The sequence below is a fragment of the Nelumbo lutea genome, chromosome 2 (assembly GCF_056320005.1).
Source record: "Nelumbo lutea isolate HS-2025 chromosome 2, American lotus-T2T, whole genome shotgun sequence".
In the NCBI taxonomy this organism is placed as follows: Eukaryota; Viridiplantae; Streptophyta; class Magnoliopsida; order Proteales; family Nelumbonaceae; genus Nelumbo; species Nelumbo lutea.
In genome coordinates, this window is record NC_142685.1 from 8,912,086 (window position 1) to 9,027,092 (window position 115,007).

General features: G+C 39.3%; 6 protein-coding genes and 1 long non-coding RNA gene across 14 annotated transcripts; 3 read left to right on the forward strand and 4 right to left on the reverse strand.

Moving 5' to 3' along the window:
* Positions 1–4,274: 4,274 nt before the first annotated feature.
* On the reverse strand, positions 4,275–14,814 carry LOC148868432 (Ribophorin I). Its single transcript, XM_088972692.1, has 8 exons — positions 14,524–14,814; positions 13,453–13,497; positions 12,540–13,171; positions 11,642–11,789; positions 6,138–6,317; positions 5,918–5,986; positions 5,583–5,672; positions 4,275–4,588 (listed from the first exon to the last, which is right to left on the reverse strand). The coding sequence occupies exons 1-8, from the start codon at positions 14,638–14,640 to the stop codon at positions 4,463–4,465; spliced, it is 1,407 nt and encodes a 468-aa protein (XP_088828818.1). The 5' UTR covers positions 14,641–14,814; the 3' UTR covers positions 4,275–4,462.
* Positions 14,815–23,011: 8,197 nt separating this feature from the next.
* Positions 23,012–24,396, reverse strand: LOC148868433 (uncharacterized). Its single transcript, XR_016108042.1, has 2 exons — positions 24,096–24,396; positions 23,012–23,561 (listed from the first exon to the last, which is right to left on the reverse strand). It is a non-coding gene; the product is annotated as an uncharacterized LOC148868433 (long non-coding RNA).
* A 3,206-nt stretch (positions 24,397–27,602) lies between these two features.
* Positions 27,603–32,454, reverse strand: LOC148868434 (BTB/POZ domain-containing protein At5g03250-like). The gene is made up of 4 exons (XM_088968628.1): positions 32,101–32,454; positions 30,266–30,335; positions 28,793–30,016; positions 27,603–28,167 (listed from the first exon to the last, which is right to left on the reverse strand). The coding sequence occupies exons 1-4, from the start codon at positions 32,157–32,159 to the stop codon at positions 27,646–27,648; spliced, it is 1,875 nt and encodes a 624-aa protein (XP_088824754.1). The 5' UTR covers positions 32,160–32,454; the 3' UTR covers positions 27,603–27,645.
* A 10,669-nt stretch (positions 32,455–43,123) lies between these two features.
* Positions 43,124–49,677, forward strand: LOC148868435 (glycosyltransferase family protein 2). 4 transcript variants are annotated; one of them, XM_088968592.1, is made up of 4 exons: positions 43,124–43,572; positions 44,828–45,960; positions 46,749–47,419; positions 48,360–49,677. In XM_088968592.1, exons 2-4 carry the CDS (start codon positions 44,858–44,860, stop codon positions 49,379–49,381), a joined length of 2,796 nt encoding a protein of 931 aa, XP_088824718.1. In that variant the 5' UTR covers positions 43,124–43,572; positions 44,828–44,857; the 3' UTR covers positions 49,382–49,677. The 4 variants fall into 4 exon arrangements, with proteins under 4 accessions (XP_088824718.1, XP_088824717.1, XP_088824719.1 ...); XM_088968591.1 differs by lacking the exon at positions 43,124–43,572 and adding an exon at positions 44,199–44,408; XM_088968593.1 differs by lacking the exon at positions 43,124–43,572 and adding an exon at positions 44,446–44,494.
* An 18,784-nt stretch (positions 49,678–68,461) lies between these two features.
* On the forward strand, positions 68,462–91,711 carry LOC148868436 (uncharacterized). 4 transcript variants are annotated; one of them, XM_088969455.1, is made up of 16 exons: positions 68,462–69,108; positions 69,718–69,827; positions 70,061–70,251; positions 70,423–70,534; positions 70,619–70,732; positions 84,360–84,464; positions 84,815–84,898; positions 85,000–85,115; positions 85,351–85,452; positions 85,567–85,680; positions 85,803–85,859; positions 86,565–86,631; positions 86,704–86,757; positions 87,445–87,519; positions 90,298–90,333; positions 91,370–91,711. In XM_088969455.1, the coding sequence occupies exons 3-16, from the start codon at positions 70,232–70,234 to the stop codon at positions 91,460–91,462; spliced, it is 1,149 nt and encodes a 382-aa protein (XP_088825581.1). In that variant the 5' UTR covers positions 68,462–69,108; positions 69,718–69,827; positions 70,061–70,231; the 3' UTR covers positions 91,463–91,711. The 4 variants fall into 4 exon arrangements, with proteins under 4 accessions (XP_088825581.1, XP_088825580.1, XP_088825582.1 ...); XM_088969456.1 differs by having other exon boundaries at positions 68,737–69,108; positions 69,604–69,827; XM_088969454.1 differs by lacking the exon at positions 69,718–69,827.
* Positions 91,712–98,369: 6,658 nt separating this feature from the next.
* On the forward strand, positions 98,370–103,721 carry LOC148868437 (Nucleotide/sugar transporter family protein). Of its 2 annotated transcripts, none has more exons than XM_088971507.1 (9): positions 98,370–98,429; positions 98,534–98,883; positions 101,376–101,501; positions 101,922–102,106; positions 102,213–102,280; positions 102,363–102,495; positions 102,792–102,953; positions 103,089–103,364; positions 103,521–103,721. In XM_088971507.1, exons 3-9 carry the CDS (start codon positions 101,381–101,383, stop codon positions 103,623–103,625), a joined length of 1,050 nt encoding a protein of 349 aa, XP_088827633.1. In that variant the 5' UTR covers positions 98,370–98,429; positions 98,534–98,883; positions 101,376–101,380; the 3' UTR covers positions 103,626–103,721. The 2 variants fall into 2 exon arrangements, with proteins under 2 accessions (XP_088827633.1, XP_088827634.1); XM_088971508.1 differs by having other exon boundaries at positions 98,370–98,421; positions 101,357–101,501.
* A 3,298-nt stretch (positions 103,722–107,019) lies between these two features.
* Positions 107,020–113,516, reverse strand: LOG1 (Putative lysine decarboxylase family protein). The gene is made up of 7 exons (XM_088971509.1): positions 113,132–113,516; positions 112,069–112,166; positions 111,913–111,943; positions 110,935–111,034; positions 108,975–109,045; positions 107,922–108,065; positions 107,020–107,361 (listed from the first exon to the last, which is right to left on the reverse strand). The coding sequence occupies exons 1-7, from the start codon at positions 113,249–113,251 to the stop codon at positions 107,269–107,271; spliced, it is 657 nt and encodes a 218-aa protein (XP_088827635.1). The 5' UTR covers positions 113,252–113,516; the 3' UTR covers positions 107,020–107,268.
* Between the last annotated feature and the right edge of the window lie 1,491 nt (positions 113,517–115,007).

Here is a 115,007-nt window from a genome sequence, read left to right on the forward strand (position 1 = left end):
CCTAAGTGGCGAGCTCTTCGTAAGACGCCAGACTGCCTGTAAGTGCCGAGCTGCTCCTAAGTGGCGAGCTCTTCGTAAGACGCCAGGCTGCCTGTAAGTGCCGAGCTGCTCCTAAGTGGCGAGCTCTTCGTAAGACGCCAGACTGCTTGTAAGTGCCGAACTGCCCCTAAGTGGCAAGCTACCTAGTTGTCAAGAGGCTGCACTTAGTTGGCATGAGGTGTTAGGTGTCATATTTTCATTGGAGGGTCAAATCCGCCCTCATCATTTGCCCCCGCTTCCGAGCTGAGAGTAACTCAACGAAGGGAGTAGATTTCTTCTTTTGGCCCGTAAGTCGACGACCTAGTAAGTGTTGATCCAATTTCTTAGGCTTTGGGAGCTGCCTGCAAGTGGCGAGTTGCTTATAAGGTGAGGAGGTCTCTGTCAATTCAGTAGTGTAGCCCTTAGGCTCTAGGGGCAATAAATTTTGGAGGGGGTGAAGAAAGTTGATCAACTTTCTCGTGTTCGCTTTTTTGTAAGTGGGGGTTCTAAGATAAACCAATTCTCCTTTTGAGTAAGTTTTTTGGAAACTTATTTAGGGAAGTTGGCCAAACCATGTGGGACTAAATTGCTTCTGCAAGCACATAAAAATTAGGGGTCTTTAAAAAAATATCTCTTTTACTCAATTAGAATTTCAACATGGGTAAATAAATGTATTATTTGGATAATACTTTCCCAAATAAATGCATTTACCCAAATAACTTACTCCCAAATGAACAAGGTCTTAAAGTTAGGAAATAACTACAAAAAAGGAAGTAGAAAAGTCAGGCAAACCCAAACTCGACCTGAACCCAACCTGAAGTAGGGTTGGGGGTTCAACAACTTAGGTTGGGTTAAGGTGGCCTCAATCCAACCTAATGGGTGAGCATTTGGTTTATTCGGTTAAAAACCAATTGAATAATCTAAAATTTAAAAAAACTGAACTAAAAAATAAAAACAAAGTGAAATTGAAATATAGAAAAACCGAAATAACCGAAACTGAGATTTTTTGTTTGGTTTTTGACAAGGTTCAAAGTATCGACATGTATTGGCCCGTATCAATCGATACATATCGTATAGGGAGCACCCCAATACGCCCCTACAGAGGGTGTATCGGGGTTTTGATCGGTTCAAGGGGTGGAGGAGCCTTAAACCGACCCCCCCTGAACCAGTTTTGAAAAAAAATATAAAAAAAAAATTAAAAATGGACCAATATTGCCCGATATACCCCTATCGACGTATTGAGCATATCGATATTTAGAAACTTGGTTTTCGATTATTTCGGTTAAAACTGAATTTTAATAATATATACTTTATTATATATATTATAACATATATTATATATTATAAAATCAAATTTTATTATATTATATATTAATATATAAATATATAATACATTATATGCTATATGTTAGATATTATACACTACATATTATATATTACAACACGTGTGTGTTGTGTAATATATTATGCCTCTGGCCGAACTAGAAATGATGACCCCTATAGTTGGAGTTGTGGACATATGCAGACTTTCGGTGTAAGTTGGTGGTTAGTAAGGAAAGAGCAAGGTGGCAATCGGCTGGTTGGTAAGGTCTCTTATTAATTGTAATGGAGAGTTGGGATCAATCTTATGTTGGAGAGGAGGTTATGAATTTGGGGGATGGGCTACCCCGTTAGGGGCCAAATTCGTATATGATACAAGTGTTCAGATACTTGAAGTGTTCTTTTTCTTTAAGCCAAGATTAGCGAATTCATTAAGGAGAACTCTGAAGCTCTCCACATTGATCGTCGGCCATGTCCTAGGCCAAGGCTTCATTTGATATCCTGATATCCATCTCGTACTGGTATCAAATGCAATGTTGATGGAGCATGTTCGGGTAACCCAGGGCCCTCCAGAGGTGGAGGTATTATAAGAAATGAGCAAGGAAGTTTATGTTTACCTTCTCCCATTGGTATGACCAGGGAACCAATATTACGGCTGAATTTAGAACCATCGTATCTGCAACCACTTTTTGCAAAGCGTTGGGGGCTACATCGAGTCACTGTTGAGAGTGATTTGCTCTTCATGATTGATATTCTTAATCAAAGAGTTCATCCCCTTTGGACGATCCTAAGCTGGCTTGATTCTCTTTATGAGCTGATGAAAGATATCTCTTTTGAGTTTATTCACACTCTTCGGCAAGGAACTCACGTAGCTGATGCCTTATCAAAGCATGCGATCCAAAGTGGAACCTCTACCGTTTTTGACCATTTGTCTAATCTGCCATGCAACTGCTTCAACCTTTACTTCAATGATTTATTGTACATCATCATATCAGGATTAATTAGTTTTTTCTTTGTGATTTTTTGGGTGGAGAGGATAGGCGTGTGCTACATTGTATGGGTTTTTGGGGCAAGGCGGGATAAGTCCTCTCCTTTTTTTTTTTCCTTTTTATCATGGTATTGTTAATAGATTTTAGGTGACCGCCCCTCCACCTGGAGTAAACTTTAGGGTTAAAAAAAATTAAGGAGAATTCAGAGAAACATCAGAAGCAATACAGTCTAAGAAAATCAGGACACACAGAGACCATGAGCGGACCCCTTTGTGCTCTTAAACCAAATTTGGCAAGGAGATGCCCAACATTATTGGCATTCCTTGGGATGTAATTCACCGAGACCCGGGCGAAAAGTGAAGCATAACTCTGCAGTCTGCAATCATATGCTGATCATATGTTGAATTTGCCACGGAGGAGATATGGAATTCTTCAACAGAGCCTAGATAATGATCCTAGTGTCACCCTCAATAATAACTGATGAGATCCCCAGTTCTAAGCAGAATTTTAAGCCTTCCAGAAGACTTCTGGCTTCTGATTCCACAGCTGACATCGGAGGGAAACCAATAGCTCGAGCATAGTAGAATCAGTTCCGAATTATTAGACCAGCACCAGAATTCTGGAAATTTGCAGCGCCATCAAAATTGAGCTTTAGGCTCAGTTTGGAAGGAGTATAAAATAATATAAAATACAAGGTTTTGCATTCTACATATTTGTATTTGTACTCCTTCCAAATGGAGCCTTAGGAAACCTTCAAGGGGCCTAGTCCAGTGCAAAGGTAGGATGTTACTGTGATTAATCGGAGCTTGCTCCCATTAAAGGCAGCAAAACTCTGCAATTTGAGCTTCTGCATTAGATACCGCGCTGGAAATCTCCAAGTGACAGTTCCCAAGAGAGACCTTGCACCTATCTTTCCACATATGCCAGAGAAACACTGCTCCCTTAGCAAAAGTAGAAGCAGAGGATGGAGAGAAGACATCATCCTGCTTAGCCCAGTCTCCAAGCCAATGCGCAAGGGAGAAACTTGAAGTGTTCTTGGGTTCGATCCTCTCAGCCATTCTATATAGTGCCAAATAGAAATGGTTCAGAGAACCACTCTTACGACTCTGAGAATAACATTAGCTATTCTATAGTGCCAATGAAACAAGCATTATAACAAATAGAACATAGATAGTAGCATTAGCAATTTAGCATATCTCTGTATCACCAACTTGTAGATCAGAAAATCCTTAGAAACAGTATGCCCCCTTTAACTTGTCGCAAGCTTAAAAGAATACAAAATTTTGAGTTTGCTATATGTTGACAATTGCAATTGCAACACTGACAAAGAAAAGGCATTTATTTAAAATCATGATTTAAAGGCTCAACATGAGAAGGTTAATGAAAATCACAAAAATTAGAATATCATTAGTGAAGGTTAGGTATCTCTGCAACTGCAGTGCATATCTGCCACCACTAACGACTAACCCCCGCCCATGGGTTGGAACTTGGAACCATGCGTGGTGCATCCAGCCACAATGGGGGTTAAAGCCGCATCACATGTACGGAAAAAAGACACATACCATGTTTTAAGCGTATTACCCTGATTTCGATAAAGGGGGTTGGGAATTTAGGATACTAATCTTTAACATTCCTCAGTAAAGATAGCCGTCAATCTCCACCAATCCGCGGAGAAACCAGAATCAATTTTATCAACTCCTGGCTGCAACTATATCATTGAACAAAATCCCAAAAATATGGAAATATCCAGAAATGCCCTGATGTTAGCTTACGGAAGTATTCTGTATTCTAGCTCTGTGAGTCTTATCCTCATAGAAAAACAGATAAATATGGCGAATCTTTCCAGAAGCTTCATATGAAGAGGAGAAAGGGAAAAAGGGAAGTCACAGTCTACCATTAGGATTATCGCATACATTTGCATTAGGATTATTCACAACAAAGCGGGCGTTTGGAGGTGAGGAGAACACCTCAAATGCTTTCATTAGCATCTCTATAATTAGTCAACTATTCATGTAATGATGTAATCATCTCTAAGAAAAGTTGAAACCATTTCAGAACACATCTTGTCCAAATGCTCCATAAATATTTCCAACAGGTCAAAAAAGCACCCTCAATCTTCTAAATGATGTTTGATGTTATCCCTTGCGGATGGAGAAATCAATATGTAGGTAAGCTACACAAGCCATGAAAAATAGAAAAAATGCTAATGCCAACATCAGTGGCTCTGCAAGCATGCTAATTGGGTTGAACTTGTAATAAACCTGCAAAATGAAAACACAAAATAGGAAGAATCATAACTGTAACTAATCCAAAAAAGGCGATAACAGCCACAATTGTAGCATTGTAGGACAAGGTAGAGATGTGGGTGGAAGCACTGAAGAGAATTGAGAGCCTATGATCTAACAGAACATATGGTCCCACATGGCAAGGAATAGCAGAGCAAGATTCATGTAGCCAACCGTGAAAATTTGGGAATATTGGGTTGAGCCTAACCAACCCTGTGTTAATTTGTGACCTAGGATAACATTTAGATGACAAACTGCACCTAGCCGGACCAAATGACCAATATGTTCATAAGGTAATATATGCTTTATATAGGCCCTAAATACATTCAATATAGCTAGGAGTCTAGGACCAATGGACCACAGAACAGAGGAACCAATATACAAAGAATTGAGTGTGTGATACAATAAACCAATTAATAAGAAATTGAATTTTGGTAGTTTATAGATTGAATACCATTTAAACCTGCAAACATGGCATTGAAAATGTAGGAATATAACACTTTTAAAACTGACTCTTGCACGCCAATAGCTTAAATATCAGTACCAATTACAGGATCAAAGACAATAGCCTATCTCTATCTTTCTTACAAAAATTTGCATGGAAGGAGAAAAGCATTAACATCACACAATTAAGAGAAGTTGCTAGATTGCTTGGTTCATTGTGATGGCATGTGAATAGATAGATCTGGCTTATAATCTTCTCCAGACGCAAGAACTCATTTTTATTCTCATATTAATTGCTAACTGAAGAGAACCAACTTGGATTTTTGTTGCCAAGTTTGGTTTCCGAATATCAAAAACCAAATTTCAAGGACTTGGGATCGAATCCCACCTGCACCTGGGTTGGGGGATGGGCTACCCCCCCCCCCCCCCCCGGTTATGTACTCCTTCAAAAGAAAAAAAAAAAAAAAAAACCAATTTCCAAGTCCAAGTTCTTAAAGACAGCCCAATTTAATAGGTTAAAAATCACCTGGAAATAAGAAGTATGCTCAGGAACTACATTTTCCTTTTCAAGAACCACCACTGTCCTCCCAACAACATCAAGATATGAGTACTTTCTCTGCAACAACTCCACATGCAATCAAGTTAAGTGTCATGGCAACAGAAATTTTGGATTCTGTTAAACATAAATAATTAAACTACTTTATTTAATGAATTTAATCCATTTTATGAAATCAAGTGATGGTTGATTTGCAAAAAACAATTCCAATGAAAAAGAACATTAAATGCCTTGCAACAGTGGTATATTAACACTAATAAACAATGAGAGAGAGAGAGAGAGAGAGAGAGATCAGAAGGAAGTACCTCTATATATTGGTCCACTGGGAAAGGGACCATGGCAGATGGATCTTTGGATCCTTCTGGTAGCACAACCTGAAATATAACACAACCCATGCTCAAGTCAAATGAGTAACATGAAACAATTTGTATGCATGCATGCATACATTTAGGAAACTGAAAGATTAAACAAGCAACGAATTTGGGTTAATAAAATTAAAGTCAAAACTCAATATAGAGGACTTACTTTTAAAATCAACTTGTTGACCACTGTACCAGCAACAGGACATCCAAAACTGAAGTTAAGGTAGCGTCTGCCATCAGATGACTCAAAGAGGAAGTCTTGCAATGGTAGCCCATATCCAATGACAAAAGTGGCTTTCCAACCCCCAAACAAAGGATAGCGAGGTTCTATTTCAAGTTCTGACTGTGGAGAGAAGAAGCTTCAATTCAGACTAAAAGATAAAGGAAAAATTTTTTGCAACATAATTATTAGATCTGCATTATGAAATATATATTGGTAAGCATTTTTTCCATTTTTTACGCTAACACTACCAATGTTTTTTATCAGTACTATTCTCAATGCGGTCATAATAACAAAATATACTTCTACGGTTGGAGGCTTTGCAACTGAATCAAAGGGATCTGGTTCTAGTTACCAAAGCAAACCTCTCATCCACATGGTTTCTGAGATCAACCAATTTAATTGCTGGCAACCTAGATATAGAAGGGTGATGATTGATGAATAGGTGTGAGCAAATGGGTACTTTTTACCCAGAACCGAATGGAAGTATGGAACCGACCTTGAACCAGCCTTGAACTGACCCTACCCAATTTGTTATAAGGTAAGGTCTGGTTCCAAATTCCGCAACCTACCCATTCACAGGGTAGGTTCCATCTCCCTCTCATTCTGCAACCAGCATCACCACCTCTAACAACAGCTGTAGCTGATCTAACCCCATTAGAATTAACAGCTATATCCTGGCTTATTGAAGAGACTCTCCTAACCCAAGAAAAGACATCTGTAATAAGAGAAAAACAAGAGAGGGAAGAAAAGAGAGGAGAAAATGTTCAATCTGCTCAACAAGAGAGAAAAGATAGCTATATATATATATATATTTGATGAACAAATGGTATTTTATTAAATATAGAAATAGTACAAGCATTAAGCACCTTAAGAGGAGGCACGAGGTGCTACCTCCCCTTAAAGGTGGTTCCAAACCCAACTCTTTTCAGATTGCAGTTACAAATTAGTCAAAAACAGAGAATCCTTTGAAGCCCCTTGTTTAGCTAAAGAATTTGCCAAAGCATCTGCCGATCTACTAACCCACTGAAAGCTAACTGACATGGTTCTCGTAAGCCATTTGACTTTTTTGATGATGTCCCTATATCCCCAAACAACAGTTTCTAGGTCCGACATCCATCCCACTATCACCTTAGAGTCTCCTTCAACTATCAAATTAGTCACTCCAAGTTGGTTGGAAATTCGTAGCCCTTGTACCATAGCTAATATCTCAGCCCTTGTAGAGTCTCCATAACCCGCTGGACTTGAGAATAAGGACAGAATGTTACCATCCTTATTCCTCAAGATCCCTCCTATACCCAAAGGTCCCGGTTTGCCTTGATTGCTCCCATCAAAGTTCAACTTTACAACTCCTTCCGGAGGGGGTAACCAACTTGCTTGTGTTCTATTTTTCTTGGATGATGTGGAGGCCACTACTGCCCAACTCCTTTGAAAGTCATCACTAGAGTAATCCGCAAAGAGATCAGTAGTTTTTAGCCAAAGGATTTCCCTTGTCAATATACAATCCTTTATTTCAGCAATGCTTCTCTCCTTCTCCTAGAAAATTCTGGTATTTCTTTCCTCCCAAATGGTCCATAAGAGGGCTGCCCTAATACATTTCCACATTACTTTCCCTCTCTTTGTTGGCCAACCAAAAAACGACGGATCAAAAAGCAGATTTACTTCAGGAGGCAGGTTCCACCTATACCCAAAGAGCATAAAAACCCAATTCCAAATATTTACTGTAAAAGAGCAAGAAATGAGTAGTCGATAACAATCCTCATTCTGCACTTCACATAAAATGCACCAATTGGGGGACAAACATGCATAAGGTCTCTTTTTTTGTACATTGTCCACAGTATTAAGTTTATCATACTACACTTCCCAACAAAAACCAACAATTTTAGGTGGAATTGGCCTTGACTAGACTTCTTTAACTGGGAACAACAAAGGGGAAGGAGTAGAGCATAGAGACCTAAAGAAGGAAGAACAAGAGAAGGAGTCGCTCGAGGTCAAAGACCAAATTCTTCTATCTGGTTTAGGAGGGTCCAAACAAACAGAATCAAGTAAAAGTAAGAGCTCAGAGGCAGAAACTGATTCCTCATCCCTCAACCCTCTACGGAACCCATAATCCCAATTAAGAGACAATGGGAGAATGGGGGGAGAAAGAAACCTCGAAACAGGCTCCTTTTTATAGAGGGAAACAGAAAAAAGGGAGGGATATAGGCCTTTTAATGGTTGGTTGCACCCAAACATCTTCCCAAAAAAAGCATAGAATTACCATTGCAGACATCATACCTTACGGACTTGAGAAATTTTGGGAGGACGCCAAAAATCGCCTTCCAATGTGTAGGGAGTGTGGCCAGTTGAGATGCCCCAGCATCCCAACCAGATTTAGAACAACCATGGACACTAGCCACCACCTCATGCCACAATCTCTCTCTTTCTAGAGGCCACCTCCATAACCACTTGCCCAAAAGAGCTTCATTCTTATTTACTAGGTTCCCTAACCCTAAGCCCCCTTGTTCCTTGCTTCGACTCACCACCTCCCATCTAATCAAATGATCATTTTTCTCTGCACCTGGCTCCCACAAAAAATCCCTCATCAGCTTTTCTATCTTCTTGGCTTCCCTAACAAGTATCTTAAAAATAGACAAAAAGTAGATGGGTAAGTTTGCGAGTGTGGCCCTAATCAAAGTTAATCTATCCCCTAGAGAGAATATAGTTCTTTTTCCAGGTCACTGGCCTTTTTTCAAACTTCTCTACCACTGGGATTCAAAACCTACTTTCCTTTGGATTTGCACCTAGGGGAAGTCCTAAATAGGTCAAGGGCCAAGCAAAAATAGGGCATTCTAAGCAGGCAACAATGGACTCCAACTCCCTTCCCTCCACATTTAGCCCCACCATACAGCTTTTCTCAAGATTTATTTTCAGGTTTGAGACATTCTCAAAGAGGGTTATTAGATTTCTCAGATTCCTTGCCCTCAACAAATCACATCCCTCGCAAAAGGTTATGATATCATCTGCAAACTGAAGATGAGTAACCGAAACTTGATTTCTTCCTATCTCCATCCTCTTATTAATCCAACCATGTCTACTTTTGACAAAAGTATACTAAAAACATCAACAGCCAATGTGAAAAGGAAAGAGAACAACGGATCACCTTGTCTCAAGCCCCTACATGCTGGGAAAAAGTCTTTTACTATTCCATTTACTAAAACTGAGTAATGGCAAGACGTTAGACAACCACCTATCCACTTGCACCATCTATCCCCAAAACCACACTTTCTGAGCACCTCTAGCAGAAAACTCAAGTCCACTAAATCATAGGCCTTTTCAAGATCCAATTTGCAAACAAAACCTTGCCTACCCAATCTTCTCATCTCTTCCACACTTTCATTTGCTATTAAGATTTGGTCAACTGTTTGCCTACCATGAACAAAAGCACCTTGAGCTTGACTTATTATGGGGGGAAGAGCCTTTTTGATCCTCAAAGATAAGACCTTTTCCAGTATCTTATAGATGCTTGTTACCAAGCTGATTGGCCTAAAGTCTTTGGGATGTTTGGCCTCTTTCTTCTTAGGGACCAGGGCTAAGAAAGTGGCATTTAGTCCATGGCTAATGATAGATTGTTCCTCAAATTCTTTGAAAACTTCTAACAAGTCTCCTTTAACTATGTTTCAATAGTCTTGAAAGAAAGCCATAGTAAAGCCATCTGGCCCTGGTGCCTTAGATCTATCCATTGAAAAAATTGCTTGTTGGATTTCCTCCTCAAAACTCCTTTTCAACCACAATTTCACCTCTTCAGACAATGTAGACCAATCCAACCCAGCCAACTCCACTCGACTAGCTAGAGGTTTCCTTAATATAGATTTGAAGTGCGTTACAAAACAATTGGTTATTTCCTCTTGAGAGTCCAACTCCACACCATCCACTTCAAGTTTAGTCACCAAGTTTTTCCTTCTTCCATTGGTCATCTCATGAAAAAATTTGGTATTCCTGTCACCTTCCTTTATCCATTTATGCCTAGATTTCTGCCTCCAAGATATCTCTTCTCGCAAAAGAACCTCCTCTAATCCCTTTTTCAACCTCCACCTTAATTCTCTTTCCTGAGTATTCATGGTTCGTTGAGATTCCTTCTCATCCAGGTCCTCTAAAAATAACTGACTAGAATGCCCTTATAATAAAAGACAAAAAGTCTAAACTACCCTACTGCCCCAAGTGACTATCTAAACCTCTATTATAAACTCTAACAGCTCCCAAACAGCCTAGGTTGTTTTTCTGAGACAACCAAAGTTGTCCCCCAAAGGTGGGGTGTCCATGCAACATTGTTTAGGCTTTTTTTTTTTGAATTTAATTTAATTTATTGGGATGCTATGATCTACATAAGCATCTATCTAAGCCTTTTGTTAACAATTTTCTAAGGAAATTAAGAATTAATTACTTTTGTCCAAGACCCCATGTTTGTCACATGGTTTAAAATGTCCCTAATTTCCTTAATACTTCCACAACATATTTCCATTTCCATGGGTAGCGACACGAAATTTTACTGGAATTGACATATTCCCCAATGAACACTACCAACACTATGTGGAGTACACGAGATAGCTTCGACAACATATTTCCATCTCTATTTCCATGGGTAGCAACATGAAATTTTACTAGAATTGATAGATACCCCAATGAACACTACCAGCAGTATGCAACGTAGAAGAGATAGTATTATAACATAAGTTGGGGACAATATTATATATATGTGGAGTAATAATGTTAATGTCCGCCTAACTTACATGATTGCCACTTTGAGCTAGCTCAATATTCATTTTAAACATGAAACATTAAGTTAAATATTAGTTTTTGTTTGTGTGGTAGAGAACCATTTACATTTTCTATGAGTTCAAAGTTTGCTTTAACTCATAGAATACATTCTTTTATCTATAACCTTAGGTTTATTAGCTTTGTTTAATGATTTGGAACAAGATGATAATTTATAAAGATGTGCCTATGCTTCTTTTATCATTTTATAAAATATCATTCTATATTTTTTCCACCATGCCTATAATTTTTACCCTAGTTCCATATGACATTTCTGACATGTTTCCTATGTTTGGATAACCGACATTTCCACGAACACCAGCATTTTAAATCTTTTTTTGTCAAGGTTTAGGATACTGTCTTCAACCCTAAGAAAAGAGTGGATGATTAAGTTTTGATATTCATAGTTATTTTATCAAAATAGAATGATATTTTCTTGGAGACAATAATGGTGGCAATATGGCATCATCCTTGTAATTTAAGTTGTTAAGTTCTTAGTTATTTATTTGCAGGAAAGATCAGAAACGCATAAAGCAAAAACCAAGATGAAGGTCCTTGATTCCTTATCAATATTCTGTTGTATCAACCCTTGAACCACAATGGTTTGTTTGAATTTCTTTGGAGGAAGACAATGAATGAGATGTTACATGTACCTTCTGAGAATCAGTACGTAGGTGTGAAGATGAGATATTCCCAATCTCATCTCGATAGTAAACAGAGTGCACCCGAGGGGGGAGTCTTACAAGGAGATCCTTAAATGAAGATACACCACTAATGGATGCTCTTGATTGATATTCGAGCCTGCCAGAATGAAGCTTCAGAAATTAGGATGCATATGGACCTAAATAACAAAATGAGAAAGCATACCACAATGTATGAATGAATGAGAATATCTCTAGAAAAGAAAAGAAAGACCTTTCATGGTTAAACCAAAGGTATAATTTCGACATCTTCCAAAGTTGTATTCTATGGTTGCAGTTGTGGGTTATGCAGTCACTCACTACATAGACTTTTGGGGGAAGATCCGTTATGCTTGAGACTCCCCTTGTACCATTTTAATGAATACTTTGCCTTTGTTAGAAAAACAATTTGAATATATGAACTATTTATTGTGGTTAACATAATAGTGGAAGACACTTAAGGTGGTTTTGGTGTTGCAAGCTTTTATATTTTTGCCATTTAGGTTCCTCTCTCCCCATGAGCTTATAACCCAATTAATCAAAACATATTGCATGGCAACATGCTTCTACTACTCAACTCGATAAAGTCTCATCCCAACTATATGGATTGAGCTACAAACATCAAAATAACCATGTTTCCAATACAAAACACCAAAATAATCATTATTACAGATATTTCATACCAGGAAGGAGATAATCTTTCATAGGATGAAAATAGTATCCCACTAGCTAACAGAATTTCTCATTAATATAGAAAATGTTGTCTATTCTTAAACAACTAGTGACACTAATCTTGGTAAAGAATCCAAACTTTTGCCAAATTTCTAAAATTCATAATATTGGACAGATACAAACAAAAAGGTAAACTGACCTTGAAAATATGCCCTTGTGCCGAGCACCAGCATTAACCAGCTCATAGTGTTCTGTAATCTGAAGGTTGCCCCAATGAGATACTTCCACTTCGCATACAAATTTCTCAATGACAGCAAAAGGATGGTTGTTCTCAAAATGAACTATAATTGGAGAAAAGGAATATGGCAGACGATCAGCATAAGGTCCATATTTTATTTCTTTACCGGAAAGTTTGGTGGGTTCTACCCTTGTATGAGACTCAATCCTGGTACTTGGTGTTTTAATATATGTTGTTTGTTCTTTAATTTGATAAGGTGACAATATTATTGCACTGTCATGGTAATACACATACTGAGATTCTGATTGGCTGATCTCTGCTGGGAAAGGTTCTAAAGAATGTGTTAATACAAGTAAAGCTTCTACTGTTACAGTTTCACCTTGCTTTAATGGATTGATCAAAGAGACAGAGAAGAACCGGGTTCCATTTGGTGCATCATCTAGCTCAACAGGGTTTACAGAAAGGGGTACATAAGTTTTCTTTTTCCGTTTCCCTACAGCTTCTACTGCTTTGACCAGTGCTAAATGGTTAACTTGAGTAGGTGGAAAGGCAAGAAGAAATTCTGAAGCAGGTGATGTTCCAGTATTTTCAACCTGAAAGAGATTCACCAAACATATAACTGAGGGGAGAGTAAAAACAGAAAATGCACAATTACATGTCTTATTAAAAGAATTCATCATCATCAAATGCTTTCCCAATTTATAAAGCAGCATAATTTTTTTTTCTTTTTCTCCAGGACCCCAAACAACTGAAAAGTAATTTTTTTCCCTTTCTAATCACCATTGCAAAACCATTCAGGTCCATGACAATTCAAAGGTAGATCTAATCAAATGAATTTACTTATTGTTCAATGAAAAAAGGTTGGGGGAAATACCTTCAAAGTCAAGTAAACCCTTATTATGTGAGAGGTCAAGTCAATCTGCATTTATTGCCAAAGAATTAGTGATGACTAATGAGATTTAAACCATTGGACAATGTTCAAGAGTAGCAAGGCCTTCATAACACAATCTAAGAAGTCAGAAATAAATGATTTTTTTTTCAAAATATATTAGACAGCTAAAGACCTGCATCAATAAATAAATGACATTCCATTGGTCTATAACTGGATATTACTGTACCACATTCAATCACCAAGGCATAGTCCACAAAGGCAGAGGTGATGGCTCTGCTTATGCAGTCAAGGATACCTTTAACATTATATCCATCTGCACTGACAATTTAAGGAGATACAGTGAATGATATCAAACGGAGCAGAAAGATTGCTAGAGGGTTCCACAGCTTGCATACTATAATGAAATTGGCTAGATTGGTTGTGGAACTCTTCTGTCCTTCTTTCTTTCTTTCTTGAACCGCAATTAACAGTTTAATTATTACTAGTCGGCAATGTTGGTTGAACCTTTTATTCCTCAGTGGTAATAATATTAGTGATTAAAAAGATTATTGTCAAAAAATTGTTAATTTTCTTTTGCATACAAATCATTGACTCCAGAAAACAAATTAAAATAAAACAAGGTGATTAAGCACGCATAGATTAAAATTCTCTTTCAACAATTAATAATCACATAAAGATAAGAAAGCACCCAAAATAACAAAATGTTAAAGGAAAAGAAAAAGAAAATCATTATTAATGCTACTGAATACACGCATCACTTTCGAAATTATCCGACGAAATCAGAAACTAACTACTGCCTTCATCAAATTTCCAGCACATAGTCTACACGTCACGAAGGAAAGATTCCAAAATCCAAACAACAACGAACTATAAACTTATGCAATCTGATTACTCGAGTGGACAATTGCATTCGAGTTTAATCAATAAGCATATTACCATCAAAGACCACAAATCAAAATCTCAATTACCGGCTTCTTTATATCATTACTCTGAACTTGCTAAGAAAAATAAGCGCTCATAAAGGAGATAAATTGAATCCACAAGGGAACTTACTCTTCGCTCGGCATTGGCGATCAGAAGCTCCTGCGAGTAAACAGGACTAGGGAATAATGTTACAAATGATACAAAGAAGAAAACTAGGGCAACTCGAACTGCGAGCAGAGCTCCCATGGCTGTTTCTTCTGTTACTGGTTTGACCTTGAAGACTTGCTTATAAACGAGAATAAATATGGGCCGGATTTTTTGTCGACTGGCGCCTGCCCGGTTGGTTCTATCGTACTATATCCCAGGGTTTGTTTTGGGCTTAGAACAACAGCCCACGGGCTGAAATTGGGCCTAGGGTATGTTTTGGGTATCCAACTTGGGCGAATCGAGGGCCTGATCGGAGGTTTTATTCTTTTGGGAAATGGTCTCTCGCACAAAGGAGTTCACATCAGTCCCAACAAGGGGCGCCCCACAAACGGCCACAACGTCCCACAGCACATGCTAGCCGTATATTATGAACATTTTCCAATGATGTTTTATCATTTTTTTATTATCGGAAAATGTTTCCAAAATACGGTTGGGATGTACTGTGAGACGTGGTGGGGGGCTGATCTGAACTCCTTGCAAAGAAACTAATCTTTTGCAAGTTGAAAGTTGATAGGTCTAAGTGGAGATCACAGCTCCGCCCCACAACGCACCACAGCACATCCCTGTTATGCATTAGGAACATCTCCTGATGATGACATCACCAATTTCGATACTATTATCAGGAAATATTCCCAATATATGGCGGGGATGTATTGTGAGGCGGAAGTATGAACTGGTTTAAGTGGTAGTTTAGGCTGCATTTGTTTGCGGTGAAATACAGGATCCAAGTGGAAATTTAAATTTCGGTCCGGTTTTGTAGCCGTTTGATCGAAACATAAATGATCATCGAAAATGGTTGTAAAACTCCTTGCAGGTCGAGTTTTACATTAATCATTGGGGGAAATTTATCTCTCATGAAAACGATGTTTACATGGATAATCACCACTTTTTAATTTTTAAAATCATTGAGTGCAGAACTCCTTCGGTCCAGTATTTACTCCATTTTTTTTAAACCATTTTATCCCTCATGAGTGTTTATGACTTTAAAAAACACTTTCAAATGGGTCCACGTTCTGTGCACCCATGGGTGACTGAACTCGTGAACCCATCAATAAAAATGTTACACGTTAGCATTTCGAAACTCTGATAACTTAACGGGTGTTTAGCCGTTAGCTGAAGAAACCCAGTTGAACCACTCACATAAAGACAAAAAATTCATAAAATGATTTCTTTTCAAGGGATTTCATTTAAACTCCCTTCCGTTTCTTCTTCTCCTCCAAGTCCTAACACAGAGAAACATCCCACCGGCCACTCACCCCCTATCAGTGTCCATTAATGTGATAGAAGACAGAATACAAAAGGATGTGATTTATGCCCTACATGAGGGGAAATATACAAAGCAAGAAAAATGGTCCATTTTATTACACATTTAAATAGAGTTATAAAATCAACCACAAAAAAACAGGAATTAGGAAAATTGGATGTTTCTCTGAGTTCCAACTACCTGTAGCGCCTCCAAAAGATCGAAACCACTACCAAAGGTTGAAGCACCTGCCTCTGCAGAGGCAACAACAACGGATGTCGTCAAGGTTGAAATAGCGATTGAGAAGCTAGTTGAGACTGACCCATTTGCCAGCGGATCCTCCACTCGAGGCTGTAAAGCCCGATGAAACAGCGATTCCATCACCAATGAACTATTCCCAGCTGTAGAACCTGTAGGACCACGGTTGGAAAATACCCTAGAGGCAATAAAACCACCAAAATCTGACCCACCACAAGCTGAAGCAAGTAAAAATTCAGTTGATCCATCATCACAACCAACGTAAGTTCACTCTGAAACTTATTGCTGAAATTGGGATGTGGAAACTTATTATGGAGGTCGAAAGAAGAAGATTGGAAGAAGAGGAAGTTCATAAGTGAGAGTGAGGACCTTTTTTTAGCTTACCGCCGAATTCCTTGCCGACTGGTGGATTTCACATTATTAGGTCTCGAAGGAGAGGAGAAAATGAAAGGGAGTTGGAACAAAATCCCTTGAAAGAAGTTATTTCTTTTGTGTTCAGTTCGACTAGGTTCGAGCCACTAACAGATGAAATCCCGTCAACTTTAGGATCAATTTGAAATGCTAACATGTAACATTTTTATTGACGGGTTCACATGTCCAATGCACCCATGGGTGCACAGAAGGTGGACTCCTTTCAAATGGGTTAGTATAGGTATTTTTGAAAATTATGTGACAGGTCAAGACGGGTCAGAAAAGTAATAAGCACTTCTGAAAAAACACTTGAAGCAGAGCCGTTTTTTGGGGGTTATTCAAAACAGGCTTATTTCTTGAAAAAACACTTATTCAGGTTTATTTTCCATATCCATATAAGCGCTTATTAGTGTAGTAAAAACCTGACGTAAAATATATGCTTTTTTTAAATAAGTTTTCAAATATGGACAACAAAAATTTTGTGGCTGATAAAAATAAGACATGAACTGAAGCAGTGAGGAATAATTTGATTCCTATGATTTAACAATGGATATGAGACTCAACAGAATCGATGGCATGCGGAATAGAATTCATGTGGGTGGCCCTACTTATTGCATGACTGCAACCCAAGGCCGACCATTAAGAATTTATAACTCCAACGCCAAAGATTATTAAGGCAAGAATTGTAGCTAGGGGTGTTCACAGTTTGATTAACTAAATTCTATCCTATTCAGTTGATATTTGCCCCTATCCTATTTGATCGAGTAGGGTTTTAGGATTCTACAACTCGTATGAGTATGGATAGGGTACTATGTTAGAAAGCATATAAAATTTATATATCAAGAAATAATAGGAAATTAGATGTGGGTTCTAAAGCCAATCCACCCCTATCCGAAAATGTGGAGAGGGTAGCCATGACATGTTTTAAAAAATCCACTATATATGTTTGGTTCTAAAATGCAAAATATTATAAATTTTGAAAACACTTTTATTTCTCATGTTTCAAAACACACCTTACCTAAGTCTTTCATTCAATGCTTTTTTAAATGCGGAACACACAATAGCATACTTACGGTTTTTAAGTGGTGGGTTTTGTAACACCATGCGATAACATGGAGAATGCCACCAGAGGCGTTTACAACCTTATTTACCCAAAAAAAAATTAAATAAAACTTTTATATATAATCAGGTGTTATGGTTGTGCCTTCAGTTTTTTTGTTGCGACTTGCTTCATGAACCTACTCCTAATTAAGTTAAGAAAATTTCAAAGGCAAAATTTTGTATGGGTCCAAATCAGATACAAAGAGTTATGTATTTGGAAGGTTTTTTTTTTTTTTCTCTTGTAGATTTAACCTTTTATTTTGTGAAAAGTGTGAGATTTTAGATGTATTCGGGGTTTAAAGTTTTTTTGTGAATGAGGTTGTGAGTGCAATTCTGTGTTCCTTCCCATTATAAATTACATAATGAATTTCTATTTTTCCTTCACATGTGGACATAAATTATAAGTCAAACCACATAAATTTGTACGTATCCTCTTTGTTTGTTGCTTTTCTCTATTTTCTTTCATTTTTGGGTGCCATTCAAATCTATATTTCTGGATTTTGCACAACACAAAGAATGTCAAACACATCACAGCAGGGCCCGGTATTCTGAAAAACACCACACCATATAATGCAAAATGCCACAAAGGTCGTGGTGAGTTCAGAACCACAATTATTAAAATACACCAAGTGGGGCTCAACATTTTGGAGCACACCACACTTTTTTAAACCGTTGTATGTATGCAGTCAAGGACGGAGTGAGAAAGACCCAGTGCCAGAAATCCTACAATTACTATATTTTTTCATATAAATTTCCTCCCTCCCCTTAGTTTTCACGCAATGATTGCCCCTTTAAGGCCCATCCTCAAGTTTTGACCCCCTTTCATAAAAAAGTTTTTTTCGGCTCCGCCCCTGTGTGTTGTGTGTGGTGAGGTGCATCCGAAAGTGAACCTCCAAAACACTGTAATGAATTGTTGCATCTAAATTTGCAGTATAATTTTTAAATAACAGATTCAAAACTCTTTGGGGAGCGGCTTTGCCAAAATGTACGTCTTTTTATTTTATTTATTTTATTTTTAAAGGCAGAATATATAAATGTTGCTACATTGCTTCAAGGAAAAGAATTATTGACTTGAATAATACGGATGCGTTTGGTTGCATTTGAAATCTTGACCAAGCACAAAATTTATACTTGGTTCAGTTTTGTCTTCATTTGTTTGTAATTAATTATAATTCACATTCCTATCTAATATAAAAAATTTGTATCTTTTGTATTTACTCGCAGTGCAAATTTTATATCCCAAATCTGATATAAAATTTGCATCACATTCCTTCTCATACATCAATTCTTTCTCATATAAAGTGGGGATTACATCAAACATCATATCTTATTCTATCTTATTTCTAGAGCGATCTCCTAAATCCATTCTCTTTCATTTAAAATGGAGAAATTCAAGGTTACTTATCTTAATTCTCAGAAACTAATAAGACAAAATCAAATACGAAGCAAGATTAAACCAAGAATTTACATTCAGCTCTTTTGCACTCTCATGCATTTCACAGGTTTTAATTCTACAAAATCAAATTCGAAGCAGGATTAAACCAAGAATTTACATTCAGCTCTTTTACATCAAAGGTTTTTTTTTTTAAGGCATGCAGCCAAAGGTTTTAATTCATATAAACTTTTAACGCTTTAATTATTGCCTTGAAAATCTAAACCCCATCCGTGAAGCTGCTTGTTTAAATTGTTTTTGTGTTTCTTGTCTTACTCTAGGACCTTATTGCATTTTTTGAATAATACATGCTATAAGCATGTAAAAATCCATGTACTTGCCTTATGGATAACAATTATAGCACACAATTCTAGATAAATAAATACACTTACAAAAGCACTGATATGATCGAACACTAATTTCTTAGATACACACATATATACAGCCTTTTTGAACCGTAGTTGATTTGGACGGTCAGACCATTTAGCCTGGAGACCGTTTAAGTAATTGGTTTTGTATCACCCTTAATCTGTTCCTGGGTCAGAAATTGTTGTTTTGGTCATATAACTGCTGATTTGGGTGATTAAATTGTCAAGTGTCGACCCATTCCACCTAGACAGTGATTCACGTTTTTTATAAGATGAAAGGAGAAAGAGAGAAGCAATATTACAGATCTAAGACTCAGATCTGAGATATGAGATCTCAATTCTTAGATTTCAGATTTGAGATCTCAGAGAGATCCGAAATTACCGCTGTGTTTTCTATAACCACGCCACTGCCGTTGCTATTGCCGGTGAACGTTGAATGCTTTCCTTCTTCCCTCTTTCCTTTTTTTTTTCTTTCCTTTCTTTCTTTCTCAGCCCACAACCACGTTTCTTTTTGAGTTTTTTCTTATAAAAGACTAAGGATAGTAAAGCCCTAATTTTCCAATCTAATAAGACTGGTTGAAACAATATTGAAAATGCTTAACTAAACCATAAAAAATAAGAGAAATAGAGAACAAAATGCCTATACGACACTCAAACAACATCATAATTGTTTCTTGGTGTATGAATGGCAGTCACAAATTAAGGGGTTTCTTATTTCATGATTACAGTAGTATTTCCCCTGCCGTGAAAAAAAATGCATCTCAGTTGAGCTGGGAGATGGTACAGCTTGGCTACTCTTTCAACTGCAATATTTCTCGTAAGGACTAAGGAGCCATGTGTCATGTGTGTAGCATTTGGGATTCTATTGGTCCTATGCATTTGTTCCGGAATGAATGCAAATATAATTATGTACAATACAAATGTTAGTTTTAGAAGTATTATATAACATATTGGTATTTGTACCCTTTCGAATTTGGGAATTATGTACAGTCCAAAATTTTATTTTCTACTTTTAATTAAACCTTGCATTTTACTGTTTGTATGTGTATTCTTCCTAAACTAAGTCTTATTTAACAACTGCGAATACTGAAGTTGTAAGGATTCTATTCATGTTGTTTATTTACTATTTTGGATTGCCAACTTTATATTTATTTATAGTTGTATTTGTATGAACCACACCGATTACTAGTTTCTGTTGAATTTTAATCTAATTAGAGGTTAAATCGAATGGGGTTTGATTGATCAATTATATAAAAAATGCACCTATACACATCTTGAAAAATATTTTTTTCTCTTACTAAAGCCAGTTTTTAACTTGTACCACATTGGAAAATTATAAGATTTATTTTGAGTTTTTAATAATAACTTATTTACACTCCTTAAAAATAGCACGTATGTGACACACTTTGCTTGCACCCGCGTGGCTCGCGAATGGCGGCTTTGACTTCTGGTGCGAGGTTGACCTTTGATGTTTCAATGGCCACAATTCAATCATGTTTGATCAAGAGGTACTATTCAAAGTTAACATTCATTAACTGTTAACTACCTTTTAACAAAATTGTGTGTTTGTTCAATGAGCCTTTTTCTGAACCAACACTTTCTTCTGTTCCGTGATTCTTCAAAAATTATTTAAGGAGCATGAATCAAGCAAATGCATACAAAAGTTTTCGAAATCACTCATGTATCTCTCAATCTGATATGCTACTATCTCACATAAAGTTTCTTCGGAGACTCTTCAACTTTGTTGGATGCAGACTCTCACCCAATGCTCTGTTGTATCCTATGAATTAGTTTACTTGTAACCCAACATCAAACTCAATAGAACAAAGTGAAGAAAAATAATATTATAAAGGCAATGTGTTCAAACATGCCTAAAAAATTCTACTCCAAGTTTCAGTGACTCCAATTTTATTTATATAACTGGAAAGAAATTTAATTTATTTAAAACAGGAATATTAACCGTACGTTTTGCTCCATGATCGATGATCTAATCTAGGTAGAAGAGTTGAATATTAGAAAAAGATGGAAAGAGATTAAGATCAACTGCATAGTGTAGGTGGGATTATCCGACATACAAAGATAGTGGCCACTTGGCCAGAAAACGAATTGATTGTTATTCCGTGTCTCTTAGTAGACTAGCCTCCGGGCTGTGTCTAGTCATCGTTGGTGTGGCTAGCCCTCACAAACACGAAGGGGAAGTCTCTATGTTGTTGTTGTGACACTGAGACTGAAAAAGTGAGGGCCATCTCACTTCTTCCCATTCTCCTTAGTGATCCCCACATTCCCACACACAACATGGCATGACTCGCAAACACTAGGATAGTAGGTGATCCGATACTCAGGGCTAGCTTATTGACCTGCTGATCCTCTGAACCAGTTCCTCACTGTGGAGGAGCCTGGTTTACCTGTTTGTCCTCTCAACGTCACCTACCTTGTTTCCTGCTGGCTGCTTGGGCCTTGGTGACGATTACGAAGATGACCTGTCTGCCTCTTCCACGCGCCACACCCTCTTTGTGCCCGAGAACCCAATGTTCGTCAAGTCGGTCTGTTCCTCGATGCTTCTTGCTTCTGATGGTGTCTCTGCTCTCACTCTGACTCTCAGGTACCGGCGAGCTCCTCCGGCAAACTCTTCCGACGAATTCAATATTGCTGGGGAGAAAGTCACAGGACTACCAAAGTTGATGTCGTGCGTGAGAGTGTTGTTTCACAGTGGCCACTGGGTGTTCGACAGCTTGAACTTCCTCGCCTGTCAATGGTTACCCCACCTCCACCACCTCCTCGATCCGATTGCAGAAACCATATAATACTCTAATCCTGCCTGGAGCTGATTTCCATCTGTGTCAAGCACTGCTTGATGATGAGAACTGGACACTGCAATTTTGGCCTCAGTCTGGAACACTGAGGCCAAAACCAACCTCCCTGCAGAGATTACTAATCTATCCCACATGATTATTTTTTATTCGTGTTCTGTAGCTGTTCGTTGGAGCTCACCGTGTCTGTGTGTTTATCGCATGAGGCTTTGAGCTTCAATGCAATAGATGAAGGCGGGTGTGTAATTAATGTAGTGCCATTTATGTAGACTTGGAAATCTGAACTAGTCATAACTGAAAACGGTTTTTTTTCTGCTAAATTGATGGATCTCTGGTGTGGGGCTCCTCGTGACTTGTGTTGGAGGCAGATTAAACGTCTAGTAATCAGTTTTGAGTTATTTTGATACTTGAAACTCTCCAAAGCAGTAGTACTCTCTGAGTCTTGCAAACAATCAAACCACCATTTGGGGGTCAGACTGGTATGATCAAGTAACACACAACGTGTGGCACATTCAGTGCGACTATAGAGTCGATCGATATCTTATTTTATTGCCAATTGCAGCTACTATGAGGATATTTCCTGAATCTGGCTTCAGTCCAGGCACCGTTCGTGCCACGCGTCCACTAATTCGTATAAACGATTAAAACATGCGGGATGCTTCACGCCGTTAGTTAATCCATTTTTTTTGAATCCCCTTCCCTCCTCATGTAGGTAGGTTTTTTTGGGAAACATTTATTATAAAGTGTATTTATTTATATTTTTTTATTTCTTATATGATAATGATCATTTTAATCATAAAAATTCAAGACATTTTTATCTCATTCAATTGTTAAAAACTTTCCTCCACATGGAAAAGTTATTTATTTATCTAAAAGACGCAGGAAAATAAACTTCACTTATCCTCATATAAATCTGAAAAAAAAAACATGGGATTAACGCCCCCTAAGTGTCACAAAGACTCGTTCTCTTCTCCCTCTCTCTCCCCCATCCACCTGGCGGCAACTTAATAAGGAGAAAGGGTGGCAGCAGCACCAAAATGAGTAACCACGCAACAAGTGTTGCTCACGTTCATCAGCTCCTTCAAGTATTCTCGATGTCTTCTCAACCAGGAATCTGACCTTCTCCACTGACATGGCATACCCTCTGCGAGGCATGAGGTTGCCGTTATTTCTCCTATCAGCATCCTCGAGAAAGCAACGTAGCAGTTGCAGGCGGCCGTTAGCCCTCTGAAATTCATCGGCGTATGATAGAGTCAACAGCGTTAGCGTTTCATCTGCGACTTGTTCCCCGATCCTTACAAAGATGCTTTCAACCACACACCCAAAGACATCTGAATCTGGAAGTAAGAAATTCAAACAACCAGCCTTGACCGGATAAAATAAGTACCTAGACTGTTACCAATAGTGATGACTGATGACCATTTTCATTTCCATACCCAGAAACAAATTAATTAAAATGTGAGAGAGAGAAAACAATAAAAACATGGCAGGACTATATATGCATGTGTTATCAATTAGGTTTCTTTCTCTATTCAACTTAATTGTCGCCAGTCACCGGTATCCGGTGTCACAGTCTCTAATGGCTCCATCCAAATCGTAGACGGGTTTTAGTTTTTTCATGCAAAGGAGAAAGGGGAAGAAAAACAAAAACTTGAAAACAACCATTATCAGCTACCGGTTGCCTGTATCCGATTAGGGTTAGTTTTAATAACTGATGATGATAGTTGTTGGTAATGGTTGTGTTTAATAATCGGTGATGATGGCTGCCAGTAACGGTTGTGTTTAATAACCGGTGATGATGGCTGTCGGTTGCCGGTATCCAATTAGGGTTAGTTTTCATGAAAGAAGAAGAGATGCAAAGAAGACAATACCTGAGGTTGATCCCGCTGCTGATGATGGCTGATTGTTGCTGGCGGTAATGCTTGTTAAGTCGTCGCCAAGTGGATGGGGGGAGAGAGAGGGAGAAGAGAACGAGTCCCTACGACACTCAAGGGAGAGGAGAGGAGAGGAGGGGAGGGGATTCGGAAAAATGGGTTAGCTAACAGCGTCTGATGCATTCCCACATGCTTCAACCATTTACATGAATTGGAGGACGTATGGAACACCCTCCAATTGCGCGAAAGGTGCCCTAACTGAAGGTGCCAGGACTGAAGTCGGACTCATATTTCCTACCCTATAGTCAGCTTTTGCACATAACTTATGCATATTTATTATATTTAAGTTAGCTTTTGCACATAATACCCAATGCACATTTGTTTGTTGTGTTTAAATTTGTATACATGGGCACTTCAAGGGTAAAAAACCACAAAAAATTGCTTCTAGCTAAAGTTACATAACCCTATCACATTTGTTTTAACATTAAGTGTATATTGTGATTTGCACGTCATAATTTTTTTTATAATGATGATGATAATAATAATAAATATTATATTTTTAACATTTTCTACAATTTTTTATGATGGTTTATAAATATATATTACCATGCTGGTTGTAATTATTGCATACAAGCAATTTCAATATATAACATTAATGATGGGTGTTTTGGCAGTTCCTCGCTGGCTAGTGACTTAGATGTCTAACTGAATAATCCCTACCTGAAATGTGGCTTGGATGCCTAGCTGAATGATTCCTACCTGGAAGGTGGCTTGGACGCCTAGCTGAATGGTGACAAGCTGGAGAGGTGGCTTTGATGCCTAGCTGAATGATTCCTACCTGGAAGGTGGCTTGGACGCCTAGCTGAATGGTGACACCTGAGTCTCGGGGGCCGATGCCCTTATATAGCTGAGTTGTCGTGGGTCTCGCAAAACGTTCACAGAATCTTCGGCCCGTGATGTAGGGGTTCATTCTGCTTTGGAAGGAGGATAACGTGCCAGTTAATAAGGCTTACCATTTCCCTCCAATTCAGGCGGGATGAGGATAAGGCCTACGGTTACACGGCGTGATCCCAAAATGTTCGGAGACAACTAGAAAACTTCTAGAGAGGTAGGTCGCTAGGTTGGCGGCAGAGGCAGGTCGCCACCTGGGACCCCATTTTGGCTAAGGCAAGCTGTCGCCAAGGTATTGCTGGGATGTAGTCCAACTGTTCTGATATGTCATGTGGCATGATGTCAGTGGAGGGGCAAATCTGCCCTCATCAAATACTGTTGCAAAAGACATGATACAAAAAGAGCTTGAGCTGGTAAATTTTGATTTTGATAGGTTATCACCTTTATAATATTCGTTGATTAACTCTGTAAGTTTTCCCGATATCAGAGTCGAACCCTTAAAACCTTTAATATGTCACTGTAGCCTGTAGGTATTTATGAGGGCAGTGAAAATATTACCAGAGCCGGATGTTCATTCATGTTGAGAAATACATCAAGTAAACAGAAACGACGAAGTAAAGAGCTTCTATATCAGTTCTGATTTCTAATCCAGTCAATGTCATTCAGGCTATGTTTGGTTTGAAGGAAAAAGTAGGGAAATGAAGAAAAATATAAGGAAATTTATACAAGGTTTGTAAAGGTTTCCTTATATTTCCCTTCCTTTTCCTACTTTTTTCTTCAAACCAAACACAGCCTTAGTTTTTATTGACTGATGGTTGGAAAAGAAATTAAGATCAATGTGGACGTGGTGGGCTAATTTGTTGTAACCCATCAAATAACATGTCTACCAAGTTAATTACGTTTGGGCCTGGGCCTGCCCACTCGTTTAGTGATGGAGGCTTCTTGCCTTTTAGACTTCTGAGTCGTAGCCTAGCCGTTAATCATAGTGGAGTAACTGTGTTCATCAAAAATTGAAAAACCAAACTGAATAAATGAAAATTAACCGAAATCTGATTAATCAAACCGATGAGATTGCATCTCCATCCCACAACGTATCCCCGCCGTGTATTGGGAAAATCTCCCAATGATGACATTATCGGGACTGGTGGGGTGGCCCCTTGTGGGGCGGAGATGTGAACTCTAAACCGACTGGTTTATAAAATATAATATATTTATTTATAATATAAAAAGCCAAAAAGAACCACATCGATTAACCAATTGGTTTTAATGTGGCTTGGCCCCTTGTTGGTGCTGTTTGAAAAATAAAAAGCTGGTTCTGAGGAGTTCACATATATGCCCCACAAGGGGCCGCACCACAACGTCCTGCAACACATCCCCACCATGTATTGGGAACATCTCCCGATGATGACGTTATCGATTCTGGTACTATAATCGGGAGATGTTCCCAATACATGGTGGGGATGTGCTGTGGGACATTGTGGGGCGGAGATATGTACTCGGTTTGGAGCACCCCCTAATTAAACATTCTTCCAAGTTCTCATTGATTCTAAATCCTACACAAATACGCCTACCACGAAAACATTATCGGGCTGTAAAAGACAAGCTTTTTCTGTTTGGGAACCAAAACCAGGCCCAACTCTGATTGATCCCAATTCAACCGACATGCTGTTGGGAGCCAGTCCAGTCTGATTTTCAAAACATTGTCCTTAAAGCTCTATGTACAGTGTAAATACATAAAAAATAATACAAAATATAAGGTTTTACACTCTACATATTTGCATTTGTACTTCTTCCAAACTAAGCCTAAAGATCAGAAGTGTTAACAAATGAATTTCTTTTTGTTTCCATAAATGATATAATTTTTATACTACAAAATTGTTTTGTTTTAAAAAGCATTATGTCAACGGTTCCAGAAGCATACCCTATTATTTTCTGAAACGAAACCAATTTTTTTTGCCTTTTAAACAAAAAACAGAATAGAGTTCAAGAATATGTTTTTTTTTTATTTTTTCATTTTTTTTTTGCTAATGTGGCAATTTCAAAAATAAATGGAAAAAAAACCATGTTAAATAATCATATGAAAACATGATCTATAAACCAGGTATTCAAGAACATACCTTTGGTTTCAGTTTTGAAAACAAAAGAACATGTTTTCTTTGTATTTGTCTTGAAAACCAATCTGTTTTCAAACCCGTGGTTTTGTTTTGTTTTGTTTTTGGAACCGGCAACAATGAAAATAATTCACATTGATGAATGCCTCCTAACATGTTGGGTGTGATGGAATAATTCGGATTTGCTCCGGAACATCTCCCATGAATGACAGCATATAAGTATGGGAGATGTTCATGTTCCCAATGTGATTGTGCGCTGCACATGCTGTGATATTGATGTGAGAAGCGTTAAGAAAAAGCGGTTGGTAATGGTAAGTTGATGTTCCCCTACAGTTAATTCCACTGCAGGATGTCAAGTGAAATTGGTGATGGATCGCAAACCAATTGAGTTATAGACCAGTTTCTAGCATAGTTACACAGATTTTTAACGATAACTAGGCCACAAACCGGGAAAGAAGAACATCAGAACTAACTAGTTTCCGACACACGCAGAGAGAGAGAGTAGTGAATCAATGCGCTTTTTGGTTAGTCTAAGCTCTGCAAATTCAATTAGACAGATCACCATTTATGTGATTTTGTTGTTCATTCATAGGTAATTGTGGGGGTGAGGGTGGTTTAGAACTGCAGGGTTTTGACACTTTTGGGTTGCAGGCCTGTGATTTTTGCTTGAACCCCAACTTTTTTGAAAAGATGTTCCAAGCACTCTTTGCCTTGCCAAGCTTCTCTATCTCTTGTTTCATGCTAGAGCACTCCTTCTCCAGCTCCGAAACCCGCAACCTCATCTCATCAATGCTGATAGAAGGATCAACTTGGTTGGACCCATTGTTCCTTGCAAGTGCTAGATTCTCATGCGTGTTTTGCGAGTTCTCAAGGTTGTCCGAAACAAAGAACCATCCCGCTATTGATGTGCGGAGCCGTAGTTGTTCAAAGAAGAGGACTTGAACAATTACTCGGAGAGGTAGCCTCTCATTCTGGGCAGCATGGGTGGAGGCCTCCAACGATAGTTTCTGGCAGTTCATGAGCCTGCAGATCTGCTCCCTCTCAGAGTCAGTGAGCCAGGGATGTGACTGAAGTCAAAGAACTGAGTTAGCAAATCTGAAACCTTGAAAGCATATACAATAAATTCATATGAAGTCCTGAATGTCAGGCCCTAATCTAACACCATCCTTCATAATCAGGCATGAATTTTGGAATTCAGAATGTCCCAACTCTCAAGATTTGGGAATCACCCACAGGTTATATAACTCATGGCTAACAAATCACAAGGTTTCCCCACATGTATATTTGTCCCTAACTACGTCAACACTTAATTGTAAGACAGGGATATCATATAGCATTAAGTGAATTTTGAAGATAGGGCTTAAGACAATTAATACAATTATGAAAATGAAGCAAGGATAATAACTTTATCTGATAAGGCAATAATATAGAAAGGGAAATTTATGGTTTGCTCCCCCTCAAAATTTTATTGGTTTTCTGAATGTGTTGTCTCAAACCCCCCACCTATTCTACCAAATACTGATGTAACATATTTGGGTCCAAGGTGTTTCTTTCCATGTATTTAAACACCAATCCACCATCCACCAGGTCAGTAGTTTAAACAATTAAAGTAGAGTGCAAAAGAAGTTCCTTTCTCTGTACTACAAGACCACCTTAGATGCTAATGAGAGCACTCGGCCTAAGTTTTGTTACCTTGAGGTATATATCGATTGCTCTGTAGATGCCATCATCAAGTGGCCTGGCATAGTCAGGGATCACAGCTGCAAGCGACTGAAATTTTGGGAGCTTCAAGTTAACATCAGATGACACCTCTGCAAGATACTCATCCACTAGCTTGGCCACCATTGTCATTGGGGTCAATGAAGGGCACCCATCCATCAACTGCCCCTCATCAACTACACAAGGAGAAGAAGACCCAGCTGTTGCCTGGTCCACCAACATATAGTTATCAAGAATCCGCTGGACACAGTCAATGTCATAAAGTGTTTCCACTGAGTAGCCCATATTTGGTATAAGAAGGTCTTCCAATGCAGCTTGGTCCAACTGGGCACCCACTTTTTTCTCCAATATCTCTCGACAAGAGGGGCTTGCATGTAAAATCATTGCAGTGCGGAGCAACCCAAGTAAGAACTTGGTTGGTGTGACTCCCTTCTGATTGGGCAGTAAACCCACAATCTCTTCGAGAAGAACCCGTTGATTTACCTCAGAAGGGACAGAAATTGTGGAGCCAGGAATAACCCGGTTCACATTCTCAGAGAAATTTGAATGCCTGCCAAGAGGAAGACACCTCCTTGAATAGAACATGAGAGACCCCGAAATGTTCTCGGGCTTCATGCCTTTAGATTCTACAGCAAGAATTAGTCTTTTATATAAAGGTAAACTAAGTGATGACACATCCTCGTACCACCAATCCTCACTCACCGTACATGGCTTAGCTTCAGTGCATATTCCATTCCATAAGACAGTATCCCCTGCGTTCTGCATTTTATAGCACCCTGACACAGGCCAACCAAATAAGTTGGGGTCGGCACAAGCTTTCATTGCCAAGGAATTAATGCATCTCGAGACAATATGGAGCTCTTCAGCATGCGGGAGGACCTCTTCACATGTTTCAAGAAGTTTGATTGAATCTATCCAATTGCCAAAGACTTCATTGAGGAAATTTTCTGTATGCGAGATGAGATTCCCTTCTCCATAGTCTTCACTCATCTGAAGGTGCTCTGCAGCACACCTAAGACTCACTACATTCAATGCAGTTAGTTCTATTTTAACTCCATAACAAAACTTGGCTATGAGCTCAAAAACCTTGGGTCCACCAGGAATGTCATTAAGCTGCAAAACACAGTTTTGTCCACCCTCACCAGAGAGGTCTCCAATCAGCTTCTCTAGTACCCCACTCCTGGAAAGCAATGGAAACTGCATGCACCAATTTTTTTTTTTTTGTTTTTTGTTTTTTTTTTTTTTTTTTTTTTTTGGGGGGGGGGGGGGGGGGGGGGGAGGGGGTTCAGGATTAATACTTAGGTACATCCATGCAAACAACTCATTCTCTTATAGAAAATAAATCATGTCAGTGAATTACTGCATGTTTTCACAAACTATAGAATGCATGTATACAAGAAAAATAAAAGCAAAAGAACAAAGTCGAGCTTGACTAATGGAACACACCTTATGAAGATGAAAGGACATTTCCCCAATTTCAATGACAACATCACTTGGAAGACCAGTTGTACAAAACCTGCATGGTCAATGTATTAAATGTTAGATTCCATACAAAAAGGGAATCAAGTTCTGAGTGTAAACATATTGAACTGCAGTAAAATACTTGTGAATAGGCACAAGTCATGGCAAAAAGACAAGTTACATATCAAACTAAATTGGATGTCATAGAGCTAGAAAACAAAATTAAAGATAACATATCCATGCAGCCCAAAAAAGGAAAGGATCCCATCAAGAGGATCCCATCAAGAGGATCCCAAAGAATGGGATATTGAAACAAGAAAAACTTAAAGCTTAGATGGTTATAGTAACTGAAGGGTTTTTTGAACTATGAAATATCCTAACTGGGAAGCGGTAAAGACATAAAGCACCAATATTCATAAGCCATATTTGAACCTATGTAGCTGAAAATTGAGAGAGTACACTAACAACTTTATGTTTCTTTTTTGATAAGTGCGCCATCCCACTTCAGGAATCAAACTGGATTATTGAACTTTAATAAGCTTGTAATTGGTCAAAACCCAAATATGAAATTAAAAGGCCATTACCTAATGTCAGTCCCAGCTATCTGGGGTCTTGAGAGGGGTAAGCTGGATCTAACATTTGGCATTTGTTTGTACAAGGTGGCTGCTCTCATACTTGAACCTGAGTTCTTGCCACTTGTCATCCGAGATTTTACCATTACATCAAACAATGGTCCCTAAACCCAAACATGAAATCAAGGCACAAAAAGGAAATTAAAAAAAAAAAAAAAATCTTTGCCTTCAAACTTGAACACTCGCTTTAGCTGAAAGTCTGGAACTGCCAATGACATTATTGATTTCTAGCCAGAGGGGGGTGAGGGAATGTCAGTCCTTGAATGGGTCAGCAGGCTCTGAGGCTCAGTCAAGAGACAAGAGTATTTTGTAGTTATTTTGTTTCTAGAGGTCAGGATATTCCAATTGTAGTCTTCCCTTATCTTGATTCCCTTCCAGGTGTAGGGATTGCTCTTTCTTTTTACTGCTATTAGTATCAAAGCTGCTCCTTTACACTTTTTCTTTTGATTTTTTACCATGTTGATTTGGATTTAAGCCACAGTCTGCATAGTTCCAGATATGGAATTTGAAAAAGCCACAGTCTGCACAGAAGTAAATCCTGCCAGGTATTATAACTATCTGCCCTACAATGAAATTCCTCCTATTTTTTCATATTTTCTCACTTTTACATTCTAATATTTTCTAGCCAAATTTAGCTTCTACGAAGTTGTCCTTCCAAATGAGATGGAACTACCCTTTCAACTGAGACTCGAGAGAATAACACAGAAGTTGAGTTTTAAACGTTCTGCAACCCTCCGGGAGTGAAAATGCTAATTAATATAGATAGACAGATACAAGTAGGTGGTTCACTGTTTTTACAAAAATCACAAGGTGCACACAAAGTACACACATTTATACACGGGATTACGGTAAGTAAGCAATGATGGTCATTAGGGCCAAAATACCAGCACCTCTGAAGCGGATTGTTGGGTTAAAATGATTCAATCCAAACGCACCTTGTGTTCCCATTGATCGAAACATCACACTTTGCCTAAATAAAATTCTTCGGGTGGATAAGCTAGAATTGAAGCTAATGCCCGTCTCTGAAGCAAACCTGGGGATGCCTGTACTACCCAGTTTGTGGATTTTACAAAGTAACAATAGAATTAATTTGTCACAGTTTGAATGATTCAATCAAGAAACCAGCAACTACTACAAGATCTTTTTAGGTTGAAAAAAATAATAATAAGAATAGGAAAAATGGTTTACCAGTTCTGGTTCTCACGATGAAAGATTTCAGATTTGGAGCCCAACTTCATGCATGCCATGTAATAGTGCTTAATATTATTTGGGCAACCTCAGAACTTGAAGATACATTGAGAGAAACTACAGAAGAGGAACAGACGAAGGAAAGAAGAATACGGGAAAAACTGAAACAGAGATAGTGAAGATGGTTTTCTACTCTGTTCTGTTACCTTTCACAGAGAGAGAGAGAGAGAGAGAGAGAGAGAGAGAGAGAGGGTCCGAGTCTAAAGGGAGAGTTGAAGGATAGGTGTTAAACCCAGCAAAGCCTTCCACATAATGGCACAAACTAATTTCTCGACTGTTACAAATCTCCTTAAAATTCTCCACTTTTAGATTCACCCCTCTTACTTTGCGCTCTCGCTCTCGCTCTGTCATATCCACCATCCAGCGTAACATGCAGTCATGCAGAATAGGCTGAATAGCCTCCATTTCTGTCCACGTGGAAAGTCCAATCCGCGAATCAAAAGTCTAAACCATCATTGGATCACCGTTCATTGTCTTTGATCTAAGACACCCTCCCTCCCAAATCCCAATTAAGCATGTTGACAGATCTCTCGTCCACGTCAGAAAAGTAATGTGGCAAAAGCGTCCAGGAATTCCTAGACAATGACATTGATGTACCTTAAAAAAGAATAGTCGAGTGAATGAGTGCATCATACACCACACATCTACCATATTGTTCCATCTGACATAGATACGTCCCTCATCTGCAATTTGATGAGTGGGAGTGGAGTGGGCCACCATGTCCATGTTCCTGATCCGCTTGTATAAATAATAAATGCAATGACATTGCTCATTGCTCGGAGCTCAAAAGTATTTTCTTGTTCCCTAAAGACCATAGTTTAGTTACCCTAGTCCCCCATCAAAAACTAGAAGCGGAGCAGCAGATATATCAAATCGGAAAAACTGCTTTTGCGAGTAAGTCAAACTCGAAAGTGGGGCCCCATGTTTGATTTAGGAGGCCCCACACAATATTCCTCCTACTACGTGCCGTAGGGGAGCACCTGCTGGCTGCAGCAGCATCTACACCTTCCCTCCTCCTTTAGAAAATCCTACTTTATAGGCCTACATCATGTGTTGGAAATAGGATGGAAATCTAGACAAATAAACCACATAAAAAAAAGGACACATGGCGGGAAATACCAAGCCGATTTAGGGGATCTTCACAGGTTAGCTTGTCCCTCTACCATCTAACCCCATCTACTCCCATCACACACATGCATATAGGGAACTGATACATCCACTAGAGGCACTCTATAAATTTTCAATGTTTATATAAATCTTTTTGGTTCCTTTACAAGTTTTTTTTTTTTTTTATTTGAATGAATTTCGATGAAAACCCACTAAAGCTGATGGAAGAGGCCCCAAATTTGATTGAGCGAGTTGGCGAAAAATGACAGATACGATCATCCAATTTGGTTGTATGGAATCTCACTAAACATTAGCCAAAAGCGCTCTCAAAGATGGTCCCAAAAGGAACACCTGTTTTCAAGTCGGAAAGCCCTTGCCCTATCTCTCGGTGGGAGCGGAGACTTAGGATCGAACACGTATAACCCTTCATGGGTTGGAAGATGGGCTACTCCCCGTTGTGTATCCCGAACTGATTTAGATTGGGTTGGAGGATTGAACACGTATATCAATCAGAAGAATCTCAGATTAATCGCATCATCCATACACATCACTGAAATGAGACCGGATCAGTCACACGCACAGTATTTATCAATTATTATTCACGGGAGATGTTCTCAATGCACGGTGGATGTGCATGTGAAGGCTCCCATTTGTGAGGAGCAGATCCCATCTCGACTGAAATAGGGTAACTCAGGGATGGTCCCTACAGAGATGGGATCTGCTCCTCACAAATGGGCGCCTCATATGTGCATCCACTTGCATTGAAAAAATCTCCTATAAATAATAATTAATAAATACAAAAAATATTTCTAATACATAGTAAGATGTACATGTGAGGCACCAGGTGTGAAGAGTAGATCCGGTCTCGTCCCTACATAACCTTTTTCCATACTCTTTTGTAATTCAAGAAAATACCTTCAATGGGCTTTCTTGGACTGGATCAATTGGGACATGGTTTGGGCTCATGCATCCAAATGTCGTTCATTTTTTATTAAGAAAAAGGATAAAAGGTAGAGGTGATCGTGGGCTGGGCTGTTGGGCCGGGCCAAATGTAGATCAACCTTTGCACCTAAAGGGCAAAGTATTGATTCTCCCATTCCCCTAATATATCATTATTTAAAACATAGTGGGAGCATGGTTTTTAAAACAAACCGGTCAAGGGTCCGATTATCAGTTCAAATGGTTCGACCATTCAACCCAAACGATTAGTCCATTCTGACAAAAAAAATAAAAATTTTAAAGAATTGGAAAATGGTCAAAACCATTTGAACGGTTCGAACGGTTAATCGGCTGGTTCAGCAGTTTACTGACCAAAATCAACGGTTTTGGAGGAAAAACAGTTTTGGAGAAAAACGGAACCAGTCAAGTGATCGGTTCCCAATTTTTCCAATCCAACCGTCCAGTCCAGTCCAGTTTTGAAAACAGTGGGTGGGAGAATCTAATATAATTTGAGGGTAGGTGGGTGATAAATGGATTTTTTTTAAATAAAATAAATAAATAAATAAAAATTTATAAGATGGGTAGAATATGATTTTCATTAATATCATTTTTTTACTCAAACCCCTTTGGCCCGCACTCTACACCTGAATACAAAACGACAAAATTAAATATATTATCTTTAATATATATAACATAACATAGCATATATATATATATATATATATATATATATATATATATATATATACATATATAATAAATGATATATAATAATAATATTATAATAGTTATCTGTACATATGAGTAGTTGGATTAAATTCGTAATGGGTCGTTAGTCTATGAGCCCAATTAGTGGGTCTAGCAATTTTTGACACATGTCCTATTATTTGTTAATTGAATAATTATGACTACTTGTACTGGATATACGTTCTTTTAATTGGCAGATTTTATTTTATTTTATCTTTTTTTTTTCAATTTCAAATGGCAAGGAAAATGACACTAATGCACCTAATACGATTTCCACTTTTCCAAATCTTCTGGGATGGCTCCCATGAAACGGTTCCTGTGAGAGAGATTATGACCCAGTATCCAAACTTATGGGGTCTACCAAAAACAAAAATATAAAAAGAAAAACAAAAAAACAAAACTTATGGGATAACGTTGGCATGTGTGATATATGACTTTTAATGCCTCTTTAGTTATTAAAGAATTTAAAATATTAAGATAGATAAACAACAAAAGTTTATCGAATATATATACTTCTACACCAGACGTACTATTTGCCTATGAAATCTGAATTCTTGCATCCATTAGCCAGCACCACCAATTGCGTACAAAGGCATAGAGATCTAGAGGCAAGATTGTGTTTTACTTCTACCATTCGTCCAACTCCATTCTTATCCATTTGAAGCCCATTGAAGTCCATTATTGTGCCAATAAAACTAAGGGAATTTTATAGGCTTTAAGGTGAATTGGGATCTGCTCCTTACGTCAATGTTATTGTACATAGTATTCGTGGTTTAGGAACATCTTCCATGAATGATAATATATTATTATATTAGCATAATAAAGTTCAAAGTATTAATACGTATTGGCCCATATTAGTTGATACTATACATGTTTATGAGTCGGGTGGTCCGGCCTGGCCCAACCCCCAAACGGGTTTGAACATGCTTATAGGCCCACGGGCTTAAAGTCGGGCCAAAAAGCCCGGCTCGCAATAAATTTGAATCGGGCTCGGGTTTTGTCAAAATACCCCAGCCCGACCTAATATTAAACTTAAAAATAGTTATATGATTATGTCCATTTGAATAAATTTTTTGATTTAAGAATGTAAAATTGTGTTTTAAAACATAAAAGAAAGGGAAAAATATCATCTTGTAGGCCCATTGTTCATTTAAATAGAAAAATAAAATACTATTTAAATATTTAATTCTAATTTGAATAGGGAAATTTGTTTTTTTTTTCAATTAGGCCAGGCTTCGGGCTCGGGCTCGGGTTTTGGGCTTTTTACCGGAGTCGGGCTCGGGCCCAAGTTATAGGCCCGTTGGTCAGGCCGGGCTCAAGCTCGAGCCTAGTATATTTTCATTAGTGACAAGTGAAAGCCCAGCTTGGCCCAACCCATGAATAGGTCTAGTTGATACATATCGTGTCGATGGTTTATTGATACGTTTCTGTAAAGGTTGTATCAGGTAAAACACTAGTTCAGAGGATAGCCGGACCTTAACTGATTCCTCTGAACCCATTTCAAAAGAAAAAAAAAACAATAAATAAAACTTAAAAAAATACTGATACAGGCCAATATACTTTAAACATTGAGTATAAGAGATGTTTCAGATGTATGGCTAAGAGGTTGGTGTGAGGAGCACTTTTTTGAGCACAAAGCACAAATTTGGTTTTAGTGCAGAAGGTGTGGCCTGTAGGTGTCAACACGGGATGTCTAAGATGGGAGAAGAAATGGAAAGAGTGTGAGGCATAAAACTTGCTCCTAAAGCTGGAGTAAAGTTCTGTAAACGCTGGTCTATATATATCTAGGAACAAACAGATTTTCAGCAACATGGGTTATTATTTTTGTTTGGTTCTTTAGATTGTGTTTGGTTGCAGTGTGAATTTATTTGCACTAGTACAAATGTATAGGAGTGCAAATAAAGAAAATGTCCCATTTAATTTTGTTTTGCATTTTACTTTATTCTACTTCGTGTCTTACTTTACTTAATTTGTACTGCAATCAAACAAAATAAACTAAAATTCAAAACAAAAATAGATCAGAATTTACAATCGAACCATTTGTACCGTCATAATTTTGCATCAGTGCAAATTTATTTGCATTACAACCAAACAGAGCATTATGATAATTGCTTTTGATTTATCACCAGGCATAGTCCCCCAAACCTCCTTAGACTTATAGTTTTCTTTCTTTTTTTCCACCATCACCTAATCTTAATTTGGATCGTTCTTTTCTTTGGATGCACCGACTTTTACTGGCCTCTGCCATTATAACGGACTTCTCTTGTAAGAGGCTACACATTCAAGATTTATTAATTGTTTCACCCTAGACCACTTTGTGCTCTAATTTGACAAGATTTGCTGATGAATTCTTATTTATTATTATTTTTTTGGGGAGAAGTAATGATAGGACTATTGCAGATTTCTGAATTCTACTGCAGACCTATAAATATTCAAAATGTCAAAAAAACCCCACTTTATGCATCAATTTCCTGTGCTAATTGGCATCAATTCTAAGCTGGCGCCTACCCCATCTATACTTTGGGCCTAAAAATTTATTTGCATTACAACCAAACAGAGCATTATGATAATTGCTTTTGATTTATCACCAGGCATAGTCCCCCAAACCTCCTTAGACTTATAGTTCTCTTTCTTTTTTTCCACCATCACCTAATCTTAATTTGGATCGTTCTTTTCTTTGGATGCACCGACTTTTACTGGTCTATGCCATAATAACGGACTTCTCTTGTAAGAGGCTACACATTCAAGATTTATTAATTGTTTCACCCTACGACCACTTTGTGCTCTAATTTGACAAGATTTGCTGATGAATTCTTATTTATTATTATTTTTTTGGGGAGAAGTAATGATAGGACTATTGCAGATTTCTGAATTCTACTGCAGACTTATAAATATTCAAAATGTCAAAAAACCCCACTTTATGCATCGAATTGGCATCAATTCTAAGCTGGCACCTACCCCATCTATACTTTGGGCCTAAAAATTCTGACCCTGGACTGAACCGTCATTCTCCCTTTTTTTTAGATTCTCACCAACTCTAATCACCATATCATCTCATCATCTTTGTTTCATGATAGGAATTAGGAAGAAAAAAAAAATTGCCTTTCTTCACCATACTTAGTTGATACCTCCTAATTCCTATTTCTTGATTCTTAAATAGAGTTTCCTTGTGAACAACATCCAAATTAAAGCCTCAATCGCTTCTAAATTTTCTTCAAACACAACATCACTTTCCTAAGGACTTTTCTTGTCTTGATCTTTATATTCCTTCTGTGATTTCATATCAGCATTTTTGTTTTCAAATACCACAACTCCATTCTCCTGTTCCATTACAAGCTATTCAAGAACTTGCACAACTGAATCCTAGTTTTCAAAACTCCTATTCAATTGATCAACCGCTTGAGGGATATCATTATTCTCCATCTCTCACTCTCAATCATTTTGAATTGGCGCCAGACTTCACAATGTAAATATGCTTCCAAATGCCTCCAATGTCAATATCAAATGGACAAGGATATGGAATGTTAAAGTCCCATATAGACTTCAAGTGTTCATATGAAAGCTTTACTGGGGAAGGTATCCTAACAAAGGACAAAATAAAACCTAAGCTCAAGGAGGAGGAGCGGATGTGCATTATGTGTAAACTTCAGGAAGAAACAGCAAACCATCTTTATTTTCTGTGCCCATATGCAAGGGCAGTTTGGTGTAAAGCTCAAACAGGAATAAATCTTGAATCAGTTTCAAATCAGCCCATTCACTTGGTGATAGAGGAATGGTGGAACAACACACCACAACTGCAAAAAGAAGCGAAACTTTAAGTTCTAGGACTAATTTGTATATTTCTAAGATTAATTTGGGACAGCAGGAATAAGGGCATTAGGGAATGTTTGAAAATAAAATAGTAAGGCCAGAAGAATTAATAGCACAAGCACAACCATATCAGATCCAGAAGGTACAGGTGCTCACGGGGCATTTTTTGGAACTAAAGTGGTAAAATAAGTTGGAAGCCTTATTTGAATATCCCGACAAAAAATGCTAGCAGAAGCCCAATTTAGGAGGTGTTTGGTAAAGTGGGTTGTGTTGTCATTGCGTTTTGAATTGATCAATATAAATTTGAGAGAGATTTTTCTACTTAAAATGTTATAAGTTGATTAATATACAAATTGCTATTTCTATTTAAAAGGTTAATTTTTTTTTTTTCTAGTAGAAATAATATTCATAAATAATGATGTGGGAACGCATTTCTCACAAAATTGTATTAATATTTAATAAATGCTAGCTACAGAAACACATAGACTACTTGTGGTATGATGGTATTGGTGTCCTACGCCTACCCTCTCTCGACGTCCCCATCCTAGAAAACACAAAAATAAAAATAAGAAACTGTTGCTATGAAATGGATTGTGCTGAGCCCCTTCACTGTGTCATACTGTTATAGATATTTTTTATGAGTTGATAATAAAAGTATGCAAAACAAACCTCCGGATTTAATTTAAGACATAGTTTTTTTGTTTATTGCGCTGTGACAGTCACTAATATAAATTCCAATGATTCATTGCATCTGCAATGCCAATTAATTTTTCCCCTAGGTTTCAATGAACTAACACCAACCAACCACAGGTCCACAACTACAAGTCTACAAGCACAAACAGGTGTTGATGTGAATTCGGGTTGGGAGATTTCCAACTTGAAATGATTTGGCCATAGATCCGATAACTCGACCGAACTGGTTCTGTTTCTTCAATAAGATCCGGCTACCTTCCAGCTTTTCTATTTATTGCCAATCTGGAAGGGCTTTCATGCTGCGGCTTCTGGCTTTGCAACGTGCATGGATACGGTTCTCCCCTCAATACCAAAGCAAGGCGGAATAGAGCAGCCAGCTAAATGAGGAAATTAATTAGGTCCTCCCTTTTCCGTGGGTTTTGACCCCTGACCAACATTGCGATAAAGCTGAGGTCTGGGCCGGCCTGGCGCTGTTTTTAATTAATATTGTATATATGGATAAGAGCCAGCCATGTTTATTGACATATATAGAGAGACAGGTGATACGACCTACTATCTCTCCTTCAAATTAAGGGGCTCTAAAGTCTAAACCATGTGAAATGATATACATTAGCTAGTATTAGTATTAGGTACTACTCCACAAAAAAGAAAAACAAAATATAGACCAGTTTCTTTACATTGACTATATATTATGGTATGGCAAAGGGCAATTGCACATGGAGATGATGGAGTCCCTCAGCTCAGGCTCAGACTTGTGAATACCTACGTTTCTATATTGTTAGGTATTTTAATACTTAAGTCTTGTTTTCCTTTTCTCCAGCAAAAGGAGAGTGAGAGATTCGGGAAAATATAGAACGAGCCATTCGCGATATTCTTGCTTATGTGGCTTCCACTACTACATGGATGGATCGATGGATCTCTCATCGCTAGTTTTAATTTCTTCCCAAGTCAAATCTCAGTTGCCCACCAGAAAAGAAAAAAAATTGCCACCTGTGAATGGATGAATAGGTAGGTCTCAGTTGAGTTGGGGGTTTTCCAACAAAACTGACCAACCATGGAAAGTTGAATTTTCTTTTGAGTTGACATTTGATATTTTGACCATCCACTGCTGCTCACTTTCTTACTTGGTCCTTTGGGAATTAGGATGAGTCACTTATCTCTTAATCAATGCTCTCATGATTCCTCTAATCATTCTTAACACCTCCACGTTTTCGTGGTAGGCAACTCACGTGCATATATTTCTTAACACGTGACCTGTATTACTGCAAGTCACATGGTAACTGCTAAGGGGTGACTAATTGTTGCGATCGAGATTTAGAAGAAAAGTGCCTTCCTAGCTAATTATCACATTTCACCATCAAGGAGATGTGTTAAGTCTGAGTAATTAATATTCCACATCATTAACTTTAATTAGTATACCAAATTACTCCAAAAGCTATTGACAAGTGTGGTAAGTAATCAGATACATGATTACTATACAAATCACGCATATTTAGACAGTTCGGATCTCTTACATATATTTAATATATATATATATATATATATATTAAGGCCTACGTACACTATACAAACCAATGGACATTCATCAAAATTTTCAGGAGTGATTTTGATTGGACGGACTCTTAAATGTTTCACTTATTCTTCAAGTTTGAGAGTTTGACCAATAAAAGCCATCCAATGAATTTTCATTTGTTAGTGTACAACTTAGTACAAAGTTAGCTTACGTTTAAGTTGGAAAATCAGACTCAAAATAACAAGTTGAGAATCATCTGATGTGGAGAAATAGAGAGAGTAGAGTTTGTTATAATTTTAGAGTATAAAAACCATTCAATTAGAGGTCTCAGCTGAAGTTTTTTCTTTTCTTTTTTTTTTTCGAGTTGGAAAGGCCTAAAGCCAACTTTCATTTACTTATAAAATCTAGGTTTCCAGTAGTCTCAACGGGAGACAAATCAGAATTAAACAGAAAAAAAAATACAAGAGGGAGTATCACCCACCCCAAAATAATGACCATTGACATCAATTTTAGCAAGTTTATGAACAACATGATTGAAGTTCCTCTTGACATGATAAACCAAAATTGAATCAAGCCGCCTGCAATCCATAATATATGTGTATGGACCACCGTGAGAGGAAAGATTCCTCCAACAGGCACTGGATAGGTTCCATAGCAAGAGCAATAAATATAACTTTGTGTTCATGGTGTCCAACGGTTATTAGCAAGAGCAAGCATATATAAGTGAACAGAAAGGGTCAATTTGTTTGGACCGACAGCTTAAACCGTGTTAAATTGATGAATTAATGGAAGCATAGAGCTTAATTAAAAACAAGGTTTAATTTTCTTAATCAAGCCCTGGCTCAACCGGCTTGATCAGGTTTTTTGAGCTTAGTCTGAGATGTCGGGTCGCCAACCTATTCTGGATAACCTCACCTGATAACTGGGTTCAACCAACCGGACCCATATCAGAGATTCCATAGAACAACCCAATGATATATTAACGTGATGGCGTACAGAAGAATTTTTTTGGTGATCACTTTGGGAGCTGGATCCCCATCAAGAATCTTCAATGGGAAATTAGTTTAAATATTAATAGTGTCAATGTCTTAACTCTTACATAATTTGAGATTCAAGCAAAGCATTCAGAGTTTTCAGTACTCTTAATGAGAAGGTAGATTATATTTTCAATCTCCTCAAATATCGGCCGATACAATAGCCAAAAGTATAAACTTGGCCGGTCTTATCTGTTATTTCTTAATTAAAAAATGCGCAATTTTCCAAACCATCGTTATTACTTTATTGGATTTCCAAATTTGCTCCAAAGCTTTGCGTCGTTGTTCCGTAAGGTCCCGGTTGCAACTTGGGCTAGCTTAAAGCCTTAAACCCAGCCCGAAAAGGATGGGTGGGTTAGGGTTGAGGCCTTAGGCAACCTGACCCAACTCAAACCGCATTTCTTCGTATTTGTCTAAAATTAATAATACACAATATTTAAATTGGGTTAACACTTAACCCATTAATAAGTTTAGCTGTTAATTTACGACATAGGAAGATTTTAATAAAAGAGAAGAAATTGGAATATTGGATCGACCCAACTAAGGTTCACAGTCTCTCGGTCATCTTGATATGCAAAATCAAGAATTTAGAATTTCCTTTGACCAGTAACATGACCCTAAAATCTTCTAACTTATTTATATAGTGATAACCCTAAAAATATATATATATTGGGACAATTTGAACCTTCAACCCAATTCAAAATCATGGACTTGGATTTGTCTATGATGCCAAAAAAAAAAAAACATAATACCGAAAAGACTTACAATCAATCAACCGGTATCATCTATTTCTGATTATCAAAGCCTTTCCGATATCATCTATTTCTGACATCATAATTTTCGTCATGAATTTGGTTTAGATTTAAGGTTGGGGTTGACCTCAACCTCAACCCAACCTAACCCGTCCCGATTGAACCCACGTGCCCCGTCAGCCAAAAAAAAGGCATTATACCTGAAGAAGTTTGACCAATCACAATAAAAGTTTATTTTGGTAATTGGCTACACTTTTGACATGCCCTTTCTTTATTTTATTTTCCCTTTATTTATGTTTGCTCTGAAAATCGACAGTAGAACCATTTCTTCAATTTAGTTCTTAGTGGAAAGTAAACTGTCTAGAACTATGAAATCCCAGATACTAACGTCTCCTGCTTCATTGCCGACTCACCTCCCAGGCTCCCCTGTAAAAGCCTTGACTAAGTGAAACAAAATTAAAGAAAAAAAAGTGTTTATGGTTCTTTTTCTTCAATAAGCAACCGAACCAAACAGATTTGAATTCTCCCTCCTGCAAGCAAATTGCAAATACTGTTATATGGGTTTCTTACGTTCAACTTGCCAAAGTTCGGCAAAAAGGCATTACCAAAGAATGCTGCGATCTTCATACATGCATACATACGTACGAAGTCAACTGTTACGATTTCTTTCTCTCTATTTAAATCTCTTTAAGGTCTCCAACTTTTTTCAATTATTTTCTTCTCTGGTTTTTAAGGCGACCTCTCCAGATGCATTAATGGCGGTCTGTTGAAGTTTTAGCTTGCGGTCGCAAGGATTATTCTTCTTCTTTATATCAAGGTAGAGTGTGTTTGCCTCTCCGCTGTCTTCGTTTTCTTCTATCTTTAGGCTTGCCGCTTTGGGCTTCTATGGGCATAAACTACTTATCGTTGGGATTTGCGTTTGACAAAATTTCCCATTTTTATATTTTTAGTACATGCTTAGGGGTTTGGGGATTTGCATTTTAGTAGGCTTTGAGTTCTTCGAAAGATAAAAATTCCAACTCAGAGACTCGGAATATTCTCTTTTTCTTTTCTTTTTTTTTTTTCTTTTTTATTTTCTGATTCGTTTATATGAGTGTCGTTATTAAGTTGTCAACTTATCATGGACTCAGGTTATTCGAAATTGAAAGTAAAAGAATCTTCTGATTTTGTTTTTTGCATTTATGGGCAAAAGTTGTGAATAATGAGTTCTAGTGATTTTTCCGGAAAAAGGAAGTAAATCTCTTTGGTTAGATTAGATATTTAGCAATTGTTATAAAACAGATTTTTTTTTTCTTTATAAATATTTTTTCGAGTATTGGGTATGGTTAAGCTTCAGCGGATTTTCTGAAATTTTATGTTGGAGAATTAAAAAAAAAAGGAAGAAATATAGTTTTTGGGTTCTCTTTAACTGTAAATAATGAATATATTTCAGTTTCAAGATTTGTTTACATTTCGTGCAAAGAAAGAAAGGGTGCAAAAGAAATTAATGAAGAGAGTACAGAGAGAGCAGTGCCAAAAACGCTGGGTTTGCCCTCTTTCTCGCCATCAAAACCGGCTTTTCATTGGTGTCGCAGAGGGGAATTGTATGAGTAATGAAGGGAACGCGTTAAACTTTCTAACGTCCATGTGACCTTTTGATGCATTTTGCATGGGGTTAGTTCCTTATAACTTTAAACCTTTGGCACACGATCCGTTGCGCTTCAGAATTCAACGAAACCTCTTCTTCCTTCTCTTCTCTAGTATAGAATCTCCTTTCCGGCTCCTTTCTTTTTTTTTTGTTTACCTCTTTCCCGGAGTCTGTTATCTCTCATTATGTTTCATTGGAAATCGTAATTGGTCTGTTTTACCACATAATACTGATTTCAGCTTCTGTTCTCCTTGTTGCTTAGAAGTTTGGGTATCAAAAGAACCCAGACATTCTTGAATGATTTTATTTGGTTTTTATAATTCATAGACCATTAATAATTGATTCCATAAATTTTGGTTTGGTTTTGGCTTGTTAGTTTGAAATTTGGGCTCCGTGTTTCCGACGATTTTTGACTGAAAACGGTGTGCTCTGTTTTTGTTTGTAGATCAACTTCCTCCGTACTCAAATTTGTGAAATGGGTTTAGTTCGGGCGCCCACTATGAGAAGTGGGGAATACTTGGAAGGGATGATCAATGAGTATGTGGGCGGAAAGACCAAGATGAAAGCTCAAAGAAGCGCATCTGCTCGCCTTGTCACTGCTCTAACCTGTCTCCAGTTCGCCTTTGCAATTTATGCCACCTTTCTTCTGTATTACATGAGCCCCACTGTAGATTTACGCACAAAACCAGACTTCGCATGGGCCAGCCGAATTGCCAAGCACTGGAAGCAGTTCATTATCCAACCTCATGTTCTCGGACACTACCAAGAAGCTTCTTCCCTCCTTCGAGCTGAAATCCCCCCTATCACACCCTCTGAGGTCTGTGAACATGAGAATATTGATTTCGTACAGAAAAAGTCGAATGATACTCAGATGATCAAGTTGAAGAGGGAGCTCTATGATGAGGTTTTGGAGTTCCAAAGCAAGACGATTGGGACAGAGACTCTCTCCCAGCTGATGGCTATGAGCTCGAAGTGGGATTTGCGGGGCCCTAACATCCCAAAAATCACTGTGATTTTAAACCATTTCAAGCGGAAAACGCTTTGCTCCCAGCTTGATTCCCTGCTTCAGCAGACCCTTCCCATCCACAGTATCTGGGTGCTCTCATTTGGAAGCCCAAATGAGCTCTCATTGAAGAGGATTGTGGACAGCTACAATGATTCGAGGATCAGTTTTATTAGTTCTAGCTACGATTTCAAATACTATGGAAGGTTTCAGATGGCCCTACAGACAGAAGCCGATCTGGTATACATCCTAGACGACGACATGATACCTGGAAGGAAGATGTTACAGATAATGGCCCATGTGGCGGGGACGAACAAGTACAAGAACTCGGTGCTGGGCAGCATAGGAAGGATCTTGCCTTTCAGACAGAAGGACTATACGTTCCCAAGCTACAGAAAGTTTCGTTCCAAGGAAGCAGGACTTTATTTGCCTGACCCTGCCTATGATATCACAGTTGACAGAATTGTGCAGGTGGATTTTCTGTCTAGCTCATGGTTTTTATCAGCCGAGCTTGTTAAAACACTTTTTATTGAGACACCATTCACCTTCATGACTGGAGAAGATCTGCACCTCAGGTACTTCTTAGCCATTCCTAATGTGCCTTCTTCGTTTTATCCATTTGGATCAGTTCTGAATCTGGACTAGAAACTTTCAACAAGTTATTGAAACTAACATATATTACTTCCAAAGTTCCGATTTCTAATAGAGAAAAAAATAGATCTGAAAGTAGTTAATTTAGTTTGATCATCTGCTGAGTTTAATAAAGTATATTCAGAAGATAGCAAATAGTAATGGGTACTTCTACTTCTTTCTTTTGTGATTAGGGGTGTCAATTGGACCGGATTTGGTCCAATCCGATTCGGTTTGATATGAGTTCATTAAAGATGAACCTGGTACAATCCAATCCAATGAATACTTTGGACCAATTTGGATTGGTCCAATTCAATGTCTGGAGCATCCAATCTGTTCGAATTGGTGTTAATTTAGATTGGTTCGAACCCAAACCTGGTCCATTTTGACATCTGCATTCTTACCTTTTTATCAATGGACCAGATATTGGTTCAATTCGACCCAATCCAATATAAATCCATTACGGATGGACCAGGTCCAATCCAATCGAATAAATACTTTGGACCATTAAGTCTAGACCGGTCCAATTCAACATGTCTTATTGGTCTGTTGACTCCGTCCAATACACCCAAATTGATTTTGATTTGGACCAAGTCCAACCCAAAACCAGTCCATTGACACCCCTACTTGTGATCAATTTTATAATTTATTATTGTAGCTTGTATATCATGTGTGTCTCTTCTATCTGACTTTGCTTCATTTGTCCATGGCCCCAATCCATAAAACCATGCAGTTATCAACTTCAAAAGTACAGAAATGCGGGATCTTTTGTTCTTCCAGTTGACCAAAACGACAAGGAAACTTGGGGCGACAGTGAGCACAGGCTTGCTTATGTGTCTGAGACCACAGTAATCTTCAAAGGCACTGTTCAAGTCCGAGATGATCAATGGTGGCGAGCTCTCTCTACAGGTTATGTGACTCAGTGGGCTGCAATGCATCCTCAGAAAATAGATGCACTCTTTTATGCCCATTCTCTTGATGAAGTAAAAGCACTAGCCCCTCTTCTTGAAAAATTCAGGTCCACAGTTGGCAAGAAGGCTTATATTGCTGTCTCTGGAGGCAGTTACTGTCCTTGTGAAGAAGCTGCAACTGCTTTGAACTGGCCCAAGTCAGTTTGCAGAGAAAGAAGATTCAAGATTTTTGATTTGGCGATTGGAGCTCTTTCTGGTGTCTCAGATTCAGAGGTGCCTGTCTTGCAAGCTGTGTACTCAAGCATGAAAGGGTTGATTAGAATCCACAATCCCAGTGTGCTGATTACTGTGGCTGATGTTGATTTGAATGTTAAGAAAGCTCTGAAAATGGCATCAGAGACTAATTCAAACAGTACAACCCTGGTTCTACTACCAAGATCTTCTGTTCCCAAGGTTCTCTGGATGGCTGACCTACGTTCAACAGCATTGCCAAGTAAGAAATGTAGCTTATGTTTTATAGACGAATACAAGGACATATTTTAGTTTCTTAATTATTAAAGTGAAAATCAAGGAAATACGTTTATTGTTCAGGGTTAAAAGTCGAAAGTCAATGTGAACTAGAAAAGGATCAGGTCCCAATCAACTTGAAACATGGCTCATTCCTCAGTTTATGAGCTCTTCAAGTTTCTGGATTTCACAACTCGGTTTTTCAAAATTCTCAATCAAGATATAGGAGGCATTCTACAACATGAATGTTTTTGTTTTCATTTGTTTCTGAAATTGCCACTTCAGCAAAAAAACAAAAATACGTTCTTGAACCATTTTTGTTTTGAAAAGCAAAAACAAGTTGGTTTTGTTTCAAAAAACAATACATGTTTTTGAAACCATTAAAATGATGGTTCTTGAAACAAAAACAGATGAAAGCATGTTCTTTATACTAGAAATTAAAGAACATGTTTTTGGTTTCAGTTTCGAAAACACATGCATAACCAAAAACATGTTTTCTGTGTTTTTGTTTTAAGAACCAATTTGTTTTCAAACCAGCTGGTTTTCTTTTGTTTTTGAAACTTGAAACAGGAAAAAACAATTCACATTGGAGAATACCCCTTACTCCCTTACTGATGAGTGTTTTCCTAATTCCTATAACTATAAGGCTGATTTCTCCATGTTCATATATTCCCTCTTGGTTGAATATGGTATGTAAAGTTTTGATTTTGAATTGTAACTGGTGGATTTGATCAATTTTAATTCCTTTTTTTTTATTTTATTTGGTAAACATGATCAGGTTTAATACCAGTAAATAAGTTTTCTTGAGTTCCCTTAAAAGGGATATGCCTTAATTCAGGTTAAGTTGGCATATATAGAAATAGTATGATTTATCCTCTGTTACTTCATTGTTGAATGATCTAATCAACTCTTGTTATTACATGCAGATTGGAACCGGATGAGAATCTCAGTAAACATCGTTACCCAAAACCGTGCTTCTTCTCTGGGAAGGCTTCTGAAATCACTGAGTCATGCTTACTATCTTGGGGATGAGATTCCCATTAGCTTCAACGTTGACAGCAAAGTGGATGAAGAGACAGTGAGGCTGGTGAATTCATTCCAGTGGCCCCATGGCCCCAAAACCCTGAGGAGAAGAATCATCCAAGGAGGGCTTATCCGAGCTGTCAGTGAGAGTTGGTATCCATCATCTGATGATGATTATGGTCTCCTACTTGAAGATGACATAGAAGTGTCTCCATACTATTATCTCTGGATTAAATACGCCCTGTTGGCCTACCACTACGATCCACAGGTCTCACTCCCTGAGCTCTCCTCCATCTCTCTCTACACCCCAAGATTGGTTGAAGTAGTGAAAGAGAGACCCAAGTGGAATGCAACTGAGTTCTTCAAGCACATTCATCCAAATACACCATATCTCCATCAGCTGCCTTGCAGCTGGGGTGCTGTTTTCTTCCCCAAGCACTGGAGGGAATTCTATGTTTACATGAACATGAGGTTCACGGAAGATGCTAAGCAAAACCCAGTTCAAATTCCAAAATCTAGAACCAACGGTTGGCAAGCTTCATGGAAGAAGTTTCTCATCGATATGATGTACCTCAGAGGCTATGTGAGTCTGTATCCGAACTTCCCCAATCAAACCAGCTTTTCCACAAACCATATGGAACCTGGGGCTCACATTAGCGCCAAGGATAACGTGGTTAGACATGACAAATCAGATTTTGAAGTGCCCCTGTTGAAGGAAGACTTCCGGGGGTTGCTGCCAGGGGGGAAGTTGCCTCCGGCGTCGAGGTTGCCTGCACTCAACCTATTCAACCAGGCAATGTCTCTGAGGGGGCTCAAGGCAGCAGGAGCAAAACTGGGGCAAGATGTGCTTGGTTGCAATAATATGACAGAGATCGTGGTGGTTGATAATGAAACTGGTTTGCCTAGCCGCTGTGAAAAATTCTGAATTTTCAATTGTTGTTAATTAATCATTTATCATTCTTTTTACATATATTTGTTAGCATAATTCTTTCTTAAACATATATGAGTTGGGGTCTTGGATTTATGTCAAAGACGGGTGCCATTTTTTCCTTATTTGATTCCCCATGCAAACGACTAGAAAAATGAAATTTCTTGAGGGGAGATCAGTGATGAGGGGGACGGTTCTATTAACCAGTCTTGTTTACTAAACCCTTTAATTGAGGGTGTCTTTGCTCATAAATGTAGCCAAAGTGACTCTATTAACGAGAATTAATTTGAATCTCTCTCTCTCTCTCTCAAATTCGATGACATGTTTAGATTTTATTTGGATTTGGATTGGTTTTGGTTGTTTTGAACCGATTACCGGCCGCATAGAGTTGCAATACAAATATCATTTGCACTGGTGTAAATGCATGGAAGTATAAATAGATTGAGCATAAATTTTAATTTACTTTTGCTTTAGATTTGATCTTATTTGTTTGTGAAAAATAAAATATGAAGTAGAATGATGTAGTCCCATCCCACTTTGTATGTAAGACAATGGAAATAGGAATTGTTTTGAAATGAAGTAGATACAGTCCCATTTATATAAGAAATAATTGAGATAGAAGGAAGGTGATATAAATTTTAAATTAATTTTTTAGACGTAAAATTTGCATCAGTGAATGCAAATGAAACAAAAAAGGCAAAAAAATAATAATAATAAGCATTTCTGTGTGAAGATTGAACATCACATGCACCTGTCCAAGTGTCTAGACAAGGCGGTGCCAATATATATATAGAGAGAGAGACGTCCTTTCGGTAGCTTCACCTTGTATTTAGACTTCGGAGGTGTTGCATCCGGTGTGGTCCCTCCACTTACTTCTCCGAATATTGGCGATGATTATCCAAGTAACCTGATGGAGCGTGATCCGGCTGGTCTTAGCTGTCCGCTGCCTTACTTCCGAATGGGGTAGCAGGGAACCTGAAACGGAGGAGATGGGAAAGCTCCGGGGGGAACCCGGTGTAGAGGCTCCGAATCTCAAATTAGAATCCTTCAAAAGCAAGGTAATACCAGATAGCGCAAAGTTTGCATACCTCCGTTGTCGGGGGGCAGGGGGCTCTTATAGTCACTTCGTGTACTCGTCCCGAGGCCCTTGTCAGATCGGGTATGATTACCCTTGCGCTTGTCAACTCGGCCGTCGTCCCTTCTGCTGAGACAGAACCGCCACTGCCTAACCGTCTAACTGGAGATGGCGGTGTCAATGGCGGTGGCAGGTGGCCGTTTAGAGTGCTGCTGCCAACCGTTAGATCCAAGTCAGTCAGGCGTGGCGCCCTCGGGCACGGACTTCCCTGGTGTCAGGCATGGTACGACTTGTTTGGCTTTGGTGCCCAAAAGATGATGCGAAGTGCTGAGCGAGGCGGTCTTGAGCTCGGAGGTATCTCGAACTGTTACAAAGTGGGTCAGTTCGGCGAAGTGTATCCCAAGCTGTTACAAGGTAGTTCGGCGAAGTCTATCCCGAGCTGTTTACAAGGTGGCAGTTCGGCGAAGTCTATCCCGAGATGTCACAAGGTGGCAGTTCGGCGAAGTCTATCCCGAACTGTCACAAGGTGGCAGTTCGGCGAAGTCTATCCCGAGCTGTTACAAGGTGGGTCAGTTCGGCGAAGTGTGTCCCCTTGTTCCCGCCTAGGCTTGGCCCCTTTTGCCGAGCTGTCGTTTCTGCCACGTGTCTCATAATAAAGAGGTCGGGCCAAATCTTCCTTCATCAATTGCCCCCCACTCCTTGCGCCGAGGGTCTTGCCATGGTGCGGGGAGTCTTCACGAGGTAGTTGGTGGATTTGTCTCATCCTTCAAACCTTCACTGTATGAGACGCTTTTGCTAGGCTTTTTGGTTATCGAGAAGGCTGGAAACGTGCTTACTCAAGAACGCTGGTGGTTGTGACCATGCGTTTTAAATTTCAAACCAACTCGCGCCGCTGGGACATGACAGCGGGTCACTTCAAAAAGGACGCCACTATTGTACGTGCGCGGTCGACTGTCAGGGAGACGTGCGGCGCGTCAGTTTCGAAAAGACGCGTGTCGAAGCAACGTCGGTTTCAAAAAGACGCGCTGACGTTTCGCTTTTTTCGGAAAGACGTGCGCCAATCACGTCTCGACCTTAAGGGTTGTGCGGCCGGTAAGAACGTGGGCCGTCGGATCGTCTTCGATATGCATGGTCGATTCTTGGTTACTGTAGCTATAAATAGTGGGGGACCCCGGTTGTTGTCACTTCTGCGGTTTGTCTACTAAGCTCGCGTCCAACCTTTCAGCTCGCGTCAAGGCTGTTTATACAGTTCATGGTTCTTTGGTTTTTCTTCAAACTTTCCGGTGAGTACTTTCTTGAATTCGTCTTTTCCCCAATGTCTAGCTTTGATAGTTCAGATGATTCTTCGAGTAGGGCCGATGTAGGTTCCACCAATCGAGCCGTGTCCCCAGACTGCCTCAGTGATCCTGAGGTGGAGTTTGAGGACTACGAACCAGTGGGTCGAGTCGCTTTGGGCAGTTTGGCGTCTACCTCCCGCCGAGGTTGGATGCTAGACCGGTTTGGCCCTTTGACCATGACGCCTGAGGGGCTTCAATCCATACGTCTGTCTTATAATCTCCTTGGGGGGTATACATATTTTATTCCTTCGGGTAGCTTTCCTTGGGAACATGGTCCCGACGAGATCGTGATTTTTCGAGAGCAGCTTGCTGCAGGGTTGCGACTTCCTTTCCATCCCCTTCTCGTCGAAGTCATAAACCAATTTGGTGTCACCATTGGCCAGCTTCATCCGAACTCTATCCGGAACCTGGTGGGGACAATTTCCCTTTTTTGCGAGCAGAACTTTCCCTTAGACTTAGAGATATTCTCCGCTATCTTGATGCTCAAGAGACAGGCGGGTTCTCTTCCTGGGGGGAGACGGGTGTATTGCCTTTCTCCTCGCCAAGGTTTCAAGCTTCTGCACGATCTTCCTAATAAGGTCCCGGCTTGGAAGCGGGACTACTTCGACGTGCGAAGTGCACAAGGATGGCCCTTTCAGACCGGGTGGGGTGAGGATGCTCCCGATTTGGGCGTGACTCTTGATAAAGAGACGGTGAAGGGTCTCCGGCAGTGGGCACGGCAAGGCTTAAAGTGCCACCACTACTTAACGGAGGCTAAGCTTTTTGCAGCCGGCCTGAGTTCGGGTAGGTTTCTGGCTATGCGGCTTTTTTTTTATGTCGAACTCATTTCTGTAGGTGTGATGGATGCAGAGAGAACTCGTGGGGGGCGTTTGTTCCAAGGTATGAAGAGGAGGAAGCGGGTCGCCAAGCGAACTCGTAACGAGCTGCCCCTGGATGAGGAGCCCCAAGCCCCAGACCATACGCCAGAGGATCTGCCCAAGGAGCCCGAAGTGACTCCACCGGTGCACGAGACCGCCGGGGCGCCTTACGCTAAAACCACTCATACGGGCGCTCCTGCATACTCAAGTGCTCCTGCTCACTCCGGGTCTACTCATACACGGGCTGGGCCCTCAGGCTCGGGAGCTCAAGGGGAGTTTAGGAGCGTGTTGATGCCGAACTACGCTCTTCAGAAGAGTAGGGACGCTACTTTCCCCAAGGAGGTCGCGGCGTGGACCGATCTTCCCTTGAATCAGGTCACTTGCCGCGCCGTAACACATGCCATGGTGGTAAGTTAGATTTTGTCTTCCTTTTTTAATTCCGTTGCTTCTGCTGTCATTTTGCTCACTTGTTTCTTTTGGTAGGTGAATTCTTCGATTCATGCCTTGGCGGCCCAAGTGGAGAGGAGCTCGCGACAGGCGCGAGCTGCTGAGGCTGCTGCTCATGCTGCTGAAGAAGCCTTCCGTGCTGCAGAGGCAAATACCCAGGCTGCTGAGGCGGCTGCTTATGCTGCTGAAAAGGCAAATATCCAGCCTTGCGCTTGTCAACTCGGCCGTCGTCCCTTCTGCTGAGACAGAACCGCCACTGCCTAACCGTCTAACTGGAGATGGCGGCGTCAGTGGCGGTGGCAGGTGGCCGTTTAGAGTGTTGCTGCCAAACGTTAGATCCAAGTCAGTCAGGTGTGGCGCCCTCAGGCACGGACTTCCCTGGTGTCAGGCATGGTACAACTTGTTTGGCTTTGATGCCCAAAAGATGATGCGAAGTGCTGAGCGAGGCGGTCTTGAGCTCGGAGGTATCCCGAACTGTTACAAAGTGGGTCAGTTCGGCGAAGTGTATCCCGAGCTGTTACAAGGTAGTTCGGCGAAGTCTATTCCGATCTGTTTACAAGGTGGCAGTTCGGCGAAATCTATCCCGAGCTGTCACAAGGTGGCAGTTCGGCGAAGTCTATCCCGAGCTGTTACAAGGTGGGTCAGTTCGGTGAAGTGTGTCCCCTTGTTCCCGCCTAGGCTTGGCCCCTTTTGCCGAGCTGTCGTTTCTGCCACGTGTCTCATAATAAAGAGGTCGGGCCAAATCTTCCTTCATCATAACCTATCACAAATTGTACAGCTGATATTCGAATTCTGTTAATATAAATATATAGAGCGTAAAACCTTGTATTTTGTATTATTTATACTATATATATATATATTTTATTCCTTTCAAATTGAGCCTAAGTCAAGACTCTGATTTGGGTTTGGGTGTCTCTGTTTCTTATATTCTTTGTTTTACTAAATTTCAGCATTATCTTTGCAGTTTCCCAATTGGGAATTATGTTTTAGGATGCACCGATTTTCTTTGTAACTCGAAAAATTTACCAAGGCCATAAGAAGCAAGAATTTAAGCAAGGACCCAAGAGAGAAGATGACATTTTGAGGGCAGATTAGTAATGCTTCATAGTTCCTGCTGCAAAACCTTTGTAATCGCAAAGAGAACTTTTCACAGTTAAGCCGTCCATAACTCTTAAAAGCAGCACCCATCCTCCCTTCTGGAGCCCAATATGGCCACTTGATAACCCTGTGAACTGGATTTTTTTTAATCAGCTTTACCGCTAAAACAAGGAAATTATATTGGACTTTTGAACTCCTCCGTTAGACACATAAAACAGCTTATGTACTCACTTTGAAAAGAGGGGAGGCTCAATATTGAGGAGAATGAGGAGAAAGCTAAGAGAGGTTTTAAGCTTTTTATCCAAACAAAGAAATACATATTTTGTATGAGATGGGAGTACAAATCAAAGAGTTGTAAAACTGAAGTGGTTTCATAATTTGCATATGATTCAGGTAACGCACCCAACACAATATTAACAGATACTCTAATCTAATATCTAATTTCCCATTAAGATATGTCCTAACTAGTGAATGATTTTTATTACTGTTTATAAACTGTCATTTTTTAAACTTTAATGATTTTTATTACTGATTATAAACTGTCATTTTTTAAGACACTCATACAGTTTACGGGTTCGCATAAAATGACCCTTATATGTCAAACCCATAAAATTATATGAATCATTAAATTCAACTTGAAACGTTTACTACTTTTATTATTATTATTATTATTATTATTATTATTATTATTATTATTAATTCAATAATTTTGAGTAAGTAATTATTTGGTTTAATCTGAATTATTTCATTTTTTATTTTTTATAATAGACATTTAGGGTTGGCTCTTTATTTGATTTAAGAGATTTACCATGTTTATCTAGATAATGACCCCATACTACAGTATCATTTAATTTGAAATATACTATTTAACAATAAAAAACCAATGTCCTATTGAACAATTCACCCCAAAAAATGTATCAATTACTTTGAAATCATTAATTTATTTATAAAATAGTAAACTTAGATGGATGTTTACAACAATATCACCAATACTGATTAATATTTAGGGACATATGAATGGATAAAAAGCATTTATGATATCCATTCATAGAGGCAAAGAATAAAGAAAATCATTCAAAGAGCTGCCAAGAAAAACAATTCATGCCAAACAACATTTGCAGATGCATCCATCCTCTAAAGTAAGAATTGAAAAATATATGACTACAATCAAATCATCATCATGTATGGCTACAATCAACTGATAATATAATTAGGACTCCGAAGCCCATCCAACAGAAGAAACATGAAAGAAACGAGAATAATGGGACCATCCTAAGTATAGAAGTCACCTCCAAGTTAGGTAGCAACACTTCTTTTGATCAATCATGATTATTAATTGTAAGTCTAAGCTCCCCACAATGCACATAGGCTGGCTAAAGTTTATCTTTAGAAAAAGATAATGAAACTTGTACATAACCTAATGGTATGTTTGAATTATGGGAATTGGGAGATAAAAATAGAAAATGTAGGTTGAAATTATATTTTTGGGCATGTTGATGTGTCAAATTCAAGTCAATTAGAATACTCATAGATTTTTAGTTCATTCATTTAGTGGTAATTTGAATATTTTTTATTCCATGTCTTTATTGAGTAATATAGATTAATAATATATTAATAATTATGAAATCAATAATAATTAATATGAGTTAATATAAATATAAAATTATTATTTTCGAATTATTAATTACCAGTATGAAAATATTTATTAGTTATCATTTCGAATTAATAGTGAGCAATATTGCCATTAATAAATTATCAGTAATTAAGTATTAGCGGTAATTATTATAAGAAATTATTTTTTCGAATTAATAATGAACAATATTATCACTAATTAATTATTATCAGCAATTAAGTAATAACAGTAATTATTATAAGAAACTGTTTTCAGTTATTAATTATTATCAATGAGTAATTATTATTAGTAATTAATAGCAAAAATTAATTAGATAAAAGTAGTTAACAGTAATTAATAACTGTAATTAATTTATTAAAAGTAGTTAATAGTAATTATTACGAGTAGTTAGTAGCTGAAATTAATTAATTAGTTTAGTAGTTACAGTAATTAATAGCACAACTTCCTTTTTTTTTTTTTAGGAAATGATTGAAAGTGGGAACTTCCCACTTCTCACAACTTTGCAAGGTGGTGGGCTCCACTTTACATATTAGTGAGTTGTTTTCTTGAGCTACCACTAAACAGAATTTGACACATGTTTAGTGGTTTCTATTCTTAAACTACCAATATTCAGATTTTAACACGTGTCCATTTTGTTTAAATCTTTGAAATAACAAGTGTCTGAATGTAAATGGACCACATGTCTAATTGAGAAAGACTTTGGCCTGATTTCATTACTTTAATATATATTAGATATATTAATTTTACAAATGAACCCAGTGGTGGCTGAATTTGGTAATGTCAACTGTATTGTCCCAGAAGAGATGTCGGTTACCATTGATTTTGGAGGAGATTTACAAGAGCGTTGCTGTATTATGCCCAAGAAAAAAATACGCCCCCTGTTGAATTCAGGCGTACGATCAAATACAAAAAAAAAAAAAAAAAAAAAAAAAACTTACAGAGTTAGATTTGTTGTCAAATTATAGATTAAAAGCATGGTTGTGGATTATAAGCGGGTAGTATCTAATAGCCAAAATGATCAATTGGTCGCATGTCACTCCTCTAACCTCTAACCTCTAACTAGGAGGTATGGGATCAAATCTATGGAATCACAAAATGGTCAATCGTCTATAATTACAAGGGTTTGGTTTGGATCTAATTATGCACATTTATTTTCAAAGTTTTCTTTTTTATTTTGTGTGTATAAATTATTTCTTGGGTTGGGACCATGGTTTATCTTGACCCAACCCCAATCAACCCGATCCATTTGTTTTTGTGAGTATGAAAGGTGCACAAGGAATGAGGGGTGGCTGGTGAAAGGTTTTCTCGCCTAAGATTTGAAGGGTACATTTTATGGACCTGCAAAGTGTCTCATCTATATCATTTCGGTAGACCCATCCATATTTAATCAATCTCTCGGATTCAAGACAACCCCCACCCCTCCTGTCACCCATTACATCCAAGGTTTAAATATCGATAATATATTCCTAATATGGGGTATATTGTTTCTGTACCCATGCATCATGGTTACATGGATATGTAATTGATGAGTGGTGCATATCGGCACAATACGCCTCTATATTGGGCCTAGACTGACCCAATCTGCAATTTTGCAAAAATATATGCATTTTTACTTTTCAGGATGGGCTTGAACCTAACTCTTAGGTAGCCCAAACCTAACGCATCTTATCCCAACCCAAGCTCGGTTCAACAATGTGCATGCATATATGCTTATATAAATACATATCTGCATGCATTTAAATTTAATAAATCATATATATATATATATATAGGATTAATTGATACACTGTAACCCAATCTGAATGTATCAAATTTTAGTGCAACTTGATCATATACAAGCCAATTCAGACTTGACATCAGACTAGAGCCTTAGGCCCAATTTGAACTTAAACCGACAAAGTCTACCCAACTTGCACCCCTAGTCTAAGTAACCTTGTATAGGTTTTCCTTCATTTTCCTACCTTTTTTCTTCGAACCAAACATAGCCTTAAGGTATCGTTCATTTTTCAGGAAGTGGGGTGTGAATAAGTTGGTAGATCCCATAGAGAAGAAATAAATCAGCATTTGTTTATGGTATTAGTGGGTTTCATGAAAAAGTAACACTTCTTGAGTGGTTCATTTATTTAGGGAGGTAGTAATCTCCTCATACTTGGATAAATTATTTATCGATGTGCGATGAAAATTGATAATACATGATGAGACAATATCATATCTTTATTAATATCACTTTTTTAGATAAGCTTATTCCAATAAACACTTGTCCAAATAATTGCATTTACACACATCAATCATTTATCGAGATGCAAATAAAGGCATAAGTTAGGGGTTCATCTATAAAAACCCGATCCATCATGATCAATAAATTATGATCATTGCACCTTTTATTTAGGACAAATTGCTGAAACCTCCCCTAAAATTTGGTAATTTCAATCACATATCTTAAACTTTCTAACAAAGTTACAATTAGATCCCCTTTATTAGAATTCTCTAAAAAGAGGCAAAAAAATATCCAAAATATCTATACAGTTATTTTGACTAAAATGTTTATTTTCCAAGTTTTCCCTTTGTATGAATGATTAGCTAAAACCTTCCAATCTCTTTTTTGAAAATAATTTATTTTCTAAATTTGCCCATTATATCAATATTTAAAATATAAAGCTGCAACTTTAAATTCTCTGTTTGCAGTTGTTTAGAAAGCTTATATTGCTTTTTAGAAGACGGGGTGACTTGGCAGGAATGCCAGGTCGACACGGTGACATAACGCGGTCGTATCCCAAAGAGAGGCCTAAGCTCCCGAGCCCCCCAAGAGGAACCCACACTTCCTAGGAGTGAAACCCGAGCTCTCCCTAAAGGATCCCAAGGCTAACAACAAAGCTCGCGAGGGGTAAGGCCCGAACTAGTCCACCTCGTGTTAGTTCGGACCATATGCCAGCACTTCGGGACGGTAGGACCTACACATTCGAACTCAAGACTTCACATCGTGCACCACTCCGGTACCTCGGCTCCAGGTCGTGCGACTGTGAAACCATGTCTGACATATCCGTACTTCGAGGCAACACGCCTGACTGATCTGGGTCTGACAGATGGCAATCATGCTGTGACGACCACCTGCCACCGCCATCCCACTTGGCAGAGACGGCCCTGACAGAGGAGACAGTGGCGGTTATGCCTGCCCCCCACAAAGGCGGTTGTACCTGACTTGGCAGAAATTTGGGAGTAAGTGTACCAGGTGGCTATAAAAGGCCTTCCTCCCCCAGAGACAGGGGTATGTGATATTTGTGCTTTTTGGTCTTGAAATCCCTTATTTTCCTTCCCTTATCAAGAATATTAACTTGAGCTTCGGAGTGTTCCTACCAGGTTCATCCCCGAAAATCTCCAGTTTCTTCCTTGTTTCAAGCATCTTCAGCTCCGTCAAAGGCAAGGTTACCGACAGCTAGGACCAACCGGATTGCGCATCATCATTTGGCGTCGTCTGTGGGAAGACTTCAAAAAGCCTCCCCTAACCTTTAACTCTCTCTAAAAAGAAACCTTAGCATCCATGGCTTCCTCCAGAAGTAACAGGCACAACGCCAACTTGAGTGCTGTAGAGGAACACCCTCAGCCCACCACTGTGTGCATCGGATAGTTCACCGCCCCCCTCTCGGCGGACGGAATCCCTAGCCTCATTGCACCGAGCACGGTGGCACCTGTGAATGTCCCCCTTTCCCTCCATATTGAGACAACCTTCGCCGAACCGACCGTTGTCCCTTTGGCGACCAGCCAGAATCAGCTTGATGACTTGATGCAATGCATGTGGGCCATGAAAGCCCAAATGCAACAGTTCCAGCAACATCAACTCCATCAGCAACAAGTACTACACCACATTTCTTAGTATCACTACCAACAACAGTTCCCCCAACTACCTCTGAACCAACCGCAGCTCCCACCTCGACACCTTGCTATCAAGCCAGTCAAGCCCTCTCCTCAGGGTGGGCGCCTTCACCGAGGGGAAGCTTCCCAGCCTCAGAACCCCTCCAGAAGCCAGGCCTCATCCCCAGGCAGGAGGAAAAGACTAACTACCCTTGTCTCTCAGCTCACTAATGGATTAGGAACCTCCCAGCCAATCAAGTCAGCACCTCGACACTCTAAGTTCGAGCTCCCGCTCACAGAGAACCAGTTCGGCATTCTGGCCATGGACAACCACCAACAGTCTGGGCCCATTGAGCTCGGAAACACCGAGGCAAGCAGTGCCAATACCGGGCCTTCCAAGCAGCAACGGAGGCACCGGCGAAGTCGCCGAACTACCACCCGTGTCCTGCCCGAGCTCCAAGGTAAAGAAGAAGCAAGCTCGGACGAGGTAAAAGTTGCCCCTATTCTTTCAGTCCCTTCCCCCCTGTTATTAGAACTCCTCACAGTTCCCGTGCCCAAAGATTTCAAACTCCCTCCTCTAGACAAGTATGATGGGTCCTTTGACCCCAGTGATCATGTCGATGCTTTCCAGTCCTAAATGCACCTGGCAAGGGCCAGTGAGTCTTGCATGTGTATGGCCTTCATTACCACCTTCAGGGGAGTGGCCCGCACCTGGTACAGGAACCTAGCCCTCGGATCGGTAAGAAGCTGGACCCAGTTTATGCAAATCTTCACCACGCACTTTGTTACCAGCAAGCGGTACCCCCGAACTGAGGAGAGCCTCCTCAAGATAGTCCAAAGGGAAGGAGGGTCCATCCAGGGCTATATCAAGCGGTTCAATGACGCGTGCTTGTAGATACTGCACCAAGACTGTGCAGTACAGGTCGCGGCAGCCAAGAGGGGTGTGACGCACAAGGAATTCAAGTGGCACATGGTGGTCAACCAGCCTGCGACCATAGCTGAATTCCTCAAGCTCGCGTGCAGATTCATAAGGACAAAGGAGGAGATCAACCAAAGGACTGAAAGCGGGATTGAAAAAAGGAAGAGGGAAGGCGAACCCTCCAACCAAGATGGCAAGAGAAAAAAAGACTCAGCTCGGGGGACGAAGCCAAGCCAGCCATTCTGAGCTCCCATAGCAGGTCGGACGGACTACACGCCCTTAAACGCGAAGGGGGCTGAGATTCTGATGAGGATCAAAGACGCCTCGTACGTGAAGTGGCCACCTCGTCTGAAAGGGAACCCAAACGAGAGGAATAAAAACTTGTACTGAAGTTTTCATAGAGACCACGGCCATAGCACCGAACATTATAATAATCTCCACGGCGAGACAGAGGAACTTATCGGTCGCGGGTACCTAAGAAATTTTGTACAGCATAATAATAATAATAACAATAATAAGATAGGTCGGTAGAGGGAGCACAACAGAGATGCCCCCGAGCCCAGCAGCCGGCCGGCAAAACAGTCACAGAAGCAGCCCCTAGAGGAAAGGCCTATTCGGGGAACGATTCATGTGATCGTTGGAGGATCGATTGTAGTAGGATGCACCTCCGCTGTAGCTCGGGCATCAACCCGTGAGGCCGCCAGGGAAGAACAAAATCCCCCAAAGCAGCCAAGGACGGAAGACCCCATATTCTTCATCGAGGACGATGCACGCAGAGTTCACTACCCCCACGACGATGCCTTGTCATAAAGGTAAAAATCAATGACTTCGAAGTCAGACGTGTACTGGTTGACTCGGGCAACTCGACAGATATTCTCTTCAAAACCGCGTGCGACCAGCTTCAGTTGTAGGGAAGTGACTTGAAGCCCGTGAACACTCCTTTGGTGGGCTTCAGCGGAGAAGAAGTCAGGCCCCTTAGGAAAGTGACAGTACCCATGGAGGTCGGCACATGGTCCTGCGTAGTCAGACTCAACCACGACTTCCTAGTGGTCGCGACCCCCTCCCCATACAATGCCATAATAGGTCGGCCGATCATCCATATCCTACAAGAGGTGGTCTCCACTTATCATTTGGCAATGAAGTTCCCTACAGACTTCAGTGTGGGGGTAGCGCAGGGCAACCATCTCGAGTCCCGCAAGTGCTATGTCGTTGCCCTAAAGAGAAAGACCAAGGTGGCTGATGACCTCGAACTAGAGCGGCCTAAGGAGAAAGGCGAAGAATGAGCTGTGCCCATAGGAGAAACAGTCGCTGTTCCGACCTCAGCCGCAGACCCAGCTCGGACGCTTCAGATCGGTGCTTCCGTCTAGGAACCCCTACGAACCAAACTGGTAAGTTTCTTACTTCAAAATTTAGATATTTTTGCATCGTCCGTGGCAGAGATGCCTGGTATAAACCCCGACCTTATAATTCACAAGTTGAATACTGACCCTGTAGTTAGGCCCATTAGACAGAAGAAACGCAACCTAGCTCTAGAACGCTAGAAGGTGGTCGATGAGGAGGCCGAGAAGCTCATCACAACAGACTTCATAAGTGAAGTTCATTACTCGAGCTGGGTGGCCAACCCTGTTCTGGTAAAGAAGGAAAACGGCAAGTGACGCATGAGCGTCGACTACACCGACCTGAATTGAGCTTGCCCGAAAGATTGCTTCTCCCTCCCTAGGATTGATCGCCTAGTGGACGCGACCTTGGGACACGATTTGCTAAGCTTCCTGGATGCCTATTCGGGCTACAACAAAATCAGGATAGACCCGGCTGACAAAGAAAAAACCGCCTTCATAACCGAGTTTGGCCTATATTGCTACAAGGTTATGCCCTTCGGACTGAGAAATGCTGGGGCAACCTTTCAAAGACTTGTGAATAAGTTGTTTCAACCCTTAATTGGCACAAAGATAGAAAATTATGTAGACGACATGGTCGTCAAGACAAAATTTTCGCATGAATTAATACAAGTTTTGCATTATGTCTTTCAAATCCTGCGTCAATTTAGCATGAAGCTAAACTCAAACAAGTGTGTCTTCGGTGTCACCTCGGGTAGGTTCCTAGGGTACATCGTCAACCAACACGGTATTGAGGCCAACCCGGATAAAATAAAGACCATCTTAGATATGAGACCACTCCGAAAAGTAAAAAAGATTCAGAGGTTAAATGGAAGAATAGCCGCTCTGAGTCGTTTTATGTCTAAATCAGCGGACCGTTACCTGCCCTTCTTTAAGGCAATGAAAAGCAAAGGGTTCGAATGGAACCTGGGATGCCAGTTCGCGTTTGACAAGCTCAAAAGATACCTCGCCAGTATCCTAGTTTTGACCCGGCCTGAAGAGGAAGATGTTTTAGAACTGTACCTCTTGGCAAGCGACGAAGTGATCATCTCGGTATTGATAAAGGAAGCAGATTGGGTCCAACGACCCATCTACTATGTTAGTAAAGTAGTGTAGGGAGCATAAACGAGATATCCAGAGATAAAAAAAAGCTATCCTATGCGCTGGTCATTGCCGCCCGCAAACTCCGTCGGTACTTCCAAGCCCAATCCATCATCATCCTCACTAACAAACCCTTGAGGCAAGTATTGCTCAGGCCCGAGGTCTCTAGTCGATTGACGAAGTGGGCCATCGAACTGAGTGAGTACGACCTTCAGTACAAGCCACGAACTGCTATCAAAGCCCAAGCCTTGGCGGATTTTGTGGCAGAATGCACGTTCAGCTCCGAGGTCCTTAGGCCAGTTGAGCACGAGGCTCCCAGTTCGGGTGAGCTCGATGCTCCCAAGTCGGTTGAGTACGAGCCTCGTGAGGTCGCACCCAGTTCGGCATCACTCCTAGTTAGGTCAAGTGCGAACTGGGATGAAGAACCCAAGATCCTTCACGTAGATGGCTCCTCAAATCAGCAGGGCAGCGGAGCCGATGTAGTTCTTTACGGTCCGAGTGGCACGAAACAGGAGTACGCGCTACGCTTCAAGTTCGTGGCATCCAACAATGAGGTAGAATACGAGGCATTGATAGTCGGACTGACCCTAGCGCAAGAGGTAAAAGAAAAATACATAGTTATCTGCAGCGATTCCCAGCTTGTGGTCAACCAAGTTACAAGCAAATACGAAGCCCGCGAGCCAACTATGATCACCTACTTGGCAAAGGTAAAAGAGGCTCTGCTTAGCTTCCAGTCACACTTCATCAAGCAAATCCCGAGGTCAGAGAACGCTGAGGCCGATGCCCTGTCCCGGTTAGCCAGCACCAGTGACAACACCATGAGAACTGTGTACATAGAGGACTTACCTCGGCCTAGCATTCTCGGGGGGGGGGGGGGGGGGGGCAGAGGAGGTCGCTCCTTTCACCCAAGTAGAGCCGAGCTAGATTGATCCACTCGCGAGCTTCCTGCTACATAGAACCCTCCATGCAGACCGCAATGCCGCTAGGAGGGTAGAGTGCCAGGCAACCAAATACGTCATAATAGACAGACGGTTGTACCGGAGATCCTACCTGCGCTGCTTGCGGCCTCCCGAAGCTGAGCTTGTACTCCACGACATTCATGAAGGCCTGTGTGGCGGACACCTGGGGGGCAGCGCCCTCGCTCAAAAAGCACTACGGCAGGGGTACTATTGGCCAACAATGAAAGCAGACGCCGTTGGGCTGATCAGGAAATGCGATAAGTGCCAGAAGCACGTCAATATTCACCACCAGCCCGCCGCCGACCTCAAGTATCTCACCAGCCCATGGCCCTTCACACAATGGGGCATCAATCTACTTGGACCATTCCCGCCAGCAACAGGTTGGAGGAAGTTCCTAGTAGTTGCGGTAGATTACTTCACAAAGTGGGTTGAAGCTGAACCTCTCGTAACAATCATAGCTCGAAACGTCCATAACTTCTTCTGGAAGAACATAGTGTGCCGCTTCGAGCTACATCGAATACTGATATCCGACAATGGCAAGCAGTTCAAAGACATCAGATTCCAAGAGTGGTGCCAAGACATGGGGATCCGACAAAACTTCACGTCGGTCACGCACCCACAAGCAAACGGTCAGGCAGAAGTCATGAACAGAGCTATTCTCCACGGACTAAAAGCCAAGCTAGACCGAGCTAAATGGTTCTGGGCGGACGAGCTACCCAGCGTTCTATGGGCATACCAAACTATAGAGAAAATCGAAAAAACCTCCTTCAACCTCACCTATGGCACGGAGGCAGTCATCCCAACCGAAATCGAAATCCCCTCACTTCGGCTGGAAGCATACAACGACGAGCTACGTACCAACCTCGACCTGTTTGACGAAGTGAGGGACCTCGCATACATCAGGACCGCAGCGTATCAGCAAAGGGTAGCTCGGTACTACAACGCCAGAGTCAAGAAGAGAAACTTTCACGTCAGCGACCTGGTTCTCCGCATGGTCATGGTACCTGAGCCCGGCGTTGGAAAACTCGGGTCAAACTGGGAAGGACCCTATCGAATAAAGAGAGCATTCGAAGGAGCATACGAGCTTGAGACCATGGAGGGTAGGCAAATACCCCGAGCTTGGAACATCGTCAATCTAAGGCGATATTACCTATAAGTTACCGAACTGGGCAGACTGTAAGCCGCTCCCAAGAGCCCAAGGGCCAGAATGCTGAAGTAAAAAAGACCTCTACACCAGAAGACCCTGTCCCCTCTCCGGCATGGGCAAAAAACCTAGGAAAATGTCCTAAGGGCTAAAGAGTTGAGCTGAGGATGACCTCAAGACCTCATCAGCGCAAACTAAGTGTTAGTGCCAAAAGAGTAGGTAGCACGGGTACGAAACCCAGGGTGTGAAGCTCGCTCCAAGCCAGGTAGAGAACTGATCGGGCATATAGCCTTACTATGTCAACTCGCCTCATGGAATCCCCTCGTCTCGGGGACCTAATTCTATGCAGCTCAACAATATAATCACTTTGGCAAAAGATAAATAGTTGCACAACACTTAAGCAGAAAAAAGCACTTCATTACTAATATGTGCTTTACAGTGTTAAAAAAAAAGGAAAATGAGCTCGCAGGCTCGATACATATCACTTCCGGCTCATAGGCTCGGTATACATCACTTCGGGGCTGCATCCTCCTTACCCTTAGAAGGGACCTTAGCAGCACTCGGGGGGTCAGCCTCGTAGTCAAAATCTAGATCTTCATAAGCCACAGCAGCCATCTCTAGAGTAATATGCGAAGTGGTGATGGCGTGAATGTCAAGTTCAGGGTAGGCGTGCCTTATTATCCACTGGCTCAGTTTGAAGCCCCTCTAGTATGAGCCCACCATCAAGTCATCGAAGCACTCTGACGCTATGTATTCGTCGACGACCTTCACCTTGGTATCCTCAAGGGCCTGAAAGAATATCTTAGACTTCTCCTTGATGTCGGCCTTGAGGTATTCTAACTCGTGCTCCAGACCTCCTTTCGAGGTCGCAAGGTGCTTCACGACGAGCCTCAGGGCGCCATTCTCCCTCCAGAGTCTCTCCAGTTCACTCTTCTAAGCCGAAGCCTCACCCTCAAGGCGATGGACCCGCTCCCAAACTGATCACAGAGCCTCTTCGGAAATTTGCTTCTGCTCCCAAGCTGACCCCAAAGCCTCTTCGGTAGCTTGTGCCCGCTTCAGGCTCCTCTCTGACTGAATTATCAGGGCATGAATGGTGGAGTTTGCCTGCCAAGCAAAGAGTCAATTCGGCAAGAAAGTAAAAGAATGAACGAAAAAAGCACTAAGGGAAGACTTCAACAACTTACCACCATAACGTGAGTCACTGCACGTGCGCCGATGTGATAGGGAGGGAGCTTGGATCATGTCGCGACCTCGCTTTGGTAAACATCCTTCTGGCTCTTGCGAAGAGCACAGCTCGGAGTTAGCACATTGCCAACCCCCTCCTGGCTCCCTGAGCTGGAAAATACAGTTGGGGTTCGAGAAGCCTTTGTAGTCTCAGCTTCCCGAGCCTCTACAATGCCGGGCTTCGCTGCCATCTCGGGGATAGGCCCCACCGCCTCGGGTTCCCTGGGAGAGTCAAGGTTGATGGTTGGAGGCTGACTAGGGACTTCGGGCTCCATGGCCCAAGGAGACTCCACGCGAGCTCGCTTGGTGACCCGCTTCCTTCTCTTCATTCCGTCAAGTAAGTTGGCACCGCGGGTCTTCTCTGCTTCCATGATACCTGCAAAAGGAGCTCGGCATCAGTACGACAAAAAGAAAAACTAAGTAAAGAAGCCTATCCGGACTCAGACCGACCTGAATGAGCTTGACTTCAGAGAGGTATTCTCCGCACTCGAGCCCGACCTAGGCATAGGACTGAAAGGTCTTCGCCATGTCTTTATCTAACATGACGCCGGGATTAGGGACAGCCACCCTCCAATGTGTAGGAAACGACCACCCCATAGCACATCAGACCACAAAGTAGTCCTGCTCTCGGAAGATCACGATCTCATCTGGACCATGCTCCCAAGGGAAGTTGCCCGAAGGTAAGCTATATGCATACTCCCCGGGCAAGTTGAAATGACGAACAAGGGACCGAAGCCTCTTAGATGTCATAGTGGAAGATCCAAACGTGTCCAACATCCGAACCCGATGTGAAGTGGACTCTAGGCTACCCGGGGTGACCCGGTTTGAAGGCCCTACCTCGGGCTCATCCAGAAGGCTGTCAAAGAAGTCAGCCCGGCCTGAGGTCTCTACCTCAGGCCCTTCTAGAAGATTATCTAAGCTACCCGAGCTACTCGAACTAGACATCGCAAAAGGAAAAGGAAAGGAAATTGAAAAGGCTAAGGGGACTCACCAAGGGAAATGCTACCTAACTAAGGAAAGTGACGCGAGCTGAGGACCCTAGACGTGAGCTCAAGGAATGATCGTTGAAAATTGGTGAAGGAAAAGTGACTAGGGACCCCACTATTTATAGCCGTTGTACCCGCGCATCAACGGTCGAGATCAAAGCCATCCAATGGCTCTCAGGAAAACCGGCTGCACGACCCCCGAGGTGAAATTAGTTTAGCGTGAATTTTTGACGTCCGATAGCTGATAAATCGTTTGACGTCCGTGCGTGAGCTGTACGCAACCCGGGCTGACTCCGGTTGAGCCGCGCTGACCCTGGTTGAGCCAAGAACATAAGCAGGTCAGACCGGGGAATCTCCAAATTGGACTAAGCATGCCACGGAGCAAATCCACCCGTCAGTTTGTGAACTCCCCACATCGGGTCAAGACCCCGGGCATGGGGAGTGGGGGGCAATTGATGGAGGTATATTTGGCCTGACCCCCTGGTTGTGCGACACGTGGAAGAAGACGGGGTAACCTGGCAGGAACGCCAGGTCGGAACGGTGATGTAGCGCGGTCGTATCCTAAAGAGAGGCCCGAGCTCCCCAAGAAGAGGTCCGAGCTCCCCAAGAGGAATCCACGCTTCTTGGGAGTGAAACCCGAGCTCTCCCTAAAGGATCCCGAGGCTAACAGCGAAGCCCGCGAGGGGCAAGGCCCGGACTAGTCCACCTTGTGTCAGTTCGAACCATATGCCAGCACTTCGGGATGGTAGGACCTACACATCCAAACTCAAGACTTCACCTCGCGCACCACTCCGGCACCTCGACTCTAGGTCGCACGACTGTGAAACCATGTCTGACAGATCGGTACTCTGAGGCAGCACACCTAACTGGTCTGGGTCTGATAGATGGCAATCACGCCGTAACGACCACCTGCCACCGCCATCCCAGTTGTGGCAGAGACGGCCTTGATAGAGGAGACAATGGCGGTTATGCCTTCCCTTCCCACAGAGGCAGTTATACTTGACTTGGCAGAAATTTGGAAGTAAGTGTACCAGGTGGCTATAAAAGGCCTTCCTCCCCGAGAGAAAGAGGTATGTGATATTTGTGCTTTCTAGTCTTGAAATCCCTTATTTTCCTTGCTTTCTTATGAATATTAACTTCAACTTCGAAGTATTCATTATGTGTTCCTCCCATAAAATCTATTATTTCTTCCTTATTTCAGTCATCTTGAATTGGGTTGTAATTGTACGGAACGTTTTAATACCTTTGGGCTTGGTTAGAGAATCCTAAAGAGAGCGTGTTTGCTGCTTTAACAAAAAGTTCAGAGGCGATGATTATAATTATGAAAATTAAGAGGAAGTTTCAGCCACGGTCAGAAACCTGAAGGAGTATTCAGCGGTTAACCCTTCTATTTATTTAGCGAAATGCAATTTCGACACGTTTAATACAGTGATTGCCACCAGGGATGCAAGTGATGGGACTTGGGAGACAGAAAACTTCAAGTGATGGGACTCGGGAGCATTTGGATTTGATGGTTGATGGCAACTTCCGGCAGAGTCACCAAATTGGACATTTGAATTTGAGTTAAGGGCATATTGGTAGCATCTGTTCTTTTCTAATTTCCGCTCTTTTTCTAATATATAACTGAATCCATAATCCCATTTCAAGAAGAAGGAGAAAGAAATAAGTCGTCATTCTGCTCAACGATTCTGTTTTCCTGTCAAGCAATCCATGAAATTCGTAAGCTCCCTAACCATAATTTCTCCAAATTTCGTCCCAGATTTTTATCCACTGTTCGTATATTCATAGTTTTAATTTTAGTAGTTTGTTATTCGATCAGCGATTCCCAGAAGATCCACCTGTGAATATGAAATCCGATTTGTTTTTAACGATATTTTCTTGATGTTATAGGGTTTACTGAGAAGGGCCGTTTTCTATTACTCTTATTTTTCGACTTTCGCCGATTACGATTTCCTTATTGATGTAGTAATCTTTTCCACTTACCAGAATTCTTTCTTTCAGTTGTATTCTGATCTGATTCATTCAATTTATGTCTTAACCATTCATAGCCTGTGTTTGGTGTTCATAATTGGCGATATCCTTGATCAGTCCACTTGGAATGCCTCTGGATTTCTTTTTTTTTTGGCTAAAGTCGTGTCTCTGGATGTTATTCTTCATTGCATAAAAATACCGCAGTCAGGAAAAGCCCTTTACTTATGTTTGATGCAAATCCAGGAATTGAACTGTATATAACTTGCTGATATCAATGTCGTCTACGGGTTTTTATTTGCAATTCTGATTCCAAACATTGTATTGCTTATACTTAAACAAAATGACTATTGAAACAAGAAACCTGACCTAATGTTGGTCCCGGCCATCTCGCGTCTTGGGAGGAGTTGATTGGATAGGGGACTCGAAGCCACGTTTTCACTTGACAGCTCGAGATGCCTTTATACCAAGTAATATCCCCTAACATACAATGGACAATATAGCTATTTATTGTACGCTATTAACACTTAAAGAGAATTCTTGTGTTGAGAAAAATAGTTCATTTTCGGTTTATAAACTTTCCAAAAGACGGTTGAGTGTGGTGGTGAGGGAGTTCAAAGTTCCTTCTACCATATACAATTCTACCCAAAATAGCTATTTATGTGGTTACTTTAGAGCTCTGACTTCTCTCCGCTTTAATCAGGACTTGCCGTGGTTTCAATCTATCGAAGATTATTACAATTTCTAGAAAGAGCGCAGTATTCACTGTTCAAGAATGCTACATTTGATTCAAATTTTGTTCTTGAGTCTGGCACAATATTCTACTCTTCTGTCAATACCATTGGTGTGACTTTTGAGTTTAGTGACAACCAATATGGGGACCATCCACCGAAGGTGTGTATAGGTTACAGACTTTAATTAGAAATCCCTTTTCTTTTCTAGTTTTAACCTGCTACAGAATATCTTTGGGTCTGCTTTTCTATTACCCTGTAGATACTTTTAAGTTTTCTGCTCATAACGATACCCTTCAGAATAGAGTAATTGGTTATTCCTTTTGCTTTGCAGTGGGGTTCTTAAAAAATCAAACGACAGTGCCAGACTTGTTACCATAACTGTTATGGGAGCTGTCTTTGGATTTTTTGTTGGTGTTTCATTTCCTTCTGATTTGGTTACGAAGGTATATTGAGATAAGCATCTTCATTACATATTTATGATACATGGAACCTTTATAATCTCTTTTTCTTGCTATGGAATATCGCAGCTAAACTTACATTCTGGCCTTCTATCATCCATTGATGTGGCCCTTATTAATGAGAGATCTGGCAGATTTTCTAGGTCTGATCTTGGTGGAACAAACCATTCTGATACTCCTAAGGTGCTCATTCTTTTACCATTTACTTACTTTTAATTAGATATGTTATTATTTCGATTTTCACATGATTATGATGACTTTAAATGGTTAACTACTTTTTTCCACTAACTTATCAAAAAAACTACTTTTGTTTCAGTAGTCCTGGAAACTATGATTTCAAGATATAATGGTTATGGTGGGAAGTGTTGTCAATACTCATATGCTGTCGTATAATTAATTTGTAAATTACTGAATTGCAAGATAGAATCTCTTAAGCAAATTGTCATGGCTACCATTTCTCCAAGAGGGCAGGTTTTCCTTAATTCTTTTCCATTTTTAAAGTCATAATGGAATTATTTTGTTCCATATTTGGAATTTGGGACTTTTAAATGAATTACTTTGTGCAGTTTACTTTTAATATTTCAAACTTGTCATTCCTGCTTATCTATCATGGATCTAGAATTGCTACATTACATTTATCAGTTTAACTTATGATACACCAGTTACCATGTCTTTTGTGATGATTTGAGCTATACAACCATACTGCAATTTTGCACCTATTTCAAAGACCTGGAGAAAAGTGGCTGCTTCACACCACATGGATAGATCAAATTAATATAAGGTATTCATGCACCACTGCACCAGTTTAGAAAGTTAAATTACAGAAGGAGAGGTGATTAAGACATTGTAGGTTTTGTTCCAAAGAAACTTAGGCCACTATAATTATATTGGTGCTTCTCCCACCAAGAAAATAATTGAAGTACGCCTTTCCCTAAAACCTGTCCATGTCCTCCAAAAGGGAGAGCTATAATGGTGTGGACTTATTTTTCATGTTACCTTTTCTTCTTTAGGGTGAATGCAACATTCTAATCAATCAGGGTATCTATCAGTAGGGCCATAATTGGGTTGGGTTCAGATTGGATCCAGTGACATCTGAGTCCAATCTGGTTATTAAAAACATAAAATCCAGAATCTGATCTGAAATCTGATCACATCTAGAGGGTCTCATATTGGATTCAGGTCCTATTGGATTTTCTTATTTATTCACCCATCTTTGAAATAAATTAAAAAATAAATAATCGTAAATAAATAAACCACTCTTTGATTTAGAAAAACATAACAAACTTATATGAATACAAAATTATGGATTTGTTGATCATAAATTTATAATAGAATTAGATCTACATCCACTCTGATTATTAATTGTATGCTGTTTTTAAGATCCATTTCCGACCATTTTATGTAGCCCTAGCTTTCAGATTTATGTTCTAGGGGCCTGTCAGTTTTGCTTTCCAGTTGGCACCCTTATTTTTGGCTGGGCTTCTGTACAGATTGATTTTTCTTGTACCTGGAGTTATATGCTGCGTTATTTGGGCTGATAGTTCAATTCAACAGTTTAACCATCAAATTATTGAGTAAAAAAGTGGAACAAAAAAATGAAAAAAAAACAGCCAAGAGTGAAGAAAACGATAAAAAGGGTATAAACCTAATATATATATATATATATATATATATATATATATATATATAGTTGTTCAAGACTGCTATCAGTCTTGAACACTAAGAAATTTCAGGTTCGAAAAGAAGAGAAAGTGTAGAGGAAAGAGGAGAAAGAGAAGAGAGAGAGCAGTAGAACACAAACTTGAAAGGAAGGACAGAATCTAAATTATCCTGCCACCACCACTTCTATTTAATATTTATAGGTTATGCTAGTTACATGAAAGGACACATCTGCCCTTGGTATTTACATAACACATAATAATATAGAACTGAAAAATAAATAACAACTAGAATAACAGCAGCTAGCCCTAGGATGACTAGGAACATTCTGCCCTAAGGACAGAGTGGGACCACAGCTGTGGGGCCCACATCAGTGTTCTCTACAAACTTGGATGCTTATATATATAAGCATTCTTTTGTTGATTAGGCAGTATTATATCTAAATGTTTAATATGTGATCAACAAACCTGGATGTTGTTTGGTACTGTGGCCATTTATTGAAGTTTGTACGGGTTTTGTCTTTGAAAACAAGAATAAACATTTATCACTGTTGTTTGACAGCTAGGCTTCTATCCCAACCTTCAGCAAGTTCCTACAAACAAGCTCTGGCATTGAAGACTTGCCTAAATATTGTCGATTAAGAGAAAAATGGGGAAGGTACTAAGCAGCAGATAGGGATAAAAGGAAGCAGCAAGGGGAAAAAGTTGGAAGTTGGGGTAAAGAAAGGGACAAATAGAGAGCTCAAGAGACTTCAATGGGGCTTTGTTGACCAAGGAACTGGGCCTGTAAACAGCACTGATAGAAGGTTAGTTAAGGGAAAGGAAGGTGTAGGCAAATCATGAAGATCTTAGGTTGGAATGTAAGGGGGCTTGGAGGGAATTTGAAGAGAAGTTTGGTGAAAGATACTCTAAGGAGAGAAGACCCAGACATAGTGATCTTACAAGAAACAAAGAAAAAAGTAATAAACAGAAATTTGATTAAAGCAATTTGGGGAATTAGAGGAAGAAAATGGGTAGATCTCCCTGCAACGGGAACAACAGGAGGGATTCTAATTATGTGGAAAGAAGAGGTGATTACTGGAATAGAAGTGGACAAAGGAGAATTTACTGTCTTAGTCCTTTTCACAAATACTTTTGATGGATTCGACTAGATCATGACTGGAGTGTACGGGCCAAATTCTCCTTCTCAGAGAGGGAGGTTATGGGAGGAATTGGATCCTTGCATGAGTTCGATGACCTTGCCTGGTGTGTTGGTGGTGATTTCAATGTCACAAGATTCTGCAGTGAGAGCTCAAATAGTAGGAGAGTAAGAAGAAGTATGAAGGACTTCTTTGAGTTCATTGCTAGACACAACCTTAGAGATCCCCCCCTCAACAATGGCTCCTTTACTTGGTCAAACATGAGGGGATGCGCGATAAGTAGCAGATTGGATAGATTCCTCATGACTAATGATTGGGAGGAACACTTTCCCAATTGTTTGCAGATTAAGCCTTGTTGGATCTCTGTTCATTGGTCGGTAGTGCTCCAGAATGAAGTCTTTAGGAAGGGAAGGGTGCCTTTTAGGTTGGGGAAGGTATGGACTGTGCATAAGGACTTTCAACAAAAAATAGCTTTCTGGTGGAAGGAGTGCAAAGTGGAGGGTTGGGCAGGGTTTCGCTTTCAGCAGAGGCTAAAATACCTGAAGTGGAAGCTAAAAGCTTGGGGTTAAGAGGAGTTTAAAAGTTTTGTGGTGTAGAGAACACTGATGTGGACCCCACAACTGTGGTCCCCACTGTGTTCGTATGATAGCACAACATGTATTCTTTGTTAGTTATGTCAGTGTTAGTTGGTAGTTATTTCAGTTTTGTTGTTTATTTCAGCCTTATTATTAGTTTATTTGCCATGTAAGCATTAGGGGCAATTCTGCCTTTTTCTACAATTAGTAAACATATAAATATTAAGAGTGGGTTGGCAGATTAATCAATCCACCCCTCTCTTTCCTTATCTAAAACCCTTGTGTACTTCTGCCTCTCCCTCTTTTCTCCTTTTCTTCTTCTTCTTCTTTTCTCCATCTGAAACCCTTTTTACTTTTGGATTCAAGACTGATTGTAGTCTTGATCAACTACTTGGTATTAGAGCCAATCTAGGGTTTCTCATGTGTGTCTAGTCCAGCCGACCACATGAGAATTGCCTAGGGCTGGAAGCTTAGAAAGAACTGTTCGTTGGCTGATTCTTGGAGGTTACCAGAAGGGTTTAGCAGCTGTCCAAAGGCTTGTAGAGGCTTGGAGAGTGTTTTGGTAATCAGGAAGAATCAGACAAGGTTAGAAGGATCAATATTAGGGTTCAGGCCAAGATTGAAGGTGGCGATCAGAGTTTTCTGAGTAAGTATTTATCTTTTCTTGAGACCGTCATCAGTCAAAGATAGGTTGGACTTATCTAGGAGGAGCGACTGAGCTCTCCTTTATTTTCTTAGAGGCGATCAGAGTTCTCTGGCTTTTTCTAGGGTTTGTCCTTAACCCTACGACCAGACTTGACTGTGGACCTATTTGGAAGGTGCGACTGAGCACTGTTTTGTTCTCACAAAGATTTCCTTAACCCTACGATCAAACCCTAAATCTGTTTCAGCATTCTAGATTGTTTTCTAAGTGAGTTCTAGACTTGTTTTGGCTTCAAAGCCTGTTTTTGGGGTGAGAAACTTTATCAAGAATTGGACTGCTTAAATTCAGAACTGTCGATTGGTTTCAGATCAGATCAGATTTGGCTGTGATCAGTTGTTCTATTACAGTAGCTTTAACGGCTTTTGATTACTATTTCTTAACCAAGAATGGAGTTCAAGAATCAGGGGGAAGGTGTTTTTGGGACTAGCAATTCTGGTAATATGTCTGAGACTGCATTTCATATTACAGCTGTGAGATTTGATGGCTCCAACTACTTAGAATGGGCCCAATCGGCCATGATGGCTATTGGGGGAAGAGGAAAACTTAGCTACCTATTGAGAGATGTGAAAGAACCATCCAAGGAGGACCAAATGTATACCAAGTGGGTTCAGGAGAATTATTTGGTTATGACATGGCTGTGCAATTCTATGCAGTCACATATCAACCAAAACTATTTGTGGGCAAAAACAACCAAGGAAATCTGGGATGTCATGAAAGAAACCTATTCCCAAACCCCTTAATGTTGCTAGAGCCTATGAATTAAAGTGTGAGGTTAATAACCTCAAGCAAGGGGAGAAACTAGTCTCCGTTTACTTCTCTACTTTGAAATCTCTGTGGCATGAAATTGACCATCTGGAAACACTTGAGTGAGAAAGTCAGAAGGATGCACATACTCATAGAAAGCAAGTTGAGACTAATAGGGTGTTTGAATTCCTAGTTGGTTTGAATTCTGATTATGATATTGTGAGACAACAGATACTAACAAGGGAAAGTGTGACCTTATCTCAACCCTACTCCTTGGTGCATAGTGAAGAGACTAGGAGAAAGGTTATGATGCAGCATCAACCCTTCCCACCAGCCCTGGTAGCAGTTAAACCTAAGTTTGGGGGTGATACAAAAAGGGATATGAAGAAGGAAGATAAGCGGGATCTAGTGTGTGAGCATTGCAAGAAACCCAAGCATACTAAAGACACATGTTGGAAATTGCACCCTCATCTAGTCCTAGCAAAACTGAGGAACAAAAGGGGTAATGCTCATATGATTGTTAATACCGATTCTACATCCTCATCGGGCACAAAAGGCACGCCCCTAGACACCTTAGCTGCTGTTTGGGCTGCCCTAATACAGTTGGAAAAGGAGGTTGGGAATTCAGTTCAGTCATCTCAGTCATCATCAGCTCCTGCCACATCAGCCTTTGCTCATTCAGGTACTCGGGCCTCAACTTACCATGCTTCAGCTCCAGGTAACACTGAACATTGTTGGGTAATAGACTCAGGTGCATCTAACCATATGACTAGCTTACCATCACCATTCACTACCTATCATTTATCTTCTGGTAGAGATAAAGTGTCCATTGCTGATGGTTCCCTTGTTCCCATTTCTGGCAAGGGAGACATCAAGTTGTCTAATACCATTTCTTTATCCTCGGTTTTGCATGTCCTTAAGCTTGATACTAATTTGCTTTCAGTCAGTAGTATTACAAAACATCATAACTGTTCAGTAACCTACTTTCCTGACCGATGTGTTTTTCAGAACTTGGAGACAAGGAAGGTGATTGGGACTGGCCGTGAGACGAATGTGATATATCTGCTTGGGGAGAGTTCTCATTGGAAAGATCATGAAGATAAAAAGTATTTTGTTTCTCAGTCTGTTAGTCTGGTTATGCTTTGGCATAATCGGTTAGGTCATTTATCATTTCGGTCTTTGAAGAGTTTGTTTCCTAATTTGTTTTTGTCTGCTCATATGTCAAATTTGAGATGTGAGGGTTGTGAGCTTGCAAAGCATTGTAGAACATCTTATTCATTGAGTAATAAAAGAAGTAGTAATTCTTTTGATGTTGTACACACCGATGTTTGGGGCCCGTATTACATCCCTTCTATGGGGGGGGGGGGTACAGATATTTCTTGTTGTTTGTTGATGACTATACTCGTTTGTCTTGGGTTTACCTTATGCGTTCTCGAGATGAGGTTCCTGCTCTGACGTAGACCTTTCATCAGATGATTTTAGCCCAGTTCGGGGTCAAAATCAAAATCCTCAGATTTGATAATGCGAAATAATACTTTACCAAGCTACTGTCCTCTTATCTACTTGATCATGGGATTATTCACCAGAGCATTTGTCCTTATACACCACAGCAGAATGGGGTTGTCGAGAGGAAGAATAGGCACATTTTGGAGGTGGTTAGAAGCATTATGTTTACCTCCAATGTGCCTATCCGTTTCTGGGGCGATGCTATTCTCACAACAATGTATCTCATTAATCGGGTTCCTTCACGGGCTCTTGACATGAAGCCTCCGTTTACCCTTCTATACCCAGATGATGAATTATTTACTGTTCCCCTTAAAACCTTTGGTTGCACTTGCTTTGTTCAGATTCTTGGATCTCATCGTTCTAGATTTGACCCTAAGGCCTCCAAATGCATTTTTCTCGGTTATGCACAAACTCAAAGGGTTATTGCTGCTATGAATCTACTTTCAGGAGGAGATTTGTCTCGACGGATGTTACTTTCTTTGAGGAGGTACCCTATTACCCTAGGGTTTCTCCTCAGGGGGAGAGTAGTGAGAATGGGTTTTTTTTTTTTTTTTCCTCAGGGGTAGAGTAGTGAGAGTGGGGTTAACTCATCTGAAGTTCCTTTACCCATTCCGTTGAGTGATTAGGGCTGTAATGGTGAGTGAGGGTTGTCAGAGGTGTCAGGAGTTGAAAGTCTATCACAGGCGGTGGAGGCAAGTTGATTTCGGTCATCAGTAGTCCATGCCAGCCCCAGTTCCTTCTGCATCCAGATCTAGGTACTACAGTCCCTTATCAGATCCAGGTCCCACTGAGACACCTTCCACTGTTGCTACTTCACTTTCTTCGGATGACCTTGACCTCCCTATTGCGGTCCGTAAAGGGAAACGACGTTGCACCACATCCACAGCTCACTGCATTTCCCAGTTTCTGTCCTATGATCGCCTGTCTCTCTCTTACAGGTCATTTCTCACTTCCATTGCTGATATTCCTATCCTCAGAATCGTGCAAGAAGCCTTGTCAGTTCCTGAGTGGAAAGATGCAATGAAGGTTGAAATGGATGCCCTTCTGAAGAATAATACTTGGAAGATAGTTGACCAACCCAAAGGAAAGAAACCGGTTGGATGTAGATGGGTATTTACCATGAAACATAATGCTGATGGTTCCATTGAAAGGTATAAAGCCCGGTTAGTTGCAAAAGGATTTACTCAGACTTATGGTATAGACTACTTGGAGACTTTTGCTCCAGTGGCAAAGATGACCACTATTCGAGTTCCGTTAGCCCTTGTAGCGAGTTATTCTTGGCCTCTGTTCTAGATGGATGTTAAAAATGCCTTTCTAAATGGAGACTTATAGGAAGAAGTCTACATGTAATTACCCCCTGGATGTTATGATGCAGAGACAGGTAAGAAAGGTTTGCCGGTTGAATAAAGCCTTGTATGGACTAAAACAGTCCCTCAGAGCTTGGTTTGATAGATTTAGACAAGCCCTTGGAAAATTCGGTTATGTACATGCCCAGTCAGACCATTTATTGTTCATTAAAAGAGTGAACTCTTCTTTAACCTTGCTTGCTGTATATGTGGATGATATTGTGGTGACAGGGAATGATAATAGTGAGATTGAGTCCCTCAAACAACTCCTTCCTCAAGAGTTTGAGGTGAAATATCTGGGTGCACTACGATACTTCTTGGGTATTGAGGTTACTAGATCTAAACATGGGATCTTTATTTCTCAAAGGAAGTATGTTCTAGATCTGTTAGCAGAAACTGGAAAGTTGGGTGTCAAGCCTGCAGATACACCCATTGAACAGAATCACAAGATCAGTGCAGAGCCTCTTGAAGACAAAGCTATGTTCCAATGGTTGGTTGGAAAACTCCTATATCTTTGTCTTACATGACCAGACATCAGTTATGCAGTCAGCATTATCAGTCAATACATGCATTCTCCTAGAACTACTCATCTCCTTGCTGTTGGGAGAATATTAGCATACTTGAAGAGATGTCCAGGTAGAGGTATATTATTCAAGAATAATGATCACATGAAGATAGAGTTCTATACAGATGCTGATTGGGATGGAAGTGCTGATGACAGGAGGTCTACCTCTGGATATTGTGCCTTTGTAGGAGGTAACCTTGTTTCTTGGAGGAGTAAGAAGCAAAGTGTTGTTTCTCGCTCTAGTGCTGAAGCTGAATATAGATCGATGGCTAATGGTGTGGCTGAAATCCTATGGCTGAAGTCATTACTTGAAGAGTTGGGTATTGATTATGGGAAGCCCTTGATGCTATATTGTGATAATCAGGCTGCTATTAATATAGTTTACAATCCGGTACTGTATGACAGAACTAAGCATATCGAAGTTGATCGGCATTTTGTCAGATAAAAGGTTTCATCTCAAGAAGTGTGTCTCCCGTATATCACCTCTAGCATGCAGTTCGCAAATCTTCTCACCAAGGCTGTTCCAAGGAAGAAGTTAGAGGCAGACCTATGCAAGTTGGGAATGACAAATATCTATTCCCAACTTGAGGGGGAGTGTAGAGAACACTGATGTGGACCCCATGGCTGTGGTCCCCACTGTGTTCGTATGACAGCACAACATGTATTCTTTGTTAGTTATGTCAGTGTTAGTTGGTAGTTATTTCAGTTTTGTTGTTTATTTCAACCTTATTATTAGTTTATTTGCCATGTAAGCATTAAGGGCAATTCTGCCTTTTTCTACAATTAGTAAACATATAAATATTAAGAATGGGTCGGCAGATTAATCAATCCGTCCCTCTCTTTCCTTTTCTAAAACCCTTGTGTATTTCTGCTTCTCCCTCTTTTCTTCTTCTTTTCTCCATCTGAAACCCTTTTATACTTTTGGATTCAAGACTGATTGTAGTCTTGATCGACTACTTGGGGTCCACATCAGTGTTCTCTACATGTGGAAGATAAGAATAAGCTAATTCAAGAGATTGATGATCTGGACCAGAGAGAGCAAACGGGGAATTTGGGTGTAGAGGGTAGAAGCCGAAGAGAAATTATTAGAAGGGAGTGGGAGAAAATTATATTATGGGAGGAAATCTATTGGAGACAAAGGTCTTGAGTGAGATGGCTGAAGGAGGGAGATAACAATTCAAAGTTCTTTCATAGTTACGCTTCAGGCAAAAGAAAGAAGAATTGCATCTTAAAATTGAGGGTGGGGCAGAGAGAGTTAGAAGACGGGAGAAATTTCAGAAGTCATCGTGCAGTATTTTAAAGGGCTCTACTCAAAGGATGGTACTAGCAGAATCCTCTGAACAGTTGGGAGGGCCCAAGATTGTTTGAAGACAGAAGGGTGTGGCTAGAAAGAACTTTTGAAGAACAAGAGATTAATGAAGCAATATTTAAGATGGACGGTGATAGAGATCCTGGACCGGATGGGTTCCCTATTCTTTTCTACCAACTATGCTGGGACACAATCAAGTCTGATCTAGTGGAGGTGTTTGCATATTTCTATCTATCAGCCATTGTGAACAACGGAAACAACTCAACATTCATCACCTTAGTGCCAAAGAAAGAGGGATCCTTAGAAGTTAAGGATTTCAGACCTGTCAATTTGGTTTGAAGCTTATACAAAATAGTAGCGAAAGTGTTGGCGGCAAGGCTAAAGGAGCCAAGGAGGTGCTGAATGATCTAATTTTAAACAACCAATTCGCTTTTGTGCAAGAAAGATAAATTATTGACAGCATTCTAGTGGCCAATGAATGTGTAGAAGAACGAAGACAAAGTGGCAAGCCAGGGGTGGTAATCAAGTTGGACCTTGAAAATGCCTATGACAAAGTGGATTGGGATTGCTTGTTAGAGATTCTAAGTCTGAGAGGTTTCAGTAGGTGGATGAGATGGATAAAAGGGTGCATTAGCTCTGCTTGGTTTTCAGTCCTGATTAATGGTGAACCTACTGGATACTTTAATGCAAATAGGGGCTTGAGACAAGGGTGCCCTCTCTCCCCGCTACTCTTCACTTTGGTGGCGGATGTACTTCGTTACTTGATTCAAGAAGTGAGGGAGTTAAATTTTCTGAAAGGATTAGAGATAGGTAGGGAGGCAGTCCCAGTTTCTCACTTGATGTTTGCAGATGACATCATACTTTTCTTGGAGGCGGATTGGGAGAACATTTCCAACTTAAAAAGAGTGTTAAATAGTTTTGAGATGGTGACTGGGCTCAGAATTAATTACTCTAAAAGCAGCATTGTGGGCCTAAATGTTGGTGACCCTATATTGGATAGGTTTAAGGAGATGTTGGGGTGTAAGTTAGAGAGGCTCCCCATTGCCTATTTGGGAATGCCTCTTGGTGGGAACCCGAGAAGTCAAAGTTTTTGGGACCCGGTAGTGGAAAAATGTGAGAAAAGATTGGCCATGTGGCAGAAAAGCTTTCTTTCAAAAGGTGGAAGACTTACACTAATTAAGACTTCCCTTGCCAACCTGCCAATCTACTTTTTGTTGGTTTTCTGAATCCTAGGCAAAGTAAAAAGCAAGATTGAAAAACTACAACGGGATTTCCTATGGGAAGGGAGTGGTGAAAACAAGTGTCATCTAGTAGGCTGGAATCAGGTTTGCAAGCCAAAGGAAGTTAGTGGTTTGGGACTAGGTCATATCATAAAGGAACTTGGCCCTTGGAAAATGGATTTGGAGGTATCCCTTGGAGATGGAAGTGTTGTGGACAAAAATCGTCAAGAGCAAGTACAGGAGATATGCCAACGGTTGGGATAGCAAGGTCCACTTGAACCGGGTCAAAGCATCTAACCCTTGGAAATGTATTACTTCTATCTATGACCTCTTTTTTTGATTCTGTTAGATATTAGGTGGGGAATGGAAATAGAATCAAATTCATTTATAAAAAAAACCGGAAATAAATTCAATTTTTGGACTGATTTGTGGTGGGGAGAGGACACCCTTGCTAACTCCTATCCTAGAATCTTTAAACTGTCCCAATCCAAAGAAGCCACGGTAGCCTCTAGCCTCAACCCCTCACCCTCGGGAGTAACTTGGAACCTAAATCTCAGAAGGCCTTTAAGAGAAATGGAAATTGTTGATATAACTAGTTTGCTAAACTCTCTTAATGAGGTTTACATCTCTCTTGCTACCCCTGACCAGAGAATCTGGAAACTTAATCCTGCTGGCAAGTTCTCCACTAATTCCTTTTTCAAGGCTCTAGTGTCAAAAGATCAGAGGCTTCCCTTTCCAGCTAAGAAAGTCTGGAGATCACACATCCCCTGTAGAGTCTCTTTCTTTGTATGGTAAGCTTGTTTAAAGAGAATAAACACCTGTGAGTTGCTTCAGAATAAGTTTAAAGGCAGATTGTGCATCTCCCCTCATGTTTGTCCTCTTTGTCTTGGCGATGGGGAGACAACTGATCACATCCTTCTCCACTGCCCGGTCTCTAGAAAGATTTGGTACTTCTTCCTAAACCTAGTTGGTTACAGCTGGGTGTTCCCGGAGAGGGTGGTGGACTTCTTGTGGCAATGGAAGGCAGAGGGCTAGGTAAAAGAGGAAGATTTTACCGGATTACAGTGACCTGACCCATGCAGTCTTGTGGGGCATTTGGGAAGAAATGAACAATAGAACCTTTGAAAATAAAGCTAGAAATGTTGAAGATCTAACTTCCAACATCACACATCTCTGCAACCTTTGGGTGATCAACTCTGAAGTGTTCAAAGGTCTCTCCCTAAATGATCTCCAGAGCAACCTTCCAAAAATTCTACACTCCTCTCCAAGATCTGAGTGGACCATGAGACAGGCTCTTAGAGAAGAAGGAGAAATGACTCTAAACTTTGATGGTAGTGCCCAAGGATCCACAGGTCAAGCAGGAATTGGAGGTGTAATCCGAGGGGAAAGGGGGAATATTTGTTGGGCTTACAGTGGTCCGATTGGGAGGGCAGACGCCACAAAGGCAGAGGTATTGGCTGCACTCACAGGGATTTGCCTTGCCAAACGGCTAGGTTTATCCACTTTAACCATTAAAGGGGATTCTGCAAATACTATAGCTTTGTTACAGGAGAAGGGAGGGGCCTGGAGACTAGCCCACTTCTTATCTGAAGCAAGGGATATCTTAGGCTCTATGAATGTGAAGTTGGTTTGGCATTGATAAAAAAAAAAGTGAAGTTGGTCTGGATTCCTAGGGAGCAAAATTCTGTTGCTGATAACCTAGCAAAATCAGGGGTCTCTAGAGATTTCTTGTTTAGTGACAGCTGTTTGCCTTTGTAATCCTGCCAAGCCACTCTTGGCTTCAGTACATCCTTTCATGTACTTCCTTTTTTTTCTTCTTCAATAAAAAGTTACCTTTGCTTCAAAAAAGAAGGTGCCACATAAGCTGAACGGTAAATAAATGGTTGGGTGTTGGGGAAACATTAAAAATGGTGTTCCCCCCAACAGTTGGCTCTCACACAAACCAAGACAAATGTTTATCTAATAAACGTCTTACGAAATAACATTTTGGAATAAACGCCTACGCGATGAGCTGACACCAATTTTCAAATAAATGGCTACAGAACCAAACACCATCCTGATTATCGGACATTTGGACTGGACATTAACCTGCCAAGTTTAGGTCCAAGGATGATTCAATGCTCAACCCTGATCCACTTTTGAAAGCATAATGGTGGTTGACCAACCAATGACTTGATTTACAAGGTTGCTGAAGCTATTTCACCTGCTACTCAATTTGCTATATTAGCTATCAAATCCAACAATTTATATCCACTTAGGCACAGTGTCATTACCCAATGTTGGTCCTAGCTATTTGGGGTCTTGAGAGGAGTAGAAATTGGAAAAAAGGGATGACAATTACTATGACCAGGTTTTGTTATTTTATCCTTATTGGACACAATACACAAAGGCTGACAAAGTGGTACCTATACCATCCACCAAAAGTTCTTTGAAAAAGGATAAATTTTATTCATTGAGGTGGCAGAAAGACCCAAAAAAGTATTCAGTATTCAGGAAGAAGACGATGACAATAGATTACAGAGGTTCCACAACTTCCTGTTCTTTCTGTTTCTGTTTGTGTTGTGTTTTTTCATGTATTCCAACCTTCCTTTTGTTCTTTAAAATATGTATCCATAGGCTGTGGCAAAATTTCAGGAAGAAGATGATGACAATCAGGTTACGGCAAGGAAGAATCGAGAAGGCTAGCAGAGATTGATACTTGTTTTAATTCAGAATGACACTTTAGTTGTTTTTGATTTTTCTGGTTTTATTGAATTTAGAAGATATTGTGGATGAGCTTTGGAAATTAAACTCTAGTTATTTTGGCTGAAATTGGTGTTACACTAAAATTTCATTGTAGATTCCACAATTTCAGCCACAATAAATTTTAACAGTATAATAATTATTTTGGTTTTCGAACAGTGTTGTGAAACTGAAATTGACAAAATAAAATGAAATCATGCTGAAATTAAAAGCATCACTGCATATTTTTAAATAGTACCAAAATATGTGTCCATGTTTTGATCAGCACTGCTAATGTTCCACTGCATTACTTTTTTACACCAGATATATGTTCCAACAAATCCTCGTGGTGCAGAGTTATTGCCCCCTGGTATTGTTGTGCCTGAAACAGATTTTTATTTGCGCAGATTATGGGGTGATCCAAATGAGGTACATTTACATTATTGTTGATCATCTTTTTACCACTTTTTTCTATTGTTTGAACAATCTATGCTTTCATACATTGGTTTTCTTGTGAATCTTTGCATGACCAGAAAGACATGATACCAGAAAAAGTTGTAGCCAATCAACTGGTAGCCAATCAGGTGGTTTATTTATCAAGTTAGCGGCGAGTTTTGATTGGTCAAAGCCCTTTTGATATCACGTCTTTCTGGCAGCATAGCTTTCTCCTTATACATATATAAGTTGTTGAGATCTTAGCTGTGAGGTTTCCATTTATTGTCAATGGGTGAACTTTGTAAGTGATGGATTTCTCTGTTTATGATGATTGAAATCCGCAGGATCTGAAAACTAAGCCAAAGTACTTAGTGACATTCACAGTTGGTTTTGATCAGAGGAATAATATTGATGCAGCAGTTAAAAAGGTAATAAACACACCTGTATTGTTATGCTTGTTCTTTTAATATATTGTTTCTTTGTTTCTTTTCTAAGGATACTTAGGCTTGTGTTTCACATTTCATTGTAGTTTTCTGAGGATTTCACAATTTTGCTTTTTCACTATGATGGTCGGACAAGTGAATGGGATCAATTTGAGTGGTCAAAGCGTGCAATTCATATTAGTGCAAGGAAGCAAACAAAATGGTACTTTTTTACTAGGTCTTGTATATACTTAAGGTTCTTATCTAGCTTCTTCTGGTTAGAAAACTTAGGAACCTAAGTTGTAATTTTTATGTTTTTTGAATTGTTGTTGCTTCCTATAGAATCTATATCATGTTGTCTGCATTCTCAGATCTATTCCATACTACATCTTTGTAGTTTGGCAATAACCTTGCAAAAGTTTTTTTCTGACCCACTTTGTTCTCTTTATCTGGTGTAGGTGGTATGCAAAACGATTTTTACATCCAGATGTAGTAGCAGCTTATGATTACATTTTTATCTGGGATGAAGATCTTGGAGTGGAGCATTTTAATGCAGAGAAGTAATATTATGTTTTTCCTTGGTCAAAGATCCTTAAAATGTATAATCCTCTGGCATTTTACCTCACTTTTTGGTGTTTTTGTTTCCATGTTCAATATTTTGTTGATGGAGCTAGGTATATTAATCTGGTAAAGAAACATGGCTTAGAAATATCCCAGCCAGGACTAGAGCCAAATAATGGACTGACATGGCAGATGACTAAAAGAAGAGGTGACAGTGAAGTTCACATGTAGGATTACTGAGCTATTGTATTTTGTTGAATAATTATTCTGCCATTCTTTTTGTTCTATACTCGGAGGCATAGCTATACCTTCTGCAGTACTAAGGTGTTAATATCCTGTTTACCTGCAGGGAAACAACAGAGAAACCTGGTTGGTGTAGTTACCCACATTTGCCGCCATGTGCAGCGTACTCTCTCTCTCTCTCTCTCTCTCTCTCTGAAAGTTACTTTTGGTCGAAATTGGGGTCAAATGAAAATGGAGAATGAGTAATGCTTCTTAAAAGTTTGGAAATTTTATGTCAAGATATTGTAAAATTGTGAAACGTTGGGAAAATTGTAAAGCCCATGGATATTTATCATAAATTGAGCAAATGATAAAGGAAAGCTTAAATACACAATTTAAAGATATTTGCTGGTTTTTCCTTTAATATTAATCTACACTTTAAGCATGAATATGATTTTACTGTTTTTTAATTTACACCTAAGAAATCAGGACTGATGCCTGATTAATACAATGTGTATAAGATTAATATTTCCACCAAATATAAAAGGTCAAGGTGATGTTCATTCTTAACCAAGAAAATGGAAACATTTTGATGAGAATGAAAGAGGGGGATGATTCTTGTAGATGCAAATTTGAGTGACACTTCTGTCAATATTAGTAAAATCATTATTATTTATGTAAAAAGGTAAAGTTTTCCTGAATGACATGAAACATGTCGAAATGTTGCAAATGCATCTGAAAACATAACAGTTATACATTTTGGCCATACATTTGGAAAGAAAGAAATAAGGAAAAAATGTCTTGGTGCAGTTGATGTATACCAGGATCATGTTCCTTGAATTTATGCTTCTTTTCAGTTCTGATAATAATAAATTTTCATTGATTTCAGTTTTGTGGAGATTATGGCCCCTGTTTTTTCACGGAATGCTTGGCGTTGTGTGTGGCATATGATTCAGGTACCCTTTCAACTTCTATGAACAAAAGATTCACCTACAGTAACAATAATGTGTTTGATAATTTTCTTGTAGAATGACTTGGTACATGGGTGGGGATTGGACTTTGCACTAAGAAGATGTGTGGAGGTGAGTGACTTTTATTTTTCTTACAATTCTATTTCTTATCCTTTTTTTTTTCTATCCATGTCACATTTCACCAACTGTGTGAATATTTTCATATCATTTATCTTTTATAAATCATTTTTTGTACCTAAAATTTTGCTGAATTTTCTTCTTAAAACACATATAATGAGCAGGAAAAATGAAAGTGACCTGTGTTGTTAATTTCTTTTCTGGTTTGCAGATCATGCAAATTACTAATCGTTTATAGGGCTGAGTTGTCTTAAAGTTTTTGAGGTGTAAATTTGGTCTAACTACTGATTTCCACTCCAGATTAGAAACTCAATTAATTTAATAAATGTTAACATGGTCTGAAGTGGTAAAAAATGAATTAATGACTTACAATTTGACAAAAAGCATGGCTCTTGATAGGCATTGGCTGGACAGAATTCCTATAGTTGACCCCAAATAGTTAGGGTTCAGGTTCAGTTGAGTTGAATTTAGTTAATTTTGTTAATGTAGATGTGGATCTAGTCCTCTTGTAACCTTCTATGAACATATGTTTCTCTCTTTAGTCAGGAATGGTCCAATTAGCTGTCTATCATTTCATCCTTTTATGCCCTGTTAAATTCAGTCATACTTTTAGACCACTCAGGAAAATTCTTCCTCTTCTGATTCGCTCCTTACATGTTTTGTTTTGTTGTATCTGCACAGCCTGCACATGAGAAGATTGGTGTGGTTGATTCTCAATGGATTGTTCATCAAGTCATACCTTCTTTGGGAAATCAGGTGAGACATCATCTTTTATGAACTTGTGGAATATTTGATGTGGTGCGTGATGTGGGTATTGTGTAATCTGTGTGTGTACAAAGATTTTAAGGGTTAGAACTTACCTGTATGGACTGATTTTTGGCACCATTAGATGTATTAAATGATTGCCCATAGAGAAGCCCTAATGGATGTGTTATATGTAACTTTTGGATGTCTATCAATGGTTTTAGCTAATTTCCGGAGAATAAGGCAGCACCAATCAGAAATGTACTCTCATTTTGTTTAGTAGTCATGATTTGCCTCAAAACACGAGCTTCTTTTCTCTGGTTTGTTGGTTTCAGTTGGGACATATGACAGTTCAAGTTGGGGTATGAATATTAAAATAGTTCCCAACCTAACATTACAAATGTTCACGTGAACATTCTCTCGTGAGATCACTGCCTTTATGAAAATATCTCATAATCTAGGTTATGTAACATTATATGAGGGAGGCATGGATGACTAATGAGTAATGACAAGGATAATGATGTCCTAAGGGCATGGACTGAAGTGGCATCCTTATCCAAAGAAAAGGAAAAGGCATTTATGGAGTGGTAACCCCTGGCGGCTAATAAAATTAAACTAAACTTTGATGGAAGCTCCATAGGAAGCATGGGGATGGCTGATATTGGAGGAGTATTTAGGGATTGGACTGGAAAAGTATTGTGTATCTTCTCAGGACCTCTGGGGTTAGGAGATTCACTAAAGGCTGAGCTAATGGCATTATTACAAGGGTTAAGAATAGCAAAACAATCAAGATTTCAGCCTTCGGAAGTAGAGGGAGATTCAAAACTGATAATTTCTTGGGCCAAAAGCAAGCCAGCTTGTACCATGGATATACAGGCATGAATTTAGGGAAATAGAGAACACACAAAAGCTGAACATGTAACCTTTAAGTGGGTCAGAAGGAAAGCAAATGGGATGGCTGACACTCTAAGAAAGCAAGGGGTATATAGGAAACAGATGTTTTGGGCACCATTGTTATTCCTTTTCTGAAATGGGACTGGAACGAATCCTTTTAGGTGGATACACCATGCCCTTGTAATAACCAGATTATCAGTTTAATATAATCCAATTTTCTTGCTGATTGAAAAAAAAAAGAGTAATGACAAGGATATCAATTTGGGGCCTAAGATTCTTGATTTTTGCATCTCAAGGGAATCTTTTGTTGAGTTCTAGTTTTCTTTATTAGTGACTTGTGAATGTGAGGAGCAATAATTTGTGCTTCTGCTGACATCAATAAATGCAACATCAGCAGCCTTGTTTTCCCTGACTTGGGATCTGCTACCCACTAGTTGTTCCTACAAGGGAGATATTCCCAATGCGCGGTTGTCATGTCGTGTGGGTAGAGATGTGGGAACATCTCGTTGGTAGCAGATCTGAGCTTGTTTTCCCTTTCCACATCTAGGATGAGCTTTTTGATGGGCTAGTCATTCTAGCAGGACTGACCAATCATTTCAAAGTGTCCATAATGTCCTCATATATGATCCTTTTCATCTATACATTTTACATCTTCATCCTGTCTTGTTGGGTGTGGGTCCAGCCCATGTGATGGGCCCACCTCACCTTTCTCATGCCTCTAAAAAGGAAGGCATGTAATGAAAGCCAAAAAGGCTTCTACCTTTTTGTTTATCTCCTATTCGTTACCACCGTAGAAGAGAGGTGAAGGAGAGAAGAGAAAAAACTGAGGGTTTTTGGTAGGGGTGCAAGTCGGGCGGGTTGGGTTGGGTTTATGGTCAACCCAGGCCCGGCCCTAAAATTTGGGATTAAGGCTCGAGCCCTAGGTCAAGCCCGATCTTCCCAACCTGAGCCCAGCCTGCACTGCAATTTGATGCACTCGGGTTGGGCTCGGGCTTGGGTATATATATGTATTTATGCAAATATGTATGTAACTATGAATGTATGCAAAATATATATATATATATATATATATATATATATCTTAGTTGGGCTGGGTTCGGGCTACCCAAGGGTTAGGCCCTGGCCCAGCCTGAAAAATAACAAAGCCTGATTTCCCCGAGCCCAGCCCGAGGACCAAAAATCCAAACCCAGCCCGTGTAAAATTTTGGGCTTGGGCTGGGCCTGCTCAAGTTGTGCACCCCTAGTTTCTGGGTTTGAGTTTGTGAGGAAGGGAAGGAAAGGAAAATTTTCAGTCTCCATTCTAAAGCCAAGTTCAGTGTGTTCTGAAGCCTGTTCTTGATGAAATTTCTGGTGCTGTTCAAGGAAGCAAGAATCATCATCTACTTTGTTCTATTACCTCTACTCTCAGTTACATTCTTATAGAAACTGATCTGAACTCTGTTTTTGTTGAAATCCACCTTTCACTTGGTGATGTTGATGCTGTAGTTGTAAGCCAAGGATTACTTCCTTGATTATTGTAAACCTCTAGTTTCGACTAGAGGACTCTTGTACCCATTAATTTCTGAATTAGTGGAAGACTTTTACGGACCATAGGTCCCATGGTTTTTCCCCATTTTTGGGGTTTTCTACGTAAAAATTCTGGTGTTCTTTTTTTTTTTTATGGTATATGCTATTATATTGCTGTTGCTTGGCTGAACTCATTTGTCTGTTATTATTGTTGTTGGCAATCCGTTTTATCACACAAAACTTTGGGGGAAAGTTTCTTTCTGTCCTGGGATTGTGTTTACATTGACATTCTAGAACTGTAGTGTATCTTCCCCAACATGTCTTATATTTCTTGTTATTCAATGCTTCTATAAATTTTCTCATAATTGTTCACTTTCTCTGGACTCGCAGGGTCAGTCTCTCAATGGGAAAGCGCCATGGGAAGGGGTATGTTCTGACCATTTCATATTCATGTTTTCTAGGGCTACAAATTGGATACCTGATTTGAAGAATTTTCATTACATCAGGCTCAGGCCCAGGCCTACCCAAGATGCAACCTTAATGCTTTCTTGGCTGTCATATATATATATATATATATGAATAATTGGATTTAATCCCAAGCCACTTTATATTTCTTTAAAATAAAGAATTTTTAAAATAAATTTATATAAATATGAAATTTTAATTGGATTCAGATCTTAACTTGATCAGATGGGTGCTTCCAATCCAATTATGTGAATGGGCTATCAGAATCCAAACTAATCAGATTGGATGTTGGATTGCATTCCATACATTTGGAGTCCATTAACAGCCCTATATATTGATCTTAAAAGTGGTTAGTTGTTTGTGTGTGTGTGTGTGTGTGTGGAAACTCAGGCAGGATGCATTTGTGCTCACATAATCTAGCAATGTTGCAATGAGTGGAAAAGTTATGAGGTCCACTCAGCCTTCATGTTTCCCTTATTTACACTTGATTCAGTCTCACCACTGAATGGGTGTGAACTCTGAAGTGAGCAATGCCTTTAAGGAAAAATATACACGATTTGATGATGGCAAGTTGGCAACAGATACTTTTCATGTGGTTACCTGACCATCAAATAAGCCAGAAATCAGATGATTGTCTGCCGTGCTGATTTTTGGCATTGTCTATCTTTTATGTGGGACCCACTCCTGTACTGATTTCCCTCCTTGCAAGAGATATGAAGCAACTGAGGTGCTCTCTTCATTCCTTTGGCATTGCACTCTTGTGGCAACAATGCTGTAGAGGGCATTTTTTTCATTTTACTTTGAGTTTTAACCTCCTTAATGAATGGTGCTATCAGGTGCCTGTAGCCAAGCTCTGATGTGGACCTCTTTTATTCTTAAAAGAGGTGCCTATAAAGATTAGAATTTCTTAATTGAACACCTCTTTTATTCTTAAAAGATCAGATGGAACTAAGCAAGCTTCTCTAAATGAATCTTCTGTTTCACTTCCTACAAGCAGGTAAGAGAGAGGTGCAGAAGCGAGTGGGCAGAGTTTCAAGCTCGCCTTGCCAATGCCGACAAAGCATACCTCGCGCAAATGAGGACAGGGTGACTTGGGTTCCTCTATGAATGCTCTGTTTTGTTTTCACCTTTTGTGAATACCAAATGAATTTCCCTTACCTTTCTTGTTTAGGGGTTGAGGAAACCCCGGAGGGGGGGGGTGTAGTATCAGATCGGATGTTGAATTTTTTAACTGAAATTTTCTTCCATGGTAACAGTAACAAGGTAAACGTTCTCTATTCTTGTCGAGAATTGAGATCTACATTTGTGGAAGGTAAGAAAATTTCACTGTGTCCATAAACTAACATCTAAAACATGGTCTAATTGCCTTTTTCTTTTTGTTTATTCCCTTCGTTGTTGTAAAAAAAAATGGAAGCGTCTGATTTCTGATTGATAATCATAATCTACTGGCAGACAAATGCATGAGTCTTGCTAGCTTACCTTGGACAAAAGAACTTGCCCAGGTAGTCAGCCCTTTATTTTTCTTGATTTTCAATAATTACTAACTAGTTAGCAATTTATCACTGGAATCTCTTTTAATATTGATTTTCAATAACTACTAACTAGAAAGTTAAGGTTGCCCAACATGTGGCAACCTTAACTTTCTAGAAAAAGCATGTTAGAATTTGGTTGTTTACATTTTCAAAGAGAAAACCCACTCTTCATATACATAAATTGCTTTTAACCACATTTAAAATTTTGAATAAGACGTGGCATTCTAAGATAGGTGTCATACATTCAATAACAGTTCTTTTCCTAAAAGATGCAAAAAATGTAGAAGAGGTTAAAGTGTTTATTTACAATCACTTCAGTCTGCAATTTCAATAATTAGTTTTATTTGAATTTCAAATATAAATATAATTATTAAACAAATAGTGAAACTCAAATAAAATCATCTAAAAAAACTCAAATAAAATAATATTACTATAAAAAAAAGAGTAAAAACCAAAATGATACATGTGTGACTGCCCTATAACGGGGTCACATACTAGATAAAATATGATAAATTTCTTAAATCAAATAAAAATCTATCAAAACAACAAATGAAAAACGTAACCTAATTTTTTAATATAAATGATATAAAAAATAAAAAATAAAAAATAGTTCATATTAGTGGCCCCGTACTGAGTACGGGAGTCATGCCTAGTTACTAGAGAAAATGGTTTCAAGTCCGTGATTGACCTCAACTAGTGGATCATCGGCAAGATGGGTTAAAATCCCAACTAGTGGATGTACTCGCTTGATGTCCATATCCGAATTGATCCGACTGAAATCGGCTCGTATCCAGGAAATGATTCGATCCTTTGACAAATGCCAACCCAATATCCCAATGTTTAATATGATAATATGCAAACTCAAATATGATTATATGAGTGAATTTACCCAATTCAAATACGAATCTATTTGGAAACAATGCAAATAGATTATACTCTGGTTCACTTTTGCTTGTGTTTGGCAACATTACATTTATGCATATTTACATTGATAATAAGATGTGAAAGTACATCAATAAAAAAGAAGTAAATTTGTATTCAAGTAGTCTTTTGATAAAAAAAGCATATGCTTTATTTGAATTCATATTTGTATCCATTACAGTTAAAGTTAAAAGTTTATTTGGTAAAAAGATAAATTTATCAATGCAAAATTAACCCAATTTTACAATTTATATGAACTGTTTTACACACTACATATTTGCATTCCTATGTGAGACTTCATTTCGATTTTGGATGGCTGGAGTGGAAATGTAAATGAATTCAAATGAAATAACTTCACTTCTTTCTCTGAACAAAAAGTAGAACCAAAGGTGTATGTATAATTGGGATCAGTTAGTTTTCCCAATCAGGCAATCCTGGAGCATCTTAAGGTGGCGTTTCGTAGAACTTTAAAAAATCCGAGTGTGGCTCTGGACTCTAATATTTAGATTTTTTTTTTTTTAATGTGGTTGAATTGTTTGAATAACTAAAAAGAGATTGTTTTATATGTTTATCCTTCTTTTTTAGACAAGAGGAAAAACAAAGAAAATTGTTTTATAAGAAGAAAATAGTTTTCTATTAGCACCGACTCCACCAAACAAGGAGAATCAAAGAAGAGACGGTGGAGGGAGAGAGATTCCAACCTGAGTCCATTAGGTTCATGGGAATAGGGGTCTGGAATCGGTCTTCTGATTCCAACCTTTGGTTGGGCAGACTTGGAATCCAATTCCCAATTCTTAGTGGAATGGCCATCCCCCTCCCTTGGGGATGAGAATCCATTCCAGCCTATTCTGAGGAGTGTACAATCAGTCGGGGTCTATAATCAGTCGGTTTGGTTAGAACTGATGATCTAATTTGACTATTAGGTTTTACCATCTCTCCCAACCGAATTGAGTTTAGAACTGAATCGATCCTAATCGAATTTGGTTAGGTTCGGTTTAGTTTTTGGTTTGGTTTTAATAATTAATGAACAATTAATTGTTACTCTTTAGTATAGGTTTAAATAATGAGTCTAGGTCTTGATGAACAATTAATACAATTACAACTACAACTACACTCATTTAATGACTAATTATTAAAACAAAACCTAAATATGTGGCAATTTTTAATGACTAATTATTAAAACCATTATTGATATAGCCCCCCACTATTCAGAGAAGTGGGTTTTTTTGGAAAGCTAAATATGTGGTAATTTTTGAGAAATTCCTACTAAAGCCCACAACCCACTACCAGATTATAATTCTCCACCATTTAGACACATGACATTCTAATTTTTCTGAAAAGCTAGACATGTGACATTTTTTGAGAAGTTGTTACTAAATTCCACAACCCATTACTACAATTTTCAATTCATTCCTAAAAAAATGCAGAAAATGCAAAAGTGGTTATCCACAATCACTTCTACCTACATTCTATCAATCTTAATTAATCATTAACCCTAGAAAACTATTTATATTCTAATAATTATTGAAAAGCTATTTTTTAATAAATATTTCTTAAAATTTTAATAATTATTTTAAAATATTAATAATTATAAACTTAACAATATTGATTCCATAATGTAAATTTAATAGACCTGGCAATCGGGTTGGGTGGGTCGGGCTTGGGTTGGGTCAAGGTATTTAAGGTTGATTTCGGACCAGGTTGAATTTCGAGTTGGGTTGTCAAATGCTAGAGCCTAACCCTAAATATTTGGGTTAGGGTTGACCCATGGGTCAATTTAGGTCATCCCAAAAAATAATTGAAATAAAAAAAATAAAGAAAATTTACATGAAAAATGTCAAAATTAAAAGAATTAACCATAAAATTCCAAATATAAAATAAAAACTTGAACATTTAACAATTTAAAGAGTAAACAATAAAAAGTAAAGACTAAATAGAAAAATTTAAGAGTGGAAACTTCTAACAATGCATAAATAATCCCAATTAGACTTGATAATTGGGTCAACGGGTTGACCAATGACCCAACCCAACCCAACCCAGTTTTTTTCGGGTCAGGTCGTGGGTTGGGTCACTTTTTGCCAGGTCTAAAATTTAACATTACTGATTCCCCGTACTTAGTACGGGGTCATCCACTAGTTATTAATTAAAAGATAGAATAGGCCTAAAGCTGTAAAGCACAATGGGGAATTGCGAATTTGCCATGGGAAAATATAATAATTATTATTTAATAAGTATAAAGTTTTAAATAGAATATTACATATTTAATAAACTTAATTAGATATAACCACTAGTTCGGTTTTCAGTTTGATTCGGTTGAAAATCTCAACCAAATTGATCTGAACCCGAAAACCGATTTTTTAAAGGAACAAAAACCGAACCAAATTGACACCCAAATTAACTGAATCAAACTAGCTTATTCGGTTTGGTTAGGTTAAGTTTTCGGGTTATCATCCGAATTTGAACACCCCTAATTCTGATTCTAATTCCAGTTTCAACCTGAACCAAATAGATGAGGAATACCGGAATAAACCATTTTGATTCTGATTCCGACTGTGAAGCAAATGGACCCTAAAGTTGTAAATGTTGCTTTTTTAGGCCTTAGAAGTCCATTTGGAACAGGCAAACACTGCCAAATTTCAGAACTAGCTTCCTTTGCTTTGCCAAAAAAAGGGTAAATTGCAGATTAATACCTTGTACATTGGGGATTAGCCTCACTTTAGTACTCAAACTTCAAAAACATGCCACTATAGTACTTAAACTCCCGAAAACTGCCAGCTTAGTCCTCATCATTGTTAGTAGTATATCAGTTATTTATATCACGTGAAGACATATGCACTTAAGACTTTTGAAAATATCAAAAATCAAGATTGAACCAAAGCAATGATGAACAGCCCCAAACCCACCACCAATCCATTTTCTCTCTCCATTTTATTATTCTCTCTCTTCCCTTCACCTTATGTTGTGAGCTTCCTAAATCTTCCCAACAATTTTCTCTCTTTTCCATTGTTTCCCCCTCTTTTTAGTTACAACATGGATCACATGTAGCAGAGAACAAGCTCTATTGGACCCATTGTTCTAAACCAACTTCAGACCACCAGCCATCATCTTTGTCAAGATCTCAACCGAGGGATCCATCTCTAGTGAATCTTAGCTGAAGCCCCCGAATCTGTTGAGGTAATCCCACTACGGCTTTACAAAGCTGAGGCTGGGATTATTGGCTTTCCAGAGTTCTTGGATTGACTGTGATTGTTGCTGCTTCGAGGTAAAGGTCATGTTGAACTGAGACACTTTGTTGCTTTGTTTGTTGGATTAATTGAACATCATGTCGAATTGTGAAGGTCATCTCTAAGCTTTGATTCCAATCTTTTGAATTTGTGGCTTCCCAAGAAACATTAAAACCAATCTCCATTATCTTACTTAAAGAGAAGAAACTAAGGGGGTGTTCTTTTTTTTGGATTTTGAGAGGGGGATAGTTGGTCAATGAGATTTTGGTTTCTAATTTCCTATTGACCAAGAATCTCATATTCTTTTTTCAGATTAATGTAGGGACCAGGGAAAGTTTAAATTTCTGGGTATTGGTAAGTGATACCCATCTCCTAGGTGGGTAAATAATTTTTCCACCAGGGGGAAGTTTCCAACACTTGAGTGGGACAAAAATGCCCATTTTAATTATAAAATTTTATGGTTAAAATGGTAATTTCCTTTTTTACTTGGAAAATAAAAGAACATAGATAAATACACTTGCTTGGGTAAGTGTTTCCTAGAAAAAACTTACCCAGATAATTGCATTTATCCTGATAAGTAACTTGTCGAAAAGCTAATGGAGCCTAAGAGATAATATTTTTCGGATTTTGAAATTTCATCATTCTAGATATGGAGAAGGGTGATAGAGAATTTGTCTGTGTGATTGGTTTTATGGGCATCTATTTACTTTTGATTGGAAAATGTTGATTGAAATTGGACCTTCCTTTTTCCTAGTAAGCAACCCTGTGTATTAGAAAACGCAGAGGTTGAATTTGAATACATGAAAGCCCGGTTTGAACTCGTCATTTTCTATTAAAAAAAGCTCTGTTCTATGTAATGGGTGGTGAAGAAAAATGGAGTTTTATCTTCCTGCAAAACAAAATGAAAAATTATTAGAGCCCAACCAGTGATTCCAATTTGTTTTTGTGGATTCTTCATCTAGGTTGTGCTTGGTTTGTATAGATTTCCTTACCTTTTCCTTCAAATCAAACATAGCCTTGATGGATTTTGAAAACGGAGGAAATGTGTCTATTGGAAGGCTTCTATAAGTTGACGTATAACCATATAATATTGGTATTTGAAAAATTGATTCGTCAAATTAAGCACCCACTTGGTTGCAACTAAGGCCGTGTTGATTGTAAGTTGAAGTATAACTGTATAAGATTGGTATTTGACAAATTGTTCTCTTCTATTGGTTTGTGAGAGATTTAAGAAAGGATATTTGTGTTCTTTTACATGCTACTTAACGTCCATAAACGATTTTGAACTAAATTGACAGTTTTGAAGAGTTAAGGTACTATATTGACACTTAAAATTCAGATACTAAAGTATGACTAACCCTAAAATAGAGGATATTAATCTGCAATTTACCAAGAAAAACTAAAGCCATTGAAACCTTTCAAATAACTGTCAATAAAATGGCTGAAAATGGGGGAATATAGGGTTATTGAGGGGTCATTTTAGTGGTAAAGGTGAGCACCAAACATATGGCGATTATGTCTACTATCTCTAGCGAATATTGATTAGTTGACATGTCACAAGTATTAGCATTAAACATATGTCATAAACCTGACCATTGCAACCTTTTGTAGCTGTTCAGTACTGCCGGTTGATGGAGCCTAGAGATGATTTAAAAGGAAAACACAGACCTCTAACCAACTTCATTTTTGTTGCTTGGAATTTAATTTAAGCCTGTACACAAGTTCCACCGTTTAGTACCCTCTAGTCTCACCAGCCCCTACCAACATTCTTCTCGTCCAATGGCTGTAACTAATTATTGAACATTTTCTCTTGGCATTAAACTAAATGAACATCATGGTCCCAATTCTAGTAGTTGGGAAATCAAATCAGCTTTTAATTTAATTTAACAAGTAAAGAAAGAAAGAAATCCTAGAACCAGTGAAACCAGTACTTCTGTTCAGGAAGGAAACATTAAGTTTTTGCTAATCATTTAAGAAATAGAGCAGGTTACACATCTAGATTAAAATGTATAACCACTTCAATATAATCTTCCAATTAAATGAAAGAATATCTTAATCAGTTCTATGATATTTTTCTGGGCTCAACAGTCAACCCTCAATAGTACTGTGCCGAGTTGTAGGAGTGGTTAGCAGAGGAAAAAAAAGAATGAGGGGGGGGGGGGTGATGGAAGGATTTTTGAGTGAGTAAGAAGTTTCTTCACCAACCAATTATTGAATATTGTGGGGATGGCAAGCTTTGCTTGCAATGCCAGATATCTCCCAAATAAAGAAACAAATGTTTATTATATTTTATACATTTCACCTTACTAACTTCACCATTAAGCCTCATGTCTGTAATCCGTTGCAGCAAAAACATCAACACAGAAAAGCTTGTAAGTAGGTGAATACATACTTGACTGAATGGGATGGCTTATTGCATTGCTTTCTCGTGAGTGTAAGTCATTCAGTTCAGTTAGTTGAGTCACTTGTCTTGCTACTTAACAGGGAAATATAGAATTGAAGTAATGGAAGTAGAAGGGGAATTACCGTCATTGAGCTTGTAATTTTCCCTCTCTCTCCTCCGCTCTCCAGGAACACGACCAACAACCTCACAAAATCAAAAATAAAAGGGCGCAAAGCAGAAGTAAATTAAGCTACGTTTTCTCGTTTCTCTAGCTCTCACCACCATCTCTTCCGGCCAACCTCACCGGGCTGCGACAGCGACGAATTCCCGCCATCCAGATAGTTTTCCGGTGAGGATCCTGCGGTACCTGCCCAATTAGCAATATCCTTCGTTCGGTGATACCCAGGAGCTGTAAGGACGATACCAACCTTTCGAATCTTACTATTTCAAGGTGACTTTCTCTCGCTCTATCTCCCTTCCTGTTTCTTGGAGTGTCTGTTCGACCTTTTTTTTTTTTTTCTTTTTCTTAGGAAAAATAAAAAATCTTCGTCGTCGTAGTCTTGGCTTCTTGCTAGTGAGTGAGTAACTGAGTAGGGATTTGTTGCTGCTGCTTGATTTTTTTTTTCAAAATCAAAGTGGAAGGACCTACCCTGAGTCTAGCCCCTTGTAATTTGCCACATGCCCCCAAATCTTTGTAATTAATTAGGAAAATGGTTTCTCCCTTTTTCTGGTTTCTTTTCATCATTTAGCTCAGTTTGGATATAAATACATATTGAAAATATAAGGTTGTAAGTATATAAAACAATTCAAAATACAAGGTTTTGTACCGAAGGACTACAAGTACAAATATGTATAGGTATAAATACATTAGGGGTGCAAGTTGGATTGGCCCGACTTAACGGTTTACACTATTAAAACTTTGACAAAATCCTAACCCTAACCCGAAAAAGTTGCACCCCTAAAATACATACAAAGCAATACAAAATGTCATATTTGTATTTGTATTCCTTCCAAACTGAACCTTAATTATTCGGTGACTGAATTAGTGGAAAATACCATTTTGAGGAATGGGGCATTATCCTAATAAGGATCAAAATATCACGGGGTGTATTGCATCGGTATCCATAGCCATGATATGGGATACACTATGGTTGGATATATATCCCATGAGTTTTGTATATCATCACAATATGTTTTCATGTCATATTAAAGGTTATGGTCCGATAAACACTGATATGGAAATGTATGAATGTCTAGTTTCACAAATCTGTATATTGACCGATTTTAGATTGTTTTTGAATTATTTGAAAAAATGAAAATTAAAATGATAAAAACAATGAATATTTTAAGATTTAATTTTCCTCCAAAAAATAATAAAAACTAATGATTATAAAAATTAATTTATTTTATCTACTTTAAATGATTTATTTTACATATAAATTATATGCTAAAAATGAAAATATTTTATAATTTAAAAAATAGAATTATTATTTATATAAAAATAATAAATAAATATTTTTTTTTCAAAAAATTTAATAAGAATTCAAAATCATAATTATAAAAATTGAAATATAGCGATAGTTATTCCATGATTTCACCTAAAAATTGGGAGAAAAGCTAAATCCAGTGCAAACTCCCAAATTCTATTGTTTATTTCTATTTATTCCTATTTTAAGATAAATATGTGCAATTAGGTGCCGTGTAGGGCAAACGCTTCTCTTAAAAAATACAATGTTTTTTAGAAAATTAATTTTAATATAAATGGTAAAAAATTGCAAAACACTTTTTACCTAAAGGCTAAAACCAGTCAGCCAAATAAGATGTAGCTTGAAATATCTATATGGTGGTTTCTCTTGAGAAAACTGCTCCAATAGACAGAGAAAACCTATTTTATGGTGATAAAGAATCATATACAGGTGTGCTTTAGTTTATGGAAACTATTTGACATTATAACTGTATGTTTAAAAGCCATATGATGGTATGGCATCCTTGGCATGACATTGGGTGTCAATTGGACTGGATTTGGTCCAATCCAATCAAGTCCAATGTGAGTTCATTATAAATGGACCAGGTCCAATCCAATCCAATGAATGTTTTGGATCAATTTGGACTGGTCCAATTCAATGTTTGGACCGTTCAATCTGTTTAAATTCATTTTGGTTTAGATTGGTTTCAATCCAAATTCGGTCCATTGACACATATATTCTTATCTTATATCAATGGACCAGATATTGGCTTAATCCAACCTAATTCAGTATAAATTTGTTATGGATGGATCAGGTCCAATCCAATCTAATAAATATTTTGGACCGGATTGGTCCAATCCAATATGTCTTGCTGGACCATCTAATCCGTCCAAACCGATTTTGGATTAGACTCCATCAGTCCATTGACACCCTTAGTTATGGGCTCCTCCTTCTCATAACCACCTAGAGTTTTTGCCAAGTAACATCATCTTATTCCCTTCCATATGCCTTGCAAGCACACCTACCTTAGGCTCCCTTCGCTTTTCGATAAATTATTTACCTAGGTAATTGCACTTATCTGGATAAGTGTTTATATCTTTTCGAGTAAATCCAGGTAAGTGCATTTATCCATGTTTCGGCAAATAAATCAAGGACCATTTTAGACATAAAAATCCATTATTAAAAGGAACATTTTTGTCCAATCCATGTTGACAACTTTTCCCTAAGTGTGAAAACTATTTACCCACTTGGGAGTTAGGAGGTTGGTATCACTTATTACTTACCCAGAAAAATAAACTTTTCCTATTGTCATATAAATATGAAAAAAAGAAAATAGGTTTGTTGATGCTCTGATTCGTCACTTTCTTTTTTCTCTAATCGTTACTTGAGTTCTTCTATTCTATTTGGCAAGTAAAGGAATATCGTTTTTATTTTCTCTAAAGGTGACTTTCTCTTTAGTTTTGCTTTGTCCTTATAGGCAAGATGGGTGAGACACCAAGCTTCCAACTGGGTGTTGTTGGTGCTCTGGTTCTTTCCGTGGCATCATCAGTGTCCATTGTCATCTGCAACAAAGCCTTGATGAGCAATCTTGGCTTCCCATTTGGTATGCACTCCCGTTTCTTTACCTAATTACATTACATGGGCTCTTAATCCGTTTGGTGGGTTCTAATTATTGAATTCAATTCCAAGTGGCCCTGACCCACTCATTTGGTACTTGGTAGGCATTAATATAAGCCTACCGGCTACCGCTAGGTGTAGCCCTAGCCGATTAGGCATATAACTGCGGAGAGAGAATCCCATTTTTATAGTAGAAGGATAAGCCTAGCTAGGGCCTAGGAATGATAGGATCCCAGTCGACGGGCTCAGCCCAATGGGCTTCCTTTGGGTTTGAAGCTTAGGCCTTAGGGAACCAATAGTTTAAAGTAGTGGGTTATAGCTGGGCTCAGCCCGGCCCATTTGCGTTGCTCTGTTTGAGTCTGAGTAGAGTGTGGCCGAGTGATGACATGATCATCACCTTTTGCAGCGACAACCCTCACTAGCTGGCATCTCATGGTCACCTTTTGCACTCTCCATGTGGCACAACGCTTTAACGTGTTCGAGAACAAGACGATCGACATGAAGACTGTGGTGCTCTTCGGCATTCTAAACGGTGTGTCCATTGGATTACTCAACTTAAGTCTTGGGTTCAACTCCATTGGTTTCTATCAGGTGAACCCAATAATTAATATTAATGCTAGCTATTTATATCCTGGTTTGTTTACTGCAAACACTTGTATATGTGATTGATATGATTGCTGGAGAAATGATGTTGCAGATGACCAAACTTGCAATCATACCCTTCACCGTGTTATTGGAGACTGTATTCCTTAAAAAGCAATTCAGGTATACCCTTCTTTCTTTCTTTTTAATTCAATAAATTTGTCCATGTTCATTAAATTCTTTCTTTCCTTCTTTATTCTTTCAGCCAGAAGATAAAATTTTCGCTTTTCCTTCTACTTATTGGAGTTGGCATTGCATCCATAACTGATCTCCAGCTGAATCTCGTTGGATCAATCCTCTCACTTCTGGCCATTGCAACAACATGTGTTGGTCAAATTGTATCCTTTTCATTGCACATTTTAGTCAAGTTTTCCTCTGCTATATGTGCGCTTAGGGGAAGACTCTGTAAACACGATCCTATGTGAGAAGAATAGGATTGATTAAGTGTTAATAAAGAAGGGTAATTATTAATTAAAGACCCATCCAAGTGATGAAACAGATAGGCTGGAATGGTGGATACCCGCCTGAATTGTGAGAAGTAGCTAGCTAGATAGACATGAATACAAAATGGGTAATTAAGGCCTTCATCCAACGTAACCGAAGTTGTCCTTTAACCAGAATTGAATGTAAATAGCTGACAAACACCATACAGAAGAGGCTCAATGTGTCCTCTACGCAGCTGCTCTACCAGTCTGCTCCCTTTCAAGCTGCTATACTGTTCGTTTCAGGCCCCTTGGTGGATCAATGCCTCACCAAGCAAAACGTCTTTGCCTACCGATACTCTCCTGTGGTCTTGGTACGTATGATAATCCCATTCTTGATTATTTCCATGCATCGATCGATCATTATTTAATTTAATGTGTTAGTTGTTAGTTGTTACCCAATCCAATCAATATTGAGTTATAACACACAAGTGACAATGTGTGTGCAGGCATTCATCATCCTTTCATGCTTGATTTCTGTGTCTGTCAACTTTAGCACCTTCTTGGTGATTGGCAAGACATCCCCGGTGACATATCAAGTGCTTGGTCATCTAAAGACATGTCTTGTTCTTGGTTTTGGTTACACATTGCTACATGATCCCTTCACAGCAAGGAACATTGTTGGCATCTTGATTGCCATTTTCGGGATGGGGTTGTATTCATACTTCTGCACTCATGAGAACAAAAAGAAACAGGCAGCCGGTGAATTCTTGCCAGCATCTCAGGTACCCCTCTCCCTCTCTCTCTCTCTCTCTCTCTCCCACGCACACTGACGGACACTTAATTAGCTTTAATTTCCCTGGTTTTAAATTTGTTTTAAAGAGTTTAACTTGTTCTGGATGGATTTGGAACTGAAAATTTTGGCTTTGATGTTGATCCAGATCAAAGATAAGGAAACTACGCCCCTTCTGGCAAGTAAGAACATGGGTATCCAAGATAAAGAAAGTCACGAGGCTAAAAAATCTTCTAAGGATTCTCTTGTTTAGAAATAGAGAATGTCAAAAACGCATTCCTTTCCAGATATTTTGATTGGTGTAAATGATTTTGATTCTTTAAATAAAATATCAACTCTTCTTGTTTCATTGGACCTTCATCTCCGCGCGCCTTGGTTTCATGATATAAATTTGTCTGTGTATGTGTGTGTCAGAAAGAGAGAGAGAGAGAGAGAGAGAGAGAGAGAGAGAGAGAGAGAGAGGTGTCAATGGATGATTCAGGTAAAACTAAAATGCGTGGTTTTGTTGTATACATTGCAAACATATTTTCTGGAATGTGGGCTTGACCATAACTTGGGCTGGGCTTAGCTAGCTCCTTGTAGTAGATGCATCATCAGTTGCCAGCTGATTCAATAATTGCAGTGGATGTGCCACACTGCCACTTGTGTGTTACGTGATCATCCCATTTATAATCCCAGACTGATCAGAGAGTACTACTGCTTTCGAGAGTTTCAAGTATCAAAACACTCAAAACTGATTAGCAGACGTTTAATCTGCCTCCAACACGACTCACGAGGAGCCCCACACCACAGATCCCTCAATTTAGCAGAACAAAAAAAAGAAAAAAACCGTTTTCAGTTTCAGTTATGACTAGTTCAGATTTCAAGTCTATATAAATGGCACTACTTCATTAATTACAGACCCGCCTTCATCCATTGCATTGCATTTGTATTGAAGCTCAAAGCCTCATGCAATAAACACACTGACACAGTGAGCTCCAAGGAACAGCTACAAAACACGAATCTCTCTCTCTATCTATCTATCTATATATATATATATATATATATCAAATTCAAAAATAATCATGTGGGATAGATTAGTAATCTCTGCAGGGATGTTGCTTTGGGCCTCAATGTTCCAGACGGAGGCCAAAATTGCAGTGCCCAGTTCTCATCATCGAAAAGTGGTTGACACAGATGGAAATCAGCTCCAGGCAGGATTAGAGTATTATATTGTTTCTGCAATCGGATCGAGGAGGTGGTGGAGGTGGGGTAACCATTGACAGGAGAGAAAGTTCAAGCTGTCGAACACCCACTGGCCACTGTGAAACAACACTCCCACGCACGACATCAACTTTGGTAGTCCTGTGACTTTCTCCCCAGCAATATTGAATTCATCGGAAGAGTTTGCCGGAGGATCTCGCCGGCACCTGAGAGTCAGAGTGAGAGCAGAGACACCATCAGAAGTAAGAAGCATCGAGGAACAGACCGACTTGATGAACATTGGGTTCTCGGGTACAAAGAGGGTGTGGGACGTGGAAGAGGCTGACAGGTCATCTTCATCACCAAGGCCAAAGCAGCCAGCAGGAAACAAGGTAATCCAGGCTCCTCCACAGTGAGGAACTGGTTGAAAATAGAGAGGATTAGCAGGTCAAATAAGCTAACCCTGAGTATCGATCGGATCACCTACTGTCCTAGTGTTTGCGAGTCATGCCATGTTGTGTGGGAATGTGGGGATCACTATATATATAAGGAGAATGGCAAGAGGTGGCTCTCACCTTTCAGTCTCAGTGTCACAACAACAACAACATAGAGACTTCCTCTTCGTGTTTGTGAAATTGTGAGGTTCAGCCACACCGACGATGACTAGACACAGCCCGGAGGCTAGTCTACTATAGCTAAGAGACACGTGCACGGAATAACAATTAATCAAATTGTTTTAATTTCTAGCCAAGTGGCCACTATCTCTGTATGTTTGATAATCCCACATACACTATCACTATGCAGTTGATCTTAATCTCTTTCCATCTTTTTCTAATATTCAACTCTTCTAGCTAGATTAATTAGATCGATCATGGAGCAAAACGTACGGTTAATATTCATGTTTTAAATAAATTAAATTTCTTTCCAATTATATTATAATAAAGAGACTGTAGCTAGCTTGGGTTTTAGTTTAGACTTTCTCTCTCTCTCTTTCTCTTATTGCTCAAGGAAGCCTCATCAGCAAGTGCAGTTGATTGTGGTTAACTTGTAAAAGAAACTAGTAGTGGGTGTGGTACATAGTACATACAAATACAACTATATATATAAATAAATATAAAGTTGGCAATCCAAAGTAGCAAATAAACAAACAGAGAGCGCGACAGAGAAATGGAATCAAGAGTTTAAGAGTACAGGTTGTCCCTGCATTTCCCAAGTGCATGAGCCTTTCTCATGCATCCCCCATCGAATAATAACAGCTCGTACTTGCCTACATATATATGTGGTGGAGACATGAGAGGGTGGCCCCTGTTTCTCCTACACCAATCTGCAACCAGCGGCCCTACACTTCTCCAGTGTCGATTTATTGTCTGTTGTTGATAGATTTCTAGTAAGTAGTTCCATCTTCCATGGTAAAACACTAAAATGTTGAAAACAGACCTGGCCCCATCTTACTGACTCCTTTCTCTTCCCCCATTAATAATGACAACTTACGCCTCCTATTGCTTTCTTGCCTAAGCCTCTGTTGACACCTTGTTAAACGTACTCGTGCAAAACATTTAACTGAGTTTCATTTGTCGCCATTCAACTTCATACCAATTTGTAGGACATGAGTTACTGAGTAGAGTCCTTATATTTCTCTTGAATACGTGCACAGATGACAAACGGTGAAGGAGAGTTACAAACTATGCTTTCTGACAATCTTGGCCAACGAAGAACACCTCCCCTCCCCTCTCAAAACAGAATTTACTACGGCACTCTCAGATGTTAAGAACCATTAGTATCCCCAAATGCCCATCAAAAAAGTACATCAACAGAGAACCCACATGAGGTCTGGGTGTTGGGGGAAGCAAGAGGAGGAACAGGAAATGAGTTCATTCTTGAGAAATGGGAACAAACGTTTTAATTAGGAACTATACATGTTTATTCTTATTCATGCTTACATCAAATTCTTGATGGGTGATGGCTGCAGCTTGAATGAAACAGCCTACTTCACAACCTAGGTACCCGATCTGCTATTTAGTATGTTTTGCAGGACAGTGATATATACTCATATGTATCCATCTTAGTTCACGTGCACTGGTCACTGGGTGAAGAAAATAGCTTAATTTTGGTTGATAAATTTAATAAACTGCTTCATTCTAAGAAATGGGAATCTTCTCCCACTTTAGCACTGGTGGTTGAACATGGAGATTGCTGCACCTTCAACGCGAAGATGCTACCTCAACATGGACCAAGAACATAATAAGGTAGATCTGTTTCAATTCAGTTGCGCTAATTGCCAAGATTTTAGGGGCACAAAAGTCATTATAAACCCCCATGAACAGAATACATCGGCAGTAATCACATTTGATGATGTGACAACGATCTACTTTCACAGTGTTGAATTTCAAATTCATGTGGAATTGGAGTTCTTTCTTTCTAATGATGTCACGGCACAGAGAGTAACTACCATGTAAATGTCATCATTTTAAGGGGCAATTGCAGTTCCTTATATTATATACCAAAAATATTTTGGAGTTGGAACATACATAAACTAGGTTTCCAACAAGAAGGTAACAACAGTAAGGGAACAATGAAGTTTCACATTCGAGGCCATCTGTTTTCTACACAAAGAATTCTAGCATTCTAGAACATTCTGGTCTTCCAAATTAGCCCCATCCACTGTCAAAGTGCCTCTCATCTCCACCCTTTCTCTCTACAAACACCTATGCTTCTTACCGAGAGATATCACAGTCTGAAGAGTAGCCAAGCTGTTCCATCTCCCAGCTCAACTGAGATGCAACTTTTTCATGGCGGGGGAAATACTCCTGCAATCATGAAATAAGAAACCCTTTGTGACTGGCATTCATACTAAGGAACAATTATATCACTGCGAAGGCCTAAGCAAATGGAGTCACATGTATGCCTCCGACAAACTCATGTTCATCAGTACTTTTGTTGGTGTATTTAGTTGTTTACCAGTGTTTATGGCAAGTACATGAGTTTCTACATGCTTGTTACTTATTCAAGAAATGCATTAAGGTCCTAGAGGTCAAGAAAGGGAAAATTTGTCAAGAAAAAAGGATAGAATGTGCATAATAGATCTTAGCAAGCAAATCACAAGTTCAAACAAGATGTTTCTTTGATGGGTTTTAAATTTTTAAGCAAGAAACAGGTATCAAACAGAGCAGGCTCCAGCACACACAAGTGAAACAACCCTGATACTGTACTCAGGTTTTGATATATAAGAATGAAACGTACTTCACCTTTTTCCCAAAAAAAAAAGAAAAAAGGTACACATAACCTTATAGCTATAGGCAGGTAGTTCCAAGATAAACAGTAACAGTGTTCTTCCATGGATCAGATAAAAAGGTTTAGAAACCATTACCTCCAATTTCTTCACTAGTTCCTTTGCTGTAGGGGCTGAGACAATAATATGGCGTGCACTTGGACTAATAAAACCTTCCTCTACAGCTTTGTCAACAAATGACAGCAAGGAGTTGTAGTAACCATCAACATTCAATAAGCCCACCTGTAAAGTAGGAAAAATGAATGAAATTGCAATTCTGAATTAATGTTTAGATACTTTACAATGAGTTTTGAGATATGAATGATTAAAATTGATAAGATGTACAACCAAGTTTTGAGTTTAAAGCTCTGCCTATTTCATTCTAGAAGAGGGAATTTTTGTTTTTCTTTTCAAATTGAATTATTTCAGCTATAACTTTGCCTCCTTTTATGGCAAGGGCTCTGTTTCTCACCCCTTTGGCATAATGGCATCCACACAAATGCAGCGTAAAGAAAAGGGACACTTCACTTATGGACAGGGACGGATCCAAGACCTTTGATCAGTGGGGGTAGGGTATCCAGTGAGTAGGATGGGTATCCAATGAGGACGAGGAAAATGTTATCCATTCTATTGGGATCTTACAGCCTTATACACAAGAAAAATGAAAATAAACTTACTTGAAACTGGTGGTCTTGAAGACGCCACGCGGATATGTCTCATTACTCAATGAGGACGAGGAAAATTGTCATCTCTAGATTTGAAGAGACGAGGTAGAGGAATGAGATTGAGCTATTGAGGGATGTGAAATGGCAAAAGAAAAAGAAAAAAAAAAAGTAAAAGTTAAAATCCTAAATCCCAAGCCTCATAACTTGTCAATATGGAATAGAGACATAGGTGTCATTCTTCTATATTTTTTCTTTATTTCTTACCTATTCACCTCTAAAAAAATAACCCAATTTAAGAAGCCAAGCAAAATTTTATTTGACTCCCTATTATTTTATTTGAGTGGGGGCAATTGTAAAAACATTTAAATTTCTTCATAATTTTCATAATTATATAAAACTTTTTTCAAATCTCAATGGGGGCAATTGCCCACACTGACCTCTACATAGATCCGCCACTACTTAAGGAAGTGCCAAAAACAAGACTTACCGGTTTATCATGTATGCCTAGTTGAGCCCATGTTATTACTTCTAGTAGCTCTTCAAGAGTCCCATAACCACCTGCATACATGCCATGTGGTTTCTTCAATCTTCCATAGTATTAGTAAAGTCAAACTATCACATGATGCATTGAAACAAATTAAGTAAAGCAAGAGATGAACAGTCGAACACAAATTGTGTTTAAGAATGCATGCCTTAACAACAGTGATTGAGAGAGTTAAAAGGATGGTCACTATGGTTTTACTTTGTCTTACTTCACAGAAGATTAGAGTCATTTGCTTTGACTAAGGTTCAAGTTAATGTAACTACCTCTACCAAAAAAAAAAAAAAAAATGTAGCTGCAAAATATGCTTTTGTTGTGGCCTAATTGATTTCATGGCTTGCTGAACTTAAAAGATCCAAATAAGCCTCTTAACCCCACATTTTCCAAGACATTTCATTTATTATTTGGCACCCTATGTGGAAGGTTTTTTTTTTTTAAATTTTTTTGGTAATAACTTCCCCCTTAACCCCTTTTTCCCCAAAGTACTGGTTGCAGGATTCAATTCTGCATCAATGCTGGAATGAACCAGCTAACACACCAACGAGCCAGCCCTCGGTTGGTTCTCTGTGGAAGTTTAATGAGCAAAGAATACGCCACTTAATGGACAGAACATTATCCATTCACAACAGCTTCAGGAACCCAAGAAGATGAAAATGACTGGTTTGCCCCTGCATAACCTTGGTCTTTTCATTGCCAGAATGTCTTACACTCCGGTGAAAATTACCACCAAACCTTCAGTAAAACTGAAGGAGATCTGTTGCCACCAGTGGGTGATAGTTGGTAAAACAAATTGGTGAAAGTATTTATGGGATTTCTTTTCCTTAATTTGGCAAATACATTAGTACAGAGTATTAGTGTTATCAGAGCTGCTGCAGAACTATTTCGTCCAAAAAAAAGAAAGTAAAAGCCAAATTGACCACTGAAGTAGTGTTATTCAGTAGCCCTGATTTTCAGTGTCTGACGTTGATGGATCAGTAACTAGGGTTTCAAGGGTTGCTCTGTAATCATGGGTCTTGGGGTCCGTGAGAGCAAACTCAAACAGTTGTGAAAAGTTATGTTGGGTACAGTTGCTTTCACACCATTTCCATGTATAGTAACAAAGTAGAACAGGCTTAGAGACAAAATATTGCGCTACTTCTGCTTTATTTTTATCTAATAAATATTTCTACTACAATGGGTGGAAGACTGTTTTAATTGTTTTTCTTTCTCTTTCCTTTTCCTTTCATTTTGGATAGGATATCTGGCTAGTGGTTAATAATTGTATGTGCATGAATTTATTTATTTATTGCTTTAGCTGTTAGAACTTAGAAGATCAAATGAAAGCACTCAACTTTAAGTCGGGGAGTGCTTGAGCACTCTACAATACAAAAATCAAATAAGGATCATTATCAAGTAAAGTGGACATAGTAACTTAAGGGATCATCTTATGCTCTCTGTTTTATTCGCTCCTTTTCTCTTTCCAACTTTCTGAAGTCAAAAAGAACCTTTCTGCAACGTTGCAAATTTAGCACTAGCAGTATCTTCTTTCACTTCTGAAAACTGAAAACAGAAATTCAAAATAATAACCTTGTATATTAAGCCAAGTTTAAGAAGATAAGAAGAGGAATCTAGAACTCCACTTGGGTGGCAAAAGTTTTTGAAAATAGTGGCATGTTTTGTTTCCTTCTTTGTTTTATGAGTTGCAGCTCATATGTCAAGCAAGGAAATGAAACTGGTTTTTACTTGAAGCCAGAAGCTGGGGGATTATTAGAGTGATTTTTTGGTAGGGATGGTTAGAGAAACAAAAAGTTGATGGGATTTCATCTTTCAAAAAGAAGATTAAATTGAACAATTGGACATTTATCAATCTTTACTGTGTTTGGGAAGTAAGTGTGAATATTGGCCGAGTCTCAGGATTTACACTAACCGGGTAGTGCAATAAAGGCATCTGACTGTCTAGCCATCTCTGCCTTCCTTTGGTGCATATCTGCAACTGCCTTCACTTCCCCTACTGTTTCACCACATATCTGCAACAGGGTACGAAGGAAAAGAAATCAAAATAACCGTTTAGAGAAAGTTGGCCACGGACACACGAGAGAGAGAGAGAGAGAGAGAGAGAGAGAGAGAGAGAGAGAGAGAGAGAGATTTCAAGGCTGCAATTTTTCAATCAAAATAAATTTTTATGGAGTGTTGTGCAAGGTAGAAATAATGAGTGATGCAGGATATTGAGCTCAACCAAAGTCCTCTCTACTTATTGAAAGAACTTCTTTCATGTGGAGACTAACTGAAACAACAGCACTCATTAGGGAACACAAGGAAACTGAAAAAAGAAAGAAAAAAATAAAGAAAAAACAAGAGAAAGCGCGAAGTGTAAAGGATAGATCAAAGAAGGAGAACGAGCAAACAGAAAATAGGGGGGAAAATCCAAGTAGAGGCAAACTGAAAAAAGAAAAAAAAAAAAACAGTAGCTTCTAGGACTGTAGCTATCAATCAGAAGTTATAAACTACCCAAATAACCAAGTGATATGATGGGTAACTCCATTAACCCCACAAGGCCACATGTGAAAATTAGAAATTTTAAAGGCAGTCAAAAGCTTTTATTCTCTCTCTCTCTCTCGTTGGAATCACAATACTCCAAGATCGGGGAAAAGCTAAAAGGGGGGGAGCCAGATTTTAGAGACAGTACCCAAAGACCAAAACCCCAAAAGAAAAGCTAAAATAAATGGAGCAAATAACAAAGTAGAGTAAAAATAAACTACATTTGTTCATCTATGAAAAGAAATACAGAGAAATCTCTCTCTCTCTCTCTCGGGCAGGGGAGTACCCTCTCGCCTTTATCCTTTTCTCCATTAAGACATAAAAAGCTTCAAAACTTTTTTTTTCTCAGTAGTTATAGCAGGCATACCTCTCGAGGCATGAGTGTCTTGGGAATAACTCTGGACGGAAGACAATAACATGACAAAGTTGAGTTTTGATGAAGAATACAAATCAACAAACCGAAGTCAAATTAAACTGAAATTTCAATTTATTATAGAGAATTGTAGACGGAAAGGAAGCTCACCCAATGACATGCCGACCACCATTATAAACAGCTTGTGAAACCAAACCCATCAAGCCCACACTTCCTCCTCCATAAACCAGATCAATGTTCCTTGACACCTATACCGAAGAGAAACCAGATTAAATAAAATTTGAACAAAACCGTTTTTTAAGTCTCCAGAGAGAGAGAGAGAGAGAGAGAGAGAGAGAGCAGAGGCATTTAAAGTTTACACGTCAGTGCATCAATCTCAGATAAGAGAGGAGATGCAATTTGGGCGATGAACACAACATATGATTATGAGTCCGATGAACACAACAGATAAGAGAGGAGATGCAATTGGGTCACTTGATGCAAGCGGGTTTTGAAATATATAATAGTTTCCAGTTGTATTTTGAGTCTGCTTCGTGGTTTCGATATTCCAGATGCAAACCTTACATGTCCATCTTGTGTATTTGTACGTGCGACGGCGAGCAGCGTACGTGTTTGTGCACTTGTATGTTTATGTTGTGTCTGTACGTGTTTGTGCTCTGTTCTCGCAGAGGCAAGAAATATGTACAAAGGAAAATGGAAGATTGCTTAGCTTCAAGTCATTGAGAAAACACAGAACAGAGAAACGCATAGCGACACCAGCATACCATAAATCAACACATGTAAACCAATCTTCTAAAGCTCCACTAAATCCAAAAGAAAACAGAATGAGAAACAAAACTCTGTTCAACGAAACAATCTTGAAGCAAAAGCCTATGACCAAATTAAACTGACAGAACAACAAAAGAGGAGTGGCGGGGGGAGGAGGGACGAACTAAATCAACTTCTAATGATCTCCTTCCAGCAATACCTATCAGAACTCCAGAAAAGGAAAAACTAAAACTGAGCTAAAGCAGAGCCTAGTCTCTAGCAAGAACCAAATTTGAAATCCTGTATAAGCTTCAAAAGCCTGAAAGAGAATACAGATGCAATAACACATTAAAATGCGCAAGCAAAAAAAAAAAGAAGAAGAAGAAGAACAAGGGAAAAAGACCTAAAACAGAGGCATGCGAACTGACAAGATAGAAAGAAAACGAAAAAGAAAAAGATATAATACCAGCTCCCTCCCAAGCTCAATAGCAGCATCTTGATAGCTGCTCTTCTTTCCGTTGCTACTTCCACAGAAGACACAAATCCTTTTGAATTTGGAGAGCTGCATTTCGTTCTCCATCTCCATCCTCTCTCTCTCTCTCTCTCTCTCTCTCTCTGTCTCTCTCGTCCCTCCCCTGTAATGTCTACTCTCTGAGATGTCACCCTCTATCTTTCAGCTGCTCTACCTTTAAATTCTACTCTCTCACACCCAGACTACGAATGCTAAGTGTCTCTACACAATTGAAATTCTGATCCTCTCTCTCTCTCTCTCTCTCTCTCTCTCTTATGAATCGCAGCAATTTCCAGTATCACAACTCACAAATACAATACAAAAAACCCGCTACTCCACCTCTGATCACGCCAATTTATAAACCGGGTCACACGTGTGCACACAATGGCACGCCTATCTCCACCACATGCAATAACTTACAAAAAGAAATTGCTAAAATATGTTTAAGGTTTGGTTTTGTATATGGATCTTTAGTTTTAACAACCAACCTCCATATTTGCAATTTGTTGCTTGGTTATACTCCTCCATGTTGACACGTGGGAACTTGATTGACGTTCAAGTGGGTCCATGTTTTTGTCCCACTCACTCGCTTTTGCTTTCCCTCCTTAAAGAGCCAGCAAAAGATAATTGATGTTTTCACTTTAAACAGTGAGCTAAATGGGTCTTTAGTGGAAGCTGAAATTGAAGAAAGTGGTTTGATTACTATACCTTGTAATGGTTTACTGTTTAATTAATAAAAAACACAATAAAGCACTAAAGTAATTCACTTCAGCCCATTCAATCGTTATCCAAACGGCCCCTAAGGTTGTCTGTGGGAGGACAATACGATAGTGAGCTACTGAGTTACTGAGCTGTGAGCCCCAGCTTCCTCGCCTTGCCTTGTGATAAAAGATTTTCCGAAGAGGCATGGATGCATGTGATGAGCTGAGAGGCCTAAGCGTGGTCCCAAACGCAGGCTTAGCATTTTACCTGCGTCTGCGTGTATAAATAACTAAATACGTGGTGGGGTGTTGGGTCTGAATGCAAATGATCCCTTCACAACTGGACAATCTGGGTACGCCACGTCATCCCTCCATCAAGGTGGAAATTTCCATGTAATTTTATTTTTTTCATCAGTAAACACTAAAAAGAAACAGAAGAAGCAAGTAAATAGGGCTACTCTTATTCACAAAGAATAAGTGGTACAAAAAGGGCCGTAGAATAAAAGAACTGGGGCTAAAGTTGAATGAATTAAAATGTACTTGGAAGTAAACCCAGATAGGTAATTCACATACGTACACTTAGCTAGGCTGTAGTAGGGACTAGCTTCAATCTATTGCATCACTAACTTATATGTCTACATGATGAACTCGTACAAAGAATTCCCTCACATGCTCTCAAATCTCAATTGGTGGAGGGGGGGTCCAAACCAAACCAAAGAACCCACAAGGGCATTTAATGGATTAACTGAAGCTTTGGTCGGAATTGGATACGTCATCCCATCAACATCACCGTTGATTGGAGATCATGGTGAAGCCCTGAAATCTGTGAGTGCGCTTATCAACCATATCCATTCATTTCCCAGAGCTAGCAAAGAAGATGGAGAGAGAGAGAGAGATACAGACACAAGTGTAAAGTGTATAGTGTAGAGGTAGGTTTCACTCACATGATCCTATAGCAGTATTGATGATTGAATAAAAACATATGTAGGTTAGAACCCTAACTGCTTGTAGCCTCATCAACCTACCCGGACTCGACATACTTGTTGTAAGCAAAGGAAACAAATGTTAATATTTATTGGACACGCCCACGCTCACGCTCCGAGCATATTTTCCCATCCCTCAATGGACCT

Bases quoted from the DNA above. Each gene is read 5' to 3' on its own strand.
- LOC148868432 (XM_088972692.1), bottom strand. From the start codon at position 14,640: ATGGGAGCTCTGCTCGCAGTTCGAGTTGCCCTAGTTTTCTTCTTTGTA. The intron at 13,498-14,523 runs GTAAGTTCCCTT...CAATAAATGCAG, and splicing joins TCGCCAATGCCGAGCGAAGA to ATTGACTTGACCTCTCACAT. The intron at 6,318-11,641 runs GTACATGTAACA...TTCTCTCCACAG, and splicing joins TACGTACTGATTCTCAGAAG to TCAGAACTTGAAATAGAACC.
- LOC148868436 (XM_088969455.1), top strand. From the start codon at position 70,232: ATGGGGACCATCCACCGAAG. The intron at 85,860-86,564 runs GTACTCTCTCTC...CATTGATTTCAG, and splicing joins CATTTGCCGCCATGTGCAGC to TTTTGTGGAGATTATGGCCC. The intron at 86,758-87,444 runs GTGAGTGACTTT...GTATCTGCACAG, and splicing joins CACTAAGAAGATGTGTGGAG to CCTGCACATGAGAAGATTGG.
- LOC148868437 (XM_088971507.1), top strand. From the start codon at position 101,381: ATGGGTGAGACACCAAGCTTCCAACTGGGTGTTGTTGGTGCTCTGGTT. The intron at 101,502-101,921 runs GTATGCACTCCC...CACCTTTTGCAG, and splicing joins CAATCTTGGCTTCCCATTTG to CGACAACCCTCACTAGCTGG. The intron at 103,365-103,520 runs GTACCCCTCTCC...ATGTTGATCCAG, and splicing joins AATTCTTGCCAGCATCTCAG to ATCAAAGATAAGGAAACTAC.
- LOG1 (XM_088971509.1), bottom strand. From the start codon at position 113,251: ATGGAGATGGAGAACGAAATGCAGCTCTCCAAATTCAAAAGGATTTGT. The intron at 109,046-110,934 runs GTTAGTGTAAAT...GCATGTATGCAG, and splicing joins TGCCTTTATTGCACTACCCG to GTGGTTATGGGACTCTTGAA. The intron at 107,362-107,921 runs GTAATGGTTTCT...TCATGATTGCAG, and splicing joins AACTAGTGAAGAAATTGGAG to GAGTATTTCCCCCGCCATGA.
- LOC148868435 (XM_088968592.1), top strand. From the start codon at position 44,858: ATGGGTTTAGTTCGGGCGCCCACTATGAGAAGTGGGGAATACTTGGAA. The intron at 45,961-46,748 runs GTACTTCTTAGC...AAAACCATGCAG, and splicing joins GGAGAAGATCTGCACCTCAG to TTATCAACTTCAAAAGTACA. The intron at 47,420-48,359 runs GTAAGAAATGTA...TATTACATGCAG, and splicing joins ACGTTCAACAGCATTGCCAA to ATTGGAACCGGATGAGAATC.
- LOC148868434 (XM_088968628.1), bottom strand. From the start codon at position 32,159: ATGGCATGCATGAAGTTGGGCTCCAAATCTGAAATCTTTCATCGTGAG. The intron at 30,336-32,100 runs GTAAACCATTTT...TTGACCATGCAG, and splicing joins CATCGTGAGAACCAGAACTG to GTTTTGTACAACTGGTCTTC. The intron at 30,017-30,265 runs GTGTGTTCCATT...TGGTGCATGCAG, and splicing joins TGTCCTTTCATCTTCATAAG to TTTCCATTGCTTTCCAGGAG.